The sequence below is a fragment of the Dendrobates tinctorius genome, unplaced genomic scaffold, assembly GCF_039654945.1.
Source record: "Dendrobates tinctorius isolate UK_male_01 unplaced genomic scaffold, ASM3965494v1 ptg000011l, whole genome shotgun sequence".
Taxonomy (NCBI): Eukaryota; Metazoa; Chordata; class Amphibia; order Anura; family Dendrobatidae; genus Dendrobates; species Dendrobates tinctorius.
The window spans coordinates 120393528-120530292 of NW_027361679.1; the positions used below are offsets into that span (position 1 = coordinate 120393528).

At 51.1% G+C, this 136765-nt stretch overlaps 59 pseudogenes; all 59 read left to right on the top strand.

Annotated features, from left to right (window-relative positions):
- The first annotated feature begins 1829 nt into the window (after positions 1-1829).
- LOC141058051 (5S ribosomal RNA) lies at positions 1830-1948 on the top strand (annotated as a pseudogene).
- A 5149-nt stretch (positions 1949-7097) lies between these two features.
- On the top strand, positions 7098-7216 carry LOC141058913 (5S ribosomal RNA; annotated as a pseudogene).
- A 1253-nt stretch (positions 7217-8469) lies between these two features.
- LOC141055128 (5S ribosomal RNA) lies at positions 8470-8588 on the top strand (annotated as a pseudogene).
- A 656-nt stretch (positions 8589-9244) lies between these two features.
- Positions 9245-9363, top strand: LOC141051684 (5S ribosomal RNA; annotated as a pseudogene).
- A 5145-nt stretch (positions 9364-14508) lies between these two features.
- On the top strand, positions 14509-14627 carry LOC141055483 (5S ribosomal RNA; annotated as a pseudogene).
- A 2421-nt stretch (positions 14628-17048) lies between these two features.
- LOC141055132 (5S ribosomal RNA) lies at positions 17049-17167 on the top strand (annotated as a pseudogene).
- A 665-nt stretch (positions 17168-17832) lies between these two features.
- LOC141056801 (5S ribosomal RNA) lies at positions 17833-17951 on the top strand (annotated as a pseudogene).
- Positions 17952-20178: 2227 nt separating this feature from the next.
- On the top strand, positions 20179-20297 carry LOC141058298 (5S ribosomal RNA; annotated as a pseudogene).
- Positions 20298-22139: 1842 nt separating this feature from the next.
- LOC141058963 (5S ribosomal RNA) lies at positions 22140-22258 on the top strand (annotated as a pseudogene).
- A 4363-nt stretch (positions 22259-26621) lies between these two features.
- On the top strand, positions 26622-26740 carry LOC141058303 (5S ribosomal RNA; annotated as a pseudogene).
- Positions 26741-26817: 77 nt separating this feature from the next.
- LOC141052180 (5S ribosomal RNA) lies at positions 26818-26936 on the top strand (annotated as a pseudogene).
- A 665-nt stretch (positions 26937-27601) lies between these two features.
- LOC141056623 (5S ribosomal RNA) lies at positions 27602-27720 on the top strand (annotated as a pseudogene).
- Positions 27721-28181: 461 nt separating this feature from the next.
- Positions 28182-28300, top strand: LOC141051956 (5S ribosomal RNA; annotated as a pseudogene).
- Positions 28301-30338: 2038 nt separating this feature from the next.
- Positions 30339-30457, top strand: LOC141058307 (5S ribosomal RNA; annotated as a pseudogene).
- Positions 30458-32299: 1842 nt separating this feature from the next.
- On the top strand, positions 32300-32418 carry LOC141058968 (5S ribosomal RNA; annotated as a pseudogene).
- A 4363-nt stretch (positions 32419-36781) lies between these two features.
- On the top strand, positions 36782-36900 carry LOC141058312 (5S ribosomal RNA; annotated as a pseudogene).
- A 77-nt stretch (positions 36901-36977) lies between these two features.
- LOC141052265 (5S ribosomal RNA) lies at positions 36978-37096 on the top strand (annotated as a pseudogene).
- Positions 37097-37957: 861 nt separating this feature from the next.
- LOC141055136 (5S ribosomal RNA) lies at positions 37958-38076 on the top strand (annotated as a pseudogene).
- Positions 38077-39720: 1644 nt separating this feature from the next.
- On the top strand, positions 39721-39839 carry LOC141053468 (5S ribosomal RNA; annotated as a pseudogene).
- A 1637-nt stretch (positions 39840-41476) lies between these two features.
- LOC141058437 (5S ribosomal RNA) lies at positions 41477-41595 on the top strand (annotated as a pseudogene).
- Positions 41596-41672: 77 nt separating this feature from the next.
- On the top strand, positions 41673-41791 carry LOC141051349 (5S ribosomal RNA; annotated as a pseudogene).
- A 1253-nt stretch (positions 41792-43044) lies between these two features.
- Positions 43045-43163, top strand: LOC141058515 (5S ribosomal RNA; annotated as a pseudogene).
- Positions 43164-46752: 3589 nt separating this feature from the next.
- On the top strand, positions 46753-46871 carry LOC141059063 (5S ribosomal RNA; annotated as a pseudogene).
- A 273-nt stretch (positions 46872-47144) lies between these two features.
- LOC141052317 (5S ribosomal RNA) lies at positions 47145-47263 on the top strand (annotated as a pseudogene).
- Positions 47264-48508: 1245 nt separating this feature from the next.
- LOC141051871 (5S ribosomal RNA) lies at positions 48509-48627 on the top strand (annotated as a pseudogene).
- Positions 48628-50264: 1637 nt separating this feature from the next.
- On the top strand, positions 50265-50383 carry LOC141055574 (5S ribosomal RNA; annotated as a pseudogene).
- A 3212-nt stretch (positions 50384-53595) lies between these two features.
- On the top strand, positions 53596-53714 carry LOC141055577 (5S ribosomal RNA; annotated as a pseudogene).
- Positions 53715-57319: 3605 nt separating this feature from the next.
- On the top strand, positions 57320-57438 carry LOC141052366 (5S ribosomal RNA; annotated as a pseudogene).
- A 2240-nt stretch (positions 57439-59678) lies between these two features.
- On the top strand, positions 59679-59797 carry LOC141059046 (5S ribosomal RNA; annotated as a pseudogene).
- Positions 59798-59874: 77 nt separating this feature from the next.
- LOC141058318 (5S ribosomal RNA) lies at positions 59875-59993 on the top strand (annotated as a pseudogene).
- Positions 59994-63207: 3214 nt separating this feature from the next.
- Positions 63208-63326, top strand: LOC141058426 (5S ribosomal RNA; annotated as a pseudogene).
- A 5754-nt stretch (positions 63327-69080) lies between these two features.
- LOC141055351 (5S ribosomal RNA) lies at positions 69081-69199 on the top strand (annotated as a pseudogene).
- Positions 69200-69471: 272 nt separating this feature from the next.
- Positions 69472-69590, top strand: LOC141059240 (5S ribosomal RNA; annotated as a pseudogene).
- Positions 69591-70647: 1057 nt separating this feature from the next.
- Positions 70648-70766, top strand: LOC141056700 (5S ribosomal RNA; annotated as a pseudogene).
- A 1638-nt stretch (positions 70767-72404) lies between these two features.
- LOC141055142 (5S ribosomal RNA) lies at positions 72405-72523 on the top strand (annotated as a pseudogene).
- Positions 72524-76899: 4376 nt separating this feature from the next.
- On the top strand, positions 76900-77018 carry LOC141055144 (5S ribosomal RNA; annotated as a pseudogene).
- A 2422-nt stretch (positions 77019-79440) lies between these two features.
- LOC141058973 (5S ribosomal RNA) lies at positions 79441-79559 on the top strand (annotated as a pseudogene).
- Positions 79560-80238: 679 nt separating this feature from the next.
- On the top strand, positions 80239-80357 carry LOC141055153 (5S ribosomal RNA; annotated as a pseudogene).
- A 4381-nt stretch (positions 80358-84738) lies between these two features.
- On the top strand, positions 84739-84857 carry LOC141055164 (5S ribosomal RNA; annotated as a pseudogene).
- Positions 84858-85326: 469 nt separating this feature from the next.
- On the top strand, positions 85327-85445 carry LOC141055175 (5S ribosomal RNA; annotated as a pseudogene).
- A 78-nt stretch (positions 85446-85523) lies between these two features.
- Positions 85524-85642, top strand: LOC141059150 (5S ribosomal RNA; annotated as a pseudogene).
- Positions 85643-85719: 77 nt separating this feature from the next.
- Positions 85720-85838, top strand: LOC141051311 (5S ribosomal RNA; annotated as a pseudogene).
- Positions 85839-86307: 469 nt separating this feature from the next.
- Positions 86308-86426, top strand: LOC141058493 (5S ribosomal RNA; annotated as a pseudogene).
- Positions 86427-88853: 2427 nt separating this feature from the next.
- Positions 88854-88972, top strand: LOC141058322 (5S ribosomal RNA; annotated as a pseudogene).
- A 1650-nt stretch (positions 88973-90622) lies between these two features.
- On the top strand, positions 90623-90741 carry LOC141051305 (5S ribosomal RNA; annotated as a pseudogene).
- An 862-nt stretch (positions 90742-91603) lies between these two features.
- Positions 91604-91722, top strand: LOC141059155 (5S ribosomal RNA; annotated as a pseudogene).
- Positions 91723-91799: 77 nt separating this feature from the next.
- Positions 91800-91918, top strand: LOC141051315 (5S ribosomal RNA; annotated as a pseudogene).
- Positions 91919-92387: 469 nt separating this feature from the next.
- On the top strand, positions 92388-92506 carry LOC141051881 (5S ribosomal RNA; annotated as a pseudogene).
- A 2037-nt stretch (positions 92507-94543) lies between these two features.
- Positions 94544-94662, top strand: LOC141056216 (5S ribosomal RNA; annotated as a pseudogene).
- Positions 94663-98260: 3598 nt separating this feature from the next.
- On the top strand, positions 98261-98379 carry LOC141055538 (5S ribosomal RNA; annotated as a pseudogene).
- A 470-nt stretch (positions 98380-98849) lies between these two features.
- On the top strand, positions 98850-98968 carry LOC141055186 (5S ribosomal RNA; annotated as a pseudogene).
- An 852-nt stretch (positions 98969-99820) lies between these two features.
- On the top strand, positions 99821-99939 carry LOC141055197 (5S ribosomal RNA; annotated as a pseudogene).
- Positions 99940-101389: 1450 nt separating this feature from the next.
- Positions 101390-101508, top strand: LOC141055542 (5S ribosomal RNA; annotated as a pseudogene).
- Positions 101509-101782: 274 nt separating this feature from the next.
- On the top strand, positions 101783-101901 carry LOC141051827 (5S ribosomal RNA; annotated as a pseudogene).
- Positions 101902-105686: 3785 nt separating this feature from the next.
- On the top strand, positions 105687-105805 carry LOC141058599 (5S ribosomal RNA; annotated as a pseudogene).
- Positions 105806-110374: 4569 nt separating this feature from the next.
- Positions 110375-110493, top strand: LOC141058760 (5S ribosomal RNA; annotated as a pseudogene).
- A 1444-nt stretch (positions 110494-111937) lies between these two features.
- Positions 111938-112056, top strand: LOC141058764 (5S ribosomal RNA; annotated as a pseudogene).
- A 7713-nt stretch (positions 112057-119769) lies between these two features.
- LOC141058639 (5S ribosomal RNA) lies at positions 119770-119888 on the top strand (annotated as a pseudogene).
- A 4191-nt stretch (positions 119889-124079) lies between these two features.
- On the top strand, positions 124080-124198 carry LOC141059093 (5S ribosomal RNA; annotated as a pseudogene).
- Positions 124199-136765: the final 12567 nt, after the last annotated feature.

Below are 136765 nucleotides of genomic sequence, written 5' to 3' on the forward strand. Positions count from 1 at the left end.
GTACGTTTTTTTTCCAAGCTTGCCCTTCCGAGTTTATCCTTCTTGAAAAAAATGTCAGAGATGGCACGCTTCCATCATCGGCCATTCTAAGCTGAATATGCATGCCCTCGTCACATCGCAGCCGCTAAGCAGCTTGAGGCCGGGCCAGTACCGGCATGGGAGACTGGCTGGGAATCCTAGGTCCTGTTGACTTTTTGTACGTTTTTTTTCCAAGCTTGCCCTTCCGAGTTTATCCTTCTTGAAAAGAACATCAGAGATGTCACGCTTCCGTCAACGGCCATTCTAAGCTGAATATGCATGCCCTCGTCAGATCGCAGCAGCTTGAGGCCGGGCCAGTACCGGCATGGGAGACTGGCTGGGAATCCCTGTTCCTGTTGACATTTTGTACGTTTTATTTCCAAGCTTGCCCTTCCGAGTTTATCCTTCTTGAAAAGAACATCAGAGATGTCACGCTTCCGTCAACGGCCATTCTAAGCTGAATATGCATGCCCTCGTCAGATCGCAGCCGCTAAGCAGCTTGAGGCCGAGCCAGTACCGGCAGGGGAGACTGGCTGGGAAACACTGGTCCTGTTGACATTTTGTACGTTTTATTTCCAAGCTTGCCCTTCCGAGTTTATCCTTCTTGAAAAGAACGTCAGAGATGGCACGCTTCCGTCAACGGTCATTCTAAGCTGAATATGCATTCCCTCGTCAGATCGCAGCCTCTAAGCAGCTTGAGGCCGGGCCAGTACCGGCATGGGAGACTGGCTGGGAATCCCTGGTCCTGTTGACATTCTGTATGTTTTTTTTCCAAGCTTGCCCTTCCGAGTTTATCCTTCTTGAAAAAAACGTCAGAGATGGCACGCTTCCATCATCGGCCATTCTAAGCTGAATATGCATGCCCTCGTCACATCGCAGCCGCTAAGCAGCTTGTGGCCGGGCCAGTACCGGCATGGGAGACTGGCTGGGAATCCCTGGTCCTGTTGACATTTTGTACGTTTTTTTTCCAAGCTTGCCCTTCCGAGTTTATCCTTCTTGAAAAGAACGTCAGAGATGGCACGCTTCTGTCAACGGCCATTCTAAGCTGAATATGCATGCCCTCGTCACATCGCAGCCGCTAAGCAGCTTGAGGCCGGGCCAGTACCGGCATTGGAGACTGGCTGGGAATCCCTGGTCCTGTTGACATTTTGTACGTTTTTTTTCCAAGCTTGCCCTTCCGAGTTTATCCTTCTTGAAAAGAACGTCAGAGATGGCACGCTTCCGTCAACGGCCATTCTAAGCTGAATATGCATGCCCTCGTCAGATCGCAGCCGCTAAGCAGCTTGAGGCTGGGCCAGTACCGGCATGGGAGACTGGCTGGGAATCCCTGGTCCTGTTGACATTTTGTACGTTTTATTTCCAAGCTTGCCCTTCCGAGTTTATCCTTCTTGAAAAGAACGTCAGAGATGGCACGCTTCTGTTAACGGCCATTCTAAGCTTAATATGCATGCCCTCGTCAGATCGCAGCCGCTAAGCAGCTTGAGGCAGGGCCAGTACCGGCATGCGAGACTGGCTGGGAATCCCTGGTCCTGTTGACATTTTGTACGTTTTTTTTCCAAGCTTGCCCTTCCGAGTTTATCCTTCTTGAAAAGAACGTCAGAGATGGCATGCTTCTGTCAACGGCCATTCTAAGCTGAATATGCATGCCCTCGTCAGATCGCAGCCGCTAAGCAGCTTGAGGCTGGGCCAGTACCGGCATGGGAGACTGGCTGGGAATCCCCGGTCCTGTTGACATTTTGTACGTTTTTTTTCCAAGCTGCCCCTTCCGAGTTTATCCTTCTTGAAAAAAACGTCAGAGATGGCACAATTCCGTCAACGGCCATTCTAAGCTGAATATACCTGCCCTCGTCAGATCGCAGCCGCTAAGCAGCTTGAGGCTGGGCCAGTACTGGCATGGGAGACTGGCTGGGAATCCCTGGTCCTGTTGACATTTTGTACGTTTTATTTCCAAGCTTGCCCTTCCGAGTTTATCCTTCTTGAAAAGAACGTCAGAGATGGCACGCTTCCGTCAACGGCCATTCTAAGCTGAATATGCATTCCCTCGTCAGATCGCAGCCTCTAAGCAGCTTGAGGCCGGGCCAGTACCGGCATGGGAGACTGGCTTGGAATCCCTGGTCCTGTTGACATTCTGTATGTTTTTTTTCCAAGCTTGCCCTTCCGAGTTTATCCTTCTTGAAAAAAACGTCAGAGATGGTACGCTTCCGTCATCGGCCATTCTAAGCTGAATATGCATGCCCTCGTCACATAGCAGCCGCTAAGCAGCTTGAGGCCGGGCCAGTACCAGCATGGGAGACTGGCTGGGAATCCCTGATCCTGTTGACATTTTGTACGTTTTATTTCCAAGCTTGCCCTTCCGAATTTATCCTTCTTGAAAAGAACGTCAGAGATGACACGCTTCCGTCAACGGCCATTCTAAGCTGAATATGCATGCCCTCGTCACATCGCAGCCGCTAAGCAGCTTGAGGCAGGGCCAGTACCGGCATGCGAGACTGGCTGGGAATCCCTGGTCCTGTTGACATTTTGTACGTTTTTTTTCCAAGCTTGCCCTTCCGAGTTTATCCTTCTTGAAAAGAACGTCAGAGATGGCACGCTTCCGTCAACGGCCATTCTAAACTGAATATGCATGCCCTCGTCAGATCGCAGCCGCTAAGCAGCTTGAGGCCGGGCCAGTACCGGCATGGGAGACTGGCTGGGAATCCCTGGTCCTGTTGACGTTTTTTTTCCAAGCTTGCCCTTCCGAGTTTATCCTTCTTGAAAAAAACGTCAGAGATGGCACGCTTCCGTCAACGGCCATTCTAAGCTGAATATGCCTGCCCTCATCAGATCGCAGCCGCTAAGCAGCTTGAGGTGGGGCCAGTACCGGCATGGGAGACTGGCTGGGAATCCCTGGTCCTGTTGACATTTTGTACGTTTTTTTTCCAAGCTTGCCCTTCCGAGTTTATCCTTCTTGAAAAGAACGTCAGAGATGGCACGCTTCCGTCAACGGCCATTCTAAGCTGAATATGCATTCCCTCGTCAGATCGCAGCCGCTAAGCAGCTTGAGGCAGGGCCAGTACCTGCATGGGAGACTGGCTGGGAATCCCTGGTCCTGTTGACATTTTGTACGTTTTTTTTCCAAGCTTGCCCTGCCGAGTTTATCCTTCTTGAAAAGAACGTCAGAGATGGCCCGCTTCCGTCAAAGGCCATTCTAAGCTGAATATGCATGCCCTCGTCAGATCGCAGCAGCTTGAGGCCGGGCCAGTACCGGCATGGGAGACTGGCTGGGAATCCCTGGTCCTGTTGACATTTTGTACGTTTTATTTCCAAGCTTGCCATTCCGAGTTTATCCTTCTTGAAAAGAACATCAGAGATGGCACGCTTCCGTCAACGGCCATTCTAAGCTGAATATGCATGCCCTCGTCAGATTGCAGCCGCTAAGCAGCTTGAGGCCGGGCCAGTACCGGCATGGGAGACTGGCTGGGAATCACTGGTCCTGTTGACATTTTGTACGTTTTATTTCCAAGCTTGCCCTTCCGAGTGTATCCTTCTTGAAAAGAACGTCAGAGATGACACGCTTCCGACAACGGCCATTCTAAGCTGAATATGCATGCCCTTGTCAGATCGCAGCCGCTAAGCAGCTTGAGGCAGGGCCAGTACCGGCATGGGAGACTTGCTGGGAATCCCTGGTCCTGTTGACATTTTGTACGTTTTATTTCCAAGCTTGCCCTTCCGAGTTTATCCTTCTTGAAAAGAATGTCAGAGATGGCACGCTTCCGTCAACGGCCATTCTAAGCTGAATATGCATTCCCTCGTCACATCGCAGCCTCTAAGCAGCTTGAGGCAGGCCCAGTACCGGCATGGAAGACTGGCTGGGAATCCCTGGTCCTGTTGACATTCTGTATGTTTTTTTTCCAAGCTTGCCCTTCCGAGTTTATCCTTCTTGAAAAAAATGTCAGAGATGGCACGCATCCATCATCGGCCATTCTAAGCTGAATATGCATGCCCTCGTCACATCGCAGCCGCTAAGCAGCTTGAGGCTGGGCCAGTACCGGCATGGAAGACTGGCTGGGAATCCCTGGTCCTGTTGACTTTTTGTACGTTTTTTTTCCAAGCTTGCCCTTCCGAGTTTATCCTTCTTGAAAAGAACGTCAGAGATGGCACGCTTCCGTCAACGGCCATTCTAAGCTGTATATGCATGCCCTCGTCACGTCGCAGCCGCTAAGCAGCTTGAGGCCGGGCCAGTACCGGCATGGGAGACTGGCTGGGAATCCCTGATCCTGTTGACATATTGTACGTTTTATTTCCAAGCTTGCCCTTCCGAGTGTATCCTTCTTGAAAAGAACGTCAGAGATGACACGCTTCCATCAACGGCCATTCTAAGCTGAATATGCATGCCCTCGTCAGATCGCAGCCGCTAAGCAGCTTGAGGCAGGGCCAGTACCGGCATGGGAGACTTGCTGGGAATCCCTCGTCCTGTTGACATTTTGTACGTTTTATTTCCAAGCTTGCCCTTCCGAGTTTATCCTTCTTGAAAAGAACGTCAGAGATGACACGCTTCCGTCAACGGCCATTCTAAGCTGAATATGCATGCCCTCGTCAGATCGCAGCCGCTAAGCAGCTTGAGCCTGGGCCAGTACCTGCATGGGAGACTGGCTGGGAATCCCTGGTCCTGTTGACATTTTGTACGTTTTTTTTCCAAGCTTGCCCTTCCGAGTTTATCCTTCTTGAAAAGAACGTCAGAGATGGCACGCTTCCGTCAACGGCCATTCTAAGCTGAATATGCATTCCCTCGTCAGATCGCAGCAGCTTGAGGCCGGGCCAGTACCGGCATGGGAGACTGGCTGGGAATCCCTGGTCCTGTTGACATTTTGTACATTTTATTTCCAAGCTTGCCCTTCCGAGTTTATCCTTCTTGAAAAGAACATCAGAGATGGCACGCTTCCGTCAACGGCCATTCTAAGCTGAATATGCATGCCCTCGTCAGATCGCAGCCGCTAAGCAGCTTGAGGCCGGGCCAGTACCGGCATGGGAGACTGGCTGGGAATCACTGGTCCTGTTGACATTTTGTACGTTTTATTTCCAAGCTTGCCCTTCCGAGTGTATCCTTCTTGAAAAGAACGTCAGAGATGACACGCTTCCGTCAACGGCCATTCTAAGCTGAATATGCATGCCCTTGTCACATCGCAGCCGCTAAGCAGCTTGAGGCAGGGCCAGTACCGGCATGGGAGACTTGCTGGGAATCCCTGGTCCTGTTGACATTTTGTACGTTTTATTTCCAAGCTTGCCCTTCCGAGTTTATCCTTCTTGAAAAGAACGTCAGAGAGGGCACGCTTCCGTCAACGGCCATTCTAAGCTGAATATGCATTCCCTCGTCAGATCGCAGCCTCTAAGCAGCTTGAGGCCGGGCCAGTACCGGCATGGGAGACTGGCTGGGGATCCCTGGTCCTGTTGACATTCTGTATGTTTTTTTTCCAAGCTTGCCCTTCCGAGTTTATCCTTCTTGAAAAAAACGTCAGAGATGGCACACTTCCATCATCGGCCATTCTAAGCTGAATATGCATGCCCTCGTCACATCGCAGCCGCTAAGCAGCTTGTGGCCGGGCCAGTACCGGCATGGGAGACTGGCTGGGAATCCCTGGTCCTGTTGACTTTTTGTACGTTTTTTTTCCAAGCTTGCCCTTCCGAGTTTATCCTTCTTGAAAAGAACGTCAGAGATAGCACGCTTCCGTCAACGGCCATTCTAAGCTGTATATGCATGCCCTCGTCACATCGCAGCCGCTAAGCAGCTTGAGGCCGGGCCAGTACCGGCATGGGAGACTGGCTGGGAATCCCTGATCCTGTTGACATATTGTACGTTTTATTTCCAAGCTTGCCCTTCCGAGTGTATCCTTCTTGAAAAGAACGTCAGAGATGACACGCTTCCGTCAACGGCCGTTCTAAGCTGAATATGCATGCCCTCGTCAGATCGCAGCCGCTAAGCAGCTTGAGGCAGGGCCAGTACCGGCATTCGAGACTGGCTGGGAATCCCTGGTCCTGTTGACATTTTGTACGTTTTTTTTCCAAGCTTGCCCTTCCGAGTTTATCCTTCTTGAAAAAAACGTCAGAGATGGCACGCTTCCGTCAATGGCCATTCTAATCTGAATATGCATGCCCTCGTCAAATCGCAGCCGCTAAGCAGCTTGAGGCCGGGCCAGTACCGGCATGGGAGACTGGCTGGGAATCCCTGGTCCTGTTGACATTTTGTACGTTTTTTTTCCAAGCTTGCCCTTCCGAGTTTATCCTTCTTGAAAAAAACGTCAGAGATGGCACGCTTCCGTCAACGGCCATTCTAAGCTGAATATTCCTTCCCTCGTCAGATCGCAGCCGCTAAGCAGCTTGAGGCCGGTCCAGTACCGGCATGGGAGACTGGCTGGGAATCCCTGGTCCTGTTGACATTTTGTACGTTTTTTTTCCAAGCTTGCCCTTCCGAGTTTATCCTTCTTGAAAAGAACGTCAGAGATGGCACGCTTCCGTCAACGGCCATTCTAAGCTGAATATGCATGCCCTCGTCAGATCGCAGCTGCTAAGCAGCTTGAGGCTGGGCCAGTACCGGCATGGGAGACTGGCTGGGAATCCCTGGTCCTGTTGATATTTTGTACGTTTTATTTCCAAGCTTGCCCTTCCGAGTTTATCCTTCTTGAAAAGAACGTCAGAGATGGCACGCTTCTGTCAACGGCAATTCTAAGCTGAATATGCATGCCCTCGTCAGATCGCAGCCGCTAAGCAGCTTGAGGCAGGGCCGGTACCGGCATGCGAGACTGGCTGGGAATCCCTGGTCCTGTTGACATTTTGTACGTTTTTTTTCCAAGTTTGCCCTTCCGATTTTATCCTTCTTGAAAAGAACGTCAGAGATGGCACGCTTCCGTCAATGGCCATTCTAAGCTGAATATGCATACCCTCGTCAGATCGCAGCCGCTAAGCAGCTTGAGGCTGGGCCAGTACCGGCATGGGAGACTGGCTGTTAATCCCTGGTCCTGTTGACATTTTGTACGTTTTTTTTTCCAAGCTTGCCCTTCCGAGTTTATCCTTCTTGAAAAAAACGTCAGAGATGGCACGCTTCCGTCAACGGCCATTCTAAGCTGAATATTCCTGCCCTCGTCAGATCGCAGCCGCTAAGCAGCTTGAGGCTGGGCCAGTACCGGCATGGGAGACTGGCTGGGAATCCCTGGTCCTGTTGACATTTTGTACGTTTTTTTTCCAAGCTTGCCCTTCCGAGTTTATCCTTCTTGAAAAGAACGTCAGAGATGGCACTCTTCCGTCAACGGCCATTCTAAGCTGAATATGCATTCCCTCATCAGATCGCAGCCTCTAAGCAGCTTGAGGCCAGGCCAGTACCGGCATGGGAGACTGGCTGGGAATCCCTGGTCCTGTTGACATTCTGTATGTTTTTTTTCCAAGCTTGCCCTTCCGAGTTTATCCTTCTTGAAAAAAACGTCAGAGATGGCACGCTTCCGTCATCGGCCATTCTAAGCTGAATATGCACGCCCTCGTCACATCGCAGCCGCTAAGCAGCTTGAGGCCGTGCCTGTACCGGCATGGGAGACTGGCTGGGAATCCCTGGTCCTGTTGACATTTTGTACGTTTTTTTTCCAAGCTTGCCCTTCCGAGTTTATCTTTCTTGAAAAGAACGTCAGAGATGGCACGCTTCCGTCAATGGCCATTCTAAACTGAATATGCATGCCCTCGTCACATCGCAGCCGCTAAGCAGTTTGAGGCCGGGCCAGTACCGGCATGGGAGACTGGCTGGGAATCCCTGGTCCTGTTGACATTTTGTACGTTTTATTTCCAAGCTTGCCCTTCCGAGTTTATCCTTCTTGAAAAAAACGTCAGAGATGGCACGCTTGCGTCAACGGCCATTCTAAGCTGAATATGCATTCCCTCGTCATATCGCAGCCTCTAAGCAGCTTGAGGCCGGGCCAGTACCGGCATGGGAGACTGGCTGGGAATCCATGGTCCTGTTGATATTCTGTATGTTTTTTTTCCAAGCTTGCCCTTCCGAGTTTATCCTTCTTGAAAAAAACGTCAGAGATGGCACGCTTACATCATCGGCCATTCTAAGCTGAATATGCATGCCCTCGTCACATCGCAGCCGCTAAGCAGCTTGAGGCCGGGCCAGTACCGGCATGGGAGACTGGCTGGGAATCCCTGGTCCTGTTGACATTTTGTACGTTTTTTTTCCAAGCTTGCCCTTCCGAATTTATCCTTCTTGAAAAAAACGTCAGAGATGGCACACTTCCGTCAACGTCAATTCTAAGCTGAATATGCCTGCCCTCGTCAGATCGCAGCCGCTAAGCAGCTTGAGGCCGGGCCAGTACCGGCATGGGAGACTGGCTGGGAATCCCTGGTCCTGTTGACATTTTGTACGTTTTTTTTCCAAGCTTGCCCTTCCGAGTTTATCCTTCTTGAGAAGAACGTCAGAGATGGCAAGCTTCTGTCAACGGCCATTCTAAGCTGAATATGCATGCCCTCGTCAGATCGCAGCCGCTAAGCAGCTTGAGGCCGGGCCAGTACCGGCATGGGAGACTGGCTGGGAATCCCTGGTCCTGTTGACATTTTGTACGTTTTTTTCCAAGCTTGCCCTTCCGAGTTTATCCTTCTTGAAAAGAACGTCAGAGATGGCACGCTTCCGTCAACGGCCATTCTAAGCTGAATATGCATGCCCTCGTCAGATCGCAGCCGCTAAGCAGCTTGAGGCCGGGCCAGTACCGGCATGGGAGACTGGTTGGGAATCCCTGATCCTGTTGACATTTTGTACGTTTTATTTCCAAGCTTGCCCTTCCGAGTTTATCCTTCTTGAAAAGAACGTCAGAGATGACACGCTTCCGTCAACGGCCATTCTAAGCTGAATATGCATGCCCTCGTCAGATCGCAGCCGCTTGAGGCAGGGCCAGTACCGGCATGCGAGACTGGCTGGGAATCCCTGGTCCTGTTGACATTTTGTACGTTTTTTTTCCAAGCTTGCCCTTCCGAGTTTATCCTTCTTGAAAAGAACGTCAGAGATGGCACGCTTCCGTCAACAGCCATTCTAAGCTGAATATGCATGCCCTCGTCAGATCGCAGCCGCTAAGCAGCTTGAGGCTGGGCCAGTACCGGCATGGGAGACTGGCTGGGAATCCCTGGTCCTGTTGACATTTTGTACGTTTTTTTTCCAAGCTTGCCCTTCCGAGTTTACCCTTCTTGAAAAAAACGTCAGAGATGGCACGCTTCCGTCAACGGCCATTCTAAGCTGAATATTCCTGCCCTCATCAGATCGCAGCCGCTAAGCAGCTTGAGGCCGGGCCAGTACTGGCATGGGAGACTGGCTGGGAATCCCTGGTCCTGTTGACATTTTGTACGTTTTATTTCCAAGCTTGCCCTTCCGAGTTTATCCTTCTTGAAAAAAACGTCAGAGATGGCACGCTTCCGTCAACGGCCATTCTAAGCTGAATATGCATTCCCTCGTCAGATCGCAGCCTCTAAGCAGCTTGAGGCCGGGCCAGTACCGGCATGGGAGACTGGCTGGGAATCCCTGGTCCTGTTAAAATTCTGTATTTTTTTTTTCCAAGCTTGCCCTTCCGAGTTTATCCTTCTTGAAGAAAACGTCAGAGATGGCACGCTTCCATCATCGGCCATTCTAAGCTGAATATGCATGCCCTCGTCACATCGCAGCCGCTAAGCAGCTTGAGGCCGGGCCAGTACCGGCATGGGAGACTGGCTGGGAATCCCTGGTCCTGTTGACATTTTGTACATTTTTTTTCCAAGCTTGCCCTTCCGAGTTTATCCTTCTTGAAAAGAACGTCAGAGATGGCACGCTTCCGTCAACGGCCATTCTAAGCTGAATATGCATGCCCTTGTCAGATCGCAGCCGCTAAGCAGCTTGAGGCCGGGCCAGTACCGGCATGGGAGACTGGCTGGGAATCCCTGGTCCTGTTGACATTTTGTACGTTTTTTTTCCAAGCTTGCCCTTCCGAGTTTATCCTTCTTGAAAAAAACGTCAGAGATGGCACGCTTCCGTCAACGGCCATTCTAAGCTGAATATGCATTCCCTCGTCAGATCGCAGCCGCTAAGCAGCTTGAGGCTGGGCCAGTACCTGCATGGGAGACTGGCTGGGAATCCCTGGTCCTGTTGACATTTTGTACGTTTTTTTTCCAAGCTTGCCCTTCCGAGTTTATCCTTCTTGAAAAGAACATCAGAGATGGCACGCTTCCGTCAACGGCCATTCTAAGCTGAATATGCATGCACTCGTCAGATCGCAGCAGCTTGAGGCCGGGCCAGTACCGGCATGGGAGACTGGCTGGGAATCCCTGGTCCTGTTGACATTTTGTACGTTTTATTTCCAAGCTTGCCCTTCCGAGTTTATCCTTCTTGAAAAGAACATCAGAGATGTCACGCTTCCGTCAACTGCCATTCTAAGCTGAATATGCATGCCCTCGTCAGATCGCAGCCGCTAAGCAGCTTGAGGCAGGGCCAGTAACGGCATGGGAGACTGGCTGGGAATCTCTGATCCTGTTGACATATTGTACGCTTTATTTCCAAGCTTGCCCTTCCGAGTGTATCCTTCTTGAAAAGAACGTCAGAGATGACACGCTTCCGTCAACGGCCATTCTAAGCTGAATATGCATGCCCTCGTCAGATCGCAGCCGCTAAGCAGCTTGAGGCAGGGCCAGTACCGGCATGGGAGACTTGCTGGGAATCCCTCGTCCTGTTGACATTTTGTACGTTTTATTTCCAAGCTTGCCCTTCCGAGTTTATCCTTCTTGAAAAGAACGTCAGAGATGACACGCTTCCGTCAACGGCCATTCTAAGCTGAATATGCATGCCCTCGTCAGATCGCAGCCGCTTGAGGCAGGGCCAGTACCGGCATGCGAGACTGGCTGGGAATCCCTGGTCCTGTTGACATTTTGTACGTTTTTTTCCAAGCTTGCCCTTCCGAGTTTATCCTTCTTGAAAAGAACATCAGAGATGGCACACTTCCGTCAACCGCCATTCTAAGCTGAATATGCATGCCCTCGTCAGATCGCAGCCGCTAAGCAGCTTGAGGCCGGGCCAGTACCGTCATGGGAGACTGGCTGGGAATCCCTGGTCCTGTTGACAATTTGTACGTTTTTTTTCCAAGCTTGCCCTTCCGAGTTTATCCTTCTTGAAAAAAACGTCAGAGATGGCACGCTTCCGTCAATGGCCATTCTAAGCTCAATATCCCTGCCCTCGTCAGATCGCAGCCGCTAAACAGCTTGAGGCTGGGCCAGTACCGGCATGGGAGACTGGCTGGGAATCACTGGTCCTGTTGACATTTTGTACGTTTTATTTCCAAGCTTGCCCTTCCGAGTTTATCCTTCTTGAAAAGAACGTCAGAGATGGCACGCTTCCGTCAACGGCCATTCTAAGCTGAATATCCATTCCCTCGTCAGATCGCAGCCTCTAAGCAGCTTGAGGCCGGGCCAGTACCGGCATGGGAGACTGGCTGGGAATCCCTGGTCCTGTTGACATTCTGTATGTTTTTTTTCCAAGCTTGCCCTTCCGAGTTTATCCTTGAAAAAAACGTCAGAGATGGCACGCTTCAGTCATCGGCCATTCTAAGCTGAATATGCATGCCCTCGTCACATCGCAGCTGCTAAGCTGCTTGAGGCCGGGCCAGTACCGGCATGGGAGACTGTCTGGGAATCCCTGGTCCTGTTGACATTTTGTACGTTTTTTTTCCAAGCTTGCCCTTCCGAGTTTATCCTTCTTGAAAAGAACGTCAGAGATGGCACGCTTCCGTCAACGGCCATTCTAACCTGAATATGCATGCCCTCATCAGATCGCAGCCGCTAAGCAGCTTGAGGCCGGGCCAGTACCGGCATGGGAGACTGGCTGGGAATCCCTGGTCCTGTTGACATTTTGTACGTTTTTTTTCCAAGCTTGCCCTTCCGAGTTTATCCTTCTTGAAAAGAACGTCAGAGATGGCACGCTTCCGTCAACGGCCATTCTAAGCTGAATATGCGTTCCCTCGTCAGATCGCAGCCGCTAAGCAGCTTGAGGCTGGGCCAGTACCTGCATGGGAGACTGGCTGGGAATCCCTGGTCCTGTTGACATTTTGTTCGTTTTTTTTCCAAGCTTGCCCTTCCGAGTTTATCCTTCTTGAAAAGAACGTCAGAGATGGCACGCTTCCGTCAACGGCCATTCTAAGCTGAATATGCATGCCCTCGTCACATCGCAGCAGCTTGAGGCCGGGCCAGTACCGGCATGGGAGACTGGCTGGGAATCCCTGGTCCTGTTGACATTTTGTACGTTTTATTTCCAAGCTTGCCCTTCCGAGTGTATCCTTCTTGAAAAGAACGTCAGAGATGACACGCTTCCGTCAACGGCCATTCTAAGCTGAATATGCATGCCCTTGTCAGTTCGCAGCCGCTAAGCAGCTTGAGGCAGGGCCAGTACCGGCATGGGAGACTTGCTGGGAATCCCTGGTCCTGTTGACATTTTGTACGTTTTATTTCCAAGCTTGCCCTTCCGAGTTTATCCTTCTTGAAAAGAACGTCAGAGATGGCACGCTTCCGTCAACGGCCATTCTAAGCTGAATATGCATTCCCTCGTCAGATCGCAGCCTCTAAGCAGCTTGAGGCCGGGCCAGTACCGGCATGGGAGACTGGCTGGGAATCCCTGGTCCTGTTGACTTTCTGCATGTTTTTTTTCCAAGCTTGCCCTTCCGAGTTTATCCTTCTTGAAAAAAATGTCAGAGATGGCACGCTTCCATCATCGGCCATTCTAAGCTGAATATGCATGCCCTCGTCACATCGCAGCCGCTAAGCAGCTTGAGGCCGGGCCAGTACCGGCATGGGAGACTGCCTGGGAATCCCTGGTCCTGTTGACTTTTTGTATGTTTTTTTTTCCAAGCTTGCCCTTCCGAGTGTATCCTTCTTGAAAAGAACGTCAGAGATGACACACTTCCGTCAACGGCCATTCTAAGCTGAATATGCATTCCCTTGTCAGATCGCAGCCGCTAAGCAGCTTGAGGCAGGGCCAGTACCGGCATGTGAGACTTGCTGGGAATCCCTGGTCCTGTTGACATTTTGTACGTTTTATTTCCAATCTTGCCCTTCCGAGTTTATCCTTCTTGAAAAGAACGTCAGAGATGGCACACTTCCGTCAACGGCCATTCTAAGCTGAATATGCATTCCCTCGTCAGATCGCAGCCTCTAAGCAGCTTGAGGCCGGGCCAGTACCGGCATGGGAGAATGGCTGGGAATCCCTGGTCCTGTTGACATTCTGTATGTTTTTTTCCAAGCTTGCCCTTCCGAGTTTATCCTTCTTGAAAAAAACGTCAGAGATGGCACGCTTCCATCATCGGCCATTCTAAGCTGAATATGCATGCCCTCGTCACATCGCAGCCGCTAAGCAGCTTGAGGCCGGGCCAGTACCGGCATGGGAGACTGGCTGGGAATCCCTGGTCCTGTTGACTTTTTGAACGTTTTTTTTCCAAGCTTGCCCTTCCGAGTTTATCCTTCTTGAAAAGAACGTCAGAGATGGCACGCTTCCGTCAACGGCCATTCTAAGCTGTATATGCATGCCCTCGTCACATCGCAGCCGCTAAGCAGCTTGAGGCCGGGACAGTACTGGCATGGGAGACTGGCTGGGAATCCCTGATCCTGTTGACATATTGTACATTTTATTTCCAAGCTTGCCCTTCCGAGTGTATCCTTCTTGAAAAGAACGTCAGAGATGATACGCTTCCGTCAACGGCCATTCTAAGCTGAATATGCATGCCCTCGTCAGATCGCAGCCGCTAAGCAGCTTGAGGCAGCGCCAGTACCGGCATGTGAGACTGGCTGGGAATCCCTGGTCCTGTTGACATTTTGTACGTTTTTTTTCCAAGCTTGCCCTTCCGAGTTTATCCTTCTTGAAAAGAACGTCAGAGATGGCACGCTTCCGTCAACGGCCATTCTAAGCTGAATATGCATTCCCTCGTCAGATCGCAGCCGCTAAGCAGCTTGAGGCCGGGCCAGTACCGGCATGGGAGACTGGCTGGGAATCCCTGGTCCTGTTGATATTTTGTACATTTTATTTCCAAGCTTGCCCTTCCGAGTTTATCCTTCTTGAAAAGAACGTCAGAAATGGCACGCTTCTGTCAACGGCCATTCTAAGCTGAATATGCATGCCCTCGTCAGATCGCAGCCGCTAAGCAGCTTGAGGCAGGGCCAGTACTGGCATGCGAGACTGGCTGGGAATCCCTGGTCCTGTTGACATTTTGTACGTTTTTTTTCCAAGCTTGCCCTTCCGAGTTTATCCTTCTTGAAAAGAACGTCAGAGATGGCACGCTTCCGTCAACGGCCATTCTAAGCTGAATATGCATTCCCTCGTCAGATCGCAGCCGCTAAGCAGCTTGAGGCTGGGCCAGTACCGGCATGGGAGACTGGCTGGGAATCCGTGGTCCTGTTGACATTTTGTACGTTTTTTTTCCAAGCTTGCCCTTCCGAGTTTATCCTTCTTGAAAAAAACGTCAGAGATAGCACGCTTCCGTCAACGGCCATTCTAAGCTGAATATGCCTGCCCTCGTCAGATCGCAGCCGCTAAGCAGCTTGAGACTGGGCCAGTACCGGCATGGGAGACTGGCTGGGAATCCCTGGTCCTGTTGACATTTTGTACATTTTATTTCCAAGCTTGCCCTTCCGAGTTTATCCTTCTTGAAAAGAACGTCAGAGATGGCACGCTTCCGTCAACGGCCATTCTAAGCTGAATATGCATTCCCTCGTCAGATCGCAACCTCTAAGCAGCTTGAGGCCGGGCCAGTACCGGCATGGGAGACTGGCTGGGAATCCCTGGTCCTGTTTACATTCTGGATGTTTTTTTCCAAGCTTGCCCTTCCGAGTTTATCCTTCTTGAAAAAAACGTCAGAGATGGCACGCTTCCGTCATCGGCCATTCTAAGCTGAATATGCCTGCCCTCGTCACATCGCAGCCGCTAAGCAGCTTGAGGCCGGGCCAGTACCGGCATGGGAGACTGGCTGGGAATCCCTGGTCCTGTTGACATTTTGTACGTTTTTTTTCCAAGCTTGCCCTTCCGAGTTTATACTTCTTGAAAAGAACGTCAGAGATGGCACGCTTCCATCAATGTCCATTCTAAACTTAATATGCATGCCCTCGTCACATCGCAGCCGCTAAGCAGCTTGAGGCAGGGCCAGTACCGGCATGGGAGACTGGCTGGGAATCCCTGGTCCTGCTGACATTTTGTACGTTTTATTTCCAAGCTTGCCCTTCCGAGTTTATCCTTCTTGAAAAAAACGTCAGAGATGGCACGCTTCCGTCAACGGCCATTCTAAGCTGAATATGCATTCCCTTGTCAGATCGCAGCCTCTAAGCAGCTTGAGGCCGGGCCAGTACCGGCATGGGAGACTGGCTGGGAATCCCTGGTCCTGTTGACATTCTGTATGTTTTTTTTCCAAGCTTGCCCTTCCGAGTTTATCCTTCTTGAAAAAAACGTCAGAGATGGCACGCTTCTATCATTGGCCATTCTAAGCTGAATATGCATGCCCTCGTCACATCGCAGCCGCTAAGCAGCTTGAGGCCGGGCCAGTACCGGCATGGGAGACTGGCTGGGAATCCCTGGTCCTGTTGACATTTTGTACGTTTTTTTTCCAAGCTTGCCCTTCCGAGTTTATCCTTCTTGAAAAGAACGTCAGAGATGACACACTTCCGTCAACGGCCGTTCTAAGCTGAATATGCCTTCCCTTGTCATATCGCAGCCGCTAAGCAGCTTGAGGCTGGGCCAGTACCGGCATGGGAGACTGGCTGGGAATCCCTGGTCCTGTTGACATTTTGTACGTTTTTTTTCCAAGCTTGCCCTTCCGAGTTTATCCTTCTTGAAAAAAACGTCAGAGATGGCACGCTTCCATCAACGGCCATTCTAAGCTGAATATTCCTTCCCTCGTCAGATCGCAGCCGCTAAGCAGCTTGAGGCCGGGCCAGTACCGGCATGGGAGACTGGCTGGGAATCCCTGGTCCTGTTGACATTTTGTACGTTTTTTTTACAAGCTTGCCCTTCCGAGTTTATCCTTCTTGAAAAGAACGTCAGAGATGGCAAGCTTCTGTCAACGGCCAATCTAAGCTGAATATGCATGCCCTCGTCAGATCGCAGCCGCTTAGCAGCTTGAGGCCGGGCCAGTACCGGCATGGGAGACTGGCTGGGAATCCCTGGTCCTGTTGACATTTTGTACGTTTTTTTTCCAAGCTTGCCCTTCCGAGTTTATCCTTCTTGAAAAAAACGTCAGAGATGGCACGCTTCCGTCAACGGCCATTCTAAGCTGAATATGCATTCCCTCGTCAGATTGCAGCCTCTAAGCAGCTTGAGGCCGGGCCAGTACCGGCATGGGAGACTGGCTGGGAATCCCAGGTCCTGTTGACATTCTGTTTGTTTTTTTTTCCAAGCTTGCCCTTCCGAGTTTATCCTTCTTGAAAAAAACGTCAGAGATGGCACACTTCCATCATCGGCCATTCTAAGCTGAATATGCATGCCCTCGTCACATCGCAGCCGCTAAGCAGCTTGAGGCCGGGCCAGTACCGGCATGGGAGACTGGCTGGGAATCCCTGGTCCTGTTGACATTTTGTACGTTTTTTTTCCAAGCTTGCCCTTCCGAGTTTATCCTTCTTGAAAAGAACGTCAGAGATGGCACACTTCCGTCAACGGCAGTTCTAAGCTGAATATGCATGCCCTTGTCAGATCGCAGCCGCTTGAGGCCGGGCCAGTACCGGCATGGGAGACTGGCTGGGAATCCCTGGTCCTGTTGACATTTTGTACGTTTTTTTTCCAAGCTTGCCCTTCCGAGTTTATCCTTCTTGAAAAAAACGTCAGAGATGGCATGCTTCCATCAACGGCCATTCTAAGCTGAATATGCCTGCCCTCGTCAGATCGCAGCCGCTAAGCAGCTTGAAGCCGGGCCAGTACCGGCATGGGAGACTGGCTGGGAATCCCTGGTCCTGTTGACATTTTGTACGTTTTTTTTCCAAGCTTGCCCTTCCGAGTTTATCCTTCTTGAAAAGAACGTCAGAGATGGCAAGCTTCTGTCAACGGCCATTCTAAGCTGAATATGCATGCCCTCGTCAGATCGCAGCCGCTAAGCAGCTTGAGGCCGGGCCAGTACCGGCATGGGAGACTGGCTGGGAATCCCTGGTCCTGTTGACATTTTGTACGTTTTTTTTCCAAGCTTGCCCTTCCGAGTTTATCCTTCTTGAAAACAACGTCAGAGATGGCACGCTTCCGTCAACGGCCATTCTAAGCTGAATATGCATGCCCTCGTCAGATCGCAGCCGCTAAGCAGCTTGAGGCCGGGCCAGTACCGGCATGGGAGACTGGCTGGGAATCCCTGATCCTGTTGACATTTTGTACGTTTTATTTCCAAGCTTGCCCTTCCGAGTTTATCCTTCTTGAAAAGAACATCAGAGATGACATGCTTCCGTCAACGGCCATTCTAAGCTGAATATGCATGCCCTCGTCAGATCGCAGCCGCTAAGCAGCTTGAGGCAGGGCCAGTACCGGCATGCGAGACTGGCTGGGAATCCCTGGTCCTGTTGACATTTTGTACGTTTTTTTTTCAAGCTTGCCCTTCCGAGTTTATCCTTCTTGAAAAGAACGTCAGAGATGGCACGCTTCCGTCAACGGCCATTCTAAACTGAATATGCATGCCCTCGTCAGATCGCAGCCGCTAAGCAGCTTGAGGCCGGGCCAGTACCGGCATGGGAGACTGGCTGGGAATCCCTGGTCCTGTTGACATTTTGTACGTTTTTTTTCCAAGCTTGCCCTTCCGAGTTTATCCTTCTTGAAAAAAACGTCAGAGATGGCACGCTTCCGTCAACGGCCATTCTAAGCTGAATATGCCTTCCCTCATCAGATCGCAGCCGCTAAGCAGCTTGAGGCCGGGCCAGTACCGGCATGGGAGACTGGCTGGGAATCCCTGGTCCTGTTGACATTTTGTACGTTTTTTTTCCAAGCTTGCCCTTCCGAGTTTATCCTTCTTGAAAAGAACGTCAGAGATGGCACACTTCCGTCAACGGCCATTCTAAGCTGAATATGCATTCCCTCGTCAGATCGCAGCCGCTAAGCAGCTTGAGGCTGGGCCAGTACCTGCATGGGAGACTGGCTGGGAATCCCTCGTCCTGTTGACATTTTGTACGTTTTTTTTCCAAGCTTGCCCTTCCGAGTTTATCCTTCTTGAAAAGAACGTCAGAGATGGCACGCTTCCGTCAACGGCCATTCTAAGCTGAATATGCATGCCCTCGTCAGATCGCAGCAGCTTGAGGCCGGGCCAGTACCTGCATGGGAGACTGGCTGGGAATCCCTGGTCCTGTTGACATTTTGTACGTTTTATTTCCAAGCTTGCCCTTCCGAGTTTATCCTTCTTGAAAAGAACATCAGAGATGGCACGCTTCCTTCAACGGCCATTCTAAGCTGAATATGCATGCCCTCGTCAGATCGCAGCCGCTAAGCAGCTTTAGGCCGGGCCGGTACCGGCATGGGAGACTGGCTGGGAATCACTGGTCCTGTTGACATTTTGTACGTTTTATTTCCAAGCTTGCCCTTCCGAGTGTATCCTTCTTGAAAAGAACGTCAGAGATGACACGCTTCCGTCAACGGCCATTCTAAGCTGAATATGCATGCCCTCGTCAGATCGCAGCCTCTAAGCAGCTTGAGGCTGGGCCAGTACCGGCATGGGAGACTGGCTGGGAATCCCTGGTCCTGTTGACATTCTGTATGTTTTTTTTTCCAAGCTTGCCCTTCCGAGTTTATCCTTCTTGAAAAAAATGTCAGAGATGGCACGCTTCCATCATCGGCCATTCTAAGCTGAATATGCATGCCCTCGTCACATCGCAGCTGCTAAGCAGCTTGAGGCCGGGCCAATACCGGCATGGGAGACTGGCTGGGAATCCCTGGTCCTGTTGACTTTTTGTATGTTTTTTTTTCCAAGCTTGCCCTTCCGAGTTTATCCTTCTTGAAAAGAACGTCAGAGATGGCACGCTTCCGTCAACGGCCATTCTAAGCTGTATATGCATGCCCTCGTCACATCGCAGCCGCTAAGCAGCTTGAGGCCGGGCCAGTACCGGCATGGGAGACTGGCTGGGAATCCCTGATCCTGTTGACATATTGTACGTTTTATTTCCAAGCTTGCCCTTCCGAGTGTATCCTTCTTGAAAAGAACGTCAGAGATGACACGCTTCCGTCAACGGCCATTCTAAGTTGAATATGCATGCCCTTGTCAGATCGCAGCCGCTAAGCAGCTTGAGGCAGGGCCAGTACCGGCATGGGAGACTTGCTGGGAATCCCTCGTCCTGTTGACATTTTGTACATTTTATTTCCAAGCTTGCCCTTCCGAGTTTATCCTTCTTGAAAAGAACGTCAGAGATGACACGCTTCCGTCAACGGCCATTCTAAGCTGAATATGCATGCCCTCGTCAGATCGCAGCCGCTAAGCAGCTTGAGGCAGGGCCAGTACCGGCATGCGAGACTGGCTGGGAATCCCTGGTCCTGTTGACATTTTGTACGTTTTTTTTCCAAGCTTGCCCTTCTGAGTTTATCCTTCTTGAAAAGAACGTCAGAGATGACACGCTTCCGTCAACGGCCATTCTAAGCTGAATATCCATGCCCTTGTCAGATCGCAGCCGCTAAGCAGCTTGAGGCCGGGCCAGTACCGGCATGGGAGACTGGCTGGGAATCCCTGGGCCTGTTGACATTTTGTACGTTTTTTTTCCAAGCTTGCCCTTCCGAGTTTATCCTTCTTGAAAAAAACGTCAGAGATGGCACGCTTCCATAATCGGCCATTCTAAGCTGAATATGCATGCCCTCATCACATCGCAGCCGCTAAGCAGCTTGAGGCCGGGCCAGTACCGGCATGGGAGACTGGCTGGGAATCCCTGGTCCTGTTGACATTTTGTACGTTTTTTTTCCAAGCTTGCCCTTCCGAGTTTATCCTTCTTGAAAAGAACGTCAGAGATGGCACGCTTCCGTCAACGGCCATTCTAAGCTGAATATGCATGCCCTTGTCAGATCGCAGCAGCTAAGCAGCTTGAGGCCGGGCCAGTACCGGCATGGGAGACTGGCTGGGAATCCCTGGTCCTGTTGACATTTTGTATGTTTTTTTTCCAAGCTTGCCCTTCCGAGTTTATCCTTCTTGAAAAAAACGTCAGAGATGGCACGCTTCCGTCAACGGCCATTCTAAGCTGAATATGCCTGCCCTCGTCAGATCGCAGCCGCTAAGCAGCTTGAGGCCGGGCCAGTACCGGCATGGGAGACTGGCTGGGAATCCCTGGTCCTGTTGACATTCTGTATGTTTTTTTTCCAAGCTTCCCCTTCCGAGTTTATCCTTCTTGAAAAAAACGTCAGAGATGGCACACTTCCGTCATCGGCCATTCTAAGCTGAGTATGCATGCCCTCGTCACATCGCAGCCGCTAAGCAGCTTGAGGCCGGGCCAGTACCGGCATGGGAGACTGGCTGGGAATTCCTGGTCCTGTTGACATTTTGTACGTTTTTTTTCCAAGCTTGCCCTTCCGAGTTTATCCTTCTTGAAAAGAACGTCAGAGATGGCACGCTTCCGTCAACGGCCATTCTAAATTGAATATGCATGCCCTCGTCACATCGCAGCCGCTAAGCAGCTTGAGGCCGGGCCAGTACCGGCATGGGAGACTGGCTGGGAATCCCTGGTCCTGTTGACATTTTGTACGTTTTATTTCCAAGCTTGCCCTTCCGAGTTTATCCTTCTTGAAAAAAACGTCAGAGATGGCATGCTTCCGTCAACGGCCATTCTAAGTTGAATATGCATTCCCTCGTCATATCGCAGCCTCTAAGCAGTTTGAGGCCGGGCCAGTACCGGCATGGGAGACTGGCTGGGAATCCCTGGTCCTGTTGACATTCTGTATGTTTTTTTTTCCAAGCTTGCCCTTCCGAGTTTATCCTTCTTGAAAAAAACGTCAGAGATGGCACGCTTCCATCATCGGCCATTCTAAGCTGAATATGCATGCCCTCGTCACATCGCAGCCGCTAAGCAGCTTGAGGCCGGGCCAGTACCGGCATGGGAAACTGGCTGGGAATCCCTGGTCCTGTTGACATTTTGTATGTTTTTTTTCCAAGCTTGCCCTTCCGAGTTTATCCTTCTTGAAAAGAACGTCAGAGATGGCACGCTTCCGTCAACGGCCATTCTAAGCTGAATATGCATGCCCTTGTCACATCGCAGCCGCTAAGCAGCTTGAGGCCGGGCCAGTACCGGCATGGGAGACTGGCTGGGAATCCCTGGTCCTGTTGACATTTTGTACGTTTTTTTTCCAAGCTTGCCCTTCCGAGTTTATCCTTCTTGAAAAAAACGTCAGAGATGGCACGCTTCCGTCAACGGCCATTCTAAGCTGAATATGCCTGCCCTCGTCAGATCACAGCCGCTAAGCAGCTTGAGGCAGGGCCAGTACCAGCATGGGAGACTGGCTGGGAATCCCTGGTCCTCTTGACATTTTGTACGTTTTTTTTCCAAGCTTGCCCTTCCGAGTTTATCCTTCTTGAAAAGAACGTCAGAGATGGCAAGCTTCTGTCAACGGCCATTCTAAGCTGAATATGCATGCCCTCGTCAGATCGCAGCCGCTAAGCAGCTTGAGGACGGGCCAGTACCGGCATGGGAGACTGGCTGGGAATCCCTGATCCTGTTGACATTTTGTACGTTTTATTTCCAAGCTTGCCCTTCCGAGTTTATCCTTCTTGAAAAGAACGTCAGAGATGACACGCTTCCGTCAACGGCCATTCTAAGCTGAATATGCATGCCCTCGTCAGATCGCAGCCGCTAAGCAGCTTGAGGCAGGGCCAGTACCGGCATGCGAGACTGGCTGGGAATCCCTGGTCCTGTTGACATTTTGTACTTTTTTTTTCCAAGCTTGCCCTTCCGAGTTTATCCTTCTTGAAAAGAACGTCAGAGATGGCACGCTTCCGTCAACGGCCATTCTAAGCTGAATATGCATGCCCTTGTCAGATCGCAGCCGCTAAGCAGCTTGAGGCCAGGCCAGTACCGGCATGGGAGACTGGCTGGGAATCCCTGGTCCTGTTGACATTTTGTACGTTTTTTTTCCAAGCTTGCCCTTCCGAGTTTATCCTTCTTGAAAAAAACGTCAGAGATGGCACGCTTCCGTCAACGGCCATTCTAAGCTGAATATGCCTGCCCTCATCAGATCGCAGCCGCTAAGCAGCTTGAGGCCGGGTCAGTACCGGCATGGGAGACTGGCTGGGAATCCCTTGTCCTGTTGACATTTTGTACGTTTTTTTTCCAAGCTTGCCCTTCCGAGTTTATCCTTCTTGAAAAGAACGTCAGAGATGGCACGCTTCCGTCAACGGCCATTCTAAGCTGAATATGCATTCCCTCGTCAGATCGCAGCCGCTAAGCAGCTTGAGGCTGGGCCAGTACCTGCATGGGAGACTGGCTGGGAATCCCTGGTCCTGTTGACATTTTGTACGTTTTTTTTCCAAGCTTGCCCTTCCGAGTTTATCCTTCTTGAAAAGAACGTCAGAGATGGCACGCTTCCGTCAACGGCCATTCTAAGCTGAATATGCATGCCCTCGTCAGATCGCAGCAGCTTGAGGCCGGGCCAGTACCGGCATGGGAGACTGGCTGGGAATCCCTGGTCCTGTTGACATTTTGTACGTTTTATTTCCAAGCTTGCCCTTCCGAGTTTATCCTTCTTTAAAAGAACATCAGAGATGGCACGCTTCCGTCAACGGCCATTCTAAGCTGAATATGCATGCCCTCGTCAGATCGCAGCCGCTAAGCAGATTGAGGCCGGGTCAGTACCGGCATGGGAGACTGGCTGGGAATCACTGGTCCTGTTGACATTCTGTACGTTTTATTTCCAAGCTTGCCCTTCCGAGTTTATCCTTCTTGAAAAGAACGTCAGAGATGACACGCTTCCGTCAACGGCCATTCTAAGCTGAATATGCATGCCCTCGTCAGATCGCAGCCGCTAAGCAGCTTGAGGCAGGGCCAGTACCGGCATGCGAGACTGGCTGGGAATCCCTGGTCCTGTTGACATTTTGTACGTTTTTTTTCCAAGCTTGCCCTTCCGAGTTTATCCTTCTTGAAAAGAACGTCAGAGATGGCACGCTTCCGTCGACGGCCATTCTAAGCTGAATATGCATTCCCTCGTCAGATCACAGCCGCTAAGCAGCTTGAGGCCGGGCCAGTACCGGCATGGGAGACTGGCTGGGAATCCCTGGTCCTGTTGACGTTTTGTACGTTTTTTTCCAAGCTTGCCCTTCCGAGTTTATCCTTCTTGAAAAAAACGTCAGAGATGGCACGCTTCCGTCAACGGCCATTCTAAGCTGAATATGCCTGCCCTCATCACATCGCAGCCGCTAAGCAGCTTGAGGCCGGGCCAGTACCGGCATGGGAGACTGGCTGGGAATCCCTGGTCCTGTTGACATTTTGTATGTTTTTTTTCCAAGCTTGCCCTTCCGAGTTTATCCTTCTTGAAAAGAACGTCAGAGATGGCACGCTTCCGTCAACGGCCATTCTAAGCTGAATATGCATTCCCTCGTCAGATCGCAGCCGCTAAGCAGCTTGAGGCTGGGCCAGTACCTGCATGGGAGACTGGCTGGGAATCCCTGGTCCTGTTGACATTTTGTACGTTTTTTTTCCAAGCTTGCCCTTCCGAGTTTATCCTTCTTGAAAAGAACGTTAGAGAAGGCACCCTTCCGTCAACGGCCATTCTAAGCTGAATATGCATGCCCTCGTCAGATCGCAGCAGCTTGAGGCCGGGCCAGTACCGGCATGGGAGACTGGCTGGGAATCCCTGGTCCTGTTGACATTTTGTACGTTTTATTTCCAAGCTTGCCCTTCCGAGTTTATCCTTCTTGAAAAGAACATCAGAGATGGCACTCTTCCGTCAACGGCCATTCTAAGCTGAATATGCATGCCCTCGTCAGATTGCAGCCGCTAAGCAGCTTGAGGACGGGCCAGTACCGGCATGGGAGACTGGCAGGGAATCACTGGTCCTGTTGACATTTTGTACGTTTTATTTCCAAGCTTGCCCTTCCGAGTGTATCCTTCTTGAAAAGAACGTCAGAGATGACACGCTTCCGTCAACGGCCATTCTAAGCTGAATATGCATGCCCTTGTCAGATCGCAGCCGCTAAGCAGCTTGAGGCAGGGCCAGTACCGGCATGTGAGACTTGCGGGGAATCCCAGGTCCTGTTGACATCTTGTACGTTTTATTTCCAAGCATGCCCTTCCGAGTTTATCCTTCTTGAAAAGAACGTCAGAGATGGCACGCTTCCGTCAACGGCCATTCTGAGCTGAATATGCATTCCCTCGTCAGATCGCAGCCTCTAAGCAGCTTGAGGCCGGGCCAGTACCGGCATGGGAGACTGGCTGTGAATCCCTGGTCCTGTTGACATTCTGTATGTTTTTTTTCCAAGCTTGCCCTTCCGAGTTTATCCTTCTTGAAAAAAACGTCAGAGATGGCACGCTTCCATCATCGGCCATTCTAAGCTGAATATGCATGCCCTCGTCACATCGCAGCCACTAAGTAGCTTGAGGCCGGGACAGTACCGGCATGGGAGACTGGCTGGGAATCCCTGGTCCTGTTGACTTTTTGTACATTTTTTTTCCAAGCTTGCCCTTCCGAGTTTATCCTTCTTGAAAAGAACGTCAGAGATGGCACGCTTCCGTCAACGGCCATTCTAAGCTGTATATGCATGCCCTCGTCACATCGCAGCCGCTAAGCAGCTTGAGGCCGGGCCAGTACCGGCATGGGAGACTCGCTGGGAATCCCTGGTCCTGTTGACATGTTGTACATTTTATTTCCAAGCTTGCCCTTCCGAGTGTATCCTTCTTGAAAAGAACGTCAGAGATGACACACTTGCGTCAACGGCCATTCTAAGCTGAATATTCCTTCCCTCGTCAGATCGCAGCCGCTAAGCAGCTTGAGGCAGGGCCAGTACCTGCATGCGAGACTGGCTGGGAATCTCCGGTCCTGTTGACATTTTGTACGTTTTTTTTCCAAGCTTGCCCTTCCGAGTTTATCCTTCTTGAAAAGAACGTCACAGATGGCACGCTTCCATCAACGGCCATTCTAAGCTGAATATGCATGCCCTCGTCGGATCGCAGCCGCTAAGCAGCTTGAGGCCGGGCCAGTACCGGCATGGGAGACTGGCTGGGAATCCCTGGTCCTGTTGACATTTTGTACGTTTTTTTTCCAAGCTTGCCCTTCCGAGTTTATCCTTCTTGAAAAAAACGTCAGAGATGGCTCGCTTCCGTCAACGGCCATTCTAAGCTGAATATGCCTCCCCTCGTCAGATCGCAGCCGCTAAGCAGCTTGAGGCCGGGCCAGTACCGGCATGGGAGACTGGCTGGGAATCCCTGGTCCTGTTGACATTTCGTACGTTTTATTTCCAAGCTTGCCCTTCCGAGTTTATCCTTTTTGAAAAGAACGTCAGAGATGGCACGCTTCCGTCAACGGCCATTCTAAGCTGAATATGCATTCCCTCGTCAGATCGCAGCCTCTAAGCAGCCTGAGGCCGGGCCAGTACCGGCATGGGAGACTGGCTGGGAATCCCTGGTCCTGTTGACATTCTGTATGTTTTTTTTCCAAGCTTGCCCTTCCGAGTTTATCCTTCTTGAAAAAAACGTCAGAGATGGCACGCTTCCGTCATCGGCCATTCTAAGCTGAATATGCATGCCCTCATCACATCGCAGCCGCTAAGCAGCTTGAGGCCGGGCCAGTACCGGCATGGGAGACTGGCTGGGAATCCCTGGTCCTGTTGACATTTTGTACGTTTTTTTTCCAAGCTTACCCTTCCGAGTTTATCCTTCTTGAAAAGAACGTCAGAGATGGCACGCTTCCGTCAATGGCCATTCTAAACTGAATATGCATGCCCTCGTCACATCGCAGCCGCTAAGCAGCTTGAGGCCGGGCCAGTACCGGCATGGGAGACTGGCTGGGAATCCCTGGTCCTGTTGACGTTTTATTTCCAAGCTTGCCCTTCCGAGTTTATCCTTCTTGAAAAAAACGTCAGAGATGGCACCCTTCCGTCAACGGCCATTCTAAGCTGAATATGCATTCCCTCGTCAGATCGCAGCCTCTAAGCAGCTTGAGGCCGGGCCAGTACCGGCATGGGAGACTGGCTGGGAATCCCTGGTCCTGTTGACATTCTGTATGTTTTTTTTCCAAGCTTGCCCTTCCGAGTTTATCCTTCTTGAAAAAAACGTCAGAGATTGCACGCTTCCATCATCGGCCATTCTAAGCTGAATATGCATTCCCTCGTCACATCGCAGCCGCTAAGCAGCTTGAGTCCGGGCCAGTACCGGCATGGGAGACTGGCTGGGAATCCCTGGTCCTGTTGACATTTTGTACGTTTTTTTTCCAAGCTTGCCCTTCCGAGTTTATCCTTCTTGAAAAGAACGTCAGAGATGGCACGCTTCCGTCAACGGCCATTCTAAGCTCAATATGCATGCCCTTGTCAGATCGCAGCCGCTAAGCAGCTTGAGGCTGGGCCAGTACCGGCATGGGAGACTGGCTGGGAATCCCTGGGCCTGTTGACATTTTGTACGTTTTTTTTCCAAGCTTGCCCTTCCGAGTTTATCCTTCTTGAAAAAAACGTCAGAGATGGCACGCTTCCGTCAACGGCCATTCTAAGCTGAATATGCCTGCCCTCGTCAGATCGCAGCCGCTAAGCAGCTTGAGGCCGGGCCAGTACCGGCATGGGAGACTGGCTGGGAATCCCTGGTCCTGTTGACATTTTGTACGTTTTTTTTCCAAGCTTGCCCTTCCGAGTTTATCCTTCTTGAAAAGAACGTCAGAGATGGTAAGCTTCTGTCAACGGCCATTCTAAGCTGAATATGCCTGCCCTCATCAGATCGCAGCCGCTAAGCAGCTTGAGGCCGGGCCAGTACCGGCATGGGAGACTGGCTGGGAATCCCTGGTCCTGTTGACATTTTGTACGTTTTTTTTCCAAGCTTGCCCTTCCGAGTTTATCCTTCTTGAAAAGAACGTCAGAGATGGCACGCTTCCGTCAATGGCCATTCTAAGCTGAATATGCATGCCCTCGTCAAATCGCAGCCGCTAAGCAGCTTGAGGCTGGGCCAGTACCGGCATGGGAGACTGGCTGGGAATCCCTGATCCTGTTGACATTTTGTACGTTTTATTTCCAAGCTTGCCCTTCCGAGTTTATCCTTCTTGAAAAGAACGTCAGAGATGACACGCTTCCGCCAACGGCCATTCTAAGCTTAATATGCATGCCCTCGTCAGATCGCAGCCGCTAAGCAGCTTGAGGCAGGGCCAGTACCGGCATGCGAGACTGGCTGGGAATCCCTGGTCCTGTTGACATTTTGTACGTTTTTTTTCCAAGCTTGCCCTTCCGAGTTTATCCTTCTTGAAAAGAACGTCAGAGATGGCACGCTTCCGTCAACGGCCATTCTAAGCTGAATATGCATGCCCTCGTCAGATCGCAGCCGCTAAGCAGCTTGAGGCTGGGCCAGTACCGGCATGGGACACTGGCTGGGAATCCCTGGTCCTGTTGACATTTTGTACGTTTTTTTTCCAAGCTTGCCCTTCCGAGTTTATCCTTCTTGAAAAAAACGTCAGAGATGGCATGCTTCCATCAACTGCCATTCTAAGCTGAATATGCCTGCCCTCATCAGATCGCAGCCGCTAAGCAGCTTGAGGCCGGGCCAGTACCGGCATGGGAGACTGGCTGGGAATCCCTGGTCCTGTTGACATTTTGTACGTTTTTTTTCCAAGCTTGCCCTTCCGAGTTTATCCTTCTTGAAAAGAACGTCAGAGATGGCACGCTTCCGTCAACGGCCATTCTAAGCTGAATATGCATTCCCTCGTCAGATCGCAGCCGCTAAGCAGCTTGAGGCTGGGCCAGTACCTGCATGGGAGACTGGCTGGGAATCCCTGGTCCTGTTGACATTTTGTACGTTTTTTTTCCAAGCTTGCCCTTCCGAGTTTATCCTTCTTGAAAAGAACGTCAGAGATGGCACTCTTCCGTCAACGGCCATTCTAAGCTGAATATGCATGCCCTCGTCAGATCGCAGCAGCTTGAGGCCGGGCCAGTACCGGCATGGGAGACTGGCTGGGAATCCCTGGTCCTGTTGACATTTTGTACGTTTTATTTCCAAGCTTGCCCTTCCGAGTTTATCCTTCTTGAAAAGAACATCAGAGATGGCACACTTCCGTCAACGGCCATTCTAAGCTGAATATGCATGCTCTCGTCAGATCGCAGCCGCTAAGCAGCTTGAGGCAGGGCCAGTACCGGCATGGGAGACTTGCTGGGAATCCCTGGTCCTGTTGACATTTTGTACGTTTTATTTCCAAGCTTGCCCTTCCGAATTTATCCTTCTTGAAAAGAACGTCAGAGATGGCACGCTTCCGTCAACGGCCATTCTAAGCTGAATATGCATTCCCCTCGTCAGATGGCAGCCTCTAAGCAGCTTGAAGCTGGGCCAGTACCGGCATGGGAGACTGCCTGGGAATCCATGGTCCTGTTGACATACTGTATGTTTTTTTTCCAAGCTTGCCCTTCCGAGTTTATCCTTCTTGAAAAAAATGTCAGAGATGGCACACTTCCATCATCGGCCATTCTAAGCTGAATATGCATGTCCTCGTCACATCGCAGCCGCTAAGCAGCTTGAGGCTGGGCCAGTACCGGCATGGGAGACTGCCTGGGAATCCCTGGTCCTGTTGACTTTTTGTACGTTTTTTTTCCAAGCTTGCCCTTCCGAGTTTATCCTTCTTGAAAAGAACGTCAGAGATGGCACGCTTCCGTCAACGGCCATTCTAAGCTGTATATGCATGCCCTCGTCACATCGCAGCCGCTAAGCAGCTTGAGGCCGGGCCATTACCGGCATGGGTGACTGGCTGGGAATCCCTGATCCTGTTGACATATTGTACGTTTTATTTCCAAGCTTGCCCTTCCGAGTGTATCCTTCTTGAAAAGAACGTCAGAGATGACACGCTTCCGTCAACGGCCATTCTAAGCTGAATATGCATGCCCTCGTCAGATCGCAGCCGCTAAGCAGCTTGAGGCAGGGACAGTACCGGCATGGGAGACTTGCTGGGAATCCCTCGTCCTGTTGACATTTTGTACGTTTTATTTCCAAGCTTGCACTTCCGAGTTTATTCTTCTTGAAAAGAACGTCAGAGATGACACGCTTCCGTCAACGGCCATTCTAATCTGAATATGCATGCCCTCGTCAGATCGCAGCCGCTAAGCAGCTTGAGGCCGGGCCAGTACCGGCATGGGAGACTGGCTGTGAATCCCTGATCCTGTTGACATATTGTACGTTTTATTTCCAAGCTTGCCCTTCCGAGTGTATCCTTCTTGAAAAGAACGTCAGAGATGACACGCTTCCGTCAACGGCCATTCTAAGTTGAATATGCATGCCCTTGTCAGATCGCAGCCGCTAAGCAGCTTGAGGCAGGGCCAGTACCGGCATGGGAGACTTGCTGGGAATCCCTCGTCCTGTTGACATTTTGTACATTTTATTTCCAAGCTTGCCCTTCCGAGTTTATCCTTCTTGAAAAGAACGTCAGAGATGACACGCTTCCGTCAACGGCCATTCTAAGCTGAATATGCATGCCCTCGTCAGATCGCAGCCGCTAAGCAGCTTGAGGCAGGGCCAGTACCGGCATGCGAGACTGGCTGGGAATCCCTGGTCCTGTTGACATTTTGTACGTTTTTTTTCCAAGCTTGCCCTTCTGAGTTTATCCTTCTTGAAAAGAACGTCAGAGATGACACGCTTCCGTCAACGGCCATTCTAAGCTGAATATCCATGCCCTTGTCAGATCGCAGCCGCTAAGCAGCTTGAGGCCGGGCCAGTACCGGCATGGGAGACTGGCTGGGAATCCCTGGGCCTGTTGACATTTTGTACGTTTTTTTTCCAAGCTTGCCCTTCCGAGTTTATCCTTCTTGAAAAAAACGTCAGAGATGGCACGCTTCCATAATCGGCCATTCTAAGCTGAATATGCATGCCCTCATCACATCGCAGCCGCTAAGCAGCTTGAGGCCGGGCCAGTACCGGCATGGGAGACTGGCTGGGAATCCCTGGTCCTGTTGACATTTTGTACGTTTTTTTTCCAAGCTTGCCCTTCCGAGTTTATCCTTCTTGAAAAGAACGTCAGAGATGGCACACTTCCGTCAACGGCCATTCTAAGCTGAATATGCATGCCCTTGTCAGATCGCAGCAGCTAAGCAGCTTGAGGCCGGGCCAGTACCGGCATGGGAGACTGGCTGGGAATCCCTGGTCCTGTTGACATTTTGTATGTTTTTTTTCCAAGCTTGCCCTTCCGAGTTTATCCTTCTTGAAAAAAACGTCAGAGATGGCACTCTTCCGTCAACGGCCATTCTAAGCTGAATATGCCTGCCCTCGTCAGATCGCAGCCGCTAAGCAGCTTGAGGCCGGGCCAGTACCGGCATGGGAGACTGGCTGGGAATCCCTGGTCCTGTTGACATTCTGTATGTTTTTTTTCCAAGCTTCCCCTTCCGAGTTTATCCTTCTTGAAAAAAACGTCAGAGATGGCACACTTCCGTCATCGGCCATTCTAAGCTGAGTATGCATGCCCTCGTCACATCGCAGCCGCTAAGCAGCTTGAGGCCGGGCCAGTACCGGCATGGGAGACTGGCTGGGAATTCCTGGTCCTGTTGACATTTTGTACGTTTTTTTTCCAAGCTTGCCCTTCCGAGTTTATCCTTCTTGAAAAGAACGTCAGAGATGGCACGCTTCCGTCAACGGCCATTCTAAATTGAATATGCATGCCCTCGTCACATCGCAGCCGCTAAGCAGCTTGAGGCCGGGCCAGTACCGGCATGGGAGACTGGCTGGGAATCCCTGGTCCTGTTGACATTTTGTACGTTTTATTTCCAAGCTTGCCCTTCCGAGTTTATCCTTCTTGAAAAAAACGTCAGAGATGGCATGCTTCCGTCAACGGCCATTCTAAGCTGAATATGCATTCCCTCGTCATATCGCAGCCTCTAAGCAGTTTGAGGCCGGGCCAGTACCGGCATGGGAGACTGGCTGGGAATCCCTGGTCCTGTTGACATTCTGTATGTTTTTTTTTCCAAGCTTGCCCTTCCGAGTTTATCCTTCTTGAAAAAAACGTCAGAGATGGCACGCTTCCATCATCGGCCATTCTAAGCTGAATATGCATGCCCTCGTCACATCGCAGCCGCTAAGCAGCTTGAGGCCGGGCCAGTACCGGCATGGGAAACTGGCTGGGAATCCCTGGTCCTGTTGACATTTTGTATGTTTTTTTTCCAAGCTTGCCCTTCCGAGTTTATCCTTCTTGAAAAGAACGTCAGAGATGGCACGCTTCCGTCAACGGCCATTCTAAGCTGAATATGCATGCCCTTGTCACATCGCAGCCGCTAAGCAGCTTGAGGCCGGGCCAGTACCGGCATGGGAGACTGGCTGGGAATCCCTGGTCCTGTTGACATTTTGTACGTTTTTTTTCCAAGCTTGCCCTTCCGAGTTTATCCTTCTTGAAAAAAACGTCAGAGATGGCACGCTTCCGTCAACGGCCATTCTAAGCTCAATATGCCTGCCCTCGTCAGATCACAGCCGCTAAGCAGCTTGAGGCAGGGCCAGTACCAGCATGGGAGACTGGCTGGGAATCCCTGGTCCTCTTGACATTTTGTACGTTTTTTTTCCAAGCTTGCCCTTCCGAGTTTATCCTTCTTGAAAAGAACGTCAGAGATGGCAAGCTTCTGTCAACGGCCATTCTAAGCTGAATATGCATGCCCTCGTCAGATCGCAGCCGCTAAGCAGCTTGAGGACGGGCCAGTACCGGCATGGGAGACTGGCTGGGAATCCCTGATCCTGTTGACATTTTGTACGTTTTATTTCCAAGCTTGCCCTTCCGAGTTTATCCTTCTTGAAAAGAACGTCAGAGATGACACGCTTCCGTCAACGGCCATTCTAAGCTGAATATGCATGCCCTCGTCAGATCGCAGCCGCTAAGCAGCTTGAGGCAGGGCCAGTACCGGCATGCGAGACTGGCTGGGAATCCCTGGTCCTGTTGACATTTTGTACTTTTTTTTTCCAAGCTTGCCCTTCCGAGTTTATCCTTCTTGAAAAGAACGTCAGAGATGGCACGCTTCCGTCAACGGCCATTCTAAGCTGAATATGCATGCCCTTGTCAGATCGCAGCCGCTAAGCAGCTTGAGGCCAGGCCAGTACCGGCATGGGAGACTGGCTGGGAATCCCTGGTCCTGTTGACATTTTGTACGTTTTTTTTCCAAGCTTGCCCTTCCGAGTTTATCCTTCTTGAAAAAAACGTCAGAGATGGCACGCTTCCGTCAACGGCCATTCTAAGCTGAATATGCCTGCCCTCATCAGATCGCAGCCGCTAAGCAGCTTGAGGCCGGGTCAGTACCGGCATGGGAGACTGGCTGGGAATCCCTTGTCCTGTTGACATTTTGTACGTTTTTTTTCCAAGCTTGCCCTTCCGAGTTTATCCTTCTTGAAAAGAACGTCAGAGATGGCACGCTTCCGTCAACGGCCATTCTAAGCTGAATATGCATTCCCTCGTCAGATCGCAGCCGCTAAGCAGCTTGAGGCTGGGCCAGTACCTGCATGGGAGACTGGCTGGGAATCCCTGGTCCTGTTGACATTTTGTACGTTTTTTTTCCAAGCTTGCCCTTCCGAGTTTATCCTTCTTGAAAAGAACGTCAGAGATGGCACGCTTCCGTCAACGGCCATTCTAAGCTGAATATGCATGCCCTCGTCAGATCGCAGCAGCTTGAGGCCGGGCCAGTACCGGCATGGGAGACTGGCTGGGAATCCCTGGTCCTGTTGACATTTTGTACGTTTTATTTCCAAGCTTGCCCTTCCGAGTTTATCCTTCTTGAAAAGAACATCAGAGATGGCACGCTTCCGTCAACGGCCATTCTAAGCTGAATATGCATGCCCTCGTCAGATCGCAGCCGCTAAGCAGATTGAGGCCGGGTCAGTACCGGCATGGGAGACTGGCTGGGAATCACTGGTCCTGTTGACATTCTGTACGTTTTATTTCCAAGCTTGCCCTTCCGAGTTTATCCTTCTTGAAAAGAACGTCAGAGATGACACGCTTCCGTCAACGGCCATTCTAAGCTGAATATGCATGCCCTCGTCAGATCGCAGCCGCTAAGCAGCTTGAGGCAGGGCCAGTACCGGCATGCGAGACTGGCTGGGAATCCCTGGTCCTGTTGACATTTTGTACGTTTTTTTTCCAAGCTTGCCCTTCCGAGTTTATCCTTCTTGAAAAGAACGTCAGAGATGGCACGCTTCCGTCGACGGCCATTCTAAGCTGAATATGCATTCCCTCGTCAGATCACAGCCGCTAAGCAGCTTGAGGCCGGGCCAGTACCGGCATGGGAGACTGGCTGGGAATCCCTGGTCCTGTTGACGTTTTGTACGTTTTTTTCCAAGCTTGCCCTTCCGAGTTTATCCTTCTTGAAAAAAACGTCAGAGATGGCACGCTTCCGTCAACGGCCATTCTAAGCTGAATATGCCTGCCCTCATCACATCGCAGCCGCTAAGCAGCTTGAGGCCGGGCCAGTACCGGCATGGGAGACTGGCTGGGAATCCCTGGTCCTGTTGACATTTTGTATGTTTTTTTTCCAAGCTTGCCCTTCCGAGTTTATCCTTCTTGAAAAGAACGTCAGAGATGGCACGCTTCCGTCAACGGCCATTCTAAGCTGAATATGCATTCCCTCGTCAGATCGCAGCCGCTAAGCAGCTTGAGGCTGGGCCAGTACCTGCATGGGAGACTGGCTGGGAATCCCTGGTCCTGTTGACATTTTGTACGTTTTTTTTCCAAGCTTGCCCTTCCGAGTTTATCCTTCTTGAAAAGAACGTTAGAGAAGGCACCCTTCCGTCAACGGCCATTCTAAGCTGAATATGCATGCCCTCGTCAGATCGCAGCAGCTTGAGGCCGGGCCAGTACCGGCATGGGAGACTGGCTGGGAATCCCTGGTCCTGTTGACATTTTGTACGTTTTATTTCCAAGCTTGCCCTTCCGAGTTTATCCTTCTTGAAAAGAACATCAGAGATGGCACTCTTCCGTCAACGGCCATTCTAAGCTGAATATGCATGCCCTCGTCAGATTGCAGCCGCTAAGCAGCTTGAGGACGGGCCAGTACCGGCATGGGAGACTGGCAGGGAATCACTGGTCCTGTTGACATTTTGTACGTTTTATTTCCAAGCTTGCCCTTCCGAGTGTATCCTTCTTGAAAAGAACGTCAGAGATGACACGCTTCCGTCAACGGCCATTCTAAGCTGAATATGCATGCCCTTGTCAGATCGCAGCCGCTAAGCAGCTTGAGGCAGGGCCAGTACCGGCATGTGAGACTTGCGGGGAATCCCAGGTCCTGTTGACATCTTGTACGTTTTATTTCCAAGCATGCCCTTCCGAGTTTATCCTTCTTGAAAAGAACGTCAGAGATGGCACGCTTCCGTCAACGGCCATTCTGAGCTGAATATGCATTCCCTCGTCAGATCGCAGCCTCTAAGCAGCTTGAGGCCGGGCCAGTACCGGCATGGGAGACTGGCTGTGAATCCCTGGTCCTGTTGACATTCTGTATGTTTTTTTTCCAAGCTTGCCCTTCCGAGTTTATCCTTCTTGAAAAAAACGTCAGAGATGGCACGCTTCCATCATCGGCCATTCTAAGCTGAATATGCATGCCCTCGTCACATCGCAGCCACTAAGTAGCTTGAGGCCGGGACAGTACCGGCATGGGAGACTGGCTGGGAATCCCTGGTCCTGTTGACTTTTTGTACATTTTTTTTCCAAGCTTGCCCTTCCGAGTTTATCCTTCTTGAAAAGAACGTCAGAGATGGCACGCTTCCGTCATCGGCCATTCTAAGCTGTATATGCATGCCCTCGTCACATCGCAGCCGCTAAGCAGCTTGAGGCCGGGCCAGTACCGGCATGGGAGACTCGCTGGGAATCCCTGGTCCTGTTGACATGTTGTACATTTTATTTCCAAGCTTGCCCTTCCGAGTGTATCCTTCTTGAAAAGAACGTCAGAGATGACACACTTCCGTCAACGGCCATTCTAAGCTGAATATGCATGCCCTCGTCAGATCGCAGCCGCTAAGCAGCTTGAGGCAGGGCCAGTACCTGCATGCGAGACTGGCTTGGAATCTCTGGTCCTGTTGACATTTTGTACGTTTTTTTTCCAAGCTTGCCCTTCCGAGTTTATCCTTCTTGAAAAGAACGTCACAGATGGCACGCTTCCATCAACGGCCATTCTAAGCTGAATATGCATGCCCTCGTCGGATCGCAGCCGCTAAGCAGCTTGAGGCTGGGCCAGTACCGGCATGGGAGACTGGCTGGGAATCCCTGGTCCTGTTGACATTTTGTACGTTTTTTTTCCAAGCTTGCCCTTCCGAGTTTATCCTTCTTGAAAAAAACGTCAGAGATGGCTCGCTTCCGTCAACGGCCATTCTAAGCTGAATATGCCTCCCCTCGTCAGATCGCAGCCGCTAAGCAGCTTGAGGCCGGGCCAGTACCGGCATGGGAGACTGGCTGGGAATCCCTGGTCCTGTTGACATTTCGTACGTTTTATTTCCAAGCTTGCCCTTCCGAGTTTATCCTTTTTGAAAAGAACGTCAGAGATGGCACGCTTCCGTCAACGGCCATTCTAAGCTGAATATGCATTCCCTCGTCAGATCGCAGCCTCTAAGCAGCCTGAGGCCGGGCCAGTACCGGCATGGGAGACTGGCTGGGAATCCCTGGTCCTGTTGACATTCTGTATGTTTTTTTTCCAAGCTTGCCCTTCCGAGTTTATCCTTCTTGAAAAAAACGTCAGAGATGGCACGCTTCCGTCATCGGCCATTCTAAGCTGAATATGCATGCCCTCGTCACATCGCAGCCGCTAAGCAGCTTGAGGCCGGGCCAGTACCGGCATGGGAGACTGGCTGGGAATCCCTGGTCCTGTTGACATTTTGTACGTTTTTTTTCCAAGCTTACCCTTCCGAGTTTATCCTTCTTGAAAAGAACGTCAGAGATGGCACGCTTCCGTCAATGGCCATTCTAAACTGAATATGCATGCCCTCGTCACATCGCAGCCGCTAAGCAGCTTGAGGCCGGGCCAGTACCGGCATGGGAGACTGGCTGGGAATCCCTGGTCCTGTTGACGTTTTATTTCCAAGCTTGCCCTTCCGAGTTTATCCTTCTTGAAAAAAACGTCAGAGATGGCACCCTTCCGTCAACGGCCATTCTAAGCTGAATATGCATTCCCTCGTCAGATCGCAGCCTCTAAGCAGCTTGAGGCCGGGCCAGTACCGGCATGGGAGACTGGCTGGGAATCCCTGGTCCTGTTGACATTCTGTATGTTTTTTTTCCAAGCTTGCCCTTCCGAGTTTATCCTTCTTGAAAAAAACGTCAGAGATTGCACGCTTCCATCATCGGCCATTCTAAGCTGAATATGCATGCCCTCGTCACATCGCAGCCGCTAAGCAGCTTGAGTCCGGGCCAGTACCGGCATGGGAGACTGGCTGGGAATCCCTGGTCCTGTTGACATTTTGTACGTTTTTTTTCCAAGCTTGCCCTTCCGAGTTTATCCTTCTTGAAAAGAACGTCAGAGATGGCACGCTTCCGTCAACGGCCATTCTAAGCTCAATATGCATGCCCTTGTCAGATCGCAGCCGCTAAGCAGCTTGAGGCTGGGCCAGTACCGGCATGGGAGACTGGCTGGGAATCCCTGGGCCTGTTGACATTTTGTACGTTTTTTTTCCAAGCTTGCCCTTCCGAGTTTATCCTTCTTGAAAAAAACGTCAGAGATGGCACGCTTCCGTCAACGGCCATTCTAAGCTGAATATGCCTGCCCTCGTCAGATCGCAGCCGCTAAGCAGCTTGAGGCCGGGCCAGTACCGGCATGGGAGACTGGCTGGGAATCCCTGGTCCTGTTGACATTTTGTACGTTTTTTTTCCAAGCTTGCCCTTCCGAGTTTATCCTTCTTGAAAAGAACGTCAGAGATGGTAAGCTTCTGTCAACGGCCATTCTAAGCTGAATATGCCTGCCCTCATCAGATCGCAGCCGCTAAGCAGCTTGAGGCCGGGCCAGTACCGGCATGGGAGACTGGCTGGGAATCCCTGGTCCTGTTGACATTTTGTACGTTTTTTTTCCAAGCTTGCCCTTCCGAGTTTATCCTTCTTGAAAAGAACGTCAGAGATGGCACGCTTCCGTCAATGGCCATTCTAAGCTGAATATGCATGCCCTCGTCAAATCGCAGCCGCTAAGCAGCTTGAGGCTGGGCCAGTACCGGCATGGGAGACTGGCTGGGAATCCCTGATCCTGTTGACATTTTGTACGTTTTATTTCCAAGCTTGCCCTTCCGAGTTTATCCTTCTTGAAAAGAACGTCAGAGATGGCACGCTTCCGTCAACGGCCATTCTAAGCTGTATATGCATGCCCTCGTCACATCGCAGCCGCTAAGCAGCTTGAGGCCGGGCCATTACCGGCATGGGTGACTGGCTGGGAATCCCTGATCCTGTTGACATATTGTACGTTTTATTTCCAAGCTTGCCCTTCCGAGTGTATCCTTCTTGAAAAGAACGTCAGAGATGACACGCTTCCGTCAACGGCCATTCTAAGCTGAATATGCATGCCCTCGTCAGATCGCAGCCGCTAAGCAGCTTGAGGCAGGGACAGTACCGGCATGGGAGACTTGCTGGGAATCCCTCGTCCTGTTGACATTTTGTACGTTTTATTTCCAAGCTTGCACTTCCGAGTTTATTCTTCTTGAAAAGAACGTCAGAGATGACACGCTTCCGTCAACGGCCATTCTAATCTGAATATGCATGCCCTCGTCAGATCGCAGCCGCTAAGCCGCTTGAGGCAGGGCCAGTACCGGCATGCGAGACTGGCTGGGAATCCCTGGTCCTGTTGACATTTTGTACGTTTTTTTTCCAACCTTGCCCTTCCGAGTTTATCCTTCTTGAAAAGAACGTCAGAGATGGCACGCTTCCGTCAACGGCCATTCTAAGCTGAATATGCATGCCCTCGTCAGATCGCAGCCGCTAAGCAGCTTGAGGCCGGGCCAGTACCGGCATGGGAGACTGGCTGGGAATCCCTGGTCCTGTTGACATTTTGTACGTTTGTTTTCCAAGCTTGCCCTTCCGAGTTTATCCTTCTTGAAAAGAAAGTCAGAGATGGCACGCTTCCGTCAACGGCCATTCTAAGCTGAATATGCATTCCCTCGTCAGATCGCAGCCTCTAAGCAGCTTGAGGCCGGGCCAGTACCGGCATGGGAGACTGGCTGGGAATCCCTGGTCCTCTTGACATTTTGTACGTTTTATTTCCAAGCTTGCCCTTCCGAGTTTATCTTTCTTGAAAAAAACGTCAGAGATGGCACGCTTCCGTCAACGGCCATTCTAAGCTGAATATGCATTCCCTCGTCAGATCGCAGTCTCTAAGCAGCTTGAGGCCGGGACAGTACCGGCATGGGAGACTGGCTGGGAATCCGTGGTCCTGTTGACATTCTGTAGGTTTTTTTTCCAAGCTTGCCCTTCCGAGTTTATCCTTCTTGAAAAAAACGTCAGAGATGGCACACTTCCATCATCGGCCATTCTAAGCTGAATATGCATTCCCTCGTCACATCGCAGCCGCTAAGCAGCTTGAGGCCGGGCCAGCACCGGCATGGGAGACTGGCTGGGAATCCCTGGTCCTGTTGACATTTTGTACGTTTTTTTTCCAAGCTTGCCCTTCCGAGTTTATCCTTCTTGAAAAGAACATCAGAGATGGCACGCATCCGTCAACGGCCATTCAAAGCTGAATATGCATGCCGTTGTAAGATCGCAGCCGCTAAGCAGCTTGAGGCCGGGCCAGTACCGGCATGGGAGACTGGCTGGGAATCCCTGGTCCTGTTGACATTTTGTACGTTTTTTTTCCAAGCTTGCCCTTCCGAGTTTATCCTTCTTGAAAAAAACGTCAGAGATGGCACGCTTCCGTCAACGGCCATTCTAAGCTGAATATGCCTGCCCTCGTCAGATCGCAGTCACTAACAGCTTGAGGCCGGGCCAGTACCGGCATGGGAGACTGGCTGGGAATCCCTGGTCCTCTTGACATTTTGTACGTTTTTTTTTCCAAGCTTGCCCTTCCGAGTTTATCCTTCTTGAAAAGAACGTCAGAGATGGCACGTTTCCGTCAACGGCCATTCTAAGCTGAATATGCATGCCCTCGTCAGATCACAGCCGCTAAGCAGCATGAGGCCGGGCCAGTACCGGCATGGGAGACTGGCTGGGAATCCCAGATCCTGTTGACATTTTGTACGTTTTATTTCCAAGCTTGCCCTTCCGAGTTTATCCTTCTTGAAAAGAACGTCAGAGATGACACACTTCCGTCAACGGCCATTCTAATCTGAATATGCATTCCCTCGTCAGATCGCAGCCGCTAAGCAGCTTGAGGCAGGGCCAGTACCGGCATGCGAGACTGGCTGGGAATCCCTGGTCCTGTTGACATTTTGTACGTTTTTTTTCCAAGCTTGCCCTACCGAGTTTATCCTTCTTCAAAAGAACGTCAGAGATGGCACGCTTCCGTCAACGGCCATTCTAAGCTGAATATGCATGCCCTCGTCAGATCGCAGCCGCTAACCAGCTTGAGGCCGGTCCAGTACCGGCATGGGCGACTGGCTGGGAATCACTGGTCCTGTTGACATTTTGTACGTTTTTTTTCCAAGCTTGCCCTTCCGAGTTTATCCTTCTTGAAAAAACGTCAGATATGGCACGCTTCCGTCAACGGCCATTCTAAGCTGAATATGCCTGCCCTCATCAGATCGCAGACGCTAAGCAGCTTGAGGCCGGGCCAGTACCGGCATGGGAGACTGGCTGGGAATCCCTGGTCCTGTTGACATTTTGTACGTTTTTTTTCCAAGCTTGCCCTTCCGAGTTTATCCTTCTTGAAAAGAACGTCAGAGATGGCACGCTTCCGTCAACGGCCATTCTAAGCTGAATATGCATGCCCTCATCAGATCGCAGCAGCTTGAGGCCGGGCCAGTACCGGCATGGGAGACTGGCTGGGAATCCCTGGTCCTGTTGACATTTTGTACGTTTTATTTCCAAGCTTGCCCTTCCGAGTTTATCCTTCTTGAAAAGAACATCAGAGATGGCACGCTTCCGTCAACGGCCATTCTAAGCTGAATATGCATGCCCTCGTCAGATCGCAGCCGCTAAGCAGCTTGAGGCCGGGCCAGTACCGGCATGGGAGACTGGCTGGGAATCACTGGTCCTGTTGACATTTTGTACGTTTTATTTCCAAGCTTGCACTTCCGAGTGTATCCTTCTTGAAAAGAACGTCAGAGATGACACGCTTCCGTCAACGGCCATTCTAAGCTGAATATGCATGCCCTTGTCAGATCGCAGCCGCTAAGCAGCTTGAGGCAGGGCCAGTACCGGCATGGGAGACTTGCTGGGAATCCCTGGTCCTGTTGACATTTTGTACATTTTATTTCCAAGCTTGCCCTTCCGAGTTTATCCTTCTTGAAAAGAACGTCAGAGATGGCACGCTTCCGTCAACGGCCATTCTAAGCTGAATATGCATTCCCTCGTCAGAACGCAGCCTCTAAGCAGCTTGAGGCCGGGCCAGTACCGGCATGGGAGACTGGCTGGGAATCCCTGGTCCTGTTGACATTCTGTATGTTTTTTTTCCAAGCTTGCCCTTCCGAGTTTATCCTTCTTGAAAAAAACGTCAGAGATGGCACACTTCCATCATCGGCCATTCTAAGCTGATTATGCATGCCCTCGTCATATCGCAGCCGCTAAGCAGCTTGAGGCCGGGCCAGTACCGGCATGGGAGACTGGCTGGGAATCCCTGGTCCTATTGACTTTTTGTACGTTTTTTTTCCAAGCTTGCCCTTCCGAGTTTATCCTTCTTGAAAAGAACGTCAGAGATGGCACGCTTCCGTCAACGGCCATTCTAAGCTGTATATGCATGCCCTCGTCACATCGCAGCCGCTAAGCAGCTTGAGGCCGGGCCAGTACAGGCATGGGAGACTGGCTGCGAATCCCTGATCCTGTTGACATTTTGTACATTTTATTTCCAAACTTGCCCTTCCGAGTGTATCCTTCTTGAAAAGAACGTCAGAGATGACACGCTTCCGTCAACGGCCATTCTAAGCTGAATATGCATGCCCTCGTCAGATCGCAGCCGCTAAGCAGCTTGAGGCAGGGCCAGTACCGGCATGCGAGACTGGCTGGGAATCCCTGGTCCTGTTGACATTTTGTACATTTTTTTTCCAAGCTTGCCCTTCCGAGTTTATCCTTCTTGAAAAGAACGTCAGAGATGGCACGCTTCCGTCAACGGCCATTCTAAGCTGAATATGCATTCCCTCGTCAGATCGCAGCCACTAAGCAGCTTGAGGCCGGGCCAGTACCAGCATGGGAGACTGGCTGGGAATCCCTGGTCCTGTTGACATTTTGTACGTTTTTTTTCCAAGCTTGCCCTTCCGAGTTTATCCTTCTTGAAAAAAACGTCAGAGATGGCACTCTTCCGTCAACGGCCATTCTAAGCTGAATATGCCTGCCCTCGTCAGATCGCAGCCGCTAAGCAGCTCGAGGCCGGGCCAGTACCGGCATGGGAGACTGGCTGGGAATCCCTGGTCCTGTTGACATTTTGTACGTTTTTTTTCCAAGCTTGCCCTTCCGAGTTTATCCTTCTTGAAAAAAACGTCAGAGATGGCACGCTTCTGTCAATGGCCATTCTAAGCTGAATATGCCTGCCCTCGTCAGATCGCAGCCGCTAAGCAGCTTGAGGCTGGGCCAGTACCGGCATGGGAGACTGGCTGGGAATCCCTGGTCCTGTTGACATTTTGTACGTTTTATTTCCAAGCTTGCCCTTCCGAGTTTATCCTTCTTGAAAAGAACGTCAGAGATGGCACGCTTCCGTCAACGGCCGTTCTAAGCTGAATATGCATTCCCTCGTCAGATCGCAGCCTCTAAGCAGCTTGAGGCCGGGCCAGTACCGGCATGGGAGACTGGCTGGGAATCCCTGGTCCTGTTGACATTTTGTACGTTTTATTTCCAAGCTTGCCCTTCCGAGTTTATCCTTCTTGAAAAAAACGTCAGAGATGGCACGCTTCCGTCAACGGCCATTCTAAGCTGAATATGCATTCCCTCGTCAGATCGCAGCCTCTAAGCAGCTTGAGGCCGGGCCAGTACCGGCATGGGAGACTGGCTGGGAATCCCTGGTCCTGTTGACATTCTGTATGTTTTTTTTCCAAGCTTGCCCTTCCGAGTTTATCCTTCTTGAAAAAAACGTCAGAGATGGCACACTTCCATCATCGGCCATTCTAAGCTGAATATGCATGCCCTCGTCACATCGCAGCCGCTAATCAGCTTGAGGCCGGGCCAGTACCGGCATGGGAGACTGGCTGGGAATCCCTGGTCCTGTTGACATTTTGTACGTTTTTTTTCCAAGCTTGCCCTTCCGAGTTTATCCTTCTTGAAAAGAACGTCAGAGATGGCACGCTTCCGTCAACGGCCATTCTAAGCTGAATATGCATGCCCTTGTCAGATCGCAGCCGCTAAGCAGCTTGAGGCCGGGCCAGTACCGGCATGGGAGACTGGCTGGGAATCCCTGGTCCTCTTGACATTTTGTACGTTTTTTTTCCAAGCTTGCCCTTCCGAGTTTATCCTTCTTGAAAAGAACGTCAGAGATGACACGCTTCCGTCAACGGCCATTCTAAGCTGAATATGCATGCCCTCGTCAGATCGCAGCCGCTAAGCAGCTTGAGGCAGGGCCAGTACCGGCATGCGAGACTGGCTGGGAATCCCTGGTCCTGTTGACATTTTGTACGTTTTTTTTCCAAGCTTGCCCTTCCGAGTTTATCCTTCTTGAAAAGAACGTCAGAGATGGCATGCTTCCGTCAACGGCCATTCTAAGCTGAATATGCATGCCCTCGTCAGATCGCAGCCGCTAAACAGCTTGAGGCCGGGCCAGTACCGGCATGGGAGACTGGCTGGGAATCCCTGGTCCTGTTGACATTTCGTACGTTTTTTTTCCAAGCTTGCCCTTCCGAGTTTATCCTTCTTGAAAAAAACGTCAGAGATGACACGCTTGCTTCAACGGCCATTCTAAGCTGAATATGCCTGCCCTCATCAGATCGCAGCCGCTAAGCAGCTTGAGGCCGGGCCAGTACCGGCATGGGAGACTGGCTGGGAATCCCTGGTCCTGTTGACATTTTGTACGTTTTTTTTCCAAGCTTGCCCTTCCGAGTTTATCCTTCTTGAAAAGAACGTCAGAGATGGCACGCTTCTGTCAACGGCAATTCTAAGCTGAATATGCATTCCCTCGTCAGATCGCAGCCGCTAAGCAGCTTGAGGCAGGGCCAGTACCTGCATGGGAGACTGGCTGGGAATCCCTGGTCCTGTTGACATTTTGTACGTTTTTTTTCCAAGCTTGCCCTTCCGAGTTTATCCTTCTTGAAAAGAACGTCAGAGATGGCACGCTTCCGTCAACGGCCATTCTTAGCTGAATATGCATGCCCTCGTTAGATCGCAGCTGCTAAGCAGCTTGAGGCTGGGCCAGTACCGGCATGGTAGACTGGCTGGGAATCCCTGGTCCTGTTGACATTTTGTACGTTTTATTTCCAAGCTTGCCCTTCCGAGTTTATCCTTCTTGAAAAGAACGTCAGAGATGGCACACTTCTGTCAACGGCCATTCTAAGCTGAATATGCATTCCCTCGTCAGATCGCAGCCGCTAAGCAGCTTGAGGCAGGGCCAGTACCGGCATGGGAGACTTGCTGGGAATCCCTCGTCCTGTTTACATTTTGTACGTTTTATTTCCAAGCTTGCCCTTCCGAGTTTATCCTTCTTGAAAAGAACGTCAGAGATGACACGCTTCCGTCAACGGCCATTCTAAGCTGAATATGCCTTCCCTCGTCAGATCGCAGCCGCTAAGCAGCTTGAGGCAGGGCCAGTACCGGCATGCGAGACTGGCTGGGAATCCCTGGTCCTGTTCACATTCTGTATGTTTTTTTTCCAAGCTTGCCCTACCGAGTTTATCCTTCTTGAAAAAAACGTCAGAGATGGCACGCTTCCGTCATCGGACATTCTAAGCTGAATATGCATGCCCTCGTCACATCGCAGCCGCTAAGCAGCTTGAGGCCGGGCCAGTACCGGCATGGGAGACTGGCTGGGAATCCCTGGTCCTGTTGACATTTTGTACGTTTTTTTTCCAAGCTTGCCCTTCCGAGTTTATCCTTCTTGAAAGGAACGTCAGAGATGGCACGCTTCCGTCAACGGCCATTCTAAACTGAATATGCCTACCCTCGTCACATCGCAGCAGCTTGAGGCCGGGCCAGTACCGGCATGGGAGACTGGCTGGGAATCCCTGGTCCTGTTGACATTTTGTACGTTTTATTTCCAAGCTTGCCCTTCCGAGTTTATCCTTCTTGAAAAAAACGTCAGAGATGGCACGCTTCCGTCAACGGCCATTCTAAGCTGAATATGCATTCCCTCGTCAGATCGCAGCCTCTAAGCAGCTTGAGGCCGGGCCAGTACCGGCATGGGAGACTGGCTGGGAATCCCTGGTCCTGTTGACATTCTGTATGTTTTTTTTCCAAGCTTGCCCTTCCGAGTTTATCCTTCTTGAAAAAAACGTCAGAGATGGCACACTTCCATCATCGGCCATTCTAAGCTGAATATGCATGCCCTCGTCACATCGCAGCCGCTAAGCAGCTTGAGGCTGGGCCAGTACCGGCATGGGAGACTGGCTGGGAATCCCTGGTCCTGTTGACATTCGGTACATTTTTTTTCCAAGCTTGCCCTTCCGAGTTTATCCTTCTTGAAAAGAACGTCAGAGATGGCACGCTTCCGTCAACGGCCATTCTAAGCTGAATATGCATGCCCTTGTCAGATCGCAGCCGCTAAGCAGCTTGAGGCCGGGCCGGTACCGGCATGGGAGACTGGCTGAGAATCCCTGGTCCTGTTGACATTTTGTACGTTTTTTTTCCAAGCTTGCCCTTCCGAGTTTATCCTTCTTGAAAAGAACGTCAGAGATGGCACGCTTCCGTCAACGGCCATTCTAAGCTGAATATGCATGCCCTCGTCAGTTCGCAGCCGCTAAGCAGCTTGAGGCCGGGCCAGAACCGGCATGGGAGACTGGCTGGGAATCCCTGGTCCTGTTGACATTTCGTACGTTTTTTTTCCAAGCTTGCCCTTCCGAGTTTATCCTTCTTGAAAAAAACGTCAGAGATGGCACGCTTCCGTCAACGGCCATTCTAAGCTGAATATGCCTGCCCTCATCAGATCGCAGCCGCTAAGCAGCTTGAGGCCGGGCCAGAACCGGCATGGGAGACTGGCTGGGAATCCCTGGTCCTGTTGACATTTTGTACGTTTTTTTTCCAAGCTTGCCCTTCCGAGTTTATCCTTCTTGAAAAGAACGTCAGAGATGGCACGCTTCCGTCAACGGCCATTCTAAGCTGAATATGCATGCCCTCGTCAGATCGCAGCAGCTTGAGGCCGGGCCAGTACCGGCATGGGAGCCTGGCTGGGAATCCCTGGTCCTGTTGACATTTTGTACGTTTTATTTCCAAGCTTGCCCTTCCGAGTTTATCCTTCTTGAAAAGAACATCAGAGATGGCATGCTTCCGTCAACGGCCATTCTAAGCTGAATATGCATGCCCTCGTCAGATCGCAGCCGCTAAGCAGCTTGAGGCTGGGCCAGTACCGGCATGGGAGACAGGCTGGGAATCACTGGTCCTGTTGATATTTTGTACGTTTTATTTCCAAGCTTGCCCTTCCGAGTGTATCCTTCTTGAAAAGAATGTCAGAGATGACACGCTTCCGTTAACGGCCATTCTAAGCTGAATATGCATACCCTTGTCAGATCGCAGCCGCTAAGCAGCTTGAGGCAGGGCCAGTACCGGCACGGGAGACTTGCTGGGAATCCCTGGTCCTGTTGACATTTTGTACGTTTTATTTCCAAGCTTGCCCTTCCGAGTTTATCCTTCTTGAAAAGAACGTCAGAGATGGCACACTTCCGTCAACGGCCATTCTAAGCTGAATATGCATTCCCTCGTCAGATCGCAGCCTCTAAGCAGCTTGAGGCCGGGCCAGTACCGGCATGGGAGACTGGCTGGGAATCCCTGGTCCTGTTGACATTCTGTATGTTTTTTTTTCCAAGCTTGCCCTTCCGAGTTTATCCTTCTTGAAAAAAACGTCAGAGATGGCACGCTTCCATCATCGGCCATTCTAAGCTGAATATGCATGCCCTCGTCACATCGCAGCCGCTAAGCAGCTTGAGGCCGGGCCAGTACCGGCATGGGAGACTGGCTGGGAATCCCTGGTCCTGTTGACTTTTTGTACGTTTTTTTCCAAGCTTGCCCTTCCGAGTTTATCCTTCTTGAAAAGAACGTCAGAGATGGCACGCTTCCGTCAACGTCCATTCTAAGCTGTATATGCATGCCCTCGTCAGATCGCAGCCGCTAAGCAGCTTGAGGCAGGGCCAGTACCGGCATGGGAGACTGGCTGGGAATCCCTGGTCCTGTTGACATTTTGTACGTTTTTTTTCCAAGCTTGCCCTTCCGAGTTTATCCTTCTTGAAAAGAACGTCAGAGATGGCACACTTCCGTCAACGGCCATTCTAAGCTGAATATGCATGCCCTCGTCAGATCGCAGCCGCTAAGCAGCTTGAGGCAGGGCCAGTACCGGCATGGGAGACTGGCTGGGAATCCCTGGTCCTGTTGACATTTTGTACGTTTTTTTTCCAAGCTTGCCCTTCCGAGTTTATCCTTCTTGAAAAAAACGTCAGAGATGGCACGCTTCCGTCAACGGCCATTCTAACCTGAATATGCCTGCCCTCATCAGATCGCAGCCGCTAAGCAGCTTGAGGCCGGGCCAGTACCGGCATGGGAGACTGGCTGGGAATCCCTGGTCCTGTTGACATTTTGTACTTTTTTTTTCCAAGCTTGCCCTTCCGAGTTTATCCTTCTTGAAAAGAACGTCAGAGATGGCACGCTTCCGTCAATGGCCATTCTAACCTGAATATGCCTGCCCTCATCAGATCGCAGCCGCTAAGCAGCTTGAGGTCGGGCCAGTACCGGCATGGGAGACTGGCTGGGAATCCCTGGTCCTGTTGACATTTTGTACGTTTTTTTTCCAAGCTTGCCCTTCCGAGTTTATCCTTCTTGAAAAAAACGTCAGAGATGGCACGCTTCTGTCAACGGCCATTCTAAGCTGAATATGCCTGCCCTCATCAGATCGCAGCCGCTAAGCAGCTTGAGGCCGGGCCAGTACCGGCATGGGAGACTGGCTGGGAATCCCTGGTCCTGTTGACATTTTGTACGTTTTTTTTCCAAGCTTGCCCTTCCGAGTTTATCCTTCTTGAAAAGAACGTCAGAGATGGCACGCTTCCGTCAACGGCCATTCTAAGCTGAATATGCATTCCCTCGTCAGATCGCAGCCGTTAATCAGCTTGAGGCTGGGCCAGTACCTGCATGGGAGACTGGCTGGGAATCCCTGGTCCTGTTGACATTTTGTACCTTTTTTTTCAAAGCTTGCCCTTCCGAGTTTATCCTTCTTGAAAAGAACGTCAGAAATGGCACGCTTCCGTCAACGGCCATTCTAAGCTGAATATGCATGCCCTCGTCAGATCGCAGCAGCTTGAGGCCGTGCCAGTACCGGCAAGGGAGACTGGCTGGGAATCCCTGGTCCTGTTGACATTTTGTACGTTTTATTTCCAAGCTTGCCCTTCCGAGTTTATCCTTCTTGAAAAGAACATCAGAGATGGCACGCTTCCGTCAACGGCCATTCTAAGCTGAATATGCATGCCCTTGTCACATCGCAGCCGCTAAGCAGCTTGAGGCCGGGCCAGTACCGGCATGGGAGACTGGCTGGGAATCATTGGTCCTGATGTCATTTTGTACGTTTAATTTCCAAGCTTGCCCTTCCGAGTGTATCCTTCTTGAAAAGAACGTCAGAGATGACACACTTCCGTCAACGGCCATTCTAAGCTGAATATGCATGCCCTTGTCAGATCGCAGCCGCTAAGCAGCTTGAGGCAGGGCCAGTACCGGCATGGGAGACTTGCTGGGAATCCCTGGTCCTGTTGACATTTTGTACGTTTTATTTCCAAGCTTGCCCTTCCGAGTTTATCCTTCTTGAAAAGAACGTCAGAGATGGCACGCTTCCGTCAACGGCCAATCTAAGCTGAATATGCATTCCCTCGTCAGATCGCAGCCTCTAAGCAGCTTGAGGCCGGGCCAGTACCGGCATGGGAGACTGGCTGGGAATCCCTGGTCCTGTTGACATTCTGTATGTTTTTTTTCCAAGCTTGCCCTTCCGAGTTTATCCTTCTTGAAAAAAACGTCAGAGATGGCACGCTTCCATCATCGGCCATTCTAAGCTGAGTATGCATGCCCTCGTCACATCGCAGCCGCTAAGCAGCTTGAGGCCGGGCCAGTACTGGCATGGGAGACTGGCTGGGAATCCCTGGTCCTGTTGACTTTTTGTACGTTTTTTTTCCAAGCTTGCCCTTCCGAGTTTATCCTTCTTGAAAAGAACGTCAGAGAGGACACGCTTCCGTCAACGGCCATTCTAAGCTGTATATGCATGCCCTCATCAGATCGCAGCCGCTAAGCAGCTTGAGGCCGGGCCAGTACCGGCATGGGAGACTGGCTGGGAATCCCTGGTCCTGTTGACATTTTGTACGTTTTTTTTCCAAGCTTGCCCTTCCGAGTTTATCCTTCTTGAAAAGAACGTCAGATATGACACGCTTCCGTCAACGGCCATTCTAAGCTGAATATGCATGCCCTCATCAGATCGCAGCAGCTTGAGGCCGGGCCAGTACCGGCATGGGAGACTGGCTGGGAATCCCTGGTCCTGTTGACATTTTGTACGTTTTATTTCCAAGCTTGCCCTTCCGAGTTTATCCTTCTTGAAAAGAACATCAGAGATGGCACGCTTCCGTCAACGGCCATTCTAAGCTGAATATGCATGCCCTTGTCAGATCGCAGCCGCTAAGCAGCTTGAGGCAGGGCCAGTACCGGCATGGGAGACTTGCTGTGAATCACTGGTCCTGTTGACATTTTGTACGTTTTATTTCCAAGCTTGCCCTTCCGAGTTTATCCTTCTTGAAAAGAACATCAGAGATGGCACGCTTCCGTCAACGGCCATTCTAAGCTGAATATGCATTCCCTCGTCAGATCGCAGCCTCTAAGCAGCTTGAGGCCGGGCCAGTACCGGCATGGGAGACTGGCTGGGAATCCCTGGTCCTGTTGACATTCTGTATGTTTTTTTTCCAAGCTTGCCCTTCCGAGTTTATCCTTCTTGAAAAAAACGTCAGAGATGACACACTTCCATCATCGGCCATTCTAAGCTGAATATGCATGCCCTCGTCACATCGCAGCCGCTAAGCAGCTTGAGGCCGGGCCAGTACCGGCATGGGAGACTGGCTGGGAATCCCTGGTCCTGTTGACTTTTTGTACGTTTTTTTTCCAAGCTTGCCCTTCCGAGTTTATCCTTCTTGAAAAGAACGTCAGAGATGGCACGCTTCCGTCAACGGCCATTCTGAGCTGTATATGCATGCCCTCGTCACATCGCAGCCGCTAAGCAGCTTGAGGCCAGGCCAGTACCGGCATGGGAGACTGGCTGGGAATCCCTGATCCTGTTGACATATTGTACGTTTTATTTCCAAGCTTGCCCTTCCGAGTGTATCCTTCTTGAAAAGAACGTCAGAGATGACACGCTTCCGTCAACGGCCATTCTAAGCTGAATATGCATGCCCTCGTCAGATCGCAGCCGCTGAGCAGCTTGAGGCAGGGCCAGTACCGGCATGGGAGACTTGCTGGGAATGCCCCGTCCTGTTGACATTTTGTACGTTTTATTTCCAAGCTTGCCCTTCCGAGTTTATCCTTCTTGAAAAGAACGTCAGAGATGACACGCTTCCGTCAACGGCCATTCTAAGCTGAATATGCATGCCCTCGTCAGATTGCAGCCGCTAAGCAGCTTGAGGCCGGGCCAGTACTGGCATGGGAGACTGGCTGGGAATCCCTGGTCCTGTTGACATTTTGTACGTTTTTTTTCCAAGCTTGCCCTTCCGAGTTTATCATTCTTGAAAAAAACGTCAGAGATGGCACACTTCCATCAACGGCCATTCTAAGCTGAATATGCCTCCCCTCGTCAGATCGCAGCCGCTAAGCAGCTTGAGGCCGGGCCAGTACTGGCATGGGAGACTGGCTGGGAATCCCTGGTCCTGTTGACAATTTGTACGTTTTTTTTCCAAGCTTGCCCTTCTGAGTTTATCCTTCTTGAAAAGAACGTCAGAGATGGCAATCTTCTGTCAACGGCCATTCTAAGCTGAATATGCATGCCCTCGTCAGATCGCAGCCGCTAAGCAGCTTGAGGCCGGGCCAGTACCGGCATGGGAGACTGGCTGGGAATTCCCGGTCCTGTTGACATTTTGTACGTTTTTTTTCCAAGCTTGCCCTTCCGAGTTTATCCTTCTTGAAAAGAACGTCAGAGATGGCACGCTTCCGTCAACGGCCATTCTAAGCTGTATATGCATGCCCTCGTCAGATCGCAGCCGCTAAGCAGCTTGAGGCCGGGCTAGTACCGGCATGGGAGACTGGCTGGGAATCCCTGATCCTGTTGACATTTTGTACGTTTTATTTCCAAGCTTGCCCTTCCGAGTTTATCCTTCTTGAAAAGAACATCAGAGATGGCACGTTTCCGTCTACGGCCATTCTAAGCTGAATATGCATGCCCTCGTCAGATCGCAGCCGCTAAGCAGCTTGAGGCCGGGCCAGTACCGGCATGGGAGACTGGCTGGGAATCACTGGTCCTGTTGACATTTTGTACGTTTTATTTCCAAGCTTGCCCTTCCGAGTGTATCCTTCTTGAAAAGAACGTCAGAGATGACACACTTCCGTCAACGGCCATTCTAAGCTGAATATGCATGCCCTTGTCAGATCGCAGCCGCTAAGCAGCTTGAGGCAGGGTCAGTACCGGCATGGGAGACTTGCTGGGAATCCCTGGTCCTGTTGACATTTTGTACGTTTTATTTCCAAGCTTGCCCTTCCGAGTTTATCCTTCTTGAAAAGAACGTCAGAGATGGCACGCTTCCGTCAACGGCCATTCTAAGCTGAATATGCATTCCCTCGTCAGATCGCAGCCTCTTAGCAGCTTGAGGCCGGGCCAGTACCGGCATGGGAGACTGGCTGGGAATCCCTGGTCCTGTTGACATTCTGTATGTTTTTTTTCCAAGCTTGCCCTTCCGAGTTTATCCTTCTTGAAAAAAAGTCAGAGATGGCACACTCCCATCATCCGCCATTCTAAGCTGAATATGCACGCCCTCGTCACATCGCAGCCGCTAAGCAGCTTGAGGCCGGGCCAGTACCGGCATGGGAGACTGGCTGGGAATCCCTGGTCCTGTTGACTTTTTGTACGTTTTTTTTCCAAGCTTGCCCTTCCGAGTTTATCCTTCTTGAAAAGAACGTCAGAGATGGCACGCTTCCGTCAACGGCCATGCTAAGCTGTATATGCATTCCCTCGTCACATCGCAGCCGCTAAGCAGCTTGAGGCCGGGCCAGTACCGGCATGGGAGACTGGCTGGGAATCCCTGGTCCTGTTGATATTTTGTACGTTTTTTTTCCAAGCTTGCCCTTCCGAGTTTATCCTTCTTGAAAAAAACGTCAGAGATGGCACGCTTCCGTCAATGGCCATTCTAAGCTGAATATGCCTGCCCTCGTCAGATCGCAGCCGCTAAGCAGCTTGAGGCAGGGCCAGTACCAGCATGGGAGACTGGCTGGGAATCCCTGGTCCTGTTGACATTTTGTACGTTTTATTTCCAAGCTTGCCCTTCCGAGTTTATCCTTCTTGAAAAGAACATCAGAGATGGCACGCTTCCGTCAACGGCCATTCTAAGCTGAATATGCATTCCCTCGCCAGATCGCAGCCTCTAAGCAGCTTGAGGCCGGGCCAGTACCGGCATGGGAGACTGGCTGGGAATCCCTGGTCCTGTTGACATTCTGTATGTTTTTTTTCCAAGCTTGCCCTTCCGAGTTTATCCTTCTTGAAAAAAACGTCAGAGAAGGCACGCTTCCGTCATCGGCCATTCTAAGCTGAATATGCATGCCCTCGTCACATCGCAGCCGCTAAGCTGCTTGAGGCCGGGCCAGTACCGGCATGGGAGACTGGCTGGGAATCCCTGGTCCTGTTGACATTTTGTACGTTTTTTTTCCAAGCTTGCCCTTCCGAGTTTATCCTTCTTGAAAAGAACGTCAGAGATGACACGCTTCCGTCAACGGCCATTCTAAACTGAATATGCATGCCCTCGTCACATCGCAGCTGCTAAGCAGCTTGAGGCCGGGCCAGTACCGGCATGGGAGACTGGCTGGGAATCCCTGGTCCTGTTGACATTTTGTACGTTTTATTTCCAAGCTTGCCCTTCCGAGTTTATCCTTCTTGAAAAGAACATCAGAGATGGCACGCTTCCGTCAACGGCCATTCTAAGCTGAATATGCATTCCCTCGTCAGATCGCAGCCTCTAAGCAGCTTGAGGCCGGGCCAGTACCGGCATGGGAGACTGGCTGGGAATCCCTGGTCCTGTTGACATTCTGTATGTTTTTTTTCCAAGCTTGCCCTTCCGAGTTTATCCTTCTTGAAAAAAACGTCAGAGATGACACACTTCCATCATCGGCCATTCTAAGCTGAATATGCATGCCCTCGTCACATCGCAGCCGCTAAGCAGCTTGAGGCCGGGCCAGTACCGGCATGGGAGACTGGCTGGGAATCCCTGGTCCTGTTGACTTTTTGTACGTTTTTTTTCCAAGCTTGCCCTTCCGAGTTTATCCTTCTTGAAAAGAACGTCAGAGATGGCACGCTTCCGTCAACGGCCATTCTGAGCTGTATATGCATGCCCTCGTCACATCGCAGCCGCTAAGCAGCTTGAGGCCAGGCCAGTACCGGCATGGGAGACTGGCTGGGAATCCCTGATCCTGTTGACATATTGTACGTTTTATTTCCAAGCTTGCCCTTCCGAGTGTATCCTTCTTGAAAAGAACGTCAGAGATGACACGCTTCCGTCAACGGCCATTCTAAGCTGAATATGCATGCCCTCGTCAGATCGCAGCCGCTGAGCAGCTTGAGGCAGGGCCAGTACCGGCATGGGAGACTTGCTGGGAATGCCCCGTCCTGTTGACATTTTGTACGTTTTATTTCCAAGCTTGCCCTTCCGAGTTTATCCTTCTTGAAAAGAACGTCAGAGATGACACGCTTCCGTCAACGGCCATTCTAAGCTGAATATGCATGCCCTCGTCAGATTGCAGCCGCTAAGCAGCTTGAGGCCGGGCCAGTACTGGCATGGGAGACTGGCTGGGAATCCCTGGTCCTGTTGACATTTTGTACGTTTTTTTTCCAAGCTTGCCCTTCCGAGTTTATCATTCTTGAAAAAAACGTCAGAGATGGCACACTTCCATCAACGGCCATTCTAAGCTGAATATGCCTCCCCTCGTCAGATCGCAGCCGCTAAGCAGCTTGAGGCCGGGCCAGTACTGGCATGGGAGACTGGCTGGGAATCCCTGGTCCTGTTGACAATTTGTACGTTTTTTTTCCAAGCTTGCCCTTCCGAGTTTATCCTTCTTGAAAAGAACGTCAGAGATGGCAATCTTCTGTCAACGGCCATTCTAAGCTGAATATGCATGCCCTCGTCAGATCGCAGCCGCTAAGCAGCTTGAGGCCGGGCCAGTACCGGCATGGGAGACTGGCTGGGAATTCCCGGTCCTGTTGACATTTTGTACGTTTTTTTTCCAAGCTTGCCCTTCCGAGTTTATCCTTCTTGAAAAGAACGTCAGAGATGGCACGCTTCCGTCAACGGCCATTCTAAGCTGTATATGCATGCCCTCGTCAGATCGCAGCCGCTAAGCAGCTTGAGGCCGGGCTAGTACCGGCATGGGAGACTGGCTGGGAATCCCTGATCCTGTTGACATTTTGTACGTTTTATTTCCAAGCTTGCCCTTCCGAGTTTATCCTTCTTGAAAAGAACATCAGAGATGGCACGTTTCCGTCTACGGCCATTCTAAGCTGAATATGCATGCCCTCGTCAGATCGCAGCCGCTAAGCAGCTTGAGGCCGGGCCAGTACCGGCATGGGAGACTGGCTGGGAATCACTGGTCCTGTTGACATTTTGTACGTTTTATTTCCAAGCTTGCCCTTCCGAGTGTATCCTTCTTGAAAAGAACGTCAGAGATGACACACTTCCGTCAACGGCCATTCTAAGCTGAATATGCATGCCCTTGTCAGATCGCAGCCGCTAAGCAGCTTGAGGCAGGGTCAGTACCGGCATGGGAGACTTGCTGGGAATCCCTGGTCCTGTTGACATTTTGTACGTTTTATTTCCAAGCTTGCCCTTCCGAGTTTATCCTTCTTGAAAAGAACGTCAGAGATGGCACGCTTCCGTCAACGGCCATTCTAAGCTGAATATGCATTCCCTCGTCAGATCGCAGCCTCTTAGCAGCTTGAGGCCGGGCCAGTACCGGCATGGGAGACTGGCTGGGAATCCCTGGTCCTGTTGACATTCTGTATGTTTTTTTTCCAAGCTTGCCCTTCCGAGTTTATCCTTCTTGAAAAAAAGTCAGAGATGGCACACTCCCATCATCCGCCATTCTAAGCTGAATATGCACGCCCTCGTCACATCGCAGCCGCTAAGCAGCTTGAGGCCGGGCCAGTACCGGCATGGGAGACTGGCTGGGAATCCCTGGTCCTGTTGACTTTTTGTACGTTTTTTTTCCAAGCTTGCCCTTCCGAGTTTATCCTTCTTGAAAAGAACGTCAGAGATGGCACGCTTCCGTCAACGGCCATGCTAAGCTGTATATGCATTCCCTCGTCACATCGCAGCCGCTAAGCAGCTTGAGGCCGGGCCAGTACCGGCATGGGAGACTGGCTGGGAATCCCTGGTCCTGTTGATATTTTGTACGTTTTTTTTCCAAGCTTGCCCTTCCGAGTTTATCCTTCTTGAAAAAAACGTCAGAGATGGCACGCTTCCGTCAATGGCCATTCTAAGCTGAATATGCCTGCCCTCGTCAGATCGCAGCCGCTAAGCAGCTTGAGGCAGGGCCAGTACCAGCATGGGAGACTGGCTGGGAATCCCTGGTCCTGTTGACATTTTGTACGTTTTATTTCCAAGCTTGCCCTTCCGAGTTTATCCTTCTTGAAAAGAACATCAGAGATGGCACGCTTCCGTCAACGGCCATTCTAAGCTGAATATGCATTCCCTCGCCAGATCGCAGCCTCTAAGCAGCTTGAGGCCGGGCCAGTACCGGCATGGGAGACTGGCTGGGAATCCCTGGTCCTGTTGACATTCTGTATGTTTTTTTTCCAAGCTTGCCCTTCCGAGTTTATCCTTCTTGAAAAAAACGTCAGAGAAGGCACGCTTCCGTCATCGGCCATTCTAAGCTGAATATGCATGCCCTCGTCACATCGCAGCCGCTAAGCTGCTTGAGGCCGGGCCAGTACCGGCATGGGAGACTGGCTGGGAATCCCTGGTCCTGTTGACATTTTGTACGTTTTTTTTCCAAGCTTGCCCTTCCGAGTTTATCCTTCTTGAAAAGAACGTCAGAGATGACACGCTTCCGTCAACGGCCATTCTAAACTGAATATGCATGCCCTCGTCACATCGCAGCTGCTAAGCAGCTTGAGGCCGGGCCAGTACCGGCATGGGAGACTGGCTGGGAATCCCTGGTCCTGTTGACATTTTGTACGTTTTATTTCCAAGCTTGCCCTTCCGAGTTTATCCTTCTTGAAAAAAACGTCAGAGATGGCACGCTTCCGTCAACGGCCATTCTAAGCTGAATATGCATTCCCTCGTCAGATCGCAGCCTCTAAGCAGCTTGAGGCCGTGCCAGTACCGGCATGGGAGACTGGCTGGGAATCCCTGGTCCTGTTGACATTCTGTATGTTTTTTTTCCAAGCTTGCCCTTCCGAGTTTATCCTTCTTGAAAAAAACGTCAGAGATGGCACGCTTCCATCATCGGCCATTCTAAGCTGAATATGCATTCCCTCGTCTCATCGCAGCCGCTAAGCAGCTTGAGGCCGGGCCAGTACCGGCATGGGAGACTGGCTCGGAATCCCTGGTCCTGTTGACATTTTGTACGTTTTTTTTCCAAGCTTGCCCTTCCGAGTTTATCCTTCTTGAAAAGAACGTCAGAGATGGCAAGCTTCCGTCAACGGCAATTCTAAGCTGAATATGCATGCCCTTGTCAGATCGCAGCCGCTAAGCAGCTTGAGGCTGGGCCAGTACCGGCATGGGAGACTGGCTGGGAATCCCTGGTCCTGTTGACATTTTGTACGTTTTTTTTCCAAGCTTGCCCTTCCGAGTTTATCCTTCTTGAAAAAAACGTCAGAGATGGCACGCTTCCGTCAGCGGCCATTCTAAGCTGAATATGCCTGCCCTCGTCAGATCGCAGCCGCTAAGCAGCTTGAGGCCGGGCCAGTACCGGCATGGGAGACTGGCTGGGAATCCCTGATCCTCTTGACGTTTTGTACGTTTTTTTTCCAAGCTTGCCCTTCCGAGTTTATCCTTCTTGAAAAGAACGTCAGAGATGGCAAGCTTCTGTCAACGGCCATTCTAAGCTGAATATGCATGCCCTCGTCAGATTGCAGCCGCTAAGCAGCTTGAGGCCGGGCCAGTACCGGCATGGGAGACTGGCTGGGAATCCCTGGTCCTGTTGACATTTTGTACGTTTTTTTTCCAAGCTTGCCCTTCCGAGTTTATCCTTCTTGGAAAGAACGTCAGAGATGGCACGCTTCCGTCAACGGCCATTCTAAGCTGAATATGCATGCCCTCGTCAGATCGCAGCCGCTAAGCAGCTTGAGGCCGGGCCAGTACCGGCATGGGAGACTGGCTGGGAATCCCTGATCCTGTTGACATTTTGTACGTTTTATTTCCAAGCTTGCCCTTCCGAGTTTATCCTTCTTGAAAAGAACGTCAGAGAGGACACGCTTCTGTCAACGGCCATTCTAAGCTGAATATGCATGCCCTCGTCAGATCGCAGCCGCTAAGCAGCTTGAGGCAGGGCCAGTACCGGCATGCGAGACTGGCTGGGAATCTCTGGTCCTGTTGACATTTTGTACGTGTTTTTTTCCAAGCTTGCCCTTCCGAGTTTATCCTTCTTGAAAAGAACGTCAGAGATGGCACGCTTCCGTCAACGGCCATTGTAAGCTGAATATGCATGCCCTCGTCAGATCGCAGCCGCTAAGCAGCTTGAGGCCGGGCCAGTACCGGCATGGGAGACTGGCTGGGAATCCCTGGTCCTGTTGACATTTTGTATGTTTTTTTTCCAAGCTTGCCCTTCCGAGTTTATCCTTCTTGAAAAAAACGTCAGAGATGGCACGCTCCTGTCAACGGCCATTCTAAGCTGAATATGCCTGCCCTCATCAGATCGCAGCCGCTAAGCAGCTTGAGGCCGGGCCAGTACCGGCATGGGAGACTGGCTGGGAATCCCTGGTCCTGTTGACATTTTGTACGTTTTTTTTCCAAGCTTGCCCTTCCGAGTTTATCCTTCTTGAAAAGAACGTCAGAGATGGCATGCTTCCGTCAACGGCCATTCTAAGCTGAATATGCATTCCCTCGTCAGATCGCAGCCGTTAATCAGCTTGAGGCTGGGCCAGTACCTGCATGGGAGGCTGGGCCAGTACCTGCATGGGAGACTGGCTGGGAATCCCTGGTCCTGTTGACATTTTGTACCTTTTTTTTTCAAGCTTGCCCTTCCGAGTTTATCCTTCTTGAAAAGAACGTCAGAGATGGCACGCTTCCGTCAACGGCCATTCTAAGCTGAATATGCATGCCCTCGTCAGATCGCAGCAGATTGAGGTAGTGCCAGTACCGGCAAGGGAGACTGGCTGGGAATCCCTGGTCCTGTTGACATTTTGTACGTTTTATTTCCAAGCTTGCCCTTCCGAGTTTATCCTTCTTGAAAAGAACATCAGAGATGGCACACTTCCGTCAACGGCCATTCTAAGCTGAATATGCATGCCCTCGTCAGATCGCAGCCGCTAAGCAGCTTGAGGCCGGGCCAGTACCGGCATGGGAGACTGGCTGGGAATCATTGGTCCTGTTGTCATTTTGTACGTTTAATTTCCAAGCTTGCCCTTCCGAGTGTATCCTTCTTGAAAAGAACGTCAGAGATGACACACTTCCGTCAACGGCCATTCTAAGCTGAATATGCATGCCCTTGTCTGATCGCAGCCGCTAAGCAGCTTGAGGCAGGTCCAGTACCGGCATGGGAGACTTGCTGGGAATCCCTGGTCCTGTTGACATTTTGTACGTTTTATTTCCAAGCTTGCCCTTCCGAGTTTATCCTTCTTGAAAAGAACGTCAGAGATGGCACGCTTCCGTCAACGGCCATTCTAAGCTGAATATGCATTCCCTCGTCAGATCGCAGCCTCTAAGCAGCTTGAGGCCAGGCCAGTACCGGCATGGGAGACTGGCTGGGAATCCCTGGTCCTGTTGACATTCTGTATGCTTTTTTTCCAAGCTTGCCCTTCCGAGTTTATCCTTCTTGAAAAAAACGTCAGAGATGGCACGCTTCCATCATCGGCCATTCTAAGCTGAATATGCATGCCCTCGTCACATCGCAGCCGCTAAGCAGCTTGAGGCCGGGCCAGTACTGGCATGGGAGACTGGCTGGGAATCCCTGGTCCTGTTGACTTTTTGTACGTTTTTTTTCCAAGCTTGCCCTTCCGAGTTTATCCTTCTTGAAAAGAACGTCAGAGAGGACACACTTCCGTCAACGGCCATTCTAAGCTGTATATGCATGCCCTCATCAGATCGCAGCCGCTAAGCAGCTTGAGGCCGTGCCAGTACCGGCATGGGAGACTGGCTGGGAATCCCTGGTCCTGTTGACATTTTGTACGTTTTTTTTCCAAGCTTGCCCTTCCGAGTTTATCCTTCTTGAAAAGAACGTCAGAGATGGCACGCTTCCGTCAACGGCCATTCTAAGCTGAATATGCATGCCCTCGTCAGATCGCAGCAGCTTGAGGCCGGGCCAGTACCGGCATGGGAGACTGGCTGGGAATCCCTGGTCCTGTTGACATTTTGTACGTTTTATTTCCAAGCTTGCCCTTCCGAGTTTATCCTTCTTGAAAAGAACATCAGAGATAGCACGCTTCCGTCAACGGCCATTCTAAGCTGAATATGCATGCCCTTGTCAGATCGCAGCCGCTAAGCAGCTTGAGGCAGGGCCAGTACCGGCATGGGAGACTTGCTGTGAATCCCTGATCCTGTTGACATATTGTACGTTTTATTTCCAAGCTTTCCCTTCCGAGTGTATCCTTCTTGAAAAGAACGTCAGAGATGACACGCTTCCGTCAACGGCCATTCTAAGCTGAATATGCATGCCCTCGTCACATCGCAGCCGCTAAGCAGCTTGAGGCAGGGTCAGTACCGGCATGGGATACTTGCTGGGAATCCCTCGTCCTGTTGACATTTTGTACATTTTATTTCCAAGCTTGCCCTTCCGAGTTTATCCTTCTTGAAAAGAACGTCAGAGATGACACACTTCCGTCAACGGCCATTCTAAGCTGAATATGCATGCCCTCGTCAGATCGCAGCCGCTAAGCAGCTTGAGGCAGGGCCAGTACCGGCATGCGAGACTGGCTGGGAATCCCTGGTCCTGTTGACATTTTGTACGTTTTTTTCCAAGCTTGCCCTTCCGAGTTTATCCTTCTTGAAAAGAACGTCAGAGATGGCAAGCTTCTGTCAACGGCCATTCTAAGCTGAATATGCATGCCCTCGTCAGATCGCAGCCGCTAAGCAGCTTGAGGCCGGGCCAGTACCGGCATGGGAGACTGTCTGGGAATCCCTGGTCCTGTTGACATTTTGTACGTTTTTTTTCCAAGCTTGCCCTTCCGAGTTTATCCTTCTTGAAAAAAACGTCAGAGATGGCACGCTTCCGTCAACGGCCATTCTAAGCTGAATATGCCTGCCCTCGTCAGATCGCAGCCGCTAAGCAGCTTGAGGCCGGGCCAGTACCGGCATGGGAGACTGGCTGGGAATCCCTGGTCCTGTTGACATTTTGTACGTTTTATTTCCAAGCTTGCCCTTCCGAGTTTATCCTTCTTGAAAAGAACGTCAGAGATGGCACGCTTCCGTCAACGGCCATTCTAAGCTGAATATGTATTCCCTCGTCAGATCGCAGCCTCTAAGCAGCTTGAGGCCGGGCCAGTACCGGCATGGGAGACTGGCTGGGAATCCCTGGTCCTGTTGACATTCTGCATGTTTTTTTTCCAAGCTTGCCCTTCCGAGTTTATCCTTCTTGAAAAAAACGTCAGAGATGGCACGCTTCCATCATCGGCCATTCTAAGCTGAATATGCATACCCTCGTCACATCGCAGCCGCTAAGCAGCTTGAGGCCGGGCCAGTACCGGCATGGGAGACTGGCTGGGAATCCCTGGTCCTGTTGACATTTTGTACGTTTTTTTTCCAAGCTTGCCCTTCGGAGTTTATCCTTCTTGAAAAGAACGTCAGAGATAGCACGCTTCCGTCAACGGCCATTCTAAACTGAATATGCATGCCCTCGTCACATCGCAGCCGCTAAGCAGCTTGAGGCCGGGCCAGTACCGGCATGGGAGACTGGCTGGGAATCCCTGGTTCTGTTGACATTTTGTACGTTTAAATTCCAAGCTTTCCCTTCCGAGTTTATCCTTCTTGAAAAAAACGTCAGAGATGGCACGCTTCCGTCAACGGCCATTCTAAGCTGAATATGCATTCCCTCGTCAGATCGCAGCCTCTAAGCAGCTTGAGGCCGGGCCAGTACCAGCATGGGAGACTGGCTGGGAATCCCTGGTCCTGTTGACATTTTGTACTTTTTTTTTCCAAGCTTGCCCTTCCGAGTTTATCCTTCTTGAAAAGAACGTCAGAGATGGCACGCTTCCGTCAACGGCCATTCTAAACTGAATATGCATGCCCTCGTCACATCGCAGCCGCTAAGCAGCTTGAGGCCGGGCCAGTACCGGCATGGGAGACTGGCTGGGAATCCCTGATCCTAATGACATTTTGTACGTTTTTTTGCCAAGTTTTCCCTTCCGAGTTTATCCTTCTTGAAAAAAACGTCAGAGATGGCATGCTTCCATCAACGGCCATTCGAAGCTGAATATGCATTCCCTCGTCAGATCGCAGCCGCTAAGCAGCTTGAGGCCGGGCCAGTACCGGCATGGGAGACTGGCTGGGAATCCCTGGTCCTGTTGACATTTTGTACGTTTTTTTTCCAAGCTTGCCCTTCCGAGTTTATCCTTCTTGAAAAGAACGTCAGAGATGGCACGCTTCCGTCAACGGCCATTCTAAGCTCAATATGCATTCCCTCGTCACATCGCAGCCGCTAAGCAGCTTGAGGCCGGGCCAGTACCGGCATGGGAGACTGGCTGGGAATCCCTGATCCTGTTGACATATTGTACGTTTTATTTCCAAGCTTGCCCTTCCGAGTGTATCCTTCTTGAAAAGAACGTTAGAGATGACACGCTTCCGTCAACGGCCATTCTAAGCTGAATATGCATGCCCTCGTCAGATCGCAGCCGCTAAGCAGCTTGAGGCAGGGCCAGTACCGGCATGGGAGACTTGCTGGGAATCCCTGGTCCTGTTGACATTTTGTAAGTTTTATTTCCAAGCTTGCCCTTCCGAGTTTATCCTTCTTGAAAAGAACGTCAGAGATAGCACGCTTCCGTCAATGGCCATTCTAAGCAGAATATGCATTCCCTCGTCACATCGCAGCCTCTTAGCAGCTTGAGGCCGGGCCAGTACCGGCATGGGAGCCTGGCTGGGAATCACTGGTCCTGTTGACATCTTGTACGTTTTATTTCCAAACTTGCCCTTCCGAGTGTATCCTTCTTGAAAAGAACATCAGAGATGACACGCTTCCGTCAACGGCCATTCTAAGCTGAATATGCATGCCTTTGTCAGATCGCAGCCGCTAAGCAGCTTGAGGCAGGGCCAGTACCGGCATGGGAGACTTGCTGGGAATCCCTGGTCCTGTTGACATTTTGTACGTTTTATTTCCAAGCTTGCCCTTCCGAGTTTATCCTTCTTGAAAAGAACGTCAGAAATGGCACGCTTCCGTCAACGGCCATTCTAAGATCAATATGCATGCCCTCGTCACATCGCAGCCTCTAAGCAGCTTGAGGGCGGGCCAGTACCGGCATGGGAGACTGGCTGGGAATCCCTCGTCCTGTTGACATTTTGTACGTTTTTTTTCCAAGCTTGCCCTTCCGAGTTTATCCTTCTTTAAAAGAACGTCAGAGATGGCACACTTCCGTCAACGGCCATTCTAAGCTGAATATGCATGCCCTCGTCAGATCGCAGCCTCTAAGCAGCTTGAGGCCGGGCCAGTACCGGCATGGGAGACTGGCTTGGAATCCCTGGTCCTGTTGACATTCTGTACTTTTTTTTTCCAAGCTTGCCCTTCCGAGTTTATCCTTCTTGAAAAGAACGTCAGAGATGGCACGCTTCCGCCAACGGCCATTCTAAACTGAATATGCATTCCCTCGTCAGATCTCAGCCGCTAAGCAGCTTGAGGCAGGGCCACTACGGGCATGGGAGACTTGCTGGGAATCCTTGGTCCTGTTGACATTTTGTACGTTTTATTTCCAAGCTTGCCCTTCCGAGTTTATCCTTCTTGAAAAGAACGTCAGAGATGGCACGCTTCCCGCAACGGCCATTCGAAGCTGAATATGCATGCCCTCGTCAGATCGCAGCCGCTAAGCAGCTTAAGGCCGGGCCAGTACCGACATAGGAGACTGGCTGGGAATCCCTGATCCTGTTGACATATTGTACGTTTTATTTCCAAGCTTGACCTTCCGAGTGTATCCTTCTTGAAAAAAACGTCAGAGATGGCACGCTTCCATCATCGGCCATTCTAAGCTGAATATGCATGCCCTCGTCACATCGCAGCCGCTAAGCAGCTTGAGGCCGGGCCAGTACCGGCATGGGAGACTGGCTGGGAATCCCTGGTCCTGTTGATATTTTGTACGTTTTTTTTTCCAAGCTTGCCCTTCCGAGTTTATCCTTCTTGAAAAGAACGTCAGAGATGGCACGCTTCCGTCAACGGCCATTCTAAACTGAATATGCATGCCCTCGTCACATCGCAGCCGCTAAGCAGCTTGAGGCCGGGCCAGTACCGGCATGGGAGACTGGCTGGGAATCCCTGGTCCTAATGACATTTTGTACGTTTTTTTGCCAAGCTTGCCCTTCCGAGTTTATCCTTCTTGAAAAAAACGTCAGAGATGGCACGATTCCGTCAACGGCCATTCTAAGCTGAATATGCATGCCCTCGTCAGATCGCAGCCGCTAAGCAGCTTGAGGCCAGGCCAGTACCGGCATGGGAGACCGGCTGGGAATCCCTGGTCCTGTTGACATTTTGTACGTTTTTTTTCCAAGCTTGCCCTTCCGAGTTTATCCTTCTTGAAAAGAACGTCAGAGATGACACGCTTCCATCAACGGCCATTCTAAGCTTAATATGCATGCCCTCGTCAGATCGCAGCCGCTAAGCAGCTTGAGGCCGGGCCAGTACCGGCATGGGAGACTGGCTGGGAATCCCTGATCCTGTTGACATATTGTACGTTTTATTTCCAAGCTTGCCCTTCCGAGTGTATCCTTCTTGAAAAGAACGTCAGAGATGACACGCTTCCGTCAACGGCCATTCTAAGCTGAATATGCATGCCCTCGTCAGATTGCAGCCGCTAAGCAGCTTGAGGCAGGACCAGTACCAGCATGGGAGACTTGCTAGGAATCCCTGATCCTGTTGACATTTTGTACTTTTTATTTCCAAGCTTGCCCTTCCGAGTTTATCCTTCTTGAAAAGAACGTCAGAGATGGAACGCTTCCGTCAACGGCCATTCTAAGCTGAATATGCATTCCCTCGTCAGATCGCAGCCTCTAAGCAGCTTGAGGCAGGGCCAGTACCGGCATGGGAGACTGGCTGGGAATCCCTTGTCCTGTTGACATTCTGTATGTTTTTTTTCCAAGCTTGCCCTTCCGAGTTTATCCTTCTTGAAAAAAACGTCAGAGATGGCACGCTTCCATCATCGGCCATTCAAAGCTGAAAATGCATGCCCTCGTCACATCGCAGCCACTAAGCAGCTTGAGGCCGGGCCAGTACCGGCATGGGAGACTGACTGGGAATCCCTGGTTCTGTTGACGTTTTGTACGTTTTTTTTCCAAGCTTGCCCTTCCGATTTTATCCTTCTTGAAAAGAACGTCAGAGATGGCACACTTCCGTCAACAGCCATTCTAAGCTGAATATGCATGCCCTCGTCACATCGCAGCCGCTAAGCAGCTTGAGGCCGTGCCAGTACCGGCATGGGAGACTGGCTGTGAATCCCTGATCCTGTTGACATATTGTACGTTTTATTTCCAAGCTTGCCCTTCCGAGTGTATCCTTCTTGAAGAGAACGTCAGAGATGACACACTTCCGTCAACGGCCATTCTAAGCTGAATATGCATTCCCTCGTCAGATCGCAGCCGCTAAGCAGCTTGAGGCCGGGCTAGTACCGGCATGGGAGACTGGCTGGGAATCCCTAGTCCTGTTGACATTCTGTATGTTTTTTTTCCAAGCTTGCCCTTCCGAGTTTATCCTTCTTGAAAAAAACGTCAGAGATGGCCCACTTCCATCATCGGCCATTCTAAGCTGAATATGCATGCCCTCGTCAGATCGCAGCCGCTAAGCAGCTTGAGGCTGGGCCAGTACCGGCATGGGAGACTGGCTGGGAATCCCTGGTCCTGTTGACATTTTGTACGTTTTTTTTCCAAGCTTGCCCTTCCGAGTTTATCCTTCTTGAAAAGAACGTCAGAGATGGCACGCTTCTGTCAACGGCCATGCTAAGCTGAATATACCTGCCCTCGTCAGATCGCAGCCGCTAAGCAGCTTGAGGCCGGGCCACTACCGTCATGAGAGACTGGCTGGGAATCCTTGGTCCTGTTGACATTTTGTACGTTTTTTTTCCAAGCTTGCCCTTCCGAGTTTATCCTTCTTGAAAAGAACGTCAGAGATAGCACGCTTCCGTCAACGGCCATTCTAAGCTGAATATGCATGCCCTCGTCAGATCGCAGCCGCTAAGCAGCTTGAGGCAGGGCCAGTACCGGCATGGGAGACTAGCTGGGAATCCCTGGTCCTGTTGACATTTTGTACGTTTTTTTTCCAAGCTTGCCCTTCCGAGTTTATCCTTCTTGAAAAGAACGTCAGAGATGGCACGTTTCCGTCAACGGTCATTCTAAGCTGAATATGCATGTCCTCGTCAGATCGCAGCCGCTAAGCAGCTTGACGCCGGGCCAGTACCGGCATGGGAGACTGGCTGGGAATCCCTGGTCCTGTTGACGTTTTGTACGTTTTTTTTCCAAGCTTGCCCTTCCGAGTTTATCCTTCTTGAAAAAAACGTCAGAGATGGCATGCTTCCGTCAACGGCTATTCTAAGCTGAATATGCCTGCCCTCGTCAGATCGCAGCCGCTAAGCAGCTTGAGGCCGGGCCAGTACCGGCATGGGAGACTGGCTGGGAATCCCTGTTCCTGTTGACATTTTGTACGTTTTTTTTCCAAGCTTGCCCTTCCGAGTTTATCCTTCTTGAAAAGAACGTCAGAGATGGCACGCTTCCGTCAACGGCCATTCTAAGCTTAATATGCATTCCCTCGTCAGATCGCAGCCGCTAAGCAGCTTGAGGCTGGGCCAGTACCTGCATGGGAGACTGGCTGGGAATCCCTGGTCCTGTTGACATTTTGTACGTTTTTTTTCCAAGCTTGCCCTTCCGAGTTTATCCTTCTTGAAAAGAACATCAGAGATGGCACGCTTCCGTCAACGGCCATTCTAAGCTGAATATGCATGCCCTCGTCAGATCGCAGCAGCTTGAGGCCGGGCCAGTACCGGCATGGGAGACTGGCTGGGAATCCCTGGTCCTGTTGACATTTTGTACGTTTTTTTTCCAAGCTTGCCCTTCCGAGATTATCCTTCTTGAAAAAAACGTCAGAGATGGCACGCTTCCGTCAATGGCCATTCTAAGCTGAATATGCATTCCTTCGTCAGATCGCAGCCGCTAAGCAGCGTGAGGCAGAGCCAGTACCGGCATGGGAGACTTGCTGGGAATCCCTGGTCCTGTTGACATTTTGTACGTTTTATTTCCAAGCTTGCCCTTCCGAGTTTATCCTTCTTGAAAAGAACGTCAGAGATAGCACGCTTCCGTCAATGGCCATTCTAAGCTGAATATGCATTCCCTCGTCAGATCGCAGCCTCTAAACAGCTTGAGGCCGGGCCAGTACCGGCATGGGAGACTGGCTTGGAATCCCTGGTCCTGTTGACATTCTGTACGTTTTTTTTCCAAGCTTGCCCTTCCGAGTTTATCCTTCTTGAAAAGAACGTCAGAGATGGCACGCTTCCGTCAACGGCCATTCTAAACTGAATATGCATTCCCTCGTCAGATCTCAGCTGCTAAGCAGCTTGAGGAAGGGCCACTACGGGCATGGGAGACTTGCTGGGAATCCTTGGTCCTGTTGACATTTTGTACGTTTTATTTCCAAGCTTCCCCTTCCGAGTTTATCCTTCTTGAAAAGAACGTCAGAGATGGCACGCTTCCCGCAACAGCCATTCGAAGCTGAATATGCATGCCCTCGTCAGATCGCAGCCGCTAAGCAGCTTAAGGCCGGGCCAGTACCGACATGGGAGACTGGCTGGGAATCCCTGATCCTGTTGACATATTGTACGTTTTATTTCCAAGCTTGACCTTCCGAGTGTATCCTTCTTGAAAAGAACGTCAGAGATGACACGCTTCCGTCAACGGCCATTCTAAGCTGAATATGCATGCCCTCGTCAGATCGCAGCCGCTAAGCAGCTTGAGGCAGGGCCAGTACCGGCATGGGAGACTTGCTGGGAATCCCTGGTCCTGTTGACATTTTGTACGTTTTATTTCCAAGCTTGCCCTTCCGAGTTTATCCTTCTTGAAAAGAACGTCAGAGATGGCACGCTTCCGTCAATGGCCATTTTAAGCTGAATATGCATTCCCTCGTCAGATCGCAGCCTCTAAACAGCTTGAGGCCGGGCCAGTACCGGCATGGGAGACTGGCTGGGAATCCCTGGTCCTGTTGACATTCTTTATGTTTTTTTTCCAAGCTTGCCCTTCCGAGTTTATCCTTCTTGAAAAAAACGTCAGAGATGGCACGCTTCCATCATCGGCCATTCTAAGCTGAATATGCATGCCCTCGTCACATCGCAGCCGCTAAGCAGCTTGAGGCCGGGCCAGTACCGGCATGGGAGACTGGCTGGGAATCCCTGGTCCTGTTGACATTTTGTACGTTTTTTTTCCAAGCTTGCCCTTCCGAGTTTATCCTTCTTGAAAAGAACGTCAGAGATGGCACGCTTCCGTCAACGGCCATTCTAAACTGAATATGCATGCCCTCGTCACATCGCAGCCGCTAAGCAGCTTGAGGCCGGGCCAGTACCGGCATGGGAGACTGGCTGGGAATCCCTGGTCCTGTTGACATTTTGTACGTTTTTTTTCCAAGCTTGCCCTTCCGAGTTTATCCTTCTTGAAAAGAACGTCAGAGATGACACGCTTCCATCAACGGCCATTCTAAGCTGAATATGCATGCCCTCGTCAGATCGCAGCCGCTAAGCAGCTTGAGGCCGGGCCAGTACCGGCATGGGAGACTGGCTGGGAATCCCTGATCCTGTTGACATATTGTACGTTTTATTTCCAAGCTTGCCCTTCCGAGTGTATCCTTCTTGAAAAGAACGTCAGAGATGACACGCTTCCGTCAACGGCCATTCTAAGCTGAATATGCATGCCCTCGTCAGATCGCAGCCGCTAAGCAGCTTGAGGCAGGACCAGTACCGGCATGGGAGACTTGCTGGGAATCCCTGATCCTGTTGACATTTTGAACGTTTTATTTCCAAGCTTGCCCTTCCGAGTTTATCCTTCTTGAAAAGAACGTCAGAGATAGCACGCTTCCGTCAACGGCCATTCTAAGCTGAATATGCATTCCCTCGTCAGATCGCAGCCTCTAAGCAGCTTGAGGCCGGGCCAGTACCGGCATGGGAGACTGGCTTGGAATCCCTGGTCCTGTTGACATTCTGTATGTTTTTTTTCCAAGCTTGCCCTTCCGAGTTAATCTTTCTTGAAAAGAACGTCAGAGATGGCACGCTTCTGTCAACGGCCATTCTAAGCTGAATATGCATTCCCTTGTCAGATCGCAGCCGCTAAGCAGCTTGAGGCAGGGCCACTACGGGCATGGGAGACTAGCTGGGAATCCCTGGTCCTGTTGACATTTTGTACGTTTTATTTCCAAGCTTGCCCTTCCGAATTTATCCTTCTTGAAAAGAACGTCAGAGATGGCACGCTTCCGTCAACGGCCATTCTAAGCTGAATATGCATCCCCTCGTCAGATCGCAGCCGCTAAGCAGCTTGAGGCCGGGCCAGTTCCGGCATGGGAGACTGGCTGGGAATCACTGGTCCTGTTGACATTTTGTACGTTTTATTTCCAAGCTTGCCCTTCCGAGTGTATCCTTCTTGAAAAGAACGTCAGAGATGACACGCTTCCGTCAACGGCCATTCTAAGCTGAATATGCATTCCCTTGTCAGATCGCAGCCGCTAAGCAGCTTGAGGCAGGGCCAGTACCGGCATGGGAGACTTGCTGGGAATCCCTGGTCCTGTTGACGTTTTGTACGTTTTATTTCCAAGCTTGCCCTTCCGAGTTTATCCTTCTTGAAAAGAACGTCAGAGATGGCACGCTTACGTCAACGGCCATTCTAAACTGAATATGCATGCCCTCGTCACATCGCAGCCGCTAAGCAGCTTGAGGCAGGGCCAGTACCGGCATGGGAGACTGGCTGGGAATCCCTGGTCCTAATGACATTTTGTACGTTTTTTTGCCAAGCTTGCCCTTCCGAGTTTATCCTTCTTGAAAAAAACGTCAGAGATGGCACGCTTCCGTCAACGGCCATTCTAAGCTGAATATGCATGCCCTCGTCATATCGCAGCCGCTAAGCAGCTTGAGGCCGGGACAGTACCGGCATGGGAGACTGGCTGGGAATCCCTGATCCTGTTGACATTTTGTACGTTTTTTTTTTCAAGCTTGCCCTTCCGAGTTTATCCTTCTTGAAAAGAACGTCAGAGATGACACGCTTCCGTCAACGGCCATTCTAAGCTGAATATGCATGCCCTCGTCAGATCGCAGCCGCTAAGCAGTTTGAGGCCGGGCCAGTACCGGCATGGGAGACTGGGTGGGAATCCCTGGTACTGTTGACATTTTGTACGTTTTTTTCCAAGCTTGCCCTTCCGAGTTTATCCTTCTTGAAAAGAACGTCAGAGATGGCACGCTTCTGTCAACAGCCATTCTAAGCTGAATATGCATGCCCTTGTCACATCGCAGCCGCTACGCAGCTTGAGGCCGGGCCAGTACCGGCATGGGAGACTGGCTGGGAATCCCTGGTCCTGTTGACATTTTGTACGTTTTTTTTCCAAGCTTGCCCTTCCGAGTTTATCCTTCTTGAAAAAAACGTCAGAGATGGCACGCTTCCGTCAACGGCCATTCTAAGCTGAATATGCCTGCCCTCGTCAGATTGCAGCCGCTAAGCAGCTTGAGGCCGGGCCAGTACCGGCATGGGAGACTGGCTGGGAATCCCTGGTCCTGTTGACATTTTGTACGTTTTTTTTCCAAGCTTGCCCTTCCGAGTTTATCCTTCTTGAAAAGAACGTCAGAGATGGCGCGCTTCTGTCAACGGCCATTCTAAGCTGAATATGCATTCCCTCGTCAGATCGCAGCCGCTAAGCAGCTTGAGGCCGGGACAGTACTGGCATGGGAGACTGGCTGGGAATCCCTGGTCCTGTTGACATTTTGTACGTTTTTTTTCCAAGCTTGCCCTTCCGAGTTTATCCTTCTTGAAAAGAACGTCAGAGATGGCACGCTTCCGTCAACGGCCATTCTAAGCTGAATATGCATTCCCTCGTCAGATCGCAGCCGCTAAGCAGCTTGAGGCCGGGCCAGTACCGGCATGGGAGACTGGCTGGGAATCCCTGATCCTGTTGACATTTTGTACGTTTTATTTCCAAGCTTGCCCTTCCGAGTTTATCCTTCTTGAAAAGAACGTCAGAGATGACACGCTTCCGTCAACGGCCATTCTAAGCTGAATATGCATGCCCTCGTCAGATCGCAGCCGCTAAGCAGCTTGAGGCAGGGCTAGTACCGGCATGCGAGACTGGCTGGGAATCCCTGGTCCTGTTGACATTTTGTACGTTTTATTTCCAAGCTTGCCCTTCCGAGTTTATCCTTCTTGAAAAGAACGTCAGAGATGACACGCTTCCGTCAACGGCCATTCTAAGCTGAATATGCATGCCCTCGTCAGATCGCAGCCGCTAAGCAGCTTGAGGCAGGGCTAGTACCCGCATGCGAGACTGGCTGGGAATCCCTGGTCCTGTTGACATTTTGTACGTTTTTTTTCCAAGCTTGCCCTTCCGAGTTTATCCTTCTTGAAAAAAACGTCAGAGATGGCACGCTTCCGTCAATGGCCATTCTAAGCTGAATATGCCTGCCCTCGTCAGATTGCAGCCGCTAAGCAGCTTGAGGCCGGGCCAGCACCGGCATGGGAGACTGGCTGGGAATCCCTGGTCCTGTTGACATTTTGTACGTTTTTTTTCCAAGCTTGCCCTTCCGAGTTTATCCTTCTTGAAAAAAACGTCAGAGATGGCACGCTTCCGTCAATGGCCATTCTAAGCTGAATATGCCTGCCCTCGTCAGATTGCAGCCGCTAAGCAGCTTGAGGCCGGGCCAGTACCGGCATGGGAGACTGGCTGGGAATCCCTGGTCCTGTTGACATTTTGTAAGTTTTTTTTCCAAGCTTGCCCTTCCGAGTTTATCCTTCTTGAAAAGAACGTCAGAGATGGCACGCTTCTGTCAACGGCCATTCTAAGCTGAATATGCATGCCCTCGTCAGATCGCAGCCACTAAGCAGCTTGAGGCTGGGCCAGTACCGGCATGGGAGACTGGCTGGGAATCCCTGGTCCTGTTGACATTTTGTACGTTTTTTTTCCAAGCTTGCCCTTCCGAGTTTATCCTTCTTGAAAAGAACGTCAGAGATGGCACACTTCTGTCAACGGCCATTCTAAGCTGAATATGCATGCCCTCGTCAGATCGCAGCCGCTAAGCAGCTTGAGGCCGGGCCAGTACCAGCAAGTGAGACTGGCTGGGAATCCCTGATCCTGTTGACATTTTGTACGTTTTATTTCCAAGCTTGCCCTTCCGAGTTTATCCTTCTTGAAAAGAACGTCAGAGATGACTCGCTTCCGTCAACGGCCATTCTAAGCTGAATATGCATGCCCTCGTCAGATCGCAGCCGCTAAGCAGCTTGAGGCAGGGCCAGTACCGGCATGCGAGACTGGCTGGGAATCCCTGGTCCTGTTGACATTTTGTACGTTTTTTTTCCAAGCTTGCCCTTCCGAGTTTATCCTTCTTGAAAAGAACGTCAGAGATGGCACGCTTCCGTCAACGGCCATTCTAAGCTGAATATGCATGCCCTTGTCAGATCGCAGCCTCTAAGCAGCTTGAGGCCGGGCCAGTACCGGCATGGGAGACTGGCTGGGAATCCCTGGTCCTGTTGACATTTTGTACGTTTTTTTTTCCAAGCTTGCCCTTCCGAGTTTATCCTTCTTGAAAAAAACGTCAGAGATGGCACGCTTCCGTCAACGGCCATTCTAAGCTGAATATGCCTGCCCTCATCAGATCGCACCCGCTAAGCAGCTTGAGGCCGGGCCAGTACCGGCATGGGAGACTGGCTGGGAATCCCGGGTCCTGTTGACGTTTTGTACGTTTTTTTTCCAAGCTTGCCCTTCCGAGTTTATCCTTCTTGAAAAGAACGTCAGAGATGGCACGCTTCCGTCAACGGCCATTCTAAGCTGAATATGCATTCCCTCGTCAGATCGCAGCCGCTAAGCAGCTTGAGGCTGGGCCAGTACCTGCATGGGAGACTGGCTGGGAATCCCTGGTTCTGTTGACATTTTGTACGTTTTTTTTCCAAGCTTGCCCTTCCGAGTTTATCCTTCTTGAAAAGAACGTCAGAGATGGCACGCTTCCGTCAACGGCCATTCTAATCTGAATATGCATGCCCTCGTCAGATCGCAGCAGCTTGAGGCCGGGCCAGTACCGGCATGGGAGACTGGCTGGGAATCCCTGGTCCTGTTGACGTTTTGTACGTTTTTTTTCCAAGCTTGCCCTTCCGAGTTTATCCTTCTCGAAAAAAACATCAGAGATGGCACTCTTCTGTCAATGGCCATTCTCAACTGAATATGCATGCACTCATCAGATCGCAGCCGCTAAGCAGCTTGAGGCCGGGCCAGTACCAGCATGGGAGACTGGCTGGGAATCCCTGATCCTGTTGACATTTTGTACGTTTTTTTTCCAAGCTTGCCCTTCCGAGTTTATCCTTCTTGAAAAGAACGTCAGAGATGGCACGCTTCTGTCAACGGCCATTCTAAGCTGAATATGCATGCCCTCGTCAGATCGCAGCCGCTAAGCAGCTTGAGGCCGGGCCAGTACCGGCATGGGAGACTGGCTGGGAATCCCTGGTCCTGTTGACATTTTGTACGTTTTTTTTCCAAGCTTGCCCTTCCGAGTTTATCCTTCTTGAAAAGAACGTCAGAGATGGCACGCTTCCGTCAACGGCCATTCTAAGCTGAATATGCATGCCCTCGTCGGATCGCAGCCGCTAAGCAGCTTGAGGCCGGGCCAGTACCGGCATGGGATACTGGCTGGGAATCCCTGATCCTGTTGACATTTTGTACGTTTTATTTCCAAGCTTGCCCTTCCGAGTTTATCCATCTTGAAAAGAACGTCAGAGATGACACGCTTCCGTCAATGGCCATTCTAAGCTGAATATGCATGCCCTCGTCAGATTGCAGCCGCTAAGCAGCTTGAGGCAGGGCCAGTACCGGCAAGCGATACTGGCTGGGAATCCCTGGTCCTGTTGACATTTTGTACGTTTTTTTTCCAAGCTTGCCCTTCCGAGTTTATCCTTCTTGAAAAGAACGTCAGAGATGGCACGCTTCCGTCAACGGCCATTCTAAGCTGAATATGCATGGCCTTGTCAGATCGCAGCCCCTAAGCAGCTTGAGGCAGGGCCAGTACCGGCAAGCGATACTGGCTGGGAATCCCTGGTCCTGTTGACATCTTGTACGTTTTTTTTCCAAGCTTGCCCTTCCAAGTTTATCCTTCTTGAAAAGAACGTCAGAGATGGTACTCTTCTGTCAACGGCCATTCTAAGCTGAATATGCATGCCCTTGTCAGATCGCAGCCGCTAAGCAGCTTGAGGCCGGGCCAGTACCGGCATGGGAGACTGGCTGGGAATCCCTGGTCCTGTTGACATTTTGTACGTTTTTTTTCCAAGCTTGCCCTTCCGAGTTTATCCTTCTTGAAAAAAATGTCAGAGATGGCACGCTTCCATCAACGGCCATTCTAAGCTGAATATGCCTTCCCTCGTCAGATTGCAGCCGCTAAGCAGCTTGAGGAAGGGCCAGTACCGGCATGGGAGACTGGCTGGGAATCCCTGGTCCTGTTGACATTTTGTACGTTTTTTTTCCAAGCTTGCCCTTCCGAGTTTATCCTTCTTGAAAAGAACGTCAGAGATGGCACGCTTCCGTCAACGGCCATTCTAAGCTGAATATGCATGCCCTCGTCAGATCGCAGCCGCTAAGCAGCTTGAGGCCGGGCCAGTACCGGCATGGGAGACTGGCTGGGAATCCCTGATCCTGTTGACATTTTGTACGTTTTATTTCCAAGCTTGCCCTTCCGAGTTTATCCATCTTGAAAAGAACGTCAGAGATGACACGCTTCCGTCAACGGCCATTCTAAGCTGAATATGCATGCCCTCGTCAGATCGCAGCCGCTAAGCAGCTTGAGGCAGGGCCAGTACCGGCATGCGAGGCTGGCTGGGAATCCCTGGTCCTGTTGACATTTTGTACGTTTTTTTTCCAAGCTTGCCCTTCCGAGTTTATCCTTCTTGAAAAGAACGTCAGAGATGGCACGCTTCCGTCAACGGCCATTCTAAGCTGAATATGCATGCCCTTGTCAGATCGCAGCCGCTAAGCAGCTTGAGGCCGGGCCAGTACCGGCATGGGAGACTGGCTGGGAATCCCTGGTCCTGTTGACATTTTGTACGTTTTTTTTCCAAGCTTGCCCTTCCGAGTTTATCCTTCTTGAAAAAAACGTCAGAGATGGCACGCTTCCGTCAACGGCCATTCTAAGCTGAATATGCCTGCCCTCGTCAGATCGCAGCCGCTAAGCAGCTTGAGGCCGGGCCAGTACTGGCTGGGAAACCCTGGTCCTGTTGACATTTTGTACGTTTTTTTTCCAAGCTTGCCCTTCCGAGTTTATCCTTCTTGAAAAGAAAGTCAGAGATGGCACGCTTCCGTCAACGGCCATTCTAAGCTGAATATGCATTCCCTCGTCAGATCGCAGCCGCTAAGCAGCTTGAGGCTGGGCCAGTACCTGCATGGGAGACTGGCTGGGAATCCCTGGTCCTGTTGACATTTTGTACGTTTTTTTTCCAAGCTTGCCCTTCCGAGTTTATCCTTCTTGAAAAGAACGTCAGAGATGGCACGCTTCCGTCAACGGCCATTCTAAGCTGAATATGCATTCCCTTGTCAGATCGCAGCCGCTAAGCAGCTTGAGGCAGGGCCACTACGGGCATGGGAGACTTGCTGGGAATCCTTGGTCCTGTTGACATTTTGTACGTTTTATTTCCAAGCTTGCCCTTCCGAGTTTATCCTTCTTGAAAAGAACGTCAGACATGGCACGCTTCCATCAACGGCCATTCTAAGCTGAATATGCATGCCCTCGTCAGATCGCAGCCGCTAAGCAGCTTGAGGCCGGGCCAGTACCGGCATGGGAGACTGGCTGGGAATCACTGGTCCTGTTGACATTTTGTACGTTTTATTTCCAAGCTTGCCCTTCCGAGTGTATCCTTCTTGAAAAGAACGTCAGAGATGACACGCTTCCGTCAACGGCCATTCTAAGCTGAATATGCATGCCCTTGTCAGATCGCAGCCGCTAAGCAGCTTGAGGCAGGGCCAGTACCGGCATGGGAGACTTGCTGGGAATCACTGGTCCTGTTGACATTTTGTACGTTTTATTTCCAAGCTTGCCCTTCCGAGTGTATCCTTCTTGAAAAGAACGTCAGAGATGACACGCTTCCGTCAACGGCCATTCTAAGCTGAATATGCATGCCCTTGTCAGATCGCAGCCGCTAAGCAGCTTGAGGCAGGGCCAGTACCGGCATGGGAGACTGGCTGGGAATCACTGGTCCTGTTGACATTTTGTACGTTTTATTTCCAAGCTTGCCCTTCCGAGTGTATCCTTCTTGAAAAGAACGTCAGAGATGACACGCTTCCGTCAACGGCCATTCTAAGCTGAATATGCATGCCCTTGTCAGATCGCAGCCGCTAAGCAGCTTGAGGCAGGGCCAGTACCGGCATGGGAGACTTGCTGGGAATCCCTGGTCCTGTTGACATTTTGTACGTTTTATTTCCAAGCTTGCCCTTCCGAGTTTATCCTTCTTGAAAAGAACGTCAGAGATGGCACGATTACGTCAACGGCCATTCTAAGCTGAATATGCATTCCCTCGTCAGATCGCAGCCTCTAAGCAGCCTGAGGCCGGGCCAGCACCGGCATGGGAGACTGCCTGGGAATCCCTGGTCCTGTTGACATTCTGTATGTTTTTTTTCCAAGCTTGCCCTTCCGAGTTTATCCTTCTTGAAAAAAACGTCAGAGATGGCACGCTTCCATCATCGGCCATTCTAAGCTGAATATGCATGCCCTCGTCACATCGCAGCCGCTAAGCAGCTTGAGGCCGGGCCAGTACCGGCATGGGAGACTGGCTGGGAATCCCTGGTCCTGTTGACTTTTTGTACGTTTTTTTTCCAAGCTTGCCCTTCCGAGTTTATCCTTCTTGAAAAGAACGTCAGAGATGGCACGCTTCCGTCAACGGCCATTCTAAGCTGTATATGCATGCCCTCGTCACATCGCAGCCGCTAAGCAGCTTGAGGCCGGTCCAGTACCGGCATGGGAGACTGGCTGGGAATCCCTGATCCTGTTGACATATTGTACATTTTATTTCCAAGCTTGCCCTTCCGAGTGTATCCTTCTTGAAAAGAACGTCAGAGATGACAGGCTACCGTCAACGGCCATTCTAAGCTGAATATGCATGCCCTCGTCAGATCGCAGCCGCTAAGCAGCTTGAGGCAGGGCCAGTACCGGCATGGGAGACTTGCTGGGAATCCCTCGTCCTGTTGACATTTTGTACGTTTTATTTCCAAGCTTGCCCTTCCGAGTTTATCCTTCTTGAAAAGAACGTCAGAGATGGCACGTTTCCGTCAACGGCCATTCTAAGCTGAATATGCATTCCCTCGTCAGATCGCAGCCTCTAAGCAGCTTGAGGCCGGGCCAGTACCGGCATGGGAGACTGGCTGGGAATCCCAGGTCCTGTTGACATTCTGTATGTTTTTTTTCCAAGCTTGCCCTTCCGAGATTATCCTTCTTGAAAAAAATGTCAGAGATGGCACGCTTCCATCATCGGCCATTCTAAGCTGAATATGCTTTCCCTCGTCAGATCGCAGCCGCTAAGCAGCTTGAGGCCGGGCCAGTACCGGCATGGGAGACTGGCTGGGAATCCCTGGTCCTGTTGACATTTTGTACGTTTTTTTTCCAAGCTTGCCCTTCCGAGTTTAACCTTCTTGAAAAGAACGTCAGAGATAGCACGCTTCCGTCAACGGCCATTCTAAGCTGAATATGCATGCCCTCGTCAGATCGCAGCCGCTAAGCAGCTTGAGGCCGGGCTATTACTGGCATGGGAGACTGGCTGAGAATCCCTGGTCCTGTTGACATTTTGTACGTTTTTTTTCCAAGCTTGCCCTTCCGAGTTTATCCTTCTTGAAAAGAACGTCAGAGATGGCATGCTTCTGTCAACGGCCATTCTAAGCTGAATATGCATGCCCTCGTCAGATCGCAGCCGCTAAGCAGCTTGAGGCCGGGCCAGTACCGGCATGGGAGACTGGCTGGGAATCCCTGGTCCTGTTGACATTTTGTACGTTTTTTTTCCAAGCTTGCCCTTCCGAGTTTATCCTTCTTGAAAAGAACGTCAGAGATGGCACGCTTCATTCAACGGCCATTCTAAGCTGAATATGCATGCCCTCGTCAGATCGCAGCCGCTAAGCTGCTTGAGGCCAGGCCAGTACTGGCATGGGAGACTGGCTGGGAATCCCTGATCCTGTTGACATTTTGTATGTTTTATTTCCAAGCTTGCCCTTCCGAGTTTATCCTTCTTGAAAAGAACGTCAGAGATGACACGCTTCCGTCAACGGCCATTCTAAGCTGAATATGCGTGCCCTCGTCAGATGGCAGCCGCTAAGCAGCTTGAGGCAGGGCCAGTACCGGCATGCGAGACTGGCTGGGAATCCCTGGTCCTGTTGACATTTTGTACGTTTTTTTTCCAAGCTTGCCCTTCCGAGTTTATCCTTCTTGAAAAGAACGTCAGAGATGGCACGCTTCCGTCAACGGCCATTCTAAGCAGAATATGCATGCCCTTGTCAGATCGCAGCCGCTAAGCAGCTTGAGGACGGGCCAGTACCGGCATGGGAGACTGGCTGGGAATCCCTGTTCCTGTTGACATTTTGTACGTTTTTTTTCCAAGCTTGCCCTTCCGAGTTTATCCTTCTTGAAAAGAACGTCAGAGAAAGCACACTTCTGTCAACGGCCATTCTAAGCTGAATATGCATGCCTTCGTCAGATCGCAGCCGCTAAGCAGTTTGAGGCTGGGCCAGTACCGGCATGGGAGACTGGCTGGGAATCCCTGGTCCTGTTGACATTTTGTACGTTTTTTTTCCAAGCTTGCCCTTCCGAGTTTATCCTTCTTGAAAAGAACGTCGGAGATGGCACGCTTCCGTCAACGGCCATTCTAAGCTGGATATGCATGACCTCGTCAGATCGCAGCCGCTAAGCAGCTTGAGGTCGGGCCAGTACCGGCATGGGAGACTGGCTGGGAATCCCTGATCCTGTTGACATTTTGTACGTTTTATTTCCAAGCTTGCCCTTCTGAGTTTATCCTTCTTGAAAAGAACGTCAGAGATGACACGCTTCCGTCAACGGCCATTCTAAGCTGAATATGCATGCCCTCGTCAGATCGCAGCCGCTAAGCAGCTTGAGGCAGGGCCAGTACCGGCATGCGAGACTGGCTGGGAATCCCTGGTCGTGTTGACATTTTCTACGTTTTGTTTCCAAGCTTGCCCTTCCGAGTTTATCCTTCTTGAAAAGAACGTCAGAGATGGCACGCTTCCGTCAACGGCCATTCTAAGCTGAATATGCATGCCCTCGTCAGATCGCAGCCGCTAAGCAGCTTGAGGCAGGGCCAGTACCGGCGTGCGAGACTGGCTGGGAATCCCTGATCCTGTTGACATTTTGTACGTTTTTTTTCCAAGCTTGCCCTTCCGAGTTTATCCTTCTTGAAAAGAACGTCAGAGATGGCACGCTTCTGTCAACGGCCATTCTAACCTGAATATGCATGCCCTCGTCAGATCGCAGCCGCTAAGCAGCTTGAGGCCGGGCCAGTACCGGCATGGGAGACTGGCTGGGAATCCCTTGTCCTGTTGACATTTTGTACGTTTTTTTTCCAAGCTTGCCCTTCCGAGTTTATCCTTCTTGAAAAGAACGTCAGAGATGGCACGCTTCCGTCAACGGCCATTCTAAGCTGAATATGCATCCCCTCGTCAGATCGCAGCCGCTAAGCAGCTTGAGGCTGGGCCAGTACCTGCATGGGAGACTGGCTGGGAATCCCTGGTCCTGTTGACATTTTGTACATTTTTTTTTCCAAGCTTGCCCTTCCGAGTTTATCCTTCTTGAAAAAAACGTCAGAGATGGCACCCTTCCGTCAACGGCCATTCTAAGCTGAATATGCATGCCCTCGTCAGATCGCAGCAGCTTGAGGCCGGGCCAGTACCGGCATGGGAGACTGGCTGGGAATCCCTGGTCCTGTTGACATTTTGTACGTTTTTTTTCCAAGCTTGCCCTTCCGAGTTTATCCTTCTTGAAAAGAACGTCAGAGATGGCATGCTTCTGTCAACGGCCATTCTAAGCTGAATATGCATGCGCTCGTCAGATCACAGCCGCTAAGCAGCTTGAGGCAGGGCCAGTACCGGCATGGGAGACTGGCTGGGAATCCCTGGTCCTGTTGACGTTCTGTATGTTTTTTTTCCAAGCTTGCCCTTCCGAGTTTATCCTTCTTGAAAAAAACGTCAGAGATGGCACACTTCCATCATCGGCCATTCTAAGCTGAATATGCATGCCCTCGTCACATCGCAGCCGCTAAGCAGCTTGCGACCGGGCCAGTACCGGCATGGGAGACTGGCTGGGAATCCCTGGTCCTGTTGACTTTTTGTACGTTTTTTTTCCAAGCTTGCCCTTCCGAGTTTATCCTTCTTGAAAAAAACGTCAGAGATGGCACGCTTCCGTCAACGGCCATTCTAAGCTGAATGTGCCTGCCCTCGTCAGATTGCAGCCGCTAAGCAGCTTGAGGCCGGGCCAGTACCGGCATGGGAGACTGGCTGGGAATCCCTGGTCCTGTTGACATTTTGTACGTTTTATTTCCAAGCTTGCCATTCCGAGTTTATCCTTCTTGAAAAGAACGTCAGAGATGGCACGCTTCCATCAACGGCCATTCTAAGCTGAATATGCATTCCCTCGTCAGATCGCAGCCTCTAAGCAGCTTGAGGCCGGGCCAGTACCGGCATGGGAGACTGGCTGGGGAGACTGGCTGGGAATCCCTGGTCCTGTTGACATTCTGTATGTTTTGTTTCCAAGCTTGCCCTTCCGAGTTTATCCTTCTTGAAAAAAACGTCAGAGATGGCACGCTTCCATCGTCGGCCATTCTAAGCTGAATATGCATGCCCTCGTCACATCGCAGCCGCTAAGCAGCTTGAGGCCGGGCCAGTACCGGCATGGGAGACTGGCTGGGAATCCCTGGTCCTGTTGACATTTTGTACGTTTTTTTTTCCAAGCTTGCCCTTCCGAGTTTATCCTTCTTGAAAAGAACGTCAGAGATGGCACACTTCCGTCAACGGCCATTCTAAACTGAATATGCATGCCCTCGTCACATCGCAGCTGCTAAGCACCTTGAGGCCGGGCCAGTACCAGCATGGGAGACTGGCTGGGAATCCCTGGTCCTAATGACATTTTGTACGTTTTTTTGCCAAGCTTGCCCTTCCGAGTTTATCCTTCTTGAAAAAAACGTCAGAGATGGCACGCTTCCGTCAACGGCCATTCTAAGCTGAATATGCATGCCCTCGTCAGATCGCAGCCGCTAAGCAGCTTGAGGCCGGGCCAGTACCGGCATGGGAGACTGGCTGGGAATCCCTGGTCCTGTTGACATTTTGTACGTTTTATTTCCAAGCTTGCCCTTCCGAGTTTATCCTTCTTGAAAAGAACGTCAGAGATGGCACGCTTCCGTCAACGGCCATTCTAAGCTGAATATGCATTCCCTCGTCAGATCGCAGCCTCTAAGCAGCTTGAGGGCGGTCCAGTACCGGCATGGGAGACTGGCTGGGAATCCGTGGTCCTGTTGACATTCTGTATGTTTTTTTTCCAAGCTTGCCCTTCCGAGTTTATCCTTCTTGAAAAAAACGTCAGAGATGGCAAGCTTCTATCATCGGCCATTCTAAGCTGAATATGCATTCCCTCGTCATATCGCAGCCGCTAAGCAGCTTGAGGACGGGCCAGTACCAGCATGGGAGACTGGCTGGGAATCCCTAGTCCTGTTGACATTTTGTACGTTTTTTTTCCAATCTTGCCCTTCCGAGTTTATCCTTCTTGAAAAGAACGTCAGAGATGGCACGCTTCCGTCAACGGCCATTCTAAGCTGAATATGCATGCCCTCGTCACATTGCAGCCGCTAAGCAGCTTGAGGCCGGGCCAGTACCGGCATGGGAGACTGGCTGGGAATCCCTGATCCTGTTGACATATTGTACGTTTTATTTCCAAGCTTGCCCTTCCGAGTGTATCCTTCTTGAAAAGAACGTCAGAGATGACACGCTTCCATCAACGGCCATTCTAAGCTGAATATGCATGCCCTCGTCAGATCGCAGCCGCTAAGCAGCTTGAGGCAGGGCCAGTACCGGCATGGGAGACTTGCTGGGAATCCCTGGTCCTGTTGACATTTTGTACGTTTTATTTCCAAGCTTGCCCTTCCGAGTTTATCCTTCTTGAAAAGAACGTCAGAGATAGCACGCTTCCGTCAACGGCCATTCTAAGCTGAATATGCATTCCCTCGTCAGATCGCAGCCTCTAAGCAGCTTGAGGCCGGGCCAGTACCGGCATGGGAGACTGGCTGTGAATCCCTGGTCCTGTTGACATTCTGTATGTTTTTTTTCCAAGCTTGCCCTTCCGAGTTTATCCTTCTTGAAAAAAACGTCAGAGATGGCACGCCTCCATCATCGGCCATTCTAAGCTGAATATGCATGCCCTCGTCACATTGCAGCCGCTAAGTAGCTTGAGGCCGGGCCAGTACCGGCATGGGAGACTGGCTGAGAATCCCTGGTCCTTTTGACATTTTGTACGTTTTTTTTCCAAGCTTGACCTTCCGAGTTTATCCTTCTTGAAAAGAACGTCAGAGATGGCACGCTTCCGTCAACGGCCATTCTAAACTGAATATGCATGCCCTCGTCACATCGCAGCCGCTAAGCAGCTTGAGGCCGGGCCAGTACCGGCATGGGAGACTGGCTGGGAATCCCTGGTCCTAATGACTTTTTGTACGTTTTTTTGCCAAGCTTGCCCTTCCGAGTTTACCCTTCTTGAAAAAAACATCAGAGATGGCACGCTTCCGTCAACGGCCATTCTAAGCTGAATATGCATGCCCTCGTCAGATCGCAGCCGCTAAGCAGCTTGAGGCCGGGCCAGTATCGGCATGGGAGACTGGCTGGGAATCCCTGGTCCTGTTGACATTTTGAACGTTTTTTTTCCAAGCTTGCCCTTCCGAGTTTATCCTTCTTGAAAAGAACGTCAGAGATGACACGCTTCCATCAACGGCCATTCTACGCTGAATATGCATGCCCTCGTCAAATCGCAGCCGCGAAGCAGCTTGAGGCCGGGCCAGTACCGGCATGGGAGACTGGCTGGGAATCCCTGATTCTGTTGACATATTGTACGTTTTATTTCCAAGCTTGCCCTTCCGAGTGTATCCTTCTTGAAAAGAACGTCAGAGATGACACGCTTCCGTCAACGGCCATTCTAAGCTGAATATGCATGCCCTCGTCAGATCGCAGCCGCTAAGCAGCTTGAGGCAGGACCAGTACCGGCATGGGAGACTTGCTGGGAATCCCTGGTCCTGTTGACATTTTGTACGTTTTATTTCCAAGCTTGCCCTTCCGAGTTTATCCTTCTTGAAAAGAACGTCAGAGATTGCACGCTTCCGTCAACGGCCATTCTAAGCTGAATATGCATTCCCTCGTCAGATCGCAGCCTCTAAGCAGCTTGAGGCCGGGCCAGTACCAGCATGGGAGACTGGCTTGGAATCCCTGGTCCTGTTGACATTCTGTACGTTTTTTTTCCAAGCTTGCCCTTCCGAGTTTATCCTTCTTGAAAAGAACGTCAGAGATGGCACGCTTCCGTCAACGTCCATTCTAAGCTGAATATGCATTCCCTCGTCAGATCGCAGCCGCTAAGCAGCTTGAGGCAGGGCCACTACGAGCATGGGAGACTTGCTGGGAATCCCTGGTCCTGTTGACATTTTGTACGTTTTATTTCCAAGCTTGTCCTTCCGAGTTTATCCTTCTTGAAAAGAACGTCAGAGATGGCACGCTTCCGTCAACGGCCATTCTAAGCTGAATATGCATGCCTTCGTCAGATCGCAGCCGCTAAGCAGCTTGAGGCCGGGCCAGTACCGGCATGGGAGACTGGCTGGGAATCACTGGTCCTGTTGACATTTTGTACGTTTTATTTCCAAGCTTGCCCTTCCGAGTGTATCCTTCTTGAAAAGAACGTCAGAGATGACACGCTTCCGTCAACGGCCATTCTAAGCTGAATATGCATGCCCTTGTCAGATCGCAGCCGCTAAGCAGCTTGAGGCAGGGCCAGTACCGGCATGGGAGACTTGCTGGGAATCCCTGGTCCTGTTGACATTTTGTACGTTTTATTTCCAAGCTTGCCCTTCCGAGTTTATCCTTCTTGAAAAGAACGTCAGAGATGGCACGCTTCCGTCAATGGCCATTCTAAGCTGAATATGCATTCCCTCGTCAGATCGCAGCCTCTAAGCAGCTTGAGGCCGGGCCAGTACTGGCATGGGAGACTGGCTGGGAATCCCTGGTCCTGTTGACATTCTGTATGTTTTTTTTCCAAGCTTGCCCTTCCGAGTTTATCCTTCTTGAAAAAAACGTCAGAGATGGTACGCTTCCATCATCGGCCATTCTAAGCTGAATATGCATTCCCTCGTCACATCGCAGCCGCTAAGCAGCTTGAGGCCGGGCCAGTACCGGCATGGGAGACTGGCTAGGAATCCCTGGTCCTGTTGATTTTTTGTACGTTTTTTTTCCAAGCTTGCCCTTCCGAGTTTATCCTTCTTGAAAAGAACGTCAGAGATAGCACGCTTCCGTCAACGGCCATTCTAAGCTGAATATGCATGCCCTCGTCACATCGCAGCCGCTAAGCAGCTTGAGGCCGGGCCAGTACCGGCATGGGAGACTGGCTGGGAATCCCTGATCCTGTTGACATATTGTACGTTTTATTTCCAAGCTTGCCCTTCCGAGTGTATCCTTCTTGAAAAGAACGTCAGAGATGACACGCTTCCGTCAACGGCCATTCTAAACTGAATATGCATGCCCTCGTCAGATCGCAGCCGCTAAGCAGCTTGAGGCAGGGCCAGTACCGGCATGGGAGACTTGCTGGGAATCTCTGGTCCTGTTGACATTTTGTACGTTTTATTTCCAAGCTTGCCCTTCCGAGTTTATCCTTCTTGAAAAGAACGTCAGAGATGGCACGCTTCCGTCAACCGCCATTCTAAGCTGAATATGCATTCCCTCGTCAGATCGCAGCCTCTAAGCAGCTTGAGGCTGGGCCAGTACCGGCATGGGAGACTGGCTGGGAATCCCTGGTCCTGTTGACATTCTGTATGTTTTTTTTCCAAGTTTGCCCTTCCGAGTTTATCCTTCTTGAAAAAAACATCAGAGATGGCACGCTTCCATCATCGGCCATTCTAAGCTGAATATGCATGCCCTCGTCACATCGCAGCCGCTAAGCAGCTTGAGGCCGGGCCAGTACCGGCATGGGAGACTGGCTGGGAATCTCTGGTCCTGTTGACATTTTGTACGTTTTTTTTCCAAGCTTGCCCTTCCGAGTTTATCCTTCTTGAAAAGAACGTCAGCGATGGCACGCTTCCGTCAACGGCCATTCTAAACTGAATATGCATTCCCTCGTCACATCGCAGCCGCTAAGCAGCTTGAGGCCGAGCCAGTACCGGCATGGGAGACTGGCTGGGAATCCCTGGTCCTAATGACATTTTGTACGTTTTTTTGCCAAGCTTGCCCTTCCGAGTTTATCCTTCTTGAAAAAAACGTCAGAGATGGCACGCTTCCGTCAACGGCCATTCTAAGCTGAATATGCATGCCCTCGTCAGATCGCAGCAGCTTGAGGCTGGGTCAGTACCGGCATGGGAGACTGGCTTGGAATCCCTGGTCCTGTTGACATTTTGTACGTTTTTTTTCCAAGCTTGCCCTTCCGAGTTTATCCTTCTTGAAAAGAACATCAGAGATGACACGCTTCCGTCAACGGCCATTCTAAGCTGAATATGCATGCCCTCGTCAGATCGCAGCCGCTAAGCAGCTTGAGGCCGGGCCAGTACCGGCATGGGAGACTGGCTGGGAATCCCTGGTCCTGTTGACATTTTGTACGTTTTTTTTCCAAGCTTGCCCTTCCGAGTTTATCCTTCTTTAAAAGAACGTCAGAGATGGCACGCTTCCGTCAACGGCCATTCTAAGCTGAATATGCATGCCCTCGTCAGATCGCAGCCGCTAAGCGGCTTGAGGACGGGCCAGTACCGGCATGGGAGACTGGCTGGGAATCCCTGGTCCTGTTGACATTTTGTACGTTTTTTTTCCAAGCTTGCCCTTCCGAGTTTATCCTTCTTGAAAAGAACGTCAGAGATGGCACACTTCCGTCAACGGCCTTTCTAAGCTGAATATGCATGCCCTCGTCAGATCGCAGCCGCTAACCAGCTTGAGGCCGGGCCAGTACCGGCATGGGAGACTGGCTGAGAATCCCTGGTCCTGTTGACACTTTGTACGTTTTTTTTCCAAGCTTGCCCTTCCGAGTTTATCCTTCTTGAAAAGAACATCAGAGATGGCACGCTTCTGTCAACGGCCATTCTAAGCTGAATATGCATGCCCTCGTCAGATCGCAGCCGCTAAGCAGCTTGAGGCCGGGCCAGTACCGGCATGGGAGACTGGCTGGGAATCCCTGGTCCTGTTGACATTTTGTACGTTTTTTTTTCCAAGCTTGCCCTTCCGAGTTTATCCTTCTTGAAAAAAACGTCAGAGATGGCACGCTTCCGTCAACGGCCATTCTAAGCTGAATATGCCTGCCCTCGTCAGATTGCAGCCACTAAGCAGCTTGAGGCCGGGCCAGTACCGGCATGGGAGACTGGCTGGGAATCCCTGGTCCTGTTGACATTTTGTACGTTTTTTTTCCAAGCTTGCCCTTCCGAGTTTATCCTTCTTGAAAAGAACGTCAGAGATGGCACGCTTCTGTCAACGGCCATTCTAAGCTGAATATGCATGCCCTCGTCAGATCGCAGCCGCTAAGCAGCTTGAGGCCGGGCAAGTACCGGCATGGGAGACTGGCTGGGAATCCCTGGTCCTGTTGACATTTTGTACGTTTTTTTTCCAAGCTTGCCCTTCCGAGTTTATCCTTCTTGAAAAGAACATCAGAGATGGCACGCTTCCATCAACGGCCATTCTAAGCTGAGTATGCATGCCCTCGTCAGATCGCAGCTGCAAAGCAGCTTGAGGCAGGGCCAGTACCGGCATGCGAGACTGGCTGGGAATCCCTGGTCCTGTTGACATTTTGTACGTTTTTTTTCCAAGCTTGCCCTTCCGAGTTTATCCTTCTTGAAAAGAACGTCAGAGATGGCACGCTTCCGTCAACGGCCATTCTAAGCTGAATATGCATTCCCTTGTCAGATCGCAGCCGCTAAGCAGCTTGAGGCCGGGCCAGTACCGGCATGGGAGACTGGCTGGGAATCCCTGGTCCTGTTGACATTTTGTACGTTTTTTTTCCAAGCTTGCCCTTCCGAGTTTATCCTTCTTGAAAAAAACGTCAGAGATGGCACACTTCCGTCAACGGCCATTCTAAGCTGAATATCCCTGCCCTCGTCAGATCGCAGCCGCTAAGCAGCTTGAGGCCGGGCCAGTACCGGCATGGGAGACTGGCTGGGAATCCCTGGTCCTGTTGACATTTTGTACGTTTTTTTTCCAAGCTTGCCCTTCCGAGTTTATCCTTCTTGAAAAGAACGTCAGAGATGGCACGCTTCCATCAACGGCCATTCTAAGCTGAATATGAATTCCCTCGTCAGATCGCAGCCGCTAAGCAGCTTGAGGCTGGGCCAGTACCTGCATGGGAGACTGGCTGGGAATCCCTGGTCCTGTTGACGTTTTGTACGTTTTTTTTCCAAGCTTGCCCTTCCGAGTTTATCCTTCTTGAAAAGAACGTCAGAGATGGCACGCTTCCGTCAACGGCCATTCTAAGCTGAATATGCATGCCCTCGTCAGATCGCAGCCGCTAAGCAGCTTGAGGCCGGGCCAGTACTGGCATGGGAGACTGGCTGGGAATCACTGGTCCTGTTGACATTTTGTATGTTTTATTTCCAAGCTTGCCCTTCCGAGTGTATCCTTCTTGAAAAGAACGTCAGAGATGACACGCTTCCGTCAACGGCCATTCTAAGCTGAATATGCATGCCCTTGTCAGATCGCAGCCGCTAAGCAGCTTGAGGCAGGGCCAGTACCGGCATGGGAGACTTGCTGGGAATCCGTGGTCCTGTTGACATTTTGTACGTTTTATTTCCAAGCTTGCCCTTCCGAGTTTATCCTTCTTGAAAAGAACGTCAGAGATGGCACGCTTCCGTCAACGGCCATTCTAATCTGAATATGCATTCCCTCGTCAGATCACAGCCTCTAAGCAGCTTGAGGCCGGGCCAGTACCGGCATGGGAGACTGGCTGGGAATCCCTCGTCCTGTTGACATTATGTATGTTTTTTTTCCAAGCTTGCCCTTCCGAGTTTATCATTCTTGAAAAAAACGTCAGAGATGGCACGCTTCCATCATCGGCCATTCTAAGCTGAATATGCATGCCCTCGTCACATCGCAGCCGCTAAGCAGCTTGAGGCCGGGCCAGTACCGGCATGGGAGACTGGCTGGGAATCCCTGGTCCTGTTGACATTTTGTATGTTTTTTTTCCAAGCTTGCCCTTCCGAGTTTATCCTTCTTGAAAAAAACGTCAGAGATGGCACGCTTCCGTCAACGGCCATTCTAAGCTGAATATGCATTGCCTCGTCAGGTCGCAGCCTCTAAGCAGCTTGAGGCCGGGCCAGTACCGTCATGGGAGACTGGCTGGGAATCCCTGGTCCTGTTGACATTTTGTACGTTTTTTTTCCAAGCTTGCCCTTCCGAGTTTATCATTCTTGAAAAGAACGTCAGAGATGGCACGCTTCTGTCAACGGCCATTCTAAGCTGAATATGCATTCCCTCGTTAGATCGCAGCCGCTTGAGGCCGGGCCAGTACCGGCACCGGCATGGGAGACTGGCTGGGAATCCCTGGTCCTGTTGACATTTTGTACGTTTTTTTTCCAAGCTTGCCCTTCCGAGTTTATCCTTCTTGAAAAGAACGTCAGAGATGGCATGCTTCCGTCAACGGCCATTCTAAGCTTAATATGCATGCCCTCGTCAGATCGCAGCTGCTAAGCAGCTTGAGGCTGGGCCAGTACCGGCATGGGAGACTGGCTGGGAATCCCTGATCCTGTTGACATTTTGTACGTTTTATTTCCAAGCTTGCCCTTCCGAGTTTATCCTTCTTGAAAAGAACGTCAGAGATGACACGCTTCCGTCAACGGCCATTCTAAGCTGAATATGCATGCCCTCGTCAGATCGCAGCCGCTAAGCAGCTTGAGGCAGGGCCAGTACCGGCATGCGAGACTGGCTGGGAATCCCTGGTCCTGTTGACATTTTGTACGTTTTTTTTCCAAGCTTGCCCTTCCGAGTTTATCCTTCTTGAAAAGAACGTCAGAGATGGCACGCTTCCGTCAACGGCCATTCTAAGCTGAATATGCATGCCCTCGTCAGATCGCAGCCGCTAAGCAGCTTGAGGCCGGGCCAGTACCGGCATGCGAGACTGGCTGGGAATCCCTGATCCTGTTGACATTTTGTACGTTTTATTTCCAAGCTTGCCCTTCCGAGTTTATCCTTCTTGAAAAGAACGTCAGAGATGACACGCTTCCGTTAACGGCCATTCTAAGCTGAATATGCATGCCCTCGTCAGATCGCAGCCGCTAAGCAGCTTGAGGCAGGGCCAGTACCGGCATGCGAGACTGGCTGGGAATCCCTGGTCCTGTTGACGTTTTGTACGTTTTTTTTCCAAGCTTGCCCTTCCGAGTTTATCCTTCTTGAAAAGAACGTCAGAGATGGCACGCTTCCGTCAACGGCCATTCTAAACTGAATATGCATTCCCTTGTCAGATCGCAGCCGCTAAGCAGCTTGAGGCCGGGCCAGTACCGGCATGGGAAACTGGCTGGGAATCCCTGGTCCTGTTGACATTTTGTACGTTTTTTTTCCAAGCTTGCCCTTCCGAGTTTATCCTTCTTGAAAAAAACGTCAGAGATGGCACGCTTCCGTCAACGGCCATTCTAAGCTGAATATGCCTGCCCTCGTCAGATCGCAGCCGCTAAGCAGCTTGAGGCCGGGCCAGTACCGGCATGGGAGACTGGCTGGGAATCCCTGGTCCTGTTGACATTTTGTACGTTTTTTTTCCAAGCTTGCCCTTCCGAGTTTATCCTTCTTGAAAAGAACGTCAGAGATGGCACGCTTCCGTCAACGGCGATTCTAAGCTGAATATGCATTCCCTCGTCAGATCGCAGCCGCTAAGCAGCTTGAGGCTGGGCCAGTACCTGCATGGGAGACTGGCTGGGAATCCCTGGTCCTGTTGACATTTTGTACGTTTTTTTTTCCAAGCTTGCCCTTCCGAGTTTATCCTTCTTGAAAAGAACGTCAGAGATGGCACGCTTCCGTCAACGGCCATTCTAAGCTGAATATGCATGCCCTCGTCAGATCACAGCCGCTAAGCAGCTTGAGGCCGGGCCAGTACCGGCATGGGAGACTGGCTGGGAATCCATGGTCCTGTTGACATTTTGTACGTTTTTTTTTCCAAGCTTGCCCTTCCGAGTTTATCCTTCTTGAAAAGAACGTCAGAGATGGCACGCTTCCGTCAACGGCCATTCTAAGCTGAATATGCATGCCCTCGTCAGATTGCAGCCGCTAAGCAGCTTGAGGCCGGGCCAGTACCGGCATGGGAGTCTGGCTGGGAATCCCTGATCCTGTTGACATTTTGTACATTTTATTTCCAAGCTTGCCCTTCCGAGTTTATCCTTCTTGAAAAGAACGTCAGAGATGACACGCTTCCATCAACGGCCATTCTAAGCTGAATATGCATTCCCTCGTCACATCGCAGCCGCTCAGCAGCGTGAGGCCGGGCCAGTACCGGCATGGGAGACTGGCTGGGAATCCCTGGTCCTTATGACATTTTGTACGTTTTTTTGCCAAGCTTGCCCTTCCGAGTTTATCCTTCTTGAAAAAAACGTCAGAGATGACACGCTTCCGTCAACGGCCATTCTAAGCTGAAAATGCATGCCCTCGTCAGATCACAGCCGCTAAGCAGCTTGAGGCCGGGCCAGTACCGGCATGGGAGACTGGCTGGGAATCCCTGGTCCTATTGACATTTTGTACGTTTTTTTTCCAAGCTTGCCCTTCCGAGTTTATACTTCTTTAAAAGAACGTCAGAGATAGCACGCTTCCATCAACGGCCATTCTAAGCTGAATATGCATGCCCTCGTCAGATCGCAGCCGCTAAGCAGCTTGAGGCCGGGCCAGTACCGGCATGGGAGACTGGCTGGGAATCCCTGGTCCTGTTGACATTTTGTACGTGTTTTTTTCCAAGCTTGCCCTTCCGAGTTTATCCTTCTTGAAAAGAACGTCAGAGATGGCGCGCTTCCGTCAACGGCCATTCTAAGCTGAATATGCATGCCCTCGTCAGATCGCAGCCGCTAAGCAGCTTGAGGGCGGGCCAGTACCGGCATGGGAGACTGGCTGGGAATCCCTGGTCCTGTTGACATTTTGTACGTTTTTTTTTCCAAGCTTGCCCTTCCGAGTTTATCCCTCTTGAAAAGAACGTCAGAGATGGCACACTTCCGTCAACGGCCATTCTAAGCTGAATATGAATTCCCTCGTCAGATCGCAGCCGCTAAGCAGCTTGAGGCCGGGCCAGTACCGGCATGGGAGACTGGCTGGGAATCCCTGGTCCTGTTGACATTTTGTACGTTTTTTTTTCCAAGCTTGCCCTTCAGAGTTTATCCTTCTTGAAAAGAACGTCAGAGATGGTACGCTTCTGTCAACGGACATTCTAAGCTGAATATGCATGCCCTCGTCAGATCGCAGCCGCTAAGCAGCTTGAGGCCGGGCCAGTACCGGCATGGGAGACTGGCTGGGAATCCCTGGTCCTGTTGACATTTTGTACGCTTTTTTTCCAAGCTTGCCCTTCCGAGTTTATCCTTCTTGAAAAGAACGTCAGAGATGGCACGCTTCCGTCAACGGCCATTCTAAGCTGAATATGCATTCCCTCGTCAGATCGCAGCTGCTAAGCAGCTTGAGGCCGGGCCAGTACCGGCATGGGAGACTGGCTGGGAATCCCTGATCCTGTTGACATATTGTACGTTTTATTTCCAAGCTTGCCCTTCCGAGTGTATCCTTCTTGAAAAGAACATCAGAGATGACACACTTCCGTCAACGGCCATTCTAAGCTGAATATGCATGCCCTCGTCAGATCGCAGCCGCTAAGCAGCTTGAGGCAGGGCCAGTACCGGCATGGGAGACTTGCTGGGAATCCATGGTCCTGTTGACATTTTGTACGTTTTATTTCCAAGCTTGCCCTTCCGAGTTTATCCTTCTTGAAAAGAACGTCAGAGATGGCACACTTCCGTCAACGGCCATTCTAAGCTCAATATGCATTCCCTCGTCATATCGCAGCCTCTAAGCAGCTTGAGGCCGGGCAAGTACCGGCATGGGAGACTGGCTGGGAATCCCTGGTCCTGTTGACATTCTGTATGTTTTTTTTCCAAGCTTGCCCTTCCGAGTTTATCCTTCTTGAAAAAAACGTCAGAGATGGCACGCTTCCATCATCGGCCATTCTAAGCTGAATATGCATGCCCTCGTCACATCGCAGCCGCTAAGCAGCTTGAGGCCGGGCCAGTACCGGCATGGGAGATTGGCTGGGAATCCCTGATCCTGTTGACATTTTGTACGTTTTTTTTTCCAAGCTTGCCCTTCCGAGTTTATCCTTCTTGAAAAAAACGTCAGAGATGGCACGCTTCCGTCAACGGCCATTCTAAGCTGAATATGCCTGCCCTCGTCAGATTGCAGCCACTAAGCAGCTTGAGGCCGGGCCAGTACCGGCATGGGAGACTGGCTGGGAATCCCTGGTCCTGTTGACATTTTGTACGTTTTTTTTCCAAGCTTGCCCTTCCGAGTTTATCCTTCTTGAAAAGAACGTCAGAGATGGCACGCTTCTGTCAACGGCCATTCTAAGCTGAATATGCATGCCCTCGTCAGATCGCAGCCGCTAAGCAGCTTGAGGCCGGGCAAGTACCGGCATGGGAGACTGGCTGGGAATCCCTGGTCCTGTTGACATTTTGTACGTTTTTTTTCCAAGCTTGCCCTTCCGAGTTTATCCTTCTTGAAAAGAACATCAGAGATGGCACGCTTCCATCAACGGCCATTCTAAGCTGAATATGCATGCCCTCGTCAGATCGCAGCTGCAAAGCAGCTTGAGGCAGGGCCAGTACCGGCATGCGAGACTGGCTGGGAATCCCTGGTCCTGTTGACATTTTGTACGTTTTTTTTCCAAGCTTGCCCTTCCGAGTTTATCCTTCTTGAAAAGAACGTCAGAGATGGCACGCTTCCGTCAACGGCCATTCTAAGCTGGATATGCATTCCCTTGACAGATCGCAGCCGCTAAGCAGCTTGAGGCCGGGCCAGTACCGGCATGGGAAACTGGCTGGGAATCCCTGGTCCTGTTGACATTTTGTACGTTTTTTTTCCAAGCTTGCCCTTCCGAGTTTATCCTTCTTGAAAAAAACGTCAGAGATGGCACGCTTCCGTCAACGGCCATTCTAAGCCGAATATCCCTGCCCTCGTCAGATCGCAGCCGCTAAGCAGCTTGAGGCCGGGCCAGTACCGGCATGGGAGACTGACTGGGAATCCCTGGTCCTGTTGACATTTTGTACGTTTTTTTTCCAAGCTTGCCCTTCCGAGTTTATCCTTCTTGAAAAGAACGTCAGAGATGGCACGCTTCCATCAACGGCCATTCTAAGCTGAATATGAATTCCCTCGTCAGATCGCAGCCGCTAAGCAGCTTGAGGCTGGGCCAGTACCTGCATGGGAGACTGGCTGGGAATCCCTGGTCCTGTTGACATTTTGTACGTTTTTTTTCCAAGCTTGCCCTTCCGAGTTTATCCTTCTTGAAAAGAACGTCAGAGATGGCACGCTTCCGTCAACGGCCATTCTAAGCTGAATATGCATGCCCTCGTCAGATCGCAGCCGCTAAGCAGCTTGAGGCCGGGCCAGTACTGGCATGGGAGACTGGCTGGGAATCACTGGTCCTGTTGACATTTTGTATGTTTTATTTCCAAGCTTGCCCTTCCGAGTGTATCCTTCTTGAAAAGAACGTCAGAGATAACACGCTTCCGTCAACGGCCATTCTAAGCTGAATATGCATGCCCTTGTCAGATCGCAGCCGCTAAGCAGCTTGAGGCAGGGCCAGTACCGGCATGGGAGGCTTGCTGGGAATCCGTGGTCCTGTTGACATTTTGTACGTTTTATTTCCAAGCTTGCCCTTCCGAGTTTATCCTTCTTGAAAAGAACGTCAGAGATGGCACGCTTCCGTCAACGGCCATTCTAAGCTGAATATGCATTCCCTCGTCAGATCACAACCTCTAAGCAGCTTGAGGCCGGGCCAGTACCGGCATGGGAGACTGGCTGGGAATCCCTGGTCCTGTTGACATTATGTATGTTTTTTTTCCAAGCTTGCCCTTCCGAGTTTATCATTCTTGAAAAAAACGTCAGAGATGGCACGCTTCCATCATCGGCCATTCTAAGCTGAATATGCATGCCCTCGTCACATTGCAGCCGCTAAGCAGCTTGAGGCCGGGCCAGTACCGGCATGGGAGACTGGCTGGGAATCCCTGGTCCTGTTGACATTTTGTATGTTTTTTTTCCAAGCTTGCCCTTCCGAGTTTATCCTTCTTGAAAAAAACGTCAGAGATGGCACGCTTCCGTCAACGGCCATTCTAAGCTTAATATGCATGCCCTCGTCAGATCGCAGCTGCTAAGCAGCTTGAGGCTGGGCCAGTACCGGCATGGGAGACTGCCTGGGAATCCCTGATCCTGTTGACATTTTGTACGTTTTATTTCCAAGCTTGCCCTTCCGAGTTTATCCTTCTTGAAAAGAACGTCAGAGATGACACGCTTCCGTCAACGGCCATTCTAAGCTGAATATGCATGCCCTCGTCAGATCGCAGCCGCTAAGCAGCTTGAGGCAGGGACAGTACCGGCATGCGAGACTGGCTGGGAATCCCTGGTCCTGTTGACATTTTGTACGTTTTTTTTCCAAGCTTGCCCTTCCGAGTTTATCCTTCTTGAAAAGAACGTCAGAGATGGCACGCTTCCGTCAACGGCCATTCTAAGCTGAATATGCATGCCCTCGTCAGATCGCAGCCGCTAAGCAGCTTGAGGCCGGGCCAGTACCGGCATGCGAGACTGGCTGGGAATCCCTGATCCTGTTGACATTTTGTACGTTTTATTTCCAAGCTTGCCCTTCCGAGTTTATCCTTCTTGAAAAGAACGTCAGAGATGACACGCTTCCGTTAACGGCCATTCTAAGCTGAATATGCATGCCCTCGTCAGATCGCAGCCGCTAAGCAGCTTGAGGCAGGGCCAGTACCGGCATGCGAGACTGGCTGGGAATCCCTGGTCCTGTTGACGTTTTGTACGTTTTTTTTCCAAGCTTGCCCTTCCGAGTTTATCCTTCTTGAAAAGAACGTCAGAGATGGCACGCTTCCGTCAACGGCCATTCTAAACTGAATATGCATTCCCTTGTCAGATCGCAGCCGCTAAGCAGCTTGAGGCCGGGCCAGTACCGGCATGGGAAACTGGCTGGGAATCCCTGGTCCTGTTGACATTTTGTACGTTTTTTTTCCAAGCTTGCCCTTCCGAGTTTATCCTTCTTGAAAAAAACGTCAGAGATGGCACGCTTCCGTCAACGGACATTCTAAGCTGAATATGCCTGCCCTCGTCAGATCGCAGCCGCTAAGCAGCTTGAGGCCGGGCCAGTACCGGCATGGGAGACTGGCTGGGAATCCCTGGTCCTGTTGACATTTTGTACGTTTTTTTTCCAAGCTTGCCCTTCCGAGTTTATCCTTCTTGAAAAGAACGTCAGAGATGGCACGCTTCTGTCAACGGCGATTCTAAGCTGAATATGCATTCCCTCGTCAGATCGCAGCCGCTAAGCAGCTTGAGGCTGGGCCAGTACCTGCATGGGAGACTGGCTGGGAATCCCTGGTCCTGTTGACATTTTGTACGTTTTTTTTTCCAAGCTTGCCCTTCCGAGTTTATCCTTCTTGAAAAGAACGTCAGAGATGGCACGCTTCCGTCAACGGCCATTCTAAGCTGAATATGCATTCCCTCGTCAGATCGCAGCTGCAAAGCAGCTTGAGGCAGGGCCAGTACCGGCATGGGAGACTGGCTGGGAATCCCTGGTCCTGTTGACATTTTGTACGTTTTATTTCCAAGCTTGCCCTTCCGAGTTTATCCTTCTTGAAAAGAACGTCAGAGATGGCATGCTTCCGTCAACGGCCATTCTAAGCTTAATATGCATGCCCTCGTCAGATCGCAGCTGCTAAGCAGCTTGAGGCTGGGCCAGTACCGGCATGGGAGACTGCCTGGGAATCCCTGATCCTGTTGACATTTTGTACGTTTTATTTCCAAGCTTGCCCTTCCGAGTTTATCCTTCTTGAAAAGAACGTCAGAGATGACACGCTTCCGTCAACGGCCATTCTAAGCTGAATATGCATGCCCTCGTCAGATCGCAGCCGCTAAGCAGCTTGAGGCAGGGCCAGTACCGGCATGCGAGACTGGCTGGGAATCCCTGGTCCTGTTGACATTTTGTACGTTTTTTTTCCAAGCTTGCCCTTCCGAGTTTATCCTTCTTGAAAAGAACGTCAGAGATGGCACGCTTCCGTCAACGGCCATTCTAAGCTGAATATGCATGCCCTCGTCAGATCGCAGCCGCTAAGCAGCTTGAGGCCGGGCCAGTACCGGCATGCGAGACTGGCTGGGAATCCCTGATCCTGTTGACATTTTGTACGTTTTATTTCCAAGCTTGCCCTTCCGAGTTTATCCTTCTTGAAAAGAACGTCAGAGATGACACGCTTCCGTTAACGGCCATTCTAAGCTGAATATGCATGCCCTCGTCAGATCGCAGCCGCTAAGCAGCTTGAGGCAGGGCCAGTACCGGCATGCGAGACTGGCTGGGAATCCCTGGTCCTGTTGACGTTTTGTACGTTTTTTTTCCAAGCTTGCCCTTCCGAGTTTATCCTTCTTGAAAAGAACGTCAGAGATGGCACGCTTCCGTCAACGGCCATTCTAAACTGAATATGCATTCCCTTGTCAGATCGCAGCCGCTAAGCAGCTTGAGGCCGGGCCAGTACCGGCATGGGAGACTGGCTGGGAATCCCTGGTCCTGTTGACATTTTGTACGTTTTTTTTTCCAAGCTTGCCCTTCCGAGTTTATCCCTCTTGAAAAGAACGTCAGAGATGGCACGCTTCCGTCAACGGCCATTCTAAGCTGAATATGAATTCCCTCGTCAGATCGCAGCCGCTAAGCAGCTTGAGGCCGGGCCAGTACCGGCATGGGAGACTGGCTGGGAATCCCTGGTCCTGTTGACATTTTGTACGTTTTTTTTCCAAGCTTGCCTTTCAGAGTTTATCCTTCTTGAAAAGAACGTCAGAGATGGTACGCTTCTGTCAATGGCCATTCTAAGCTGAATATGCATGCCCTCGTCAGATCGCAGCCGCTAAGCAGCTTGAGGCCGGGCCAGTAACGGCATGGGAGACTGGCTGGGAATCCCTGGTCCTGTTGACATTTTGTACGCTTTTTTTCCAAGCTTGCCCTTCCGAGTTTATCCTTCTTGAAAAGAACGTCAGAGATGGCACGCTTCCGTCAACGGCCATTCTAAGCTGAATATGCATTCCCTCGTCAGATCGCAGCTGCTAAGCAGCTTGAGGCCGGGCCAGTACCGGCATGGGAGACTGGCTGGGAATCCCTGATCCTGTTGACATATTGTACGTTTTATTTCCAAGCTTGCCCTTCCGAGTGTATCCTTCTTGAAAAGAACATCAGAGATGACACGCTTCCGTCAACGGCCATTCTAAGCTGAATATGCATGCCCTCGTCAGATCGCAGCCGCTAAGCAGCTTGAGGCAGGGCCAGTACCGGCATGGGAGACTTGCTGGGAATCCATGGTCCTGTTGACATTTTGTACGTTTTATTTCCAAGCTTGCCCTTCCGAGTTTATCCTTCTTGAAAAGAACGTCAGAGATGGCACACTTCCGTCAACGGCCATTCTAAGCTCAATATGCATTCCCTCGTCATATCGCAGCCTCTAAGCAGCTTGAGGCCGGGCATGTACCGGCATGGGAGACTGGCTGGGAATCCCTGGTCCTGTTGACATTCTGTATGTTTTTTTTCCAAGCTTGCCCTTCCAAGTTTATCCTTCTTGAAAAAAACGTCAGAGATGGCACGCTTCCATCATCGGCCATTCTAAGCTGAATATGCATGCCCTCGTCACATCGCAGCCGCTAAGCAGCTTGAGGCCGGGCCAGTACCGGCATGGGAGATTGGCTGGGAATCCCTGATCCTGTTGACATATTGTACGTTTTATTTCCAAGCTTGCCCTTCCGAGTGTATCCTTCTTGAAAAGAACGTCAGAGATGACACGCTTCCGTCAACGGCCATTCTAAGTTGAATATGCATGCCCTCGTCAGATCGCAGCCGCTAAGCAGCTTGAGGCAGGGCCAGTACCGGCATGGGAGACTTGCTGGGAATCCCTTGTCCTGTTGTCATTTTGTACGTTTTATTTCCAAGCTTGCCCTTCCGAGTTTATCCTTCTTGAAAAGAACGTCAGAGATGGCACGCTTCCGTCAACGGCCATTCTAGGCTGAATATGCATTCCCTCGTCAGATTGCAGCCTCTAAGCAGCTTGAGGCCGGGCCAGTACCGGCATGGGAGACTGGCTGGGAATCCCTGGTCCTGTTGACATTCTGTATGTTTTTTTTCCAAGCTTGCCCTTCCGAGTTTATCCTTCTTGAAAAAAACGTCAGAGATGGCACGCTTCCATCATCGGCCATTCTAAGCTCAATATGCTTGCTCTCGTCACATCGCAGCCGCTAAGCAGCTTGATGCCGGGCCAGTACCAGCATGGGAGACTGGCTGGGAATCCCTGGTCCTGTTGACATTTTGTACGTTTTTTTTCCAAGCTTGCCCTTCCGAGTTTATCCTTCTTGAAAAGAACGTCAGAGATGGCACGCTTCCGTCAACGGCCATTCTAAGCTGATTATGCATGCCCTCGTCACATCGCAGCCGCTAAGCAGCTTGAGGGTGGGCCAGTACCTGCATGGGAGACTGGCTGGGAATCCCTGATCCTGTTGACATGTTGTACGTTTTATTTCCAAGCTTGCCCTTCCGAGTGTATCCTTCTTGAAAAGAACGTCAGAGATGACACACTTCCGTCAACGGCCATTCTAAGCTGAATATGCATGCCCTCGTCAGATCGCAGCCGCTAAGCAGCTTGAGGCCGGGCCAGTACCGGCATGGGAGACTGGCTGGGAATCCCCGGTCCTGTTGACGTTTTTTTTCCAAGCTTGCCCTTCCGAGTTTATCCTTCTTTAAAAGAACATCAGAGATGCCACGCTTCCGTCAACAGCCATTCTAAGCTGAATATGCATGCCCTCGTCAGATCGCAGCCGCTAAGCAGCTTGAGGCCGGGCCAGTACCGGCATGGGAGACTGGCTGGGAATCCCTGGTCCTGTTGACATTTTGTACGTTTTTTTTCCAAGCTTGCCCTTCCGAGTTTATCCTTCTTGAAAAGAACGTCAGAGATGGCATGCTTCCTTCAACGGCCGTTCTAAGCTGAATATGCATGCACTCGTCAGATCGCAGCCGCTAAGCAGCTTGAAGCCGGGCCAGTACCGGCATGGGAGACTGGCTGAGAATCCCTGGTCCTGTTGCCATTTTGTACGTTTTTTTTTCCAAGCTTGCCCTTCCGAGTTTATCCTTCTTGAAAAGAACGTCAGAGATGGCACGCTTCCGTCAACGGCCATTCTAAGCTGAATATGCATGCCCTCGTCAGATCGCAGCCGCTAAGCAGCTTGAGGCAGGGCCAGTACCGGCATGGGAGACTGGCTGGGAATCCCTGGTCCTGTTGACATTTTGTACGTTTTTTTTCCAAGCTTGCCCTTCCGAGTTTATCCTTCTTGAAAAGAACGTCAGAGATGGCACGCTTCTGTCAACGGCCATTCTAAGCTGAATATGCATGCCCTCGTCAGATCGCAGCCGCTAAGCAGCTTGAGGCCGGGCCAGTACCGGCATGGGAGACTGGCTGGGAATCCCTGGTCCTGTTGACATTTTGTACGTTTTTTTTCCAAGCTTGCCCTTCCGAGTTTATCCTTCTTGAAAAGAACGTCAGAGATGGCACGCTTCTGTCAACGGCCATTCTTAGCTGAATATGCATGCCCTCGTCAGATCGCAGCTGCTAAGCAGCTTGAGGCAGGGCCAGTACCGGCATGGGAGACTTGCTGGGAATCCCTGGTCCTCTTGACGTTTTATTTCCAAGCTTGCCCTTCCGAGTTTATCCTTCTTGAAAAGAACGTCAGAGATGGCACGCTTCCGTCAACGGCCATTCTAAGCTCAATATGCATTCCCTCGTCAGATCGCAGCCTCTAAGAAGCTTGAGGCCGGGCCAGTACCGGCATGGGAGACTGGCTTGGAATCCCTGGTCCTGTTTACGTTCTGTACGTTTTTTTTCCAAGCTTGCCCTTCCGAGTTTATCCTTCTTGAAAAGAACGTCAGAGATGAAACGCTTCTGTCAACGGCCATTCTAAGCTGAATGTGCATGCCCTCGGCAGATCGCAGCCGCTAAGCAGCTTGAGGCAGGGCCACTACGGGCATGGGAGACTGGCTGGGAATCCCTGGTCCTCTTGACATTTTGTACGTTTTTTTTCCAAGCTTTCCCTTCCGAGTTTATCCTTCTTGAAAAGAACGTCAGAGATGGCACACTTCCGTCAACGGCCATTCTAAGCTGAATATGCATGCCCTCGTCACATCGCAGCCGCTAAGCAGCTTGAGGCCGGGCTAGTACCGGCATGGGAGACGGGCTGGGAATCCCTGGTCCTAATGACATTTTGTACGTTTTTTTGCCAAGCTTGCCCTTCCGAGTTTATCCTTCTTGAAAAAAACGTCAGAGATGGCACGCTTCTGTCAACGGCCATTCTAAGCTGAATATGCATGCCCTCGTCAGATCGCAGCCGCTAAGCAGCTTGAGGCCGGGCCAGTACCGGCATGGGAGACTGGCTGGGAATCCCTGGTCCTGTTGACATTTTTTACGTTTTTTTTCCAAGCTTGCCCTTCCGAGTTTATCCTTCTTGAAAAGAACGTCAGAGATGACACACTTCCGTCAACGGCCGTTCTAAGCTGAATATGCATGCCCTCGTCAGATCGCAGCCGCTAAGCAGCTTGAGGCCGGGCCAGTACCGGCATGGGAGACTGGCTGGGAATCCCTGGTCCTGTTGACATTTTGTACGTTTTTTTTCCAAGCTTGCACTTCCGAGTTTATCCTTCTTTAAAAGAACGTCAGAGATGGAACGCTTCTGTCAACGGCCATTCTAAGCTGAATATGCATCCCCTCGTCAGATCGCAGCCGCTAAGCAGCTTGAGGCCGGGCCAGTACCGGCATGGGAGACTGGCTGGGAATCCCTGATCCTGTTGACATATTGTACATTTTATTTCCAAGCTTGCCCTTCCGAGTGTATCCTTCTTGAAAAGAACGTCAGAGATGGCACGCTTCCGTCAACGGCCATTCTAAGCTGAATATGCATGCCCTCGTTAGATCGCAGCCGCTAAGCAGCTTGAGGCAGGGCCAGTACCGGCATGGGAGACTTGCTGGGAATCCCTGGTCCTGTTGACATTTTGTACGTTTTATTTCCAAGCTTGCCCTTCCGAGTTTATCCTTCTTGAAAAGAACGTCAGAGATGGCACGCTTCCGTCAACGGCCATTCTAAGCTGTATATGCATTCCCTCGTCAGATCGCAGCCTCTAAGCAGCTTGAGTCCGGGCCAGTACCTGCATGGGAGACTGGCTGGGAATCCCTGGTCCTGTTGACATTCTGTATGTTTTTTTTCCAAGCTTGCCCTTCCGAGTTTATCCTTCTTGAAAAAAACGTCAGAGATGGCACGCTTCCATCATCGGCCATTCTAAGCTGAATATGCATTCCCTCGTCACATCGCAGCCGCTAAGCAGCTTGAGGCCGGGCCAGTACCGGCATGGGAGACTGGCTGGGAATCCCTGGTCCTAATGACATATTGTACGTTTTTTTTGCCAAGCTTGCCCTTCCGAGTTTATCCTTCTTGAAAAAAACGTCAGAGATGGCACGCTTCCGTCAACGGCCATTCTAAGCTGAATATGCATGCCCTCGTCAGATCGCAGCCGCTAAGCAGCTTGAGGGCGGGCCAGTACCGGCATGGGAGACTGGCTGGGAATCCCTGGTCCTGTTGACATTTTGTACGTTTTTTTTCCAAGCTTGCCCTTCCGAGTTTATCCTTCTTGAAAAGAACGTCAGAGATGGCACACTTCCGTCAACGGCCATTGTAAGCTGAATATGCATGCCCTCGTCAGATCGCAGCCGCTAAGCAGCTTGAGGCCGGGCCAGTACTGGCATGGGAGACTGGCTGGGAATCCCTGGTCCTGTTGACATTTTGTACGTTTTTTTTCCAAGCTTGCCCTTCCGAGTTTATCCTTCTTGAAAAGAACGTCAGAGATGGCACGCTTCCGTCAACAGCCATTCTAAGCTGAATATGCATGCCCTCGTCAGATCGCAGCCGCTAAGCAGCTTGAGGCCGGGCCAGTACCGGCATGGGAGACTGGCTGGGAATCCCTGGTCCTGTTGACATTTTGTACGTTTTTTTTTCCAAGCTTGCCCTTCCGAGTTTATCCTTCTTGTAAAGAACGTCAGAGATGGCACGCTTCCGTCAACGGCCATTCTAAGCTGAATATGCATGCCCTCGTCAGATTGCAGCCGCTAAGCAGCTTGAGGCCGGGCCAGTACCGGCATGGGAGACTGGCTGGGAATCCCTGGTCCTGTTGACATTTTGTACGTTTTTTTTCCAAGCTTGCCCTTCCGAGTTTATCCTTCTTGAAAAGAACGTCAGAGATAGCACGCTGCTGTCAACGGCCATTCTAAGCTGAATATGCATGCCCTCGTCAGATCGCAGCCGCTAAGCAGCTTGAGGCCGGGCCAGTACCAGCATGGGAGACTGGCTGGGAATCCCTGGTCCTGTTGACATTTTGTAAGTTTTTTTTCCAAGCTTGCACTTCCGAGTTTATCCTTCTTGAAAAGAACGTCAGAGATGGCACGCTTCCGTCAACAGCCATCCTAAGCTGAATATGCATGTCCTCGTCAGATCGCAGCCGCTAAGCAGCTTGAGGCCGGGCCAGTACCGGCATGGGAGACTGGCTGGGAATCCCTGATCCTGTTGACATTTTGTACGTTTTATTTCCAAGCTTGCCCTTCCGAGTTTATCCTTCTTGAAAAGAGCGTCAGAGATGACACGCTTCCGTCAACGGCCATTCTAAGCTGAATATGCATGTCCTCGTCAGATCGTAGCCGCTAAGCAGCTTGAGTCCGGGCCAGTACCGGCATGGGAGACTGGCTGGGAATCCCTGGTCCTGTTGACATTTTGTACGTTTTTTTTCCAAACTTGCCCTTCCGAGTTTATCCTTCTTGAAAAGAAGGTCAGAGATGCCATGCTTCTGTCAATGGCCATTCTAAGCTGAATATGCATCCCCTCGTCAGATCGCAGCCGCTAAGCAGCTTGAGGCCGGGCCAATACCGGCATGGGAGACAGCCTGGGATTCCCTGGTCCTGTTGACGTTTTGTTTCCAAGCTTGCCCTTCCGAGTTTATCCTTCTTGAAAAGAACGTCAGAGATGGCACGCTTCCATTAACGGCCATCCTAAGCTGAATATGCATGCCCTCGTCAGATCGCAGCCGCTAAGCAGCTTGAGGCCGGGCCAGTACCGGCCTGGGAGACTGGCTGGGAATCCCTGATCCTGTTGACATTTTGTACGTTTTATTTCCAAGCTTGCCCTTCCGAGTTTATCCTTCTTGAAAAGAGCGTCAGAGATGACACGCTTCCGTCAACGGCCATTCTAAGCTGAATATGCATGCCCTCGTCAGATCGCAGCCGCTAAGCAGCTTGAGGCAGGGCCAGTACCGGCATGCGAGACTGGCTGGGAATCCCTGGTCCTGTTGACATTTTGTACGTTTTTTTTCCAAGCTTGCCCTTCCGAGTTTATCCTTCTTGAAAAGAACGTCAGAGATGGCACGCTTCCGTCAACGGCCATTCTAAGCTGAATATGCATGCGCTTGTCAGATCGCAGCCGCTAAGCAGCTTGAGGCATGGCCAGTACCGGCATGGGAGACTGGCTGGGAATCCCTGGTCCTGTTGACATTTTGTACGTTTTTTTTCCAAGCTTGCCCTTCCGAGTTTATCCTTCTTGAAAAAAACGTCAGAGATGACACGCTTCCGTCAACGGCCATTCTAAGCTGAATATGCCTTCCCTCGTCAGATCGCAGCCGCTAAGCAGCTTGAGGCCGGGCCAGTACCGGCATGGGAGACTGGCTGGGAATCCCTGGTCCTGTTGACATTTTGTACGTTTTTTTTCCAAGCTTGCCCTTCCGAGTTTATCCTTCTTGAAAAGAACGTCAGAGATGGCACGCTTCCGTCAACGGCCATTCTAAGCTGAATATGCATGCCCCAGTCAGATCGCAGCCGCTAAGCAGCTTGAGGCCGGGCAAGTACTGGCATGGGAGACTGGCTGGGAATCCCTGATCCTGTTGACATTTTGTACGTTTTATTTCCAAGCTTGCCCTTCCGAGTTTATCCTTCTTGAAAAGAACGTCAGAGATGACACGCTTCCGTCAACGGCCATTCTAAGCTGAATATGCATGCCCTCGTCAGATCGCAGCCGCTAAGCAGCTTGAGGCAGGGCCAGTACCGGCATGTGAGACTGGCTGGGAATCCCTGGTCCTGTTGACATTTTGTACGTTTTTTTTCCAAGCTTGCCCTTCCGAGTTTATCCTTCTTGAAAAGAACGTCAGAGATGGCACACTTCCGTCAACGGCCATTCTAAGCTGAATATGCATACCCTTGTCAGATCGCAGCCGCTAAGCAGCTTGAGGCCGGGCCAGTACCGGCATGGGAGACTGGCTGGGAATCCCTGGTCCTGTTGACATTTTGTACGTTTTTTTTTCCAAGCTTGCCCTTCCGAGTTTATCCTTCTTGAAAAAAACGTCAGAGATGGCACGCTTCCGTCAACGGCCATTCTAAGCTGAATATCCCTGCCCTCGTCAGATCGCAGCAGCTTAAGGCCGGGCCAGTACCGGCATGGGAGACTGGCTGGGAATCCCTGGTCCTGTTGACATTTTGTACGTTTTTTTTCCAAGCTTGCCCTTCCGAGTTTATCCTTCTTGAAAAGAACGTCAGAGATGACACACTTCCGTCAACGGCCATTCTAAGCTGAATATGCATTCCCTCGTCAGATCGCAGCCGCTAAGCAGCTTGAGGCCGGGCCAGTACCGGCATGGGAGACTGGCTGGGAATCCCTGGTCCTGATGACATTTTGTACGTTTTTTTTCCAAGCTTGCCCTTCCGAGTTTATCCTTCTTTAAAAGAACGTCAGAGATGGCATGCTTCCGTCAACGGCCATTCTAAGCTGAATATGCCTGCCCTCGTCAGAGCGCAGCCGCTAAGCAGCTTGAGGCCGTGCCAGTACCGGCATGGGAGACTGGCTGGGAATCCCTGGTCCTGTTGACATTTTGTACGTTTTTTTTCCAAGCTTGCCCTTCCGAGTTTATCCTTCTTGAAAAGAACGTCAGAGATGGCATGCTTCCGGCAACGGCCATTCTAAGCTCAATATGCATGCCCTCGTCAGATCGCAGCCGCTAAGCAGCTTGAGGCCGGGCCAGTACCGGTTTGGGAGACTGGCTGGGAATCCCTGGTCCTGTTGACATTTTGTACGTTTTTTTTCCAAGCTTGCCCTTCCGAGTTTATCCTTCTTGAAAAGAACGTCAGAGATGTCACGCTTCCGTCAACGGCCATTCTAAGCTGAATATGCATTCCCTCGTCAGATCGCAGCCGCTAAGCAGCTTGAGGCCGGGCCAGTACCGGCATGGGAGACTGGCTGGGAATCCCTGGTCCTGTTGACATTTTGTACGTTTTTTTTCCAAGCTTGCCCTTCCGAGTTTATCCTTCTTGAAAAGAACGTCAGAGATGGCACGCTTCTGTCAACGGCGATTCTAAGCTGAATATGCATGCCCTCGTCAGATCGCAGCCGCTAAGCAGCTTGAGGCCGGGCCAGTACCGGCATGGGAGACTGGCTGGGAATCCCTGATCCTGTTGACATTTTGTACGTTTTATTTCCAAGCTTGCCCTTCCGAGTTTATCCTTCTTGAAAAGAACGTCAGAGATGACACGCTTCCGTCAACGGCCATTCTAAGCTGAATATGCATGCCCTCGTCAGATCGCAGCCGCTAAGCAGCTTGAGTCAGGGCCAGTACCGGCATGCGAGACTGGCTGGGAATCCCTGGTCCTGTGGACATTTTGTACGTTTTTTTTCCAAGCTTGCCCTTCCGAGTTTATCCTTCTTGAAAAGAACGTCAGAGATGACACACTTCCGTCAACGGCCATTCTAAGCTGAATATGCATGCCCTTGTCAGATCGCAGCCGCTAAGCAGCTTGAGGCCGGGCCAGTACCGGCATGGGAGACTGGCTGGGAATCCCTGGTCCTGTTGACATTTTGTACGTTTTTTTTCCAAGCTTGCCCTTCCGAGTTTATCCTTCTTGAAAAAAACGTCAGAGATGGCACGCTTCCGTCAACGGCCATTCTAAGCTGAATATGCCTTCCCTCGTCAGATCGCAGCCGCTAAGCAGCTTGAGGGCGGGCCAGTACCGGCAAGGGAGACTGGCTGGGAATCCCTGGTCCTGTTGACATTTTGTACGTTTTTTTTCCAAGCTTGCCCTTCCGAGTTTATCCTTCTTGAAAAGAACGTCAGAGATGGCACGCTTCCGTCAATGGCCATTCTAAGCTGAATATGCCTGCCCTCGTCAGATCGCAGCCGCTAAGCAGCTTGAGGCCGGGCCAGTACCGGCATGGGAGACTGGCTGGGAATCCCTGGTCCTGTTGACATTTTGTACGTTTTTTTTCCAAGCTTGCCCTTCCGAGTTTATCCTTCTTGAAAAGAACGTCAGAGATGGCACGCTTCCGTCAACGGCCATTCTAAGCTGAATATGCATGCCCTCGTCAGATCGCAGCCGCTAAGCAGCTTGAGACCGGGCCACTACCGGCATGGGAGACTGGCTGAGAATCCCTGATCCTGTTGACATGTTGTACGTTTTATTTCCAAGCTTGCCCTTCCGAGTTTATCCTTCTTGAAAAGAACGTCAGAGATGACACGCTTCCGTCAACGGCCATTCTAAGCTGAATATGCATTCCCTCGTCAGATTGCAGCCGCTAAGCAGCTTGAGGCAGGGCCAGAACCGGCATGCGAGACTGGCTGGGAATCCCTGGTCCTGTTGACATTTTGTACGTTTTTTTTCCAAGCTTGCACTTCCGAGTAAATCCTTCTTGAAAAGAACGTCAGAGATGGCACACTTCCGTCAATGGCCATTCTAAGCTGAATATGCATGCCCTCGTCAGATCGCAGCAGCTTGAGGCCGGGCCAGTACCGGCATGGGAGACTGGCTGGGAATCCCTGGTCCTTTTGACATTTTGTACGTTTTTTTTCCAAGCTTGCCCTTCCGAGTTTATCCTTCTTGAAAAAAAGGTCAGAGATGGCACGCTTCCGTCAACGGCCATTCTAAGCTGAATATGCATGCCCTCGTCAGATCGCAGCCGCTAAGCAGCTTGAGGCCGGGCCAGTACCGGCATGGGAAACTGGCTGGGAATCCCTGGTCCTGTTGACATATTGTACGTTTTTTTTCCAAGCTTGCCCTTCCGAGTTTATCCTTCTTGAAAAGAACGTCAGAGATGGCACGCTTCCGTCAACGGCCATTCTAAGCTGAATATGCATGCCCTCGTCACATCTCAGCCGCTAAGCAGCTTGAGGCCGGGCCAGTACCGGCATGGGAGACTGGCTGGGAATCCCTGGTCCTGTTGACATTTTGTACGTTTTTTTTCCAAGCTTGCCCTTCCGAGTTTATCCTTCTTGAAAAGAACGTCAGAGATGACACGCTTCCGTCAACGGCCATTCTAAGCTGAATATGCATGCCCTCATCAGATCGCAGCCGCAAAGCATCTTGAGGCCGTGCCAGTACCGGCATGGGAGACTGGCTGGGAATCCCTGGTCCTGTTGACATTTTGTACGTTTTTTTTCCAAGCTTGCCCTTCCGAGTTTATCCTTCTTGAAAAGAACGTCAGAGATGGCACGCTTCCGTCAACGGCCATTCTAAGCTGAATATGCATGCCCTCGTCAGATCGCAGCCGCTAAGCAGCTTGAGGCTGGGCCAGTACCGGCATGGGAGACTGGCTGGGAATCCCTGGTCCTGTTGACATCTTGTACGTTTTTTTTCCAAGCTTGCCCTTCCGAGTTTATCCTTCTTGAAAAGAACATCAGAGATGACACGCTTCCGTCAACGGCGATTCTAAGCTGAATATGCATGCCCTCGTCAGATCGCAGCCGCTAAGCAGCTTGAGGCCGGGCCAGTACCGGCATGGGAGACTGGCTGGGAATCCCTGATCCTGTTGACATTTTGTATGTTTTATTTCCAAGCTTGCCCTTCCGAGTTTATCCTTCTTGAAAAGAACGTCAGAGATGACACGCTTCCGTCAACGGCCATTCTAAGCTGAATATGCATGCCCTCGTCAGATCGCAGCCGCTAAGCAGCTTGAGGCAGGCCCTGTACCGGCATGCGAGACTGGCTGGGAATCCCTGGTCCTGTGGACATTTTGTACGTTTTTTTTCCAAGCTTGCCCTTCCGAGTTTATCCTTCTTGAAAAGAACGTCAGAGATGACACGCTTCCGTCAACGGCCATTCTAAGCTGAATATGCATGCCCTTGTCAGATCGCAGCCGCTAAGCAGCTTGAGGCTGGGCCAGTACCGGCATGGGAGACTGGCTGGGAATCCCTGGTCCTGTTGACATTTTGTACGTTTTTTTTCCAAGCTTGCCCTTCCGAGTTTATCCTTCTTGAAAAAAACGTCAGAGATGGCACGCTTCCGTCAATGGCCATTCTAAGCTGAATATGCCTTCCCTCGTCATATCGCAGCCGCTAAGCAGCTTGAGGGCGGGCCAGTACCGGCAAGGGAGACTGGCTGGGAATCCCTGGTCCTGTTGACATTTTGTACGTTTTTTTTCCAAGCTTGCCCTTCCGAGTTTATCCTTCTTGAAAAGAACGTCAGAGATGGCACGCTTCCGTCAACGGCCATTCTAAGCTGAATATGCATGCCCTCGTCAGATCGCAGCCGCTAAGCAGCTTGAGACCGGGCCACTACCGGCATGGGAGACTGGCTGAGAATCCCTGATCCTGTTGACATGTTGTACGTTTTATTTCCAAGCTTGCCCTTCCGAGTTTATCCTTCTTGAAAAGAACGTCAGAGATGACACGCTTCCGTCAACGGCCATTCTAAGCTGAATATGCATTCCCTCGTCAGATTGCAGCCGCTAAGCAGCTTGAGGCAGGGCCAGAACCGGCATGCGAGACTGGCTGGGAATCCCTGGTCCTGTTGACATTTTGTACGTTTTTTTTCCAAGCTTGCACTTCCGAGTAAATCCTTCTTGAAAAGAACGTCAGAGATGACACACTTCCGTCAACGGCCATTCTAAGCTGAATATGCATGCCCTCGTCAGATCGCAGCAGCTTGAGGCCTGGCCAGTACCGGCATGGGAGACAGGCTGGGAATCCCTGGTCCTGTTGACATTTTGTACGTTTTTTTTCCAAGCTTGCCCTTCCGAGTTTATCCTTCTTGAAAAAAAGGTCAGAGATGGCACGCTTCCGTCAACGGCCATTCTAAGCTGAATATGCATGCCCTCGTCAGATCGCAGCCGCTAAGCAGCTTGAGGCCGGGCCAGTACCGGCATGGGAGACTGGCTGGGAATCCCTGGTCCTCTTGACATTTTGTACGTTTTTTTTCCAAGCTTGCCCTTCCGAGTTTATCCTTCTTGAAAAGAACGTCAGAGATGGCACGCTTCTGTCAACGGCCATTCTAAGCTGAATATGCATGCCCTCGTCAGATCGCAGCCGCTAAGCAGCTTGAGGCCGGGCCAGTACCGGCATGGGAGACTGGCTGGGAATCCCTGATCCTGTTGACATATTGTACGTTTTATTTCCAAGCTTGCCCTTCCGAGTGTATCCTTCTTGAAAAGAACGTCAGAGATGACATGTTTCCGTCAACGGACATTCTAAGCTGAATATGCATTCCCTCGTCAGATCGCAGCCGCTAAGCAGCTTGAGGCAGGGCCTCTACGGGCATGGGAGACTTGCTGGGAATCCCTGGTCCTGTTGACATTATGTACGTTTTATTTCCAAGCTTGCCCTTCCGAGTTTATCCTTCTTGAAAAGAACGTCAGAGATGGCACACTTCCGTCAACGGCCATTCTAAGCTGAATATGCATGCCCTCGTCAGATCGCAGCCGCTAAGCAACTTGAGGCCGGGCCAGTACCGGCATGGGAGACTGGCTGGGAATCCCTGGTCCTGTTGACATTTTGTACGTTTTTTTTCCAAGCTTGCCCTTCCGAATTTATCCTTCTTGAAAAAAACGTCGGAGATGGCACGTTTCCGTCAACGGCCATTCTAAGCTGAATATGCATGCCCTCGTCAGATCGCAGCCGCTAAGCAGCTTGAGGCAGGGCCAGTACCGGCATGGGAGACTTGCTGGGAATCCATGGTCCTGTTGACATTTTGTACGTTTTATTTCCAAGCTTGCCCTTCCGAGTTTATCCTTCTTGAAAAGAACGTCAGAGATAGCACACTTCCGTCAACGGCCATTCTAAGCTGAATATGCATGCCCTCATCAGATTGCAGCCTCTAAGCAGCATGAGGCCGGGCCAGTACCGGCATGGGAGACTGGCTGGGAATCCCTGGTCCTGTTGACATTCTGTACGTTTTTTTTCCAAGCTTGCCCTTCCGAGTTTATCCTTCTTGAAAAAAACGTCAGAGATGGCACACTTCCGTCAACGGCCATTCTAAGCTGAATATGCATTCCCTCGTCACATCGCAGCCGCTAAGCAGCTTGGGGCCGGGCCAGTACCGGCATGGGAGACTGGCTGGGAATCCCTGGTCCTGTTGACATTTTGTACGTTTTTTTTCCAAGCTTGCCCTTCCGAGTTTATCCTTCTTGAAAAGAACGTCAGAGATAGCACGCTTCCGTCAACGGCCATTCTAAGCTGAAAATGCATGCCCTCGTCAGATCGCAGCCGGTAAGCAGCTTTAGGCCGGGCCAGTACCGGCATGGGAGACTGGCTGGGAATCCCTGGTCCTGCTGACATTTTGTACGTTTTTTTTCCAAGCTTGCCCTTCCGAGTTTATCCTTCTTGAAAAGAACGTCAGAGATGGCACGCTTCCGTCAACGGCCATTCTAAGCTGAATATGCATTCCCTCGTCAGATCGCAGCCGCTAAGCAGCTTGAGGCCGGGCCAGTACCAGCATGGGAGACTGGCTGGGAATCCCTGGTCCTGTTGACGTTTTGTACGTTTTTTTTCCAAGCTTGCCCTTCCGAGTTTATCCTTCTTGAAAAAAACGTCAGAGATGGCACGCTTCCGTCAACGGCCATTCTAAGCTGAATATGCATGCTCTCATCAGATCGCAGCCGCTAAGCAGCTTGAGGCCGGGCCAGTACCGGCATGGGAGACTGGCTGGGAATCCCTGGTCCTGTGGACATTTTGTACGTTTTTTTTCCAAGCTTGCCCTTCCGAGTTTATCCTTCTTGAAAAGAACGTCAGAGATGACACGCTTCCGTCAACGGACATTCTAAGCTGAATATGCATTCCCTCGTCAGATCGCAGCCGCTAAGCAGCTTGAGGCAGGGCCTCTACGGGCATGGGAGACTTGCTGGGAATCCCTGGTCCTGTTGACATTATGTACGTTTTATTTCCAAGCTTGCCCTTCCGAGTTTATCCTTCTTGAAAAGAACGTCAGAGATGGCACACTTCCGTCAACGGCCATTCTAAGCTGAATATGCATGCCCTCGTCAGATCGCAGCCGCTAAGCAACTTGAGGCCGGGCCAGTACCGGCATGGGAGACTGGCTGGGAATCCCTGGTCCTGTTGACATTTTGTACGTTTTTTTTCCAAGCTTGCCCTTCCGAATTTATCCTTCTTGAAAAAAACGTCGGAGATGGCACGTTTCCGTCAACGGCCATTCTAAGCTGAATATGCATGCCCTCGTCAGATCGCAGCCGCTAAGCAGCTTGAGGCAGGGCCAGTACCGGCATGGGAGACTTGCTGGGAATCCATGGTCCTGTTGACATTTTGTACGTTTTATTTCCAAGCTTGCCCTTCCGAGTTTATCCTTCTTGAAAAGAACGTCAGAGATAGCACACTTCCGTCAACGGCCATTCTAAGCTGAATATGCATGCCCTCATCAGATTGCAGCCTCTAAGCAGCATGAGGCCGGGCCAGTACCGGCATGGGAGACTGGCTGGGAATCCCTGGTCCTGTTGACATTCTGTACGTTTTTTTTCCAAGCTTGCCCTTCCGAGTTTATCCTTCTTGAAAAAAACGTCAGAGATGGCACACTTCCGTCAACGGCCATTCTAAGCTGAATATGCATTCCCTCATCGCAGCCGCTAAGCAGCTTGGGGCCGGGCCAGTACCGGCATGGGAGACTGGCTGGGAATCCCTGGTCCTGTTGACATTTTGTACGTTTTTTTTCCAAGCTTGCCCTTCCGAGTTTATCCTTCTTGAAAAGAACGTCAGAGATAGCACGCTTCCGTCAACGGCCATTCTAAGCTGAAAATGCATGCCCTCGTCAGATCGCAGCCGGTAAGCAGCTTTAGGCCGGGCCAGTACCGGCATGGGAGACTGGCTGGGAATCCCTGGTCCTGCTGACATTTTGTACGTTTTTTTTCCAAGCTTGCCCTTCCGAGTTTATCCTTCTTGAAAAGAACGTCAGAGATGGCACGCTTCCGTCAACGGCCATTCTAAGCTGAATATGCATGCCCTCGTCAGATCGCAGCCGCTAAGCAGCTTGAGGCCGGGCCAGTACCAGCATGGGAGACTGGCTGGGAATCCCTGGACCTGTTGACGTTTTGTACGTTTTTTTTCCAAGCTTGCCCTTCCGAGTTTATCCTTCTTGAAAAAAACGTCAGAGATGGCACGCTTCCGTCAACGGCCATTCTAAGCTGAATATGCATGCTCTCATCAGATCGCAGCCGCTAAGCAGCTTGAGGCCGGGCCAGTACCGGCATGGGAGACTGGCTGGGAATCCCTGGTCCTGTGGACATTTTGTACGTTTTTTTTCCAAGCTTGCCCTTCCGAGTTTATCCTTCTTGAAAAGAACGTCAGAGATGACACGCTTCCGTCAACGGCCATTCTAAGCTGAATATGCATGCCCTTGTCAGATCGCAGCCGCTAAGCAGCTTGAGGCCGGGCCAGTACCGGCATGGGAGACTGGCTGGGAATCCCTGGTCCTGTTGACATTTTGTACGTTTTTTTTCCAAGCTTGCCCTTCCGAGTTTATCCTTCTTGAAAAAAACGTCAGAGATGGCACGCTTCCATCAACGGCCATTCTAAGCTGAATATGCCTTTCCTCGTCAGATCGCAGCCGCTAAGCAGCTTGAGGGCGGGCCAGTACCGGCAAGGGAGACTGGCTGGGAATCCCTGGTCCTGTTGACATTTTGTACGTTTTTTTTCCAAGCTTGCCCTTCCGAGTTTATCCTTCTTGAAAAGAACGTCAGAGATGGCACACTTCCGTCAATGGCCATTCTAAGCTGAATATGCATGCCCTCGTCAGATCGCAGCCGCTAAGCAGCTTGAGGCCGGGCCAGTACTGGCATGGGAGACTGGCCGGGAATCCCTGGTCCTGTTGACATTTTGTACGTTTTTTTTCCAAGCTTGCCCTTCCGAGTTTATCCTTCTTGAAAAGAACGTCAGAGATGGCACGCTTCCGTCAACGGCCATTCTAAGCTGAATATGCATGCCCTCGTCAGATCGCAGCCGCTAAGCAGCTTGAGACCGGGCCACTACCGGCATGGGAGACTGGCTGAGAATCCCTGATCCTGTTGACATGTTGTACGTTTTATTTCCAAGCTTGCCCTTCCGAGTTTATCCTTCTTGAAAAGAACGTCAGAGATGACACGCTTCCGTCAACGGCCATTCTAAGCTGAATATGCATTCCCTCGTCAGATTGCAGCCGCTAAGCAGCTTGAGGCAGGTCCAGAACCGGCATGCGAGACTGGCTGGGAATCCCTGGTCCTGTTGACATTTTGTACGTTTTTTTTCCAAGCTTGCACTTCCGAGTAAATCCTTCTTGAAAAGAACGTCAGAGATGGCACACTTCCGTCAACGGCCATTCTAAGCTGAATATGCATGCCCTCGTCAGATCGCAGCAGCTTGAGGCCGGGCCAGTACCGGCATGGGAGACTGGCTGGGAATCCCTGGTCCTGTTGCCATTTTGTACGTTTTTTTTCCAAGCTTGCCCTTCCGAGTTTTTCCTTCTTGAAAAAAAGGTCAGAGATGGCACGCTTCCGTCAACTGCCATTCTAAGCTGAATATGCATGCCCTCGTCAGATCGCAGCCGCTAAGCAGCTTGAGGCCGGGCCAGTACCGGCATGGGAGACTGGCTGGGAATCCCTGGTCCTGTTGACATTTTGTACGTTTTTTTTCCAAGCTTGCCCTTCCGAGTTTATCCTTCTTGAAAAGAACGTCAGAGATGGCACGCTTCTGTCAACGGCCATTCTAAGCTGAATATGCATGCCCTCGTCAGATCGCAGCCGCTAAGCAGCTTGAGGCCGGGCCAGTATCGGCATGGGAGACTGGCTGGGAATCCCTGATCCTGTTGACATATTGTACGTTTTATTTCCAAGCTTGCCCTTCCGAGTGTATCCTTCTTGAAAAGAACGTCAGAGATGACACGTTTCCGTCAACGGACATTCTAAGCTGAATATGCATGCCCTCGTCAGATCGCAGCCGCTAAGCAGCTTGAGGCAGGGCCTCTACGGGCATGGGAGACTTGCTGGGAATCCCTGGTCCTGTTGACATTATGTACGTTTTATTTCCAAGCTTGCCCTTCCGAGTTTATCCTTCTTGAAAAGAACGTCAGAGATGGCACACTTCCGTCAACGTCCATTCTAAGCTAAATATGCATGCCCTCGTCAGATCGCAGCCGCTAAGCAGCTTGAGGCCGTGCCAGTACCGGCATGGGAGACTGGCTGGGAATCCCTGGTCCTCTTGACATTTTGTACGTTTTTTTTCCAAGCTTGCCCTTCCGAATTTATCCTTCTTGAAAAAAACGTCAGAGATGGCACGTTTCCGTCAACGGCCATTCTAAGCTGAATATGCATGCCCTCGTCAGATCGCAGCCGCTAAGCAGCTTGAGGCAGGGCCAGTACCGGCATGGGAGACTTGCTGGGAATCACTGGTCCTGTTGACATTTTGTACGTTTTATTTCCAAGCTTGCCCTTCCGAGTTTATCCTTCTTGAAAAGAACGTCAGAGATAGCACGCTTCCGTCAACGGCCATTCTAAGCTGAATATGCATGCCCTCGTCAGATTGCAGCCTCTAAGCAGCATGAGGCCGGGCCAGTACCGGCATGGGAGACTGGCTGGGAATCCCTGGTCCTGTTGACATTCTGTACGTTTTTTTTCCAAGCTTGCCCTTCCGAGTTTATCCTTCTTGAAAAAAACGTCAGAGATGGCACGCTTCCGTCAACGGCCATTCTAAGCTGAATATGCATGCCCTCGTCACATCGCAGCCGCTAAGCAGCTTGAGGCCGGGCCAGTACCGGCATGGGAGACTGGCTGGGAATCCCTGGTCCTGTTGACATTTTGTACGTTTTTTTTCCAAGCTTGCCCTTCCGAGTTTATCCTTCTTGAAAAGAACGTCAGAGATGACACGCTTCCGTCAACGGCCATTCTAAGCTGAATATGCATTCCCTCGTCAGATCGCAGCCGCTAAGCAGCTTGAGGCTGGGCCAGTACCGGCATGGGAGACTGGCTGGAAATCCCTGGTCCTGTTGACATTTTGTACGTTTTTTTTCCAAGCTTGCCCTTCCGAGTTTATCCTTCTTTAAAAGAACGTCAGAGATGGCATGCTTCCGTCAAGGGCCATTCTAAGCTGAATATGCATGCCCTCGTCATATCGCAGCCGCTAAGCAGCTTGAGGCCGGGCCAGTACCGGCATGGGAGACTGGCTGGGAATCCCTGGTCCTGTTGACGTTTTGTACGTTTTTTTTCCAAGCTTGCCCTTCCGAGTTTATCCTTCTTGAAAAAAACGTCAGAGATGGCACGCTTCCGTCAACGGCCATTCTAAGCTGAATATGCATGCACTCGTCAGATCGCAGCTGCTAAGCAGCTTGAGGCCGGGCCAGTACCGGCATGGGAGACTGGCTGGGAATCACTGGTCCTGTTGACATTTTGTACGTTTTTTTTCCAAGCTTGCCCTTCCGAGTTTATCCTTCTTTAAAAGAACGTCAGAGATGGCACGCTTCCGTCAAGGGCCATTCTAAGCTGAATATGCATGCCCTCGTCAGATCGCAGCCGCTAAGCAGCTTGAGGCTGGGCCAGTACCGGCATGGGAGACTGGCTGGGAATCCCTGGTCCTGTTGACGTTTTGTACGTTTTTTTTCCAAGCTTGCCCTTCCGAGTTTATCCTTCTTGAAAAAAACGTCAGAGATGGCACGCTTCCGTCAACGGCCATTCTAAGCTGAATATGCATGCACTCATCAGATCGCAGCTGCTAAGCAGCTTGAGGCCGGGCCAGTACCGGCATGGGAGACTGGCTGGGAATCCCTGGTCCTGCTGACATTTTGTACGTTTTATTTCCAAGCTTGCCCTTCCGAGTTTATCCTTCTTGAAAAGAACGTCAGAGATGGCACGCTTCCGTCAACGGCCATTCTAAGCTGAATATGCATGCCCTCGTCAGATCTCAGCTGCTAAGCAGCTTGAGGCCGGGCCAGTACCGGCATGGGAGACTGGCTGGGAATCACTGGTCCTGTTGACATTTTGTACGTTTTTTTTCCAAGCTTGCCCTTCCGAGTTTATCCTTCTTGAAAAGAACGTCAGAGATGACACGTTTCCGTCAACGGACATTCTAAGCTGAATATGCATGCCCTCGTCAGATCGCAGCCGCTAAGCAGCTTGAGGCAGGGCCTCTACGGGCATGGGAGACTTGCTGGGAATCCCTGGTCCTGTTGACATTATGTACGTTTTATTTCCAAGCTTGCCCTTCCGAGTTTATCCTTCTTGAAAAGAACGTCAGAGATGGCACACTTCCGTCAACGTCCATTCTAAGCTAAATATGCATGCCCTCGTCAGATTGCAGCCGCTAAGCAGCTTGAGGCCGGGCCAGTACCGGCATGGGAGACTGGCTGGGAATCCCTGGTCCTCTTGACATTTTGTACGTTTTTTTTCCAAGCTTGCCCTTCCGAATTTATCCTTCTTGAAAAAAACGTCAGAGATGGCACGTTTCCGTCAACGGCCATTCTAAGCTGAATATGCATGCCCTCGTCAGATCGCAGCCGCTAAGCAGCTTGAGGCAGGGCCAGTACCGGCATGGGAGACTTGCTGGGAATCACTGGTCCTGTTGACATTTTGTACGTTTTATTTCCAAGCTTGCCCTTCCGAGTTTATCCTTCTTGAAAAGAACGTCAGAGATAGCACGCTTCCGTCAACGGCCATTCTAAGCTGAATATGCATGCCCTCGTCAGATTGCAGCCTCTAAGCAGCATGAGGCCGGGCCAGTACCGGCATGGGAGACTGGCTGGGAATCCCTGGTCCTGTTGACATTCTGTACGTTTTTTTTCCAAGATTGCCCTTCCGAGTTTATCCTTCTTGAAAAAAACGTCAGAGATGGCACGCTTCCGTCAACGGCCATTCTAAGCTGAATATGCATGCCCTCGTCACATCGCAGCCGCTAAGCAGCTTGAGGCCGGGCCAGTACCGGCATGGGAGACTGGCTGGGAATCCCTGGTCCTGTTGACATTTTGTACGTTTTTTTTCCAAGCTTGCCCTTCCGAGTTTATCCTTCTTGAAAAGAACGTCAGAGATGACACGCTTCCGTCAACGGCCATTCTAAGCTGAATATGCATTCCCTCGTCAGATCGCAGCCGCTAAGCAGCTTGAGGCTGGGCCAGTACCGGCATGGGAGACTGGCTGGAAATCCCTGGTCCTGTTGACATTTTGTACGTTTTTTTTCCAAGCTTGCCCTTCCGAGTTTATCCTTCTTTAAAAGAACGTCAGAGATGGCATGCTTCCGTCAAGGGCCATTCTAAGCTGAATATGCATGCCCTCGTCATATCGCAGCCGCTAAGCAGCTTGAGGCCGGGCCAGTACCGGCATGGGAGACTGGCTGGGAATCCCTGGTCCTGTTGACGTTTTGTACGTTTTTTTTCCAAGCTTGCCCTTCCGAGTTTATCCTTCTTGAAAAAAACGTCAGAGATGGCACGCTTCCGTCAACGGCCATTCTAAGCTGAATATGCATGCACTCGTCAGATCGCAGCTGCTAAGCAGCTTGAGGCCGGGCCAGTACCGGCATGGGAGACTGGCTGGGAATCACTGGTCCTGTTGACATTTTGTACGTTTTTTTTCCAAGCTTGCCCTTCCGAGTTTATCCTTCTTTAAAAGAACGTCAGAGATGGCACGCTTCCGTCAAGGGCCATTCTAAGCTGAATATGCATGCCCTCGTCAGATCGCAGCCGCTAAGCAGCTTGAGGCTGGGCCAGTACCGGCATGGGAGACTGGCTGGGAATCCCTGGTCCTGTTGACGTTTTGTACGTTTTTTTTCCAAGCTTGCCCTTCCGAGTTTATCCTTCTTGAAAAAAACGTCAGAGATGGCACGCTTCCGTCAACGGCCATTCTAAGCTGAATATGCATGCACTCATCAGATCGCAGCTGCTAAGCAGCTTGAGGCCGGGCCAGTACCGGCATGGGAGACTGGCTGGGAATCCCTGGTCCTGCTGACATTTTGTACGTTTTATTTCCAAGCTTGCCCTTCCGAGTTTATCCTTCTTGAAAAGAACGTCAGAGATGGCACGCTTCCGTCAACGGCCATTCTAAGCTGAATATGCATGCCCTCGTCAGATCTCAGCTGCTAAGCAGCTTGAGGCCGGGCCAGTACCGGCATGGGAGACTGGCTGGGAATCACTGGTCCTGTTGACATTTTGTACGTTTTTTTTCCAAGCTTGCCCTTCCGAGTTTATCCTTCTTGAAAAGAACGTCAGAGATGGCACGCTTCTGTCAACGGCCATTCTAAGCTGAATATGCATGCCCTCGTCAGATCGCAGCCCCTAAGCAGCTTGAGGCCGGGCCAGTACCGGCATGGGAGACTGGCTGGGAATCCCTGATCCTGTTGACATTTTGTACGTTTTATTTCCAAGCTTGCCCTTCCGAGTTTATCCTTCTTGAAAAGAGCGTCAGAGATGACACGCTTCCGTCAACGGCCATTCTAAGCTGAATATGCATGCCCTCGTCAGATCGCAGCCGCTAAGCAGCTTGAGGCAGGGCCAGTATCGGCATGCGAGACTGGCTGGGAATCCCTGGTGCTGTTGACATTTTGTACGTTTTTTTTCCAAGCTTGCCCTTCCGAGTTTATCCTTCTTGAAAAGAACGTCAGAGATGGCACACTTCCGTCAACGGCCATTCTAAGCTGAATATGCATGCCCTTGTCAGATCGCAGCCGCTAAGCAGCTTGAGGCAGGGCCAGTACCGGCATGGGAGACTGGTTGGGAATCCCTGGTCCTGTTGACATTTTGTACGTTTTTTTTCCAAGCTTGCCCTTCCGAGTTTATCCTTCTTGAAAAGAACGTCAGAGATGGCACGCTTCTGTCAACGGCCATTCTAAGCTGAATATGCATGCCCTCGTCAGATCGCAGCTGCTAAGCATCTTGAGGCCGGGCCAGTACCAGCTTGGGAGACTGGCTGGGAATCCCTGGTCCTGTTGACATTTTGTACGTTTTTTTTCCAAGCTTGCCCTTCCGAGTTTATCCTTCTTGCAAAGAATGTCAGAGATGGCACGCTTCCATCAACGGCCATTCTAAGCTGAATATGCATGCCCTCGTCAGTTCGCAGCCGCTAAGCAGCTTGAGGCCGGGCCAGTACCGGCATGGGAGACTGGCTGGGAATCCCTGATCCTGTTGACATTTTGTACGTTTTATTTCCAAGCTTGCCCTTCCGAGTTTATCCTTCTTGAAAAGAGCGTCAGAGATGACACGCTTCCGTCAACGGCCATTCTAAGCTGAATATGCATGTCCTCGTCAGATCGCAGCCGCTAAGCAGCTTGAGGCCGGGCCAGTACCGGCATGGGAGACTGGCTGGGAATCCCTGGTCCTGTTGACATTTTGTACGTTTTTTTTCCAAGCTTGCCCTTCCGAGTTTATCCTTCTTGAAAAAAACGTCAGAGATGGCACGCTTCCGTCAACGGCCATTCTAAGCTGAATATGCATGCCCTCGTCACATCTCAGCCGCTAAGCAGCTTGAGGCCGGGCCAGTACCGGCATGGGAGACTGGCTGGGAATCCCTGATCCTGTTGACATTTTGTACGTTTTATTTCCAAGCTTGCCCTTCCGAGTTTATCCTTCTTGAAAAGAGCGTCAGAGATGACACGCTTCCGTCAACGGCCATTCTAACCTGAATATGCATGCCCTCGTCAGATTGCAGCCTCTAAGCAGCATGAGGCCGGGCCAGTACCGGCATGGGAGACTGGCTGGGAATCCCTGGTCCTGTTGACATTCTGTACGTTTTTTTTCCAAGCTTGCCCTTCCGAGTTTATCCTTCTTGAAAAAAACGTCAGAGATGGCACGCTTCCGTCAACGGCCATTCTAAGCTGAATATGCATGCCCTCGTCACATCGCAGCCGCTAAGCAGCTTGAGGCCGGGCCAGTACCGGCATGGGAGACTGGCTGGTAATCCCTGGTCCTGTTGACATTTTGTACGTTTTTTTTCCAAGCTTGCCCTTCCGAGTTTATCCTTCTTGAAAAGAACGTCAGAGATGGCACGCTTCCGTCAACGGCCATTCTAAGCTGAAAATGCATGCCCTCGTCAGATCGCAGCCGCTAAGCAGCTTTAGGCCGGGCCAGTACCGGCATGGGAGACTGGCTGGGAATCCCTGGTCCTGTTGACATTTTGTACGTTTTTTTTCCAAGCTTGCCCTTCCGAGTTTATCCTTCTTGAAAAGAACGTCAGAGATGACACGCTTCCGTCAACGGCCATTCTAAGCTGAATATGCATGCCCTCGTCAGATCGCAGCCGCTAAGCAGCTTGAGGCTGGGCCAGTACCGGCATGGGAGACTGGCTGGAAATCCCTGGTCCTGTTGACATTTTGTACGTTTTTTTTCCAAGCTTGCCCTTCCGAGTTTATCCTTCTTTAAAAGAACGTCAGAGATGGCACGCTTCCGTCAAGGGCCATTCTAAGCTGAATATGCATGCCCTCGTCAGATCGCAGCCGCTAAGCAGCTTGAGGCCGGGCCAGTACCGGCATGGGAGACTGGCTGGGAATCCCTGGTCCTGTTGACGTTTTGTACGTTTTTTTTCCAAGCTTGCCCTTCCGAGTTTATCCTTCTTGAAAAAAACGTCAGAGATGGCACGCTTCCGTCAACGGCCATTCTAAGCTGAATATGCATCCACTCATCAGATCGCAGCTGCTAAGCAGCTTGAGGCCGGGCCAGTACCGGCATGGGAGCCTGGCTGGGAATCCCTGGTCCTGCTGACATTTTGTACGTTTTATTTCCAAGCTTGCCCTTCCGAGTTTATCCTTCTTGAAAAGAACGTCAGAGATGGCACGCTTCCGTCAACGGCCATTCTAAGCTGAATATGCATGCCCTCGTCAGATCTCAGCTGCTAAGCAGCTTGAGGCCGGGCCAGTACCGGCATGGGAGACTGGCTGGGAATCACTGGTCCTGTTGACATTTTGTACGTTTTTTTTCCAAGCTTGCCCTTCCGAGTTTATCCTTCTTGAAAAGAACGTCAGAGATGGCACGCTTCTGTCAACGGCCATTCTAAGCTGAATATGCATGCCCTCGTCAGATCGCAGCCGCTAAGCAGCTTGAGGCCGGGCCAGTACCGGCATGGGAGACTGGCTGGGAATCCCTGATCCTGTTGACATTTTGTACGTTTTATTTCCAAGCTTGCCCTTCCGAGTTTATCCTTCTTGAAAAGAGCGTCAGAGATGACACGCTTCCGTCAACGGCCATTCTAAGCTGAATATGCATGCCCTCGTCAGATCGCAGCCGCTAAGCAGCTTGAGGCAGAGCCAGTATCGGCATGCGAGACTGGCTGGGAATCCCTGGTGCTGTTGACATTTTGTACGTTTTTTTTCCAAGCTTGCCCTTCCGAGTTTATCCTTCTTGAAAAGAACGTCAGAGATGGCACGCTTCCGTCAACGGCCATTCTAAGCTGAATATGCATGCCCTTGTCAAATCGCAGCCGCTAAGCAGCTTGAGGCAGGGCCAGTACGGGCATGGGAGACTGGTTGGGAATCCCTGGTCCTGTTGACATTTTGTACGTTTTTTTTCCAAGCTTGCCCTTCCGAGTTTATCCTTCTTGAAAAGAACGTCAGAGATGGCACGCTTCTGTCAACGGCCATTCTAAGCTGAATATGCATGCCCTCGTCAGATCGCAGCTGCTAAGCATCTTGAGGCCGGTCCAGTACCGGCTTGGGAGACTGGCTGGGAATCCCTGGTCCTTTTGACATTTTGTACGTTTTTTTTCCAAGCTTGCCCTTCCGAGTTTATCCTTCTTGCAAAGAACGTCAGAGATGGCACGCTTCCGTCAACGGCCATTCTAAGCTGAATATGCATGCCCTCGTCAGATCGCAGCCGCTAAGCAGCTTGAGGCCGGGCCAGTACCGGCATGGGAGACTGGCTGGGAATCCCTGATCCTGTTGACATTTTGTACGTTTTATTTCCAAGCTTGCCCTTCCGAGTTTATCCTTCTTGAAAAGAGCGTCAGAGATGACACGCTTCCGTCAACGGCCATTCTAAGCTGAATATGCATGTCCTCGTCAGATCGCAGCCGCTAAGCAGCTTGAGGCCGGGCCAGTACCGGCATGGGAGACTGGCTGGGAATCCCTGGTCCTGTTGACATTTTGTACGTTTTTTTTCCAAGCTTGCCCTTCCGAGTTTATCCTTCTTGAAAAGAACGTCAGAGATGGCACGCTTCTGTCAACGGCCATTCTAAGCTGAATATGCATGCCCTCGTCAGATCGCAGCCGCTAAGCAGCTTGAGGCTGGGCCAGTACCGGCATGGGAGACTGGCTGGGAATCCCTGGTCCTGTTGACATTTTGTACGTTTTTTTTCCAAGCTTGCCCTTCCTAGTTTATCCTTCTTGAAAAGAACGTCAGAGATGGCACGCTTCCGTCAACGGCCATCCTAAGCTGAATATGCATTCCCTCGTCAGATCGCAGCCGCTAAGCAGCTTGAGGCCGGGCCAGTACCGGCATGGGAGACTGGCTGGGAATCCCTGATCCTGTTGACATTTTGTACGTTTTATTTCCAAGCTTGCCCTTCCGAGTTTATCCTTCTTGAAAAGAGCGTCAGAGATGACACGCTTCCGTCAACGGCTATTCTAAGCTGAATATGCACGCCCTCGTCAGATCGCAGCCGCTAAGCAGCTTGAGGCAGGGCCAGTACCGGCATGCGAGACTGGCTGGGAATCCCTGGTCCTGTTGACATTTTGTACGTTTTTTTTCCAAGCTTGCCCTTCCGAGTTTATCCTTCTTGAAAAGAACGTCAGAGATGGCACGCTTCCGTCAACGGCCATTCTAAGATGAATATGCATGCCCTTGACAGATCGCAGCCGCTAAGCAGCTTGAGGCAGGGCCAGTACCGGCATGGGAGACTGGCTGGGAATCCCTGGTCCTGTTGACATTTTGTACGTTTTTTTTCCAAGCTTGCCCTTCCGAGTTTATCCTTCTTGAAAAAAACGTCAGAGATGGCACGCTTCCGTCAACGGCCATTCTAAGCTGAATATGCCTTCCCTCGTCAGATCGCAGCCGCTAAGCAGCTTGAGGCCGGGCCAGTACCGCATGGGAGACTGGCTGGGAATCCCTGGTCCTGTTGACATTTTGTACGTTTTTTTTCCAAGCTTGCCCTTCCGAGTTTATCCTTCTTGAAAAGAACGTCAGAGATGGCACGCTTCCGTCAATGGCCATTCTAAGCTGAATATGCATGCCCTCGACAGATCGCAGCCGCTAAGCAGATTGAGGCCGGGCCAGTACTGGCATGGGAGACTGGCTGGGAATCCCTGGTCCTGTTGACATTTTGTACGTTTTTTTTCCAAGCTTGCCCTTCCGAGTTTATCCTTCTTGAAAAGAACGTCAGAGATGGCACGCTTCTGTCAACGGCCATTCTAAGCTGAATATGCATGCCCTCGTCAGATCGCAGCCGCTAAGCAGCTTGAGGCTGGGCCAGTACCGGCATGGGAGACTGGCTGGGAATCCCTGGTCCTGTTGACATTTTGTACGTTTTTTTTCCAAGCTTGCCCTTCCTAGTTTATCCTTCTTGAAAACAACGTCAGAGATGGCACGCTTCCGTCAACGGCCATCCTAAGCTGAATATGCATTCCCTCGTCTGATCGCAGCCGCTAAGCAGCTTGAGGCCGGGCCAGTACCGGCATGGGAGACTGGCTGGGAATCCCTGATCCTGTTGACATTTTGTACGTTTTATTTCCAAGCTTGCCCTTCCGAGTTTATCCTTCTTGAAAAGAGCGTCAGAGATGACACGCTTCCGTCAACGGCTATTCTAAGCTGAATATGCACGCCCTCGTCAGATCGCAGCCGCTAAGCAGCTTGAGGCAGGGCCAGTACCGGCATGCGAGACTGGCTGGGAATCCCTGGTCCTGTTGACATTTTGTACGTTTTTTTTCCAAGCTTGCCCTTCCGAGTTTATCCTTCTTGAAAAGAACGTCAGAGATGGCACGCTTCCGTCAACGGCCATTCTAAGCTGAATATGCATGCCCTTGACAGATCGCAGCCGCTAAGCAGCTTGAGGCAGGGCCAGTACCGGCATGGGAGACTGGCTGGGAATCCCTGGTCCTGTTGACATTTTGTACGTTTTTTTTCCAAGCTTGCCCTTCCGAGTTTATCCTTCTTGAAAAAAACGTCAGAGATGGCACGCTTCCGTCAACGGCCATTCTAAGCTGAATATGCCTTCCCTCGTCAGATCGCAGCCGCTAAGCAGCTTGAGGCCGGGCCAGTACCGCATGGGAGACTGGCTGGGAATCCCTGGTCCTGTTGACATTTTGTACGTTTTTTTTCCAAGCTTGCCCTTCCGAGTTTATCCTTCTTGAAAAGAACGTCAGAGATGGCACGCTTCCGTCAACGGCCATTCTAAGCTGAATATGCATGCCCTCGTCAGATCGCAGCCGCTAAGCAGCTTGAGGCCGGGCAAGTACTGGCATGGGAGACTGGCTGGGAATCCCTGGTCCTGTTGACATTTTGTACGTTTTTTTTCCAAGCTTGCCCTTCCGAGTTTATCCTTCTTGAAAAGAACGTCAGAGATGGCACGCTTCCGTCAACGGCCATTCTAAACTGAATATGCATGCCCTCGTCAGATCGCAGCCGCTAAGCAGCTTGAGGCCGGGCAAGTACTGTCATGGGAGACTGGCTGGGAATCCCTGATCCTGTTGACATATTGTACGTTTTATTTCCAAGCTTGCCCTTCCGAGTGTATCCTTCTTGAAAAGAACGTCAGAGATGACACGCTTACGTCAATGGCCATTCTAAGCTGAATATGCATGCCCTCGTCAGATCGCAGCCGCTAAGCAGCTTGAGGCAGGGCCAGTACCAGCATGGGAGACTTGCTGGGAATCCCTGGTCCTGTTGACAATTTGTACATTTTATTTCCAAGCTTGCCCTTCCGAGTTTATCCTTCTTGAAAAGAACGTCAGAGATGGCACGCTTCCGTCAACGGCCATTCTGAGCTGAATATGCATTCCCTCGTCAGATCGCAGCCGCTAAGCAGCTTGAGGCAGGGCCACTACGGGCATGGGAGACTTGCTGGGAATCCCTGGTCCTGTTGACATTTTGTACGTTTTATTTCCAAGCTTGCCCTTCCGAGTTTATCCTTCTTGAAAAGAACGTCAGAGATGGCACGCTTCCGTCAACGGCCATTCTAAGCTGAATATGCATGCCCTCGTCAGATCGCAGCCGCTAAGCAGCTTGAGGCCGGGCCAGTACCGGCATGGGAGACTGGCTGCGAATCACTGGTCCTGTTGACATTTTGTACGTTTTTTTTCCAAGCTTGCCCTTCCGAGTTTATCCTTCTTGAAAAGAACGTCAGAGATGGCACGCTTCTGTCAACGGCCATTCTAAGCTGAATATGCATTCCCTCGTCAGATCGCAGCTGCTAAGCAGCTTGAGGACGGGCCAGTACCGGCATGGGAGACTGGCTGGGAATCCCTGGTCCTGTTGACGTTTTGTACGTTTTTTTTCCAAGCTTGCCCTTCCGAGTTTATCCTTCTTGAAAAGAACGTCAGAGATGACACACTTCCGTCAACGGCCATTCTAAGCTGAATATGCATTCCCTCGTCAGATCGCAGCCGCTAAGCAGCTTGAGGCCGGGCCAGTACCGACATGGGAGACTGGCTGGGAATCCCTGGTCCTGTTGACATTTTGTACGTTTTTTTTCCAAGCTTGCCCTTCCGAGTTTATCCTTCTTTAAAAGAACGTCAGAGATGGCACGCTTCCGTCAACGGCCATTCTAAGCTGTATATGCATGCCCTCGTCAGAGCGCAGCCGCTAAGCAGCTTGAGGCCGTGCCAGTACCGGCATGGGAGACTGGCTGGGAATCCCTGGTCCTGTTCACATTTTGTACGTTTTTTTTCCAAGCTTGCCCTTCCGAGTTTATCCTTCTTGAAAAGAACGTCAGAGATGGCACGCTTCCGGCAACGGCCATTCTAAGCTGAATATGCGTGCCCTCGTCAGATCGCAGCCGCTAAGCAGCTTGAGGCCGGGCCAGTACCGGCTTGGGAGACTGGCTGGGAATCCCTGGTCCTGTTGACATTTTGTACGTTTTTTTTCCAAGCTTGCCCTTCCGAGTTTATCCTTCTTGAAAAGAACGTCAGAGATGACACGCTTCCGTCAACGGCCATTCTAAGCTGAATATGCATGCCCTCGTCAGATCGCAGCCGCTAAGCAGCTTGAGGCCGGGCCAGTACCGGCATGGGAGACTGGCTGGGAATCCCTGGTCCTGTTGACATTTTGTACGTTTTTTTTCCAAGGTTGCCCTTCCGAGTTTATCCTTCTTGAAAAAAACGTCAGAGATGGCACGCTTCCATCAACGGCCATTCTAAGCTGATTATGCATGCCCTCGTCAGATCGCAGTCGCTAAGCAGCTTGAGGCCGGGCCAGTACCGGCATGGGAGACTGGCTGGGAATCCCTCGTCCTGTTGACATTTTGTACGTTTTTTTTCCAAGCTTGCCCTTCCGAGTTTATCCTTCTTGAAAAAAACATCAGAGATGGCACACTTCTGTCAACGGCCATTCTAAGCTGAATATGCATGCCCTCGTCAGATCGCAGCCGCTAAGCAGCTTGAGGCCGGGCCAGTACCGGCATGGGAGACTGGCTGGGAATCCCTGCTCCAGTTGACATATTGTACATTTTATTTCCAAGCTTGCCCTTCCGAGTGTATCCTTCTTGAAAAGAACGTCAGAGATGACACGCTTCCGTCAACGGCCATTCTAACCTGAATATGCATCCCCTCGTCAGATTGCAGCCGCTAAGCAGCTTGAGGCAGGGCCAGTACCGGCATGGGAGACTTGCTGGGAATCCCTGGTCCTGTTGACATTTTGTACGTTTTATTTCCAAGCTTGCCCTTCCGAGTTTATCCTTCTTGAAAAGAACGTCAGAGATGGCACGCTTCCGTCAACGGCCATTCTAAGCTGAATATGAATGCCCTCGTCAGATCGCAGCCTCTAAGCAGCTTGAGGCCGGGCCAGTACCGGCATGGGAGACTGGCTGGGAATCCCTGGTCCTGTTGACATTCTGTACGTTTTTTTTCCAAGCTTGCCCTTCCGAGTTTATCCTTCTTGAAAAAAACGTCAGAGATGGCACGCTTCCGTCAACGGCCATTCTAAGCTGAATATGCATGCCCTCATCACATCGCAGCCGCTAAGCAGCTTGAGGCCGGGCCAGTACCGGCATGGGAGACTGGCTGGGAATCCCTGGTCCTGTTGAAATTTTGTACGTTTTTTTTCCAAGCTTGCCCTTCCGAGTTTATCCTTCTTGAAAAGAACGTCAGAGATGGCACACTTCTGTCAACGGCCATTCTAAGCTGAATATGCATGCCCTCGTCAGATCGCAGCCGCTAAGCAGCTTGATGCCGGGCCAGTACCGGCATGGGAGACTGGCTGGGAATCCCTGATCCTGTTGACATTTTGTACGTTTTATTTCCAAGCTTGCCCTTCCGAGTTTATCCTTCTTGAAAAGAACGTCAGAGATGGCACGCTTCCGTCAACGGCCATTCTAAGCTGAATATGCATTCCCTCGTCAGATCGCAGCCTCTAAGCAGCTTGAGGCCGGGCCAGTACCGGCATGGGAGACTGGCTGGGAATCCCTGGTCCTGTTGACATTCTGTATGTTTTTTTTCCAAGCTTGCCCTTCCGAGTTTATCCTTCTTGAAAAAAACGTGAGAGATGGCACGCTTCCATCATCGGCCATTCTAAGCTGAATATGCATGCCCTCGTCACATCGCAGCCGCTAAGCAGCTTGAGGCCGGGCCAGTACCGGCATGGGAGACTGGCTGGGAATCACTGGTCCTGTTGACATTTTGTACATTTTTTTTCCAAGCTTGCCCTTCCGAGTTTATCCTTCTTGAAAAGAACGTCAGAGATGGCACGCTTCCGTCAACGGCCATTCTAAGCTGAATATGCATGCCCTCGTCACATTACAGCCGCTAAGCAGCTTGAGGCCGGGCCAGTACCGGCATGGGAGACTGGCTGGGAATCCCTGGTCCTAATGACATTTTGTACGTTTTTTTGCCATGCTTGCCCTTCCGAGTTTATCCTTCTTGAAAAAAACGTCAGAGATGGCACGCTTCCATCAACGGCCATTCTAAGCTGAATATGCATGCCCTCGTCAGATTGCAGCCGCTAAGCAGCTTGAGGCCGGGCCAGTACCGGCATGGGAGACTGGCTGGGAATCCCTGGTCCTGTTGACATTTTGTACGTTTTTTTTCCAAGCTTGCCCTTCCGAGTTTATCCTTCTTGAAAAGAACGTCAGAGATGACATGCTTCCGTCAACGGCCATTCTAAGCTGAATATGCATGCCCTCGTCAGATCGCAGCCGCTAAGCATCTTGAGGCCGGGCCAGTACCGGCATGGGAGACTGGCTGGGAATCCCTGGTCCTGTTGACATTTTGTACGTTTTTTTTCCAAGCTTGCCCTTCCGAGATTATCCTTCTTGAAAAAAACGTCAGAGATGGCACACATCCGTCAACGGCCATTCTAAGCTGAATATGCATGCCCTCGTCAGATCGCAGCCGCAAAGCAGCTTGAGGCTGGGCCAGTACCGGCATGGGAGACTGGCTGGGAATCCCTGGTAATGTTGACGTTTTGTACGTTTTTTTTCCAAGCTTGCCCTTCCGAGTTTATCCTTCTTGAAAAAAACATCAGAGATGGCACGCTTCTGTCAACGGCCATTCTAAGCTGAATATGCATGCCCTCGTCAGATCGCAGCTGCTAAGCAGCTTGAGGCCAGGCCAGTACCGGCATGGGAGACTGGCTGGGAATCCCTGATCCTGTTGACATTCTGTATGTTTTTTTTCCAAGCTTGCCCTTCCGAGTTTATCCTTCTTGAAAAAAACGTCAGAGATGGCACGCTTCCGTCAGCGGCCATTCTAATCTTAATATTCCTGCCCTCGTCAGATCGCAGCCGCTAAGCAGCTTGAGGCCGGGCCAGTACCGGCATGGGAGACTGGCAGGGAATCCCTGGTCCTGTTGACATCTTGTACGTCTTTTTTTCAAAGCTTGCCCTTCCGAGTTTATGCTTCTTGAAAAGAACGTCAGAGATGGCACGCTTCCGTCAACGGCCATTCTAAGCTGAATATGCATGCCCTCGTCACATCGCAGCCGCTAAGCAGCTTGAGGCCGGGCCAGTACCGGCATGGGAGACTGGCTGGGAATCCCTGGTCCTAATGACATTTTGTACGTTTTTTTTAAAAGCTTGCCTTTCCGAGTTTATCCTTCTTGAAAAAAACGTCAGAGATGGCACGCTTCCGTCAACGGCCATTCTAAGCTGAATATGCATGCCCTCGTCAGATCGCAGCCGCTAAGCAGCTTGAGGCCGGGCCAGTACCGGCATGGGAGACTGGCTGGGAATCCCTGGTCCTGTTGACATTTTGTACGTTTTTTTTCCAAGCTTGCCCTTCCGAGTTTATCCTTCTTGAAAAGAACGTCAGAGATGACACGCTTCCGTCAACGGCCATTCTAAGCTGAATATGCATGCCTTCGTCAGAACACAGCCGCTAAGCACCTTGAGGCCGGGCCAGTACCGGCATGGGAGACTGGCTGGGAATCCCTGGTCCTGTTGACATTTTGTACGTTTTTTTTCCAAGCTTGCCCTTCCGAGTTTATCCTTCTTTAAAAGAACGTCAGAGATGGCACGCTTCCGTCAACGGCCATTCTAAGCTGAATATGCATTCCCTCGTCAGATCGCAGCCGCTAAGCAGCTTGAGGCCGGGCCAGTACCGGCATGGGAGACTGGCTGGGAATCCCTGGTCCTGTTGACATTTTGTACGTTTTTTTTCCAAGCTTGCCCTTCCCAGTTTATCCTTCTTGAAAAGAACGTCAGAGATGCCACGCTTCCGTCAACGGCCATTCTAAGTTGAATATGCATGCCCTCGTCAGATCGCAGCCGCTAAGCAGCTTGAGGCCGGGCCAGTACTGGCATGGGAGACTGGCTGGGAATCCCTGGTCCTGTTGACATTTTGTACGTTTTTTTTCCAAGCTTGCCCTTCCGAGTTTATCCTTCTTGAAAAGAACGTCAGAGATGGCACGCTTCCGTCAACGGCCATTCTAAGCTGAATATGCATGCCCTCGTCAGATCACAGCCTCTAAGCAGCTTGAGGCCGGGCCAGTACCGGCATGGGAGACTGGCTGGGAATCCCTGGTCCTGTTGACATTTTGTACGTTTTTTTTCCAAGCTTGCCCTTCCGAGTTTATCCTTCTTGAAAAGAACGTCAGAGATGGCATTCTTCTGTCAACGGCCATTCTAAGCTGAATATGCATGCCCTCGTCTGATCGCAGCCGCTAAGCAGCTTGAGGCAGGGCCAGTACCAGCATGGGAGACTGGCTGGGAATCCCTGGTCCTGTTGACATTTTGTACGTTTTTTTTCCAAGCTTGCCCTTCCGAGTTTATCCTTCTTGAAAAGAACGTCAGAGATGCCACGCTTCCGTCAACGGCTATTCTAAGCTGAATATGCATGCACTCGTCAGATCGCAGCCGCTAAGCAGCTTGAGGCCGGGCCAGTACCGGCATGGGAGACTGGCTGGGAATCCCTGATCCTGTTGACATTTTGTACGTTTTATTTCCAAGCTTGCCCTTCCGAGTTTATCCTTCTTGAAAAGAACGTCAGAGATGACACGCTTCCGTCAACGGCCATTCTAAGCTGAATATGCATGCCCTCGTCAGATCGCAGCCGCTAAGCAGCTTGAGGCCGGGCCAGTTCCGGCATGGGAGACTGGCTGGGAATCCCTGGTCCTGTTGACATTTTGTACGTTTTTTTTCCAAGCTTGCCCTTCCGAGTTTATCCTTCTTGAAAAGAACGTCAGAGATGGCATGCTTCTGTCAACGGCCATTCTAAGCTGAATATGCATGCCCTCGTCATATCGCAGCCGCTAAGCAACTTGAGGCCGGGCCAGTACCGGCATGGGAGACTGGCTGGGAATCCCTGGTCCTGTTGACATTTTGTACGTTTTTTTTCCAAGCTTGCCCTTCCGAGTTTATCCTTCTTGAAAAGAACGTCAGAGATGGCACGCTTCCGTCAACGGCCATTCTAAGCTGAATATGCATGCCCTCGTCAGATCGCAGCCGCTAAGCAGCTTGAGGCCGGGCCAGTACCGGCATGGGAGACTGGCTGGAAATCCCTGATCCTGTTGACATTTTGTACATTTTATTTCCAAGCTTGCCCTTCCGAGTTTATCCTTCTTGAAAAGAACGTCAGAGATGACACGCTTCCGTCAACGGCCATTCTAAGCTGAATATGCATGCCCTCGTCAGATCGCAGCCGCTAAGCTCCTTGAGGCAGGGCCAGTACCAGCATGCGAGACTGGCTGGGAATCCCTGGTCCTGTTGACATTTTGTACGTTTTTTTTCCAAGCTTGCCCTTCCGAGTTTATCCTTCTTGAAAAGAACGTCAGAGATGGAACGCTTCCGTCAACGGCCATTCTAAGCTGAATATGCATGCCCTTGTCAGATCGCAGCCGCTAAGCAGCTTGAGGCCGGGCCAGTACCGGCATGGGAGACTGGCTGGGAATCCCTGATCCTGTTGACATTTTGTACGTTTTTTTTCCAAGCTTGCCCTTCCGAGTTTATCCTTCTTGAAAAAAACGTCAGAGATGGCACGCTTCCGTCAATGGCCATTCAAAGCTCAATATCCCTGCCCTCGTCAGATCGCAGCCGCTAAGCAGCTTGAGGCCGGGCCAGTACCGGCATGGGAGACTGGCTGGGAATCCCTGGTTCTGTTGACATTTTGTACGTTTTTTTTCCAAGCTTGCCCTTCCGAGTTTATCCTTCTTGAAAAGAACGTCAGAGATGGCACGCTTCCGTCAACGGCCATTCTAAGCTGAATATGCATTCCCTCGTCAGATCGCAGCCGCTAAGCAGCTTGAGGCTGGGCCAGTACCGGCATGGGAGACTGGCTGGGAATCCCTGGTCCTGTTGACATTTTGTACGTTTTTTTTCCAAGCTTGCCCTTCCGAGTTTATCCTTCTTGAAAAGAACGTCAGAAATGGAACGCTTCCGTCAACGGCCATTCTAAGCTGAATATGCATGCCCTCGTCAGATCGCAGCAGCTTGAGGCCGGGCCAGCACCGGCATGGGAGACTGGCTGGGAATCCCTGGTCCTGTTGACATTTTGTACGTTTTTTTTCCAAGCTTGCCCTTCCGAGTAAATCCTTCTTGAAAAGAACGTCAGAGATGGCACGCTTCCGTCAACGGCCATTCTAAGCTGAATATGCATGCCCTTGTCAGATCGCAGCCGCTAAGCAGCTTGAGGCCGGGCCAGTACTGGCATGGGAGACTGGCTGGGAATCCCTGGTCCTGTTGACATTTTGTACGTTTTTTTTCCAAGCTTGCCCTTCCGAGTTTATCCTTCTTGAAAAAAACGTCAGAGATGGCACGCTTCCGTCAACGGCCATTCTAAGCTGAATATGCCTCCCCTCGTCAGATCGCAGCCGCTAAGCAGCTTGAGGCCGGGCCAGTACCTGCATGGGAGACTGGCTGGGAATCCCTGGTCCTGTTGACATTTTGTAGGTTTTTTTTTCCAAGCTTGCCCTTCCGAGTTTATCCTTCTTGAAAAGAACGTCAGAGATGGCACGCTTCCGTCAACGGCCATTCTAAGCTGAATATGCATGCCCTCGTCAGATCGCAGCAGCTTGAGGCCGGGCCAGTACCGGCATGGGAGACTGGCGGGGAATCCCTGGTCCTGTTGACATTTTGTACGTTTTTTTTCCAAGCTTGCCCTTCCGAGTTTATCCTTCTTGAAAAAAACGTCAGAGATGGCATGCTTCCGTCAATGGCCATTCTAAGCTGAATATGCATCCTCTTGTCAGATTGCAGCCGCTAAGCAGCTTGAGGCCGGGCCAGTACCGGCATGGGAGACTGGCTGGGAATCCCTGGTCCTGTTGACATTTTGTACGTTTTTTTTCCAAGCTTGCCCTTCCGAGTTTATCCTTCTTGAAAAGAACGTCAGAGATGGCACGCTTCTGTCAACGGCCATTCTAAGCTGAATATGCATTCCCTCGTCAGATCGCAGCCGCTAAGCAGCTTGAGGCCGGGCCAGTACCGGCATGGGAGACTGGCTGGGAATCCCTGATCCTGTTGACATATTGTATGTTTTATTTCCAAGCTTGCCCTTCCGAGTGTATCCTTCTTGAAAAGAACGTCAGAGATGACACGCTTCCGTCAACGGCCATTCTAAGCTGAATATGCATGCCCTCGTCAGATCGCAGCCGCTAAGCAGCTTGAGGCAGGGCCAGTACCGGCATGGGAGACTTGCTGGGAATCCCTGGTCCTGTTGACATTTTGTACGTTTTATTTCCAAGCTTGCCCTTCCGAGTTTATCCTTCTTGAAAAGAACGTCAGAGATGGTACGTTTCCGTCAACGGCCATTCTAAGCTGAATATGCATTCCCTCGTCAGATCGCAGCCTCTAAGCAGCTTGAGGCCGGGCCAGTACCGGCATGGGAGACTGGCTGGGAATCCCTGGTCCTGTTGACATTCTGTACGTTTTTTTTCCAAGCTTGCCCTTCCAAGTTTATCCTTCTTGAAAAAAACGTCAGAGATGGCACGCTTCCGTCAACGGCCATTCTAAGCTGAATATGCATGCCCTCGTCACATCGCAGCCTCTAAGCAGCTTGAGGCCGGGCCAGTACAGGCATGGGAGACTGGCTGGGAATCTCAGGTCCTGTTGACATTTTGTACGTTTTTTTTCCAAGCTTGCCCTTCTGAGTTTATCCTTCTTGAAAAGAACATCAGAGATGGCACGCTTCCGTCAACGGCCATCATTCTAAGCTGAATATGCATGCCCTCGTCAGATCGCAGCTACTAAGCAGCTTGAGGCCGGGCCAGTACCGGCATGGGAGAGTGGCTGGGAATCCCTGGTCCTGTTGACATTTTGTATGTTTTTTTCCCAAGCTTGCCCTTCCGAGTTTATCCTTCTTGAAAAAAACGTCAGAGATGGCACGCTTCTGTCAACGGCCATTCTAAGCTGAATATCCATGCCCTCGTCAGATCGCAGCCGCTAAGCAGCTTGAGGCCGGGCCAGTACCGGCATGGGAGTCTGGCTGGGAATCCCTGGTCCTGTTGACATTTTGTACGTTTTATTTCCAAGCTTGCCCTTCCGAGTTTATCCTTCTTGAAAAGAACATCAGAGATGGCACACTTCCGTCAACGGCCATTCTAAGCTGAATATGCATGCCCTCGTCACATCGCAGCCGCTAAGCAGCTTGAGGCCGGGCCAGTACCGGCATGGGAGACTGGCTGGGAATCTCAGGTCCTGTTGACATTTTGTACGTTTTTTTTCCAAGCTTGCCCTTCCGAGTTTATCCTTCTTGAAAAAAACGTCAGAGATGGCACACTTCCGTCAACGGCCATTCTAAGCTGAATATGCATGCCCTCGTCAAATCTCAGCCGCTAAGCAGCTTGAGGCCGGGCCAGTACCGGCATGGGAGTCTGGCTGGGAATCCCTGGTCCTGTTGACATTTTGTACGTTTTTTTTCCAAGCTTGCCCTTCCGAGTTTATCCTTCTTGAAAAGAACGTCAGAGATGACACACTTCCATCAACGGCCATTCTAAGCTGAATATGCTTTCCCTCGTCAGATCGCAGCCGCTAAGCAGCTTGAGGCAGGGCCACTATGGGCATGGGAGACTTGCTGGGAATCCCTGGTCCTGTTGCCATTTTGTACGTTTTATTTCCAAGCTTGCCCTTCCGAGTTTATCCTTCTTGAAAAGAACGTCAGAGATGGCACGCTTCCGTCAACGGCCATTCTAAGCTGAATATGCATGCCCTTGTCAGATCGCAGCCGCTAAGCGGCTTGAGGCCGGGCCAGTACCGGCATGGGAGACTGGCTGGGAATCCCTGGTCCTGTTGACATTTTGTACGTTTTTTTTCCAAGCTTGCCCTTCCGAGTTTATCCTTCTTGAAAAAAACGTCAGAGATGGCACGCTTCCGTCAATGGCCATTCTAAGCTGAATATGCCTGCCCTCTTCAGATCGCAGCCGCTAAGCAGCTTGAGGCCGGGCCAGTACCGCCATGGGAGACAGGCTGGGAATCCCTGGTCCTGTTGACATTTTGTACGTTTTTTTTCCAAGCTTGCCCTTCCGAGTTTATCCTTCTTGAAAAGAACGTCAGAGATGGCACGCTTCCGTCAACGGCCATTCTAAGCTGAATATACATTCCCTCGTCAGATCGCAGCCGCTAAGCAGCTTGAGGCTGGGCCAGTACCGGCATGGGAGACTGGCTGGGAATCCCTGGTCCTGTTGACATTTTGTACGTTTTTTTTCCAAGCTTGCCCTTCCGAGTTTATCCTTCTTGAAAAGAACGTCAGAAATGGAACGTTTCCGTCAACGGCCATTCTAAGCTGAATATGCATTCCCTCGTCAGATCGCAGCAGCTTGAGGCCGTGCCAGCACCGGCATGGGAGACTGGCTGGGAATCCCTGGTCCTGTTGACATTTTGTACGTTTTTTTTCCAAGCTTGCCCTTCCGAGTTTATCCTTCTTGAAAAGAACGTCAGAGATGACACGCTTCCGTCAACGGCCATTCTAAGCTGAATATGCATGCCCTCGTCAGATCGCAGCCGCTAAGCAGCTTGAGGCAGGGCCAGTACCGGCATGCGAGACTGGCTGGGAATCCCTGGTCCGGTTGACATTTTGTACGTTTTTTTTCCAAGCTTGCCCTTCCGAGTAAATCCTTCTTGAAAAGAACGTCAGAGATGGAACGCTTCCGTCAACGGCCATTCTAAGCTGAATATGCATGCCCTCGTCAGATCGCAGCAGCTTGAGGCTGGGCCAATACCGGCATGGGAGACTGGCTTGGAATCCCTGGTCCTGTTGACATTTTGTACGTTTTTTTTCCAAGCTTGCCCTTCCGAGTTTATCCTTCTTGAAAAAAACGTCAGAGATGGCACGATTCCGTCAACGGCCATTCTAAGCTGAATATGCATGCCCTCGTCAGATGGCAGTCGCTAAGCAGCTTGAGGCCGGGCCAGTACCGGCATGGGAGACTGGCTGGGAATCCCTGGTCCTGTTGACATTTTGTACGTTTTTTTTCCAAGCTTGCCCTTCCGAGTTTATCCTTCTTGAAAAAACATCAGAGATGGCACGCTTCTGTCAATGGCCATTCTAAGCTGAATATGCATGCCCTCGTCAGATCGCAGCCGCTAAGCAGCTTGAGGCCGGGCCAGTACCGGCATGGGAGACTGGCTGGGAATCCCTGCTCCTGTTGACATATTGTACGTTTTATTTCCAAGCTTGCCCTTCCGAGTGTATCCTTCTTGAAAAGAACGTCAGAGATGACACGCTTCCGTCAACGGCCATTCTAACCTGAATATGCATGCCCTCGTCAGATCGCAGCCGCTAAGCAGCTTGATGCAGGGCCAGTACCGGCATGGGAGACTTGCTGGGAATCCCTGGTCCTGTTGACATTTTGTACGTTTTATTTCCAAGCTTGCCCTTCCGAGTTTATCCTTCTTGAAAAGAACGTCAGAGATGGCACGCTTCCGTCAACGGCCATTCTAAGCTGAATATGCATGCCCTCGTCAGATCGCAGCCTCTAAGCAGCTTGAGGCCGGGCCAGTACCGGCATGGGAGACTGGCTGGGAATCCCTGGTCCTGTTGACATTCTGTACGTTTTTTTTCCAAGCTTGCCCTTCCGAGTTTATCCTTCTTGAAAAAAACGTCAGAGATGGCACGCTTCCGTCAACGGCCATTCTAACCTGAATATGCATGCCCTCATCACATCGCAGCCGCTAAGCAGCTTGAGGCCGGGCCAGTACCGGCATGGGAGACTGGCTGGGAATCCCTGGTCCTGTTGACATTTTGTACGTTTTTTTTCCAAGCTTGCCCTTCCGAGTTTATCCTTCTTGAAAAGAACGTCAGAGATAGCACGCTTCCGTCAACGGCCATTCTAAGCTGAATATGCATTCCCTCGTCAGATCGCAGCCGCTAAGCAGCTTGAGGCAGGGCCACTACGGGCATGGGAGACTTGCTGGGAATCCCTCGTCCTGTTGACATTTTGTACGTTTTATTTCCAAGCTTGCCCTTCCGAGTTTATCCTTCTTGAA